Here is a 144179-nt window from a genome sequence, read left to right as displayed (position 1 = left end):
CTGAAAGCCCCCAGGCAACAGGCATGTAACCTGCTGTCATGGTAGACAGCGGCAGAAGCCGATGTGTCAGGACCAGGAAAGTTCAGGCAATGAATCCCATATCGATATCGGTGGAGAGGTGTTCACCGACCCTGGCTCAGACACGGCTTGATGGGCTTCCCTTCATTAATGTTCTAATTAACTGCTAATGCTGCTTACGCCTGGCCGTTGCCGTGTGCACTGTTAGAGGAGGCTACATGATTTAGCCATTACAGTTTTTTGCAACTGCTTTCACACAAAATCTTTTCATGTCACACGATTTTTGAAACCTCTCACTCAAAGTGCAAAACTACACACCAAATATCCAAAACCATAAGCTATTTCTCAGCGTTTGACTCAGTTGTCAATTGCATAAAACACTTTTTTCAAAACAATACACACAATTCTCTACCTAAAACACAAAAATCGAACAGGAAGTGACTTGCTTTCCTTTTCCAAACACAACCAATCAAAATGCTACACTTATTCAGCAGGTCACACACACACTCCTCACATGTGCAAACACTAATAGAGAGGAAGTGGAAGAAGAGGACGAGGGCAAAGAAGAGAAGGAAGGAGAGCCATCTCTGATGAGATTAGGGCAACACTTGTTGATCATATGATCAACCACGGTTTGACCATGAGAGAGGCTGGACTGAGAGTCCAGCCCAACTTGAGTCGATTTACAGTGGCGTCCATAATTCGAACCTTCAGACATGAGAACAGGTATGCAACTATCTAATGACTATTTTAGCATTACAGTAATGTAGTGTAAAATACTTATGACTCCATAGTATTGCATAAACATTTGTAACTCTAAGCCATCCATTTACTGCGCTGCATTGAATGAATGAGGTTGGTTATCATGCTGTACTACACTCTATGTGGGGACATAGAGGTTGCCTCTGTCCAAGGTTGGATACGCCAACAATACAATAAGGAATCGAGAGATAAGAGAGCATATCTTGAATAATGACACCATATTTAACAACATCAATGCTGTAAGCCTGTCGACCATACAACGCATCCTCCAACAGGACCGAGTGATGATGAAACAACTTTACAAGGTGCCATTTGAGAGAAACTCTGACAGAGTCAAGAATATGCGACATGACTTTGTAGAGGTATGTATGCAACACTACTTCCAGTACTTCAGACATACCATATTTACTCATCTGTATATCCTTTCGTCTGTTACAGAGAGTATTGGAGCTGGATGCCCATGTAATTCGCCATGAATTTATTTATGTGGATGTGGTTGGCTTCAACCTCACCAAAACTAGGCGCCGCGGAAGAAATGTAATAGGACAGAGGGCAATTACCAATGTCCCTGGACAGCGTGGGGGTAATATAACTGTGTGCTGCCATCACTCAAAACGGGGTCCTCCATCACAATGCCACACTGGGTCCGTACAACACCGGCCATATGCTCACTTTTCTGGATGCAATTTACACAATGCTTGTCCCTGATCCAGATCAGGAGCCTGATAGATTTGTGGTTTTATGGGACAATGTTAGTTTTCACCGGGCTGTTCTGGTCCAAAACTGGTTTGCCACCCATCCATAATTTGTAGTTTTGTACCTACCCCCATATTCACCTTTTCAAAATCCCATAAAGGAATTGTTCTCAGCCTGGCGCTGGAAAGTGTATGATCACCAACCCTATGCCCGCATGCCGCTTCTCCAGGCAATGGAGGACGCATGTGGGGACATAGAGGTTGCCTCTGTCCAAGGTTGGATACGCCATGCTAGGAGATACTTCCCTCGATGTTTGGCAAGAGAAAACGTGATGTGATGTGGACGAAGTATTGTGGCCAGACCCAGGCCGGAGAAGAGAAGCGGCCCTACCAATTCCTGGACTGCCCCCCCGGGACCCCACACACACAAACTGTGTTCTTTACTGTATTCTAAAGAATATAATTTTGGTTTACATATGTTTATGGTTTTGTTGTATGCTACTGTATGTTTGGCCTAATAAATATTTTCTGTTTCTACATTGCATTGGTGTTTACAGTGTACTTGTTACCCCTCTCAGCAGATTACTTTCACTGTAGAACATTGTATTGAAATGTAGATATAAGCCTATGAAAGACCAAAGAGCTTTAGATTTAGAACAACAGTGTTTACATGGTATATCCAAAAATGTACTATTATGAAAGCAGTGTTTGCCATTTGATGCAAATGCTTCATTCTGACATGTGTTTATGGCATTTTGAATGCAGTGTTACATTTTGAAGGAGATGTGAGGCATTTTGCATTTTGTGTGTGCAGTTTTGGGAATTGTGTGTAGAGTTTTGAAAACGTGTGAAAGCAGTTGGAAAAAACTGTAAACTGACACACAGAGAGCAAAACCTCAAGTCTCCAAAAGTCTAAACACATTTTCTGCTTTACACACATTTTGCAATTCAAAATGGCACTTTTTAAACGCACTGCACACGGTTCTCTGCATAAGACACAACAATCTGACATAAAGTCACATGTTTGCCATTTCAAAACACTGCCATTCAAAATGACACTACATTTTGAATGGCCACCTGTGCCACCTGGCCAAACACTTCAATGGTTAATTGTTACCACTTCAATCAGGAAGTTTCTCCTGTTCCCAAGTTTTGTTTTCTAGTCTTCCTGGTTTTGACCATTCTGCCAGTCCTGACCCTGAGCCCGCCTGCCGTTCTGTCCCTGATTGACTCTGCCTTGGATTAAGAACCTCTGCCTGCCCCTTTGTTATAATAATCTGCCTCCTGTGTCTGCAAGCCTTAACATAGAACGCAGGTATTATATTACAGTTTTTTCCAACTGTAATATAATACCTGCGTTCTATGTTATGGCTTGTTTTCTATCAGACTCAAAAGAATACATCACCTGTACCATCAAACCCCCTAAAACATCAAGTCTCTAACACTTTACTTCAACCTTGCAGGCATAGATGGCGTAGCAGTCGGACGTGTGTTTTGTCTTGTCCCGTCCTGTCTGGTGTAAATATAGTTTTCCTCGGTTTTTTTCTGTATATATTTCGTACATATTTTAATCTCACTTTCCAACTACAGGCTGAATATACTCTCCTGCAACCCGCATCACCCAATGTGGTACGGATCTGCTTTTTCTATACTTTAGAACCGGAACCCCCATCAGAAGCTAGCCAGCTAACTAGCTACTAGCTAGTACTCAGTTAGCCACTGCTAGCGGTCTTCAAAGTTAACTAGGACACCAGCGCGACATCAACCCAGAGCATATCAGACTGCTTTTTCTCTACCACATCTCCGGATTCCTACCGCAAGCTCTGAACCTTTACACCGGATCATCGCAACTAGCTAGCTGCAATCCGAGTGGCTACTCCTGGCTAACGTCTCTGTCCCAAAGCAAGCACCAGTTAGCCTTGAGCTAGCCTCGAGCTAAGCCCATCTCCCGACTAGCCGAAGAGGTCCAACAGCAAATTGTTGGGCTACAATACCTCTTTTGCCAATTGGCCTGGACCCTTTACTGCCGACACGGAGCCCCGCCGATCCATCATGACTGGTCCGCCGACATAATCGTCCGAGGTGGTTTCAACAGGCTTTTCAGTTGCGACATCGCCAAAGATCCATCTGCTGGCCAAGGCCCGCGAGCTTTCTGAATCGCTGTGTCTCCAGCTCACCTAGCGTACTAGAGCACCTGTAGCATACTCCTGGGCTACAATTACCCGGGCCCACGACCGGTCTGTCGATGTCACCGCATGAAGAGGAATAAACAGACTCACCCCATCGCGACGTCCCCCAAAGGTTAACTCTCTAGCCCTCGCTATCTCCCTGCTTGATAATTCGGCCTGCTAACGGCACAACAAACAGGAGGTAAAATGGCGTTGACTAGGCAACTGGGCCGACAGATAAAACAAACAAGCAGAATGGAGTACCGTGATTAATGGACAGTCCAGCGTGGGTCAGCTATGTAGCCAAGAGATCAGTGTCCAGGGGGCAGCGGTGGATGGGCAGGGAAGCTGGACTGGCGAGTGTTATCCAGGTTTAAAAAAAACTAACAATGACTAAATAGCTTGTAGCTAGTTAGCTGGTTAGCGTCTGGAGGTTCTTGAGTGTGTCATAAAAAATTTAATAAAAATTAAAAGTAATAGCGATTCCGTATCACATTGGGTGAGGCAGGTTTCCGGAAGGTATAAACAAATTAAAAATCAAAAAGAGATAGAAAGTAAATGGGTCTAGAGAGTGTTTGGGACGCGGTGATTCAGACGGTTAGCAGGCCTGTGCTAACAAGCTAACAGTTCGTAGGCCCGGGCTAGACAAGGTAGCAGTTAGCGGACCGGAGCTAGACAAGCTAGCCGTTAGCAGGCCGAATTATCAAGCAGGGAGATAGCGAGGGCTAGAGAGTTAACCTTTGGGGGACGTCGCGATGGGGTGAGTCTGTTTATTCCTCTTCATGCGGTGACATCGACAGACCGGTCGTGGGCCCGGGTAATTGTAGCCCAGGAGTATGCTACAGGTGCTCTAGTACGCTAGGTGAGCTGGAGACACAGCGATTCAGAAAGCTTGCGGGCCTTGGCCAGCAGATGGATCTTTGGCGATGTCGCAACTGAAAAGCCTGTTGAAACCACCTCGGACGATTATGTCGGCGGACCAGTCGTGATGGATCGGCGGGGCTCCGTGTCGGCAGTAAAGGGTCCAGGCCAATTGGCAAAAGAGGTATTGTAGCCCAACAATTTGCTGTTGGACCTCTTCGGCTAGTCGGGAGATGGGCTTAGCTCGAGGCTAGCTCAAGGCTAACTGGTGCTTGCTTTGGGACAGAGACGTTAGCCAGGAGTAGCCACTCGGATTGCAGCTAGCTAGTTGCGATGATCCGGTGTAAAGGTTCAGAGCTTGCGGTAGGAATCCGGAGATGTGGTAGAGAAAAAGCAGTCTGATATGCTCTGGGTTGATGTCGCTGGTGTCCTAGTTAACTTTGAAGACCGCTAGCAGTGGCTAACTGAGTACTAGCTAGTAGCTAGTTAGCTGGCTAGCTTCTGATGGGGGTTCCGGTTCTAAAGTATAGAAAAAGCAGATCCGTACCACATTGGGTGATGCGGGTTGCAGGAGAGTATATTCAGCCTGTAGTTGGAAAGTGAGATTAAAATATGTACGAAATATATACAGAAAAAAAACGAGGAAAACTATATTTACACCAGACAGGACGGGACAAGACAAAACACACGTCCGACTGCTACGCCATCTATGCCTGCAAGGTTGAAGTAAAGTGTTAGAGACTTGATGTTTTAGGGGGTTTGATGGTACAGGTGATGTATTCTTTTGAGTCTGATAGAAAACAAGCCATAACATAGAACGCAGGTATTATATTACAGTTGGAAAAAACTGTAATATAATACCTGCGTTCTATGTTATGGCTTGCAGACACAGGAGGCAGATTATTATTAACAAAGGGGCAGGCAGAGGTTCTTAATCCAAGGCAGAGTCAATCAGGGACAGAACGGCAGGCGGGCTCAGGGTCAGGACTGGCAGAAAGGTCAAAACCAGGAAGACTAGAAAACAAAACTTGGGAACAGGAGAAACTTCCTGATTGAAGTGGTAACAATTAACCATTGAAGTGTTTGGCCAGGTGGCACAGGTGGCCATTCAAAATGTAGTGTCATTTTGAATGGCAGTGTTTTGAAATGGCAAACATGTGACTTTATGTCAGATTGTTGTGTCTTATGCAGAGAACCGTGTGCAGTGCATTTAAAAAGTGCCATTTTGAATTGCAAAATGTGTGTAAAGCAGAAAATGTGTTTAGACTTTTGGAGACTTGAGGTTTTGCTCTCTGTGTGTCAGTTTACAGTTTTTTCCAACTGCTTTCACACGTTTTCAAAACTCTACACACAATTCCCAAAACTGCACACACAAAATGCAAAATGCCTCACATCTCCTTCAAAATGTAACACTGCATTCAAAATGCCATAAACACATGTCAGAATGAAGCATTTGCATCAAATGGCAAACACTGCTTTCATAATAGTACATTTTGGATATACCATGTAAACACTGTTGTTCTAAATCTAAAGCTCTTTGGTCTTTCATAGGCTTATATCTACATTTCAATACAATGTTCTACAGTGAAAGTAATCTGCTGAGAGGGGTAACAAGTACACTGTAAACACCAATGCAATGTAGAAACAGAAAATATTTATTAGGCCAAACATACAGTAGCATACAACAAAACCATAAACATATGTAAACCAAAATTATATTCTTTAGAATACAGTAAAGAACACAGTTTGTGTGTGTGGGGTCCCGGGGGGGCAGTCCAGGAATTGGTAGGGCCGCTTCTCTTCTCCGGCCTGGGTCTGGCCACAATACTTCGTCCACATCACATCACGTTTTCTCTTGCCAAACATCGAGGGAAGTATCTCCTAGCATGGCGTATCCAACCTTGGACAGAGGCAACCTCTATGTCCCCACATGCGTCCTCCATTGCCTGGAGAAGCGGCATGCGGGCATAGGGTTGGTGATCATACACTTTCCAGCGCCAGGCTGAGAACAATTCCTTTATGGGATTTTGAAAAGGTGAATATGGGGGTAGGTACAAAACTACAAATTGTGGATGGGTGGCAAACCAGTTTTGGACCAGAACAGCCCGGTGAAAACTAACATTGTCCCATAAAACCACAAATCTATCAGGCTCCTGATCTGGATCAGGGACAAGCATTGTGTAAATTGCATCCAGAAAAGTGAGCATATGGCCGGTGTTGTACGGACCCAGTGTGGCATTGTGATGGAGGACCCCGTTTTGAGTGATGGCAGCACACAGTTATATTACCCCCACGCTGTCCAGGGACATTGGTAATTGCCCTCTGTCCTATTACATTTCTTCCGCGGCGCCTAGTTTTGGTGAGGTTGAAGCCAACCACATCCACATAAATAAATTCATGGCGAATTACATGGGCATCCAGCTCCAATACTCTCTGTAACAGACGAAAGGATATACAGATGAGTAAATATGGTATGTCTGAAGTACTGGAAGTAGTGTTGCATACATACCTCTACAAAGTCATGTCGCATATTCTTGACTCTGTCAGAGTTTCTCTCAAATGGCACCTTGTAAAGTTGTTTCATCATCACTCGGTCCTGTTGGAGGATGCGTTGTATGGTCGACAGGCTTACAGCATTGATGTTGTTAAATATGGTGTCATTATTCAAGATATGCTCTCTTATCTCTCGATTCCTTATTGTATTGTTGGCGTATCCAACCTTGGACAGAGGCAACCTCTATGTCCCCACATAGACCATATTTATAATTGCAGTCTCTTGTACATCTGTAAACAAGCGTCCTTGTCCTCCATGATGCCTTTCCACTCTGTACAGAATTCAAACACAGTATGTGTTCAGCAACAATGTACACAAAAATGTAGTACAGCATGATAACCAACCTCATTCATTCAATGCAGCGCAGTAAATGGATGGCTTAGAGTTACAAATGTTTATGCAATACTATGGAGTCATAAGTATTTTACACTACATTACTGTAATGCTAAAATAGTCATTAGATAGTTGCATACCTGTTCTCATGTCTGAAGGTTCGAATTATGGACGCCACTGTAAATCGACTCAAGTTGGGCTGGACTCTCAGTCCAGCCTCTCTCATGGTCAAACTGTGGTTGATCATATGATCAACAAGTGTTGCCCTAATCTCATCAGAGATGGCTCTCCTTCCTTCTCTTCTTTGCCCTCGTCCTCTTCTTCCACTTCCTCTCTATTAGTGTTTGCACATGTGAGGAGTGTGTGTGTGACCTGCTGAATAAGTGTAGCATTTTGATTGGTTGTGTTTGGAAAAGGAAAGCAAGTCACTTCCTGTTCAATTTTTGTGTTTTAGGTAGATAATTGTGTGTAGTGTTTTGAAAAAAGTGTTTTATGCAATTGACAACTGAGTCAAACGCTGAGAAATAGCTTATGGTTTTGGATATTTGGTGTGTAGTTTTGCACTTTGAGTGAGAGGTTTCAAAAATCGTGTGACATGAAAAGATTTTGTGTGTAAGCAGTTGGAAAAAACTGTAATATATTCTGCGTTATGTATTGCTGTGTAAAAAAGGCACCTAAGGGTATAGCTATCCTACGTATGTGTCTCATATTGTTTGGGCAATTAAAGTTGATGTATTTTCCCGACTATATTGTTCAGTTTATATCCCCTTTATCCCAATTGAAACATACATACTAAGTACAAAGAGGCTCATTTCGAAACTAAAAGGAGACACTATAGTATCTCACATGAACACAGAGTTGAAACTGGGGCCAGTTCAGTAGGATGTAACGTTACACAACGTTCAGATAGAAATGTCTGGGGTAAAACAGCTCTATTTATTCTTTTTGCAACTTTCAGAACGTTTCACATTTGTATCCTTTTCTTCTTTTTTTTCACCTTTATTTAACCAGGTAGGCAATTTGAGAACAAGTTCTCATTTACAATTGCGACCTGGCCAAGATAAAGCAAAGCTGTTCGACACATACAACGACACAGAGTTACACATGGAATAAAACAAACATACAGTCAATAATACGGTAGAAAAATAAGTCTATATACGATGTGAGCAAGTAGAGATAGAAATAATCGGGTGCAAAGGAGCAAAATAAAAACATAAATAAATACAGTAGGGAAAGAGGTAGTTGTTTGGGAAAAATTATAGATGGGCTATGTACAGGTGCAGTAATCTGTGATCATTACGAACACACCTCAGAACTCTCCCATTCAAACGGAACTACAGTATCAGACTAATTTGTGTTCCATGTAGTGACACCTACTGGATATAAAACATATGTGTTCCTTTTCTTGCCTGGTGGGTTGATCATTTTTCAGATAATGCGACCTATAAAATGACCTTCTCAAAGGTTAAATATTCACCGAGAGTCAAGGGAGAGTGGATCGGGCATGTTTTAGACTTTCATAAGAGGGGACGTATGTGTTTTTGTACTACGGCTGCACAAGGGGAAAAAAAGAAAGATTTACGAGGAGGAATTGCATTAGAATGAAGGTGAGATGCACTCAATGGCTATGCTAATGCAGTCTCCACACAGCAGCACGTACTCCTCATTTTATAACCTCACTATGAATCTTCTTTCATAATGGAAGGTGTCGTCTAACATTCAAAATATCCATTCCCCATCATTCTTAGAGACAGTAAGTCTTGTCTGTGCCTGTGTGTGCGTGCATATATGTTTTATTGTAACATACACCAGATAGGGGCAGTAAAATGTGTTGTTTTAGTAGTACAGCAATCTTGGAACAAATTAGAGTTAAGTAGGGCACATCGGCAGATTTTTTCACCTTCACAGCTTGGGTATTCGAACCAATGTCCTTTTGGTTACTGGCCCAATGCTCTAACCTCTAGGATACGTGTGTGTGTGTATGTGTGTGTGTGTGTGTGTGTCAAATCAAATCAAATTTATTTATATAGCCCTTCGTACATCAGCTGATATCTCAAAGTGCTGTACAGAAACCCAGCCTAAAACCCCAAACAGCAAACAATGCAGGTGTAAAAGCACAGTGGCTAGGAAAAACTCCCTAGAAAGGCCAAAACCTAGGAAGAAACCTAGAGAGGAACCAGGCTATGTGTGGTGGCCAGTCCTCTTCTGGCTGTGCCGGGTAGAGATTATAACAGAACATGACCAAGATGTTCAAATGTTCATAAATGACCAGCATGGTCGAATAATAATAAGGCAGAACAGTTGAAACTGGAGCAGCAGCACAGTCAGGTGGACTGGGGACAGCAAGGAGTCATCATGTCAGGTAGTCCTGGGGCACGGTCCTAGGGCTCAGGTCCTCCGAGAGAGAGAAAGAAAGAGAGAATTAGAGAGAGCATATGTGGGGTGGCCAGTCCTCTTCTGGCTGTGCCGGGTGGAGATTATAACAGAATGTGGCCAAGATGTTCAAATGTTCATAAATGACCAGCATGGTTGAATAACCATGTGTGTGTGTGTGTGTGTGTGTGTGTGTGTGTGTGTACAGTATGTGTGTTTGTTTGTGTTTGTGTGTGTGTGTGTGTACAGTAAGTGTGTTTGGTTGTGTGTGTGTGTGTGTCTGTTTGTTTGTGTGTGTGTGTGTGTATGTGTGTGTTTAGTCTTGAGGAAAGAGTCTTCATTTCTTCCACATTTGATGGGACAGCTTCATCATCCTTGTGAGGCGCTATAAAGATAATCTGTATATACAACAAAGGCTTAGCCACCCCCCTCCTCACCATCATACCCAAAATACACTTTTAATATAACGGGGCCTGAAACTCATATGTGAGAGTGTTTATTTGACCCTGCCTGCCTTGTGAAATAATGGCTTCCCCAGCTCTCCTTGTCCTCCTCCTAATCTTGTTCAATTGGTAGGACATACTTTCTGCTCGACTGCCTGATTGATTGAATATTTAATACTGGGGAGGGTTAAGGAATCGAGAGCCGCTTTGCGTCCTCCAGGCACCTTTTTTAGTAGGCCTATGAAATGGAGAAGAGGAATTAAAAATAGACAATGCCCTATTCAATCAATCGGCAGAGTTGGGCTTCAGGGAAAAAGTTAATGAGATATCTTTTCATGTGCTGCAGGGGAGCATTTGTTTGTGCTTGGCACAATGGAGTTATGCTTTCTACAAAACAATGTTTACCACTAGAAATATAGAACAACCCTCCCTCATATCACCAGGTAAATATTATTGTTGACTTAATCCGGCTTTTTATTGAATAGGGTCTCTCGTATCCTAGCAGGCATAATTATATTACTTTCCAACCCATAGTTTTGCTCATACAGTATATCAGTTCCAACATGACTTTATCATGCTCTATCATCTGAGACACCTCGGGTTGGTTGTGTGCCAGTGAAATCGCATACAGACGCACTGACAAACACGTGAACATATTGCTATCATCTCCTCCATATTATTGTCAGGATCAGATAGTCCCTAAAAAATGATCTGCCGCCCTAGTCTCCATATGTCCTTATATGAGCCTATAAATAAACGGTTGGTCCATATGGATTTACATGTGTTTACACCACAGGGGTTGATGCTGATATTGTCTTCCTTCCTTTCTCCTTCCCGAGGTATCAGAGGTTGCCGGTAAAACCCAGAATGCCAGTGCATCACAGTAGGCTCTTAGATGGGCTGCACCCGCTAACCCCTATGTTCCCAGAATTGTTACATAACCGCAATATTGCGTAACATGTTTAAGATGTATGCTAGGATGTAAGCAATTGAATGTGGTCTGCTTACTGGCTCTATAAATACAATGTTAGCCAAGCAGGGTCTGCCTTTTGCGACATCACGATGCTGGAGAAAACAGTGGTTGGCTTTTTCTGAGGCGTTATAGCGTGTGTTGGTCCAGCTAGAGGTATATTTTCAAGGAGCTGGCTCCTACTGAAGGACATGGTGTGACTTGACTGCAAGACATTGAATAAGAGTGCGTTATTCAATAGGGACTTCTAGCACTGACGATGGGCATATTTGACAGTTTATTCTTACCATTTCACTACATTCATTTGACATAGAGCACGTTCTCACATTAAAATATGTGCGGACTGTTTTGACACAAGTCACTAGGGTTCAGTTAGGATGCCAAGAAGCGAAGATAATTTTTGTGAAGTATTTTGTTGCCCAGAATATAACATTGAAGTCGGAAGTTAACATACACCTTAGCCGAATACATTTAAAATCAGTTGTTCACAATTCCTGACATTTAATCCTAGTTAAATTCCCTGTTTTAGGTGAGTTAGGATCACCACTTTATTTTAAGAAGTGAAATGTCAGAATAATAGTAGAGATAATAATTTATTTAAGCTTGTATTGCTTTCATCATAATCCCAGTGAATCAGAAATGTACATACACTCAATTAGTATTTGGTAGTATTGCCTTTAAATGGTTTAACTTGGGTGGTCAAACATTTCGGGTAGCCTTCCACAAGCTTTCCACAATAAGTTGGTTTCATTTTGGCCCACTCCTCCTGACAGAGCTGGTGTAACTGAGTCAGGTTTGTAAGTTTGCTCGCACACACTTTTTCAGTTCTGCCCAAATATTTTCTATAGGATAGAAATCTATAAATGTATAAACATCTATAAATGTTTGACCCAAGATTAACAATTTAAAGGCAATGCTACCAAATACTAATTGAGTGTATGTAAACTTCTGACCCACTGGGAATGTGATGAAAGAAATAAAAGCTGAAAGAAATAATTCTCTCTATTATTATTCTGACATTTCACATTCTTAAAATAAAGTGGTGATCCTAACTGACCTAAGGATTAAATGTCAGGAATTGTGAAAAAATGAGTATAAATGTATTTGGCTAAGGTGTATGTAAACTTCTGACTTCAACTGGATGTAAAACTTCAACTGTAAATATATTCCTATATTACTAGATTTCTTGCCAGGTCCATATACATATATACACTACTCTTCAAAAGTTTGGGGTCATTTAGAAATGAAAAAATACATGAAATGAGTTGCAAAATTAATAGAAAATATAGTCAAGATGTCGACAAGGTTATAAATAATGATTTTTAATTGAAATAATAAATCTGACCTTCAAACTTTACTTTCGTTAAAGAATCCTCCATTTGGCATTCTACTTGCCAATTTGATGAGGTAATCTGAAGAGATTTCACCCCATGCTTCCTGAAGCACCTCCCACAAGTCGGATTGGTTTGATGGGCACTTCTTATGTACCATACGGTCAAGCTGCTCCCACAACAGCTCAATAGGGTTGAGATCTGGTGACTGTGCCTGCCACTCCCTTATAGACAAAATACCAGCTGACTGCTTCAACCCTAAATAGTTCTTGCATAGTTTGGAGCTGTGCTTTGGGTCATTGTTCAGTTGTAGGAGGAAATTGGCTCCAATTAAGCGCCGTCCACAGGCTATGGCATGGCATTGCAAAATGGAGTGATGGCATTCCTTCTTCAAGATCCCTTTTACCCTGTACACATCTCCCACTATACCATCACCAAAGCACCCCCAGACCATCACATTGCCTCCACCAGGCTTGACAGATGGCGTCAAGCACTCCTTCAGCATCTTTTCATTTTTTTTCATTTTTCATTTTTCATTTTCTTTTTATTGGCCAGTCTGAGATATGGCTTTCTATTTGCAAATCTGCCTAGAAGGACAGCATCCCGGAGTCGCCTCTTCTATGTTGATGTAGAGACTGGTGTTTTGCGGGTACTATTTAATGAAGCTACCAGTTGAGGACTTGTGAGGTGTCTGTTTCTCACTCTAATGTACTTGTCCCACCCACTTCTCTTTCTATTCTGGTTAGAGCCAGTTTGCGCTGTTCTGCATGGAATAGCCTTCATTTCCCAGAACAAGAATAGACTGACAAGTCTCAGAAGAAAGTTTTTTGTTTCTGGCCAATTTGAGCCTGTAATCGAACCCACAAATGCTGATGCTCCAGACACTCAATTAGTCTAAAGGAGGCAAGTTATATTGCTTATTTAATCTGCACAATAGTTTTCAGCTGTGGTAACATAATTGCAAAATGGTTTTCTAATGATCAATTAGCCTTTTAAAATGATAAACTTGGATTAGCTAACACAAGGTGCCATTGGAACACAGGAGTGATGGTTGCTGATAATGAGTCTCTGTACACCTATGTAGATATTCCATAAATAATCAGCCGTTTCCGGCTACAATAGTCATTTACAACATGTTTACATACACCTTAGCCAAATGCATTTAAACTCAGTTTTCCACAATTCCTGACATTTAATCCTAGTAAAAATTCCCTGTCTTAGGTCAGTTAGGATCACCACTTTATTTTAAGAATGTGAAATGTCAGAATAATAGTAGGAAGAATGATTTATTTCAGCCTTTATTTCTTTCATGACATTCCCAGTGGGTCAGAAGTTTACATACACTCAATTAGTATTTGGTAGCATTGCCTTTAAGTTGTTGAATTTGGGGCAAACTTTTCGGGGAGCCTTCCACAAGCTTCCCACAGTAAGTTGGGTGAATTTTGGCCCATTCCTCCTGACAGAGTTGGTGTAACTGAGTCAGGTTTGTAGGCCTTCTTGCTCGCACACGCTTTTTCAGTTCTGCCCACATATTTTCTATAGGATTGAGGTCAGGGCTTTGTGATTGCCACTCCAGTACCTTGACTTTGTTGTCCTTCAGCCATTTTGCCACAACTTGGGAAGTCTGCTTGGGGTCATTATCCATTTGGAAGACCCATTTGCGGCCAATGTCTTGGAATATTGCTTCAATATATCCACATAATTCTCCTTCCTCATGATGCCATTTATTTTGTGAAGTGCACCAGTCCCTCCTGCAGCAAAGCACCCCCACAACATGATGCTGCCACCCCCGTGCTTCATGGTTGTGATTTGTGTTCTTCTGATTGCAAGCCTCCCCCTTTTTCCTCCAAACATAACGATAGTCATTATGACCAAACAGTTCTATTTTTGTTTCATCAGACCAGAGGACATGTCTACAAAAAGTATGTATCTTTGTCTCCATGTACAGTTGCATACCGTGATCTGGCTTTTTTATGCGGTTTTGGAGCAGTGGCTTCTTCCTTGCTGAGTGGCCTTTCAGGTTATGTCGATAAAGGACACGTTTTGCTGTGGATATAAATACTTTTGTACCTGTTTCCTCCAGCATCTTCACAAGGTCCTTTGCTGTTGTTCTGGGATTGATTTGCACTTTTCGCACAAAAGTACATTAATCTCTAGGAGACAGAACGTGTCTCCTTCCTGAGTGGCATGACGGCTGCGTGGTCCCATGGTGTTTATACTTGCATACTATTGTTTGTTCAGGTGAACATGGTACCTTCAGGAGTTTTGAAATTGCTCCCAAGTATGAACCAGACTTGTGGAGGTCTACAATTATTTTTCCAGAGGTCTTGGCTGATTTCTTTTGATTTTCCCATGATGTCAAGCAAAGAGGCACTGAGTTTGAAGGTAGGCCTTGAAATACATCCACAGGTATACCTCCAACTGACTCAAATGATGTTAATTAGTCTATCAGAAGCTTCTAAAGCCATGACATCATTTTCTGGAATTTTCCAAGCTGCTAAAAGGCACAGTCAATTTAGTGTATTCTGACCCACTGGAATTGTGATATAGTGAATTATAAGTGAAATCATCTGTCTGTAAACTATTGTTGGAAAAATGACTCGTGTCATGCACAAAGTAGATGTCCTAACCAACTTGACAAAACTGTAGATTGATAACAAGGCATTTGTGGAGTGGTTGAAAAATGAGTTTTAATGACTCCAACCTGTGTATGTAAACTTCCGACTTCAATTGTTTTTATATATATAGACAATATATAAATATAGGAAATGTAATATAAATATATATACATATAAATACATACGGTATATGTATATTTATATATATTAAAAAAGCAAATTGTCACGTTCTTTCAAAATCGAACCCAGAAGCAGACCAGGACAAGGAGAGTAGGAAGAAGGTGAGTATTTATTTACAAGTGAATGTGAATGGGTAGATATATCCAAGTGGCGTAGCGGGCAGCGGTGGTGAGTTGATGGGAGTAGGCGGGAATGGGGTAAATGATCCGGGTGAGTAACTGAAGACAGAACAAACGGAGGTAAGTTTAAGGCAAGCAATACGTAAAAAACAACAAAACAAATTCTATCCAACTTGAGGCTGATACTATGGCACAACATACTGTTCATGGCTAACGATCCGGGAGGGAATGGATGTCAGGTCAGAGCTTTTGAAGGGGAGAGGTGATGATCAGGACAGGTGTACTGATGGGATACAGGTGCGGGTGAACATCGATCTCCCAACAAGCTAATTCGCCCGGCAACCAGACAGGGTGCGTTCCAGGACACCGGAAACACACTCCAGGACAGAAACACAGGCAAACACAGACTCAGGAAGCGGGATTCGTGACACAAATAAAGAACCGTCACTTTTTCAGGACCCTGTCTTTCAAAAATAATTCGTTGAAATCCAAATAACAGATCTTCATTGTAAAGGGTTTAAACCCTGTTCCCCATACTTGTTCAATGAACCATAAACAATTAATGAACATGCACCTGTGGAATGGTCGTTAAGACACGAACAGCTTACGAACGGTAGGCAATTAAGGTCACAGGTATGAAAACGCCTAAGACAGCGCTACAGGGAGACAGGACAGACAGCTGATTGTCCTTGCAGTGGCAGACCACGTATAACAACACTTGCACAGGATCGGTACATCCGAATATCACACATGCGGGACAGGTACAGGATGGCAACAACAACTGCCCGATACACCAGGAATGCACAATCCCTCCATCAGTGTTCAGACTGTCCGCAACAGGCTGAGAGAGGCTGGACTGAGGGCTTGTAGGCCTGTTATAAGGCAGATGCTCACCAGACATCACCTTCAACAACGTCGCCTAGGGGCACAAACCCACCCTCGCTGGACCAGACAGGACTGGCAAAAAGTGCTCTTCACTGAGGAGTGATGGTTTTGTCTCACCAAGGGGGATGGTCAGATTCACGTTTGTCGTTGAAGGAATGAGCTTTACACCGAGGCCTGTACTCTGGAGCGGGATCGATTTGGAGGTGGAGGATTCGTCATGGTCTGGGGCGATGTGTCACAGCATCATCAGACTGAGCTTGTTGTCTTTGCAGGCAATCTCAATGCTGTGCGTTACAGGGAGGACATCCTCCTCCCTCATGTGGTACCCTTCCTGAAGGCTCATCCTGACATGACCCTCCATCATGACAATTCCTCCAGCCACACTGCCTGTTCTGTGTGTGATTTCCTGCAAGACGGGAATGTCAGTGTTCTGCAAGGGCCAGCGAAGAGCCCGGATCTCAATCCCATTGAGCACGTCTGGGACCTGTTGGATCGGCGGGTGAGAGCTAGGGCCATTCCCCCCAGAAATGTCCGGGAACTTGCAGGTGCCTTGGTGGAAGAGTGGGGTAACATCTCACAGCAAGAACTGGCAAATGTGGTGCAATCCATGAGGAGTAGATGTACTACATTACTTAATGCAGCTGGTGGCCACTGTTACTTTTGATTTTGACCACCCCTTTGTTCAGGGACACATTATTCCATTTCTGTTAGTCACATGTCTGGAACTTGTTCAGTTTATGTCTCAGTTGTTGAATCTTGTTATGTTCACACAAATATTGTACACATGTTAAGTTTGCTGAAAATAAACGCAGTTGACAGTGAGAGGATGTTTCTTTTTTTGCTCATTTTATATATATATGGACAAAGCATTAGGAACACCTGCTCTAGCCATGGGCCAGCATCCCTGTGGAGCTCTTTCGACACCTTGTAGAGTCCGTGCCTCGGAAAATGGAGAATGTTCTGAGGGCAAACTCAATATTCCGAATGTGTTCCTAACGTTTGATATACTTAGTTTTTATCCATTCCTCAAGAGACACGCTTGATTAAATACAAGGTAAATACTGGCTACAATAACATAAATTGAAATGACATCTTACTCATTTCTTTTTCTGTTTCCTCTATTAGCCATAACGATTCCTAACAGGTTCTTGACAGGTTTATAAAGACACAAATAAGAACTGTCCATTCATCCATGAAACTAGCTGGGGCCCCTCTGCTCCAACCTTTTACAAAGTGCTTCCTACTCCCTCAATACACTTGCCTTTCAGATTACAACTTGAATAAAGGCATTAAGACATCAAGTAAACAAGTATTTGTGTGCGCATGTGTGTGTGTGTGTGTGTGTGCAGTGCACTTCATTAAGGGACAGTCCTCCCTCTGAGCAGATAAGGGTTTCAGGGGATCTCTTATCTTCCCATAGAGAGATAGCAGCACTCCACTGAAACAAGGAGTCTACATGATAGCATTTCAGACATGTAATGGAAGGGGGAAAAACTCCTTCAATATAGATATTGAAGTGGCACTAAGGATCAGATAACTCATTTATGTTCATATCATGCTGGTTACATTTGTGACAAAAAAACAAACTATTCCAACAGGGAAATATGAAATATCAGTACATATCATTCTCCCAGCTTCTAGTAAGCCGTCAAGTAGCAATAACAGCATGCCCGTCACAGATCAGTCACAGTCAATCATGGCCACATTGTAATTATGCTTTTGAAATGTCAACCATTTTAATCGCTGTCCCCATTCGCTCAAAAATAACAATCAAGTTTATGGGGGAGATATCCATTTCTCCTCCTCCCTTAGATGATAGGCCTAGAACAGCCCCCTAGGGAAATCTCCCATAATTCCCTTGAACCAAGGAGGAATCTACTGGCTATGTAGTTTTTCCTGCAAACCGCATCTATTGCGACTACATAATGACTAGGGCAGTAGGGCTTGGCCTCTGTGTGTGTTCTCCTTCGCCTTGCTTTTACACATGAAGGATCACACAGTAGCTATAAGTCCTCAAACAGAGAAACAGAAACTGGCTCTATGAAGAATAGGGAGTGATGCTCTGTTGCTCCTGGCTATTTCTAAGCTGCCAGACACGTGCACTAATGTGCTAGCCGGGAGAACATACAGAGTTCTGTTTTTCTTATTTAACTTGGCAAGTCAGTTAAGAACAAATTCTTATTCACAACGAAGGCCTACACCGGTCAAACCCGGACGACACTGGGCTAATTGTGCGCCGCCCTATGGGACTCCCAATCACGGCCGGTTGTCATACAACCTGGATTCAAACCAGGGTATCTGTAGTGACACCTCTAGCACTGAGATGCAGTGTCTTAGACCGCTGCGCCACTCGGGAGCCTTGTGGAGCTATTGGATATGACCTGGCTACTCCGGTGTGACGTCACCGATGGCCACGTGATGAAAAAAATCATGAAAAAGGATTCCCGGCCCCGAGTTTCTCGGAACAAAAATCTAGTACGTCGAATAGCTCTGTAACCTCCCAAACATGCAACCATGATCATAAATCCCATATAAATATATACTATAGACCTACATGACATTCATTCTAATATATTGGTTTAGAAAACAACAATACACTGGCATACTGTAATGAACTATACTCTTCATTATTATTATTATCCTCTTTTCAGTTTGCTGCAGCTAGCGACTGGAATGAGCTGCAACAAACTCTCAAACTGGACAGTTTTATCTCAATCTCTTCCTTCAAAGACTCAATCAATGTAACGGTATTCCTGTGGTGAAGTAGAGGCGGACCAAAACGCAGCGTGGTTATATTGATTCATGTTTAATAAAAAAAAGATAAACACGAACACTACAAAACAATAAACGTGGAAAACCAAAAACAGCCCTATCTGGTGCAAAACACAGAGACAGGAACAATCACCCACAAACACACAGTGAAACCCAGGCTACTTAAGTCTGATTTTCAATCAGAGACAACTAATGACACCTGCCTCTTATTGAGAAGCATACTAGGCCGAAACATAGAAATACCCAAAACCTAGAAAAACAAACATAGACTGCCCACCCAACTCACACCCTGACCATACTAAATAAATACAAAACAAAGGAAATAAAGGTCAGAACGTGACAATCAAACACTCTTACTAAACAGTTGTTGTTGCATTGCATGATTCATTGTTGTCTCTACCTTTTTTCCCTTTGTGCTGTTGTCTATGCCAATAATATTTGTACCGTGTTTTGTGTTGCTACCATGTTGTGCTGCTGCCATGTTGTGTTGCTACCATGTTGTTGTCATGTTGTGTTGCTACCATGCTGTGTTGTCATGTGTTGCTGCCTTGCTATGCTGTTGTCTTAGGTCTCTCTTTATGTAGTGTCGTGTTGGCTCTCTTGTTATGATGTGTGTTTTGTCCTATATTTTTATTTTGTCCTTTTACCATTTTGGTAAGCTGTCATTGTAAATAAGAAATTGTTCTTTAACTGACTTGCCTAGTTAAATAAAGGTTAAATCAATTTTAAAAAGTATAAATTATTCATGGGTGGTGGGGGGTTCTCAGAATATGACTGGCATCCTACAACTGTGGAATATATTGGATGGATGTGTATATTTAATCTTGAATAACTTTTTGAACATTTCCAGAATAAGGTCTCGGACCTGTACTAGAAAGATACACGGGGAAGGTGTCATGGTGGAGGGTTGAGGTGGGTGTGTGGGGGGTAACATTAACATCCTCCACTTTCACTTCCACGCACCCAGGCAAGCTTACCATGCAAACGGGAGAACGCCCACCACCATGGTGAGAGACACTTCCTGCTAACATGTCACGGTAACGTGTCATGCGCACCACCATGGTGAGAGACACTTCCTGCTAACATGTCACGGTAACGTGTCACACGCACCACCATGGTGAGAGACACTTCCTGCTAACATGTCACGGTAACGTGTCATACGCACCACCATGGTGAGAGACACTTCCTGCTAACATGTCAACATGTCACCATGGTGAGAGACACGCTAACATGTCACGGTAACGTCACACGCACCACCATGGTGAGAGACACTTCCTGCTAACATGTCACACGTGTCACCATGGTGAGAGACACTTCCTGCTAACATGTCACGGTAACGTGTCACACGCACCACCATGGTGAGAGACACTTCCTGCTAACATGTCACGGTAACGTGTCATACGCACCACCATGGTGAGAGACACTTCCTGCTACATGTCATAACGTTTCATACGCACCACCATGGTGAGAGACACTTCCTGCTAACATGTCACGGTAACGTGTCACACGCACCACCATGGTGAGACACTTCCTGCTAACATGTCACGGTAACGTGTCATACGCACCACCATGGTGAGAGACACTTCCTGCTAACATGTCACGGTAACGTGTCACACGCACCACCACCATGCTAACGTGTCATACGCACCACCATGGTGAGACACTTCCTGCTAACATGTCACGGTAACGTGTCATACGCACCACCATGGTGAGAGACACTTCCTGCTAACATGTCACGGTAACGTGTCACACGCACCACCATGGTGAGAGACACTTCCTGCTAACATGTCACGGTAACGTGTCACACGCACCACCATGGTGAGAGACACTTCCTGCTAACATGTCACGGTAACGTGTCACACGCACCACCATGGTGAGAGACACTTCCTGCTAACATGTCACGGTAACGTGTCACACGCACCACCATGGTGAGAGACACTTCCTGCTAACATGTCACGGTAACGTGTCATACGCACCACCATGGTGAGAGACACTTCCTGCTAACATGTCACGGTAACGTGTCATACGCACCACCATGGTGAGAGACACTTCCTGCTAACATGTCACGGTAACGTGTCATACGCACCACCATGGTGAGAGACACTTCCTGCTAACATGTCACGGTAACGTGTCACACGCACCACCAGCCTCACAGATCATTGCACCTGTACATAGCCCATCTGTAAATAGCCCATCCAACTACCTTATCCCCATACTGTTATTTCTTTTGCTCCTTTGCTCCGCAGTATCTCTACTTGCACATTCATCTTTTGCACATCTATCACTCCAGTGTTTAATTGCTGTGTTTGTGTTTGTCACGAGTCCGACCGAGGGTGGCTCCCCTTCCCGTTCGGGTGGCGCTCGGCGGTCGTTGTCGCCGGCCTATTAGCTGCCACTGATTTTCTTTCCTCCCCCTCCTAGTATGTTTATTGTTAGCACCTGTTAGGTAGTAATTAGTTGGGCTTTATTAGACAGCCGGCCCGCCTGTTTCTTTAATTAATGATTCATTATTGTAACCTTCGTGTATGTAGTAGACGAACGTGTTTGTTCCTGGTCGTGTATTCTGCTGTACTGTTTTCCTCTCCTGTGTTTGTTCCTGGTCGTGTATTCTGCTGTACTGTTTTCCTCACCTGTGTTTGTTCTGGTCGTGTATTTCTGCTGTACTGTTTTCCTCCCCTGTGTTTGTTCCTGGTCGTGTATTCTGCTGTACTGTTTTCATCCCCTGTGTTTACTGTTTTCTGCTGTACTGTTTTCCCCTGTGTTTGTTCCTGGTCGTGTATTCTGCTGTACTGTTTTCCTCCCTGTGTTTGTTCCTGTGTTTGTTCCTGTTTGTTCCTGGTCGTGTATTTCTGCTGTTTACTGTTTTCCTCCCCTGTGTTTGTTCCTGGTCGTGTATTTCTGCTGTACTGTTTTCCTCCCCTGTGTTTGTTCCTGGTCGTTCCTGGTGTATTTCTGTTTTCCTCCCTGTTTTCCTCCCCTGTGTTTGTTCCTGGTCGTGTATTTCTGCTGTACTGTTTTCATCCCCTGTGTTTATTCCTGGTCGTGTATTCTGCTGTACTGTTTTCGTCCCCTGTGTTTGTTCCTGGTCGTGTATTCTGCTGTACTGTTTTCCTCCCCTGTGTTTGTTCCTGGTCGTGTATTCTGCTGTACTGTTTTCCTCCCCTGTGTTTGTTCCTGGTCGTGTATTCTGCTGTACTGTTTTCCTCCCCTGTGTTTGTTCCTGGTCGTGTATTTCTGCTGTACTGTTTTCCTCCCCTGTGTTTGTTCCTGGTCGTGTATTTCTGCTGTACTGTTTTCCTCCCCTGTGTTTGTTCCTGGTCGTGTATTTCTGCTGTACTGTTTTCGTCCCCTGTGTTTATTCCTGGTCGTGTATTCTGCTGTACTGTTTTCGTCCCCTGTGTTTGTTCCTGGTCGTGTATTCTGCTGTACTGTTTTCCTCCCCTGTGTTTGTTCCTGGTCGTGTATTCTGCTGTACTGTTTTCCTCCCCTGTGTTTGTTCCTGGTCGTGTATTTCTGCTGTACTGTTTTCCTCCCCTGTGTTTGTTTCTGGTCGTGTATTCTGCTGTACTGTTTTCCTCCCCTGTGTTTGTTCCTGGTCGTGTATTTCTGCTGTACTGTTTTCCTCCCCCGTGTTTGGGGCATTTGTTTTGGAGCACCCAGTGTTTTGTGAGTGCATTAAATAGCACAGTAGTGAACTCTTGGTTTCCTGCGTCTGACTCCACACCCACGACACCCGGAGCGTTACAGAATCCCGTACCACAAAAATGGACCCTCTCCCATCGATGGAGGAACGGGTTCTCCACCATACCACCGCCCTCCATCGGATCGGATCGGCTATGGATCACATGATGGAGAGAATGGACCGATGGAAGAGGAGTGGTCTCCTCTCTCCACCTTCGGCACCCCCGGCTCCGGACTCCCCATCTCCCGACTCCAGCACTCTCCGTCTGATGCTCCCGAGGGCTTATGATGGAGCGGCTGCGGGGTACCAGGGGTTTTTACTCCAATTGGAGCTATACCTGGCCACCATCAGACCTACTCCCTCGGGAGCGGAGAGGGTGAGTGTCCTCATCTCCTGCCTCACGGGTCGTGCTCTGGAGTGGGCGAACGCAGTCTGGAATGGCCCAGACTCAGCGAAAGAGCACTACCCAGAGTTTTCCCGCCGCTTCCGTGCTGTGTTTGATCACCCTCCAGAGGGCCGAGCGGCGGGAGAACGACTATTTCATCTCAGACAGGAGAAGACGAGCGCCCAGGATTATGCGCTGGAGTTCCGGACCTTGGCAGCAGGATCTGGGTGGAACGACAGGGCCCTTATCGACCACTACAGGTGTAGTCTCCGGGAGGTCGTCCGCAGGGAGCTAGCATGTCGGGACACCGCTCTTTCCCTGGATGGGCTAATCGAGATGTCCATCCTATTGGACAATCTACTGGCTGCCCGCGGGCGTTCAGAGAGGGTCCTGTGTGTTCCACCACCAAGCCCCTCCGCTCCCATTCCGATGGAGTTGGGAGGGGCCGTGCCGAGGGGTACCGGACGAGGAGGCCCCCCCTGCACCAGCATAGTATAGTAGTGAACTCTCTGTTTCCTGCGTCTGACTCCACACCCACGACACCCGGAGCGTTACAGTGTTGTTGTATGTGTCGAACTGCTTTGCTTTATCTTGGCCAGGTCGCAGTTGTAAATGAGAACTTGTTCTCAACTGGCGTACCTGATTAAATAAAGGTGAAATAAAAAAATGTAAATGATGAGAGACACTTCCTGCTAACATGTTATGGTGTCACCACACTCTTCCCTTCCGACCCACCCTCTCATCCCTCTATGTTCCTACCAATTTATAACAACACTTCATGTGGTAACGAACATGGGTGCCAAAACCATGGTTGTATTCATTAGAGAATGCAGCAGACAAGTTTTTAAAACATTTAAAAAGGTTTTGTAAAGGAAAGTAAAATCCAGGTAGTCCATTTGTGTTTCAGTGCTTTTTCGTCCCATTTGGTGCCAAATGAATAGCCCCCAGATGTGCTGCTGGGGCCCAATGACAGGGACATGGAGAATGTGTACAGTACAGTGTGCACTGAGTGCAGAGGCAAGAGGAGGAGGCACAGACAGATCTATATTGTTAACAGCTCAGCTCAGCACATGCTGTATGTAAGGTCTGAGGGTCAAGTACACATTCCCTGCAGTCACATTCCTGTCCAGCGCATGATTGAAAATTCATTATTTATCAAGCCTTGAAGGGGAAAGGAAAACTTGTCAGTGCATACAAGGTTTGCTGATGCAAAAACCTAAATGGCGAGAATGTACAGACAGGTATATCGGGGCTGTTTCATAAGCATGGAGGAGCTCCTAATAGGGTTGCCCACCTCCCACTGTTCACATGCCATAGAAACATCTCTCTCTCTCTTTCTCCTCCCCTCTTCCTCCTCCCCCCTTCTTCTCTCTATTTTACTCTCTCTCTTTCTCCTTCCCTCTTCCTTTCTCTCTCTTTTACCTCCAATGTACTGTACGTTCAATCTCAAAGCAACCCCTATCCCTTAGCCCCCTAGCCACTATTCCCCCTACCCCTACCTCCTACCCCATATCCCCTACCCTCTAGCCCCTATCCCCTATCCCCTAGCCCCTAGCCCCTATGCACTTGTGGAGATCTGGGAGGAATGGATAGCTATACACTATATTGTAATATTCTTCCCCCATGCCCTCTAATATTTTGGATTTATTTTACCTGTAATTACAGAGGTGAGTCAATTAATAACAAATTCTTATTCACAATGAGGGCCTGGCCAGTGACGACTGGGAAGTGTGGTGCAATAAATTAAATAACAAATAATCATTGAAATCACAGGACAAGATAGACATGACAACCCAGAAGGACAGGGCCTGATGACAAACACAAATTCAATACAGAACAGTCAGAGCACAAGAACAGACATTGCAACACAGCGGAACACACATGGCAACGACACAATATTTTGTAAATAGTCAGCATGAATACTAGACAGTCAGCAATATATTTGATAGAATATCAGGTACAGTATCTATAAGAAATATTTTAATAAGGGGAGTTTTTACCATATTGCTTACAGATATTTAATTTAACCTTTATTTAACTTGGCAAGCCAGTTAAGAACAAATTCTTATTTACAATGGTGGCCTACCCCGGACGACACTGGGCCAATTATGCATGGCCCTATGGGACTACCAATCATGGCTGGTTGTGAAACAGCCTGGAATCAAACCAGGGTCTGTAGTGATGCCTCTAGCACTAGAGATGCAGTGCTTTAGACCGCTGTGCCACTCTGGAGCCCTGGCTTATGAAACCCTGTCAGATCTGATTCTACAAAGGGGGGTAGGAGCATTGTGATTGGTCAGTAGAGTGAGTCTCTAAGTGGGTTTTGTTCTATATGGTCCTTAGATCTCTTTATAGATACAATGGTGTCTACTGGCTATGAATGGTGCCCATTCAGTCAAATATAGATTGACTTACACCAGGTAGCCCTCAGGGACCGCTTTACTTTGTGGCAAGTGTGTGATGGAAACCCTATCACAGATTAATAGTGATGGCACGTAATGAAGTGCAATAACTTGGCGTTTCATGCCCCGGCGCGCCCGCATCCCGAGAGTCATCGACACCACACCGTTGACTCATAAAAAGAAGGACCTACGGTGAAACTGAGAGATGCGGGGCTTAGTAGTGAGGAAGATTTACATTCACAGCAATCGTCAGCGTGTTGGAGAACCGGCGGCCAACCCTACATGTTAAGGGCTCGTTATATGACGGGGGTGTCATGCCTGTACAGTACACATCAGCCAGGTGACTGGGCTGTGCGACGTGAGTCACAGACATGCTCTGTTAATGGGTGCGAATGATGAGGAATGAGCAGCGGCTTCACTGAGCCCGGGTCATCACTCATGGAGATGTCATTTGTCATTATGGTGGATGTCTGTCCCCACACATGAGAAGATCCCATAACATAATCTGATAGCACATAGTAGAAGCACATGTCTACTGGTCCATGACTCCACATCAGATAAAGCTCTCATGAGAGATGAGCAGGGGCTTGGGCAGGAGGCTGGTGAGGGGAGAACTGCTCATTATAATGGAAGCCACGTGTCTAATGTATTTAATGCTATTCCAACTATTCCGCTCCAGCCGTTACCATGAGCCCGTCCTCCCCAGTTGAGGTCCCACCAACCTCCTGTGGTGTCCACCATTGCAATGATCTACTCTGGGATTTGTCCACACATACGGTACTTTCACAATATCACTCTGTCTTTTTATGAGTTGGCTTCAAATGATTGTTAATAAAGATGATTTAGGTCTACGAGACAGAAGATGATATCACTGCTCTTAACCTGATGGTAAAATATGATGATTTAGGTCTACGAGACAGAAGATGATATCACTGCTCTTAACCTGATGGTAAAATATGATGATTTAGGTCTACAAGACAGAAGATGATATCACTGCTCTTAACCTGATGGTAAAATATGATGATTTAGGTCTACGAGACAGAAGATGATATCACTGCTCTTAACCTGATGGTAAAATATGATGATTTAGGTCTACGAGACAGAAGATGATATCACTGCTCTTAACCTGATGGTAAAATATGATGATTTAGGTCTACGAGACAGAAGATGATATCACTGCTCTTAACCTGATGGTAAAATATGATGATTTAGGTCTACGAGACAGAAGATGATATCACTGCTCTTAACCTGATGGTAAAATATGATGATTTAGGTCTACGAGACAGAAGATGATATCACTGCTCTTAACCTGATGGTAAAATATGATGATTTATACACTTCAATTAGATAGGAATTCAAACAGAACATATTTAATAATTCCACCAAAAAATATGTGATTAGTGTTTCTTGTGTTATTTCTATCTTACGAGAAAACACATTTGTCAGAGTGTCTTTCTCTTACCTAACCAATAAGGATTGCAGCACACAACAAATGTTCATGTGACTTCCTATGACTGGTTCTTTATATGCCATCAACAATGTGTGTATGACAATTGTCTCAGTATTCACTTCGCATTCCAAAATAACAAATGATGAGGGATTGTGAACAACCATTGTGAATCGGCTGAATGCACCATTAATCCCAACCCCTTTTGAAAGGTAAAAGAAAGGCAGCTGAAGGGTTAGTATGCTATAAACACAAGACAAGACATGAATAAAGAGTCATATTAGAAAAAGAGATAACAAAACAAAATTAGCCTGCGTATACTGCAGCTATCACGTCACATAAAAGAGTTGGGCAGTGTTCAGTAGGGAGAAAACATTTGGAAATGCCCTCCCCTTATACCTAAACATGTCCAATTAAAACACATCTTTTCCTTTTACGTTGCAAAACATTTTGACTTTGACATGCCGTAGTGAACATTGCTCTGTCTGGGTGTGTTGTTGGAACTTCCCTCCTCCAATCCTGGCCAGTCTGACAGTCCTTCTGTCCTCCGTCATTTACAACCTTTTAAATGGCTCCTGTGGCCATGCCTCTTAATGAGCTCCTTCAAACGAACCGTTACAAACGCAGCACACTTAAAGATCACCCATTCAGAATCACATGCTAATAACATCTCATGCTAATTGCATCTCTGGGTCATGGCTAGTTGTTTAGCCATGATCCTGAAGCTGCGATACAGTGGATTGGCCTGCCTGTTCTGATCCTGCCTATAATATTTAGCTATTGAGGTGAAGAGTTTTCAAAGACACACGTCTTGTTGACCTATGTAATTAAATTGGAATGTTAAATATACGTCGTAGCAAGCATGGTACCTTGTATGGGCGATTTGGTTCAGTAGTTTGAGTGCACCGCAACTTCAGTACACACTAACACAATGTAAACACAATATGAAGACAACAGGTACCGTTTAGACATCTTAGTGAAGGAAGTCCTTTAATGCCACAATACACATTTTTGTGCTCGCAGATTCTGGAACACCTCATGTCATGACAATGGACAACAGCACAAACTTAATTGCCCCTCAATTCAAACCTTTCCATGAACTGTGTGCAAATCTTGTCCTCACCTCACAGTAATGGACACATAACTCAGAGAGGAAATTACGCCAACAACAAATGATAACAGAATTATGCGACGTCTTAGAACAGTGACCGTAGCCACGCTGTCCACATCGTCCTAGCATGATTTACTCCTCCAGGTGCTCCCGTTCGCTGCTGGAAACGACACTGTTAAATATGGCTTGACATTGCAGGAGATAATATTAGACTGTAGTCTACACTGAGAGTACAAAATATTAGGAACACCTGCTCTTTCCATGACATAGACTGACCAGGTGAATCCAGGTGAAAGCTATGATCCCTTATTGACATCAAAACTCCACTTCAATCGGTGTAGATGAAGGGGAGGAGACAGGTTAAAGAAGGATTTTTAAGACTTGAGAAAATTGAGACGGACTGTGTATGTGTGCCGTTCAGAGAGTGAATGGGCAAGACAAAATAATGAAGTTCCTTCGAACAGGTGATGGTAGTAGGTGCCAGGCACACTGGTTTGACTCAAGAACTGCAACTCTGCTTGGTTTTTCACGCTCAACAGTTTCCCGGGTGTGTCAAGAATGGTCCACCCCCGAAAGGACATCCAGCCAACTTGACACAACTGTGGGAAGCACTGGAGTCAACATGGGCAAACATCCCTGTGGAACGCTTTCGACCCATTTGTAGAATCCATGCCCCGACCAATTGAGGCTCTTCTGATCGGGCAAAAGGGGGTGCAACACAATATTAGGAAGATGATCTTAATGTTTTGGGGGATGATAAGCATATGTCGATTCAGTACAACCAGCAACAGATACCTAGGAGTCAGCCTCAAGACTGCTGCTCGATGGGGTGGAGGGGATTTTTCTCTCTCCGTTTTTTTCTACCGATATCATACAGTATAACCCAAGAATCAATTTCCTAGCTGTTTGTTAGCCGCATAAAAGTTCAATGCCGCACACTTCGAGCACAAATGGAGCGGAGGAGAGAGAAGGGAGAAAAAGACAGAAAAGTCTTGCAACATTTTAATGTTGGCCTTCATTCTTCAGAGTGGCAGAAGAGACAATGTCACTCTGGTGCCTTTTTGAGTCTCTCTCTCTCTCTCTCTCTCTCTCTCTCTCTCTCTCTCTCTCTCTCTCTCTCTCTCTCTCTCTCTCTCTCTCTCCTCTCTCTCTCCTCTCTCTCTCTCTCTCTCTCTCTCTCTCTCTCTCTCTCTCCCACTCTCTCTCTCTCTCCCCACTCTCTCTCTCTCTCTCTCTCTCTCTCTCTCTCTCCTCTCTCTCTCTCTCTCCCCACTCTCTCTCTCTCTCTCTCTCTCTCTCTCTCTCTCTCTCTCTCTCTCTCTCTCTCTCTCTCTCTCTCCCACTCTCTCTCTCTCTCTCTCTCTCTCTCTCTCTCTCTCTCTCTCTCTCTCCCTCCCTCTCCCCCTCTACACAGATTAAATTAATTTGTATCTAAAGCATCTAATGATTACAAGCGTTCAATAAAGCTATGCGCTTCATCCAGATATATCGACGACCAGAATGTGGAGATGAGCTGGCCTCAGAGATGAATCGTTCTTAGACGGAAAAGACCTCCGATTGATTAACTTATCCCAAATTGCCTAGCTTCTTATCTTTCATTTCATCAAAGTGTTGATTTCTCCATGTTTTATTTTAGCCCCCAAGCACTCCAGTAGCAATCACAGTGATTGTGTTGTCCATTTATTACACTGTATTTTTCTCCGGGGCTAGGTCCCTGGAGAGTACGATAAAATTCTCTGAGTGTGGGATAGCAGGTAAAAGGCTATTTGCTCTCCAGGTTTTACACCCTTGATAGAATGTCTCGGTTCCTCCGACGTCATACATCTTCAGACTTCTCACAATCATCAGATTGACCAAAACAAATGGAAAGAAAAGCAAAATGTGCTTAGCTTTCATAAATCCCACTCACTCCTTGGCTAGTTTAGGAAAGGCCATCATAAATCTCACCCACTCCTCGGCTAGTTTAGGAAAGGTCATCATAAATCCCACCCACTCCTCGGCTAGGTTAGGAAAGGCCATCATTAATCCCACCCATCATCATAAATCTCCTCGGCTAGGTTAGGTTAGGAAAGGTCATCATTAATCCCACCCACTCCTCTGCTAGGTTAGGAAAGGTCATCATTAATCCCACCCACTCCTTGGCTAGGTTAGGAAAGGTCATCATTAATCCCACCCACTCCTTGGCTAGGTTAGGAAAGGTCATCATTAATCCCACCCACTCCTCGGCTAGGTTAGGAAAGGCCATCATTAATCCCACCCACTCCTTGGCAGGTTGCCATCATTAATACTCCTTGGCCAGGTTAGGAAAGGTCTTCATTAATCCCACCCACTCCTCGGCTAGGTTAGGAAAGGCCATCATTAATCCCACCCACTCCTTGGCCAGGTTAGGAAAGGCCATCATTAATCCCACCCACTCCTCGGCTAGGTTAGGAAAGGTCATCATTAATCCCACCCACTCCTTGGCTAGGTTAGGAAAGGCCATCATTAATCCCACCCACTCCTCGGCTAGGTTAGGAAAGGTCATCATTCATCCTATCCACTCCTCGGCTAGGTTAGGAAAGGTCATCATTAATCCCACCCACTCCTTGGCTAGGTTAGGAAAGGCCATCATTAATCCCACCCACTCCTTGGCTAGGTTAGGAAAGGACATCATTCATCCTATCCACTCCTCGGCTAGTTTAGGAAACGTCATCATAAATCCCACTCACTCCTCGGCTAGGTTAGGAAAGGCCATCATTAATCCCACCCACTCCTTGGCTAGGTTAGGAAAGGCCATCATTAATCCCACCCACTCCTCGGCTAGGTTAGGAAAGGTCATCATTAATCCCACCCACTCCTTGGCTAGGTTAGGAAAGGCCATCATTAATCCCACCCACTCCTCGGCTAGGTTAGGAAAGGTCATCATTCATCCTTCCACTCGGCTAGGTTAGGAAAGGCCATCATTAATCCCACCCACTCCTTGGCAGGTTAGGAAAGGCCATAATTAATCCCACCCACTCCTCGGCTAGGTTAGGAAAGGTCATCATTAATCCCACCCACTCCTTGGCTAGGTTAGGAAAGGCCATCATTAATCCCACCCACTCCTCGGCTAGGTTAGGAAAGGTCATCATTAATCCCACCCCTCGGCTAGGTTAGGAAAGGTCATCATTAATCCCACCCACTCCTCGGCTAGGTTAGGAAAGGCCATCATTAATCCCATCCACTCCTCGGCTAGGTTAGGTTAGGAAAGGTCATCATAATCCCAATCCCTAGGTTAGGAAACATTAATCCCACCTCCTCCTTGGCTAGGTTAGGAAAGGTCTTCATTAATCCCACCCACTCCTCGGCTAGGTTAGGAAATCATTCATCCTATCCACTCCTCGGCTAGGTTAGGAAAGGTCATCATTAATCCCACCCACTCCTTGGCTAGGTTAGGAAAGGTCATCATTAATCCCACCCACTCCTTGGCTAGGTTAGAAAGGACATCATTCATCCTATCCAAGTTTAGGAAACGTCATCATAAATCCCACTCACTCCTCGGCTAGGTTAGGAAAGGCCATCATTAATCCCACCCACTTGGCAGGTTAGGAAAGGCCATCATTAATCCCACCCACTCCTCGGCTAGGTTAGGAAAGGTCATCATTAATCCCACCCACTCCTTGGCTAGGTTAGGAAAGGCCATCATTAATCCCACCCACTCCTCGGCTAGGTTAGGAAAGGTCATCATTCATCCTATCCATCGGCTAGGTTAGGAAAGGTCATCATTAATCCCACCCACTCCTTAGCTAGGTTAGGAAAGGCCATCATTAATTCCACCCACTCCTTGGCTAGGTTAGGAAAGTTCATCATTCATCCTATCCATCTAGTTTAGGAAAGGTCATCATAAATCCCACTCACTCCTCGGCTAGGTTAGGAAAGGTCATCATTAATCCCACCCACTCCTCGGCTAGGTTAGGAAAGATCATCATTAATCGCACCCACTCCTTGGCTAGGTTAGGAAAGGTCATCATTCATCCTATCCAAGGTTAGGAAAGGCCATCATTAATCCCACCCACTCCTTGGCTAGGTTAGGAAAGGCCATCATTAATCCCACCCACTCCTCGGCTAGGTTAGGAAAGGTCATCATTAATCCCACCCACTCCTTGGCTAGGTTAGGAAAGGCCATCATTAATCCCATTCGGCTAGGTTAGGAAAGGTCATCATTAATCCCACCCACTCCTCGGCTAGGTTAGGAAAGGTCATCATTAATCCCACCCAAGGTTAGGAAAGGCCATCATTAATCCCATCCACTCCTCGGCTAGGTTAGGTTAGGAAAGGTCATCATTAATCCCACCCACTCCTCGGCTAGGTTAGGAAAGGTCATCATTAATCCCACCCACTCCTTGGCTAGGTTAGGAAAGGTCTTCATTAATCCCACCCACTCCTCGGCTAGGTTAGGAAAGGTCATCATTCATCCTATCCACTCCTCGGCTAGGTTAGGAAAGGTCATCATTAATCCCACCCACTCCTTGGCTAGGTTAGGAAAGGTCATCATTAATCCCACCCACTCCTTGGCTAGGTTAGGAAAGGACATCATTCATCCTATCATTCGGCTAGTTTAGGAAACGTCATCATAAATCCCACTCACTCCTCGGCTAGGTTAGGAAAGGCCATCATTAATCCCACCCACTCCTTGGCTAGGTTAGGAAAGGCCATCATTAATCCCACTCACTCCTCGGCTAGGTTAGGAAAGGTCATCATTAATCCCACCCACTCCTTGGCTAGGTTAGGAAAGGCCATCATTAATCCCACCCACTCCTTGGCTAGGTTAGGAAAGGACATCATTCATCCTATCCACTCCTCGGCTAGTTTAGGAAACGTCACTCCTCGGCTAGGTTAGGAAAGGCCATCATTAATCCCACCCACTCCTTTAGGGAAAGGCCATCATTAATCCCACCCACTCCTCGGCTAGGTTAGGAAAGGTCATCATTAATCCCACCCACTCCTTGGCTAGGTTAGGAAAGGCCATCATTAATCCCACCCACTCCTCGGCTAGGTTAGGAAAGGTCATCATTCATCCTATCCACTCCTCGGCTAGGTTAGGAAAGGTCATCATTAATCCCACCCACTCCTTGGCTAGGTTAGGAAAGGCCATCATTAATTCCACCCACTCCTTGGCTAGGTTAGGAAAGTTCATCATTCATCCTAGGTTTAGGAAAGGTCATCATAAATCCCACTCACTCCTCGGCTAGGTTAGGAAAGGTCATCAAAAATCCCACCCACCCACTCCTCGGCTAGGTTAGGAAAGATCATCATTAATCGCACCCACTCCTTGGCTAGGTTAGGAAAGGTCATCATTCATCCTATCCACTCCTCGGCTAGGTTAGGAAAGGCCATCATTAATCCCACCCACTCCTTGGCTAGGTTAGGAAAGGCCATAATTAATCCCACCCACTCCTCGGCTATGTTAGGAAAGGTCATCATTAATCCCACCCACTCCTTGGCTAGGTTAGGAAAGGCCATCATTAATCCCACCCACTCCTCGGCTAGGTTAGGAAAGGTCATCATTAATCCCACCCACTCCTCGGCTAGGTTAGGAAAGGTCATCATTAATCCCACCCACTCCTCGGCTAGGTTAGGAAAGGCCATCATTAATCCCATCCACTCCTCGGCTAGGTTAGGTTAGGAAAGGTCATCATTAATCCCACCCACTCCTCGGCTAGGTTAGGAAAGGTCATCATTAATCCCACCCACTCCTTGGCTAGGTTAGGAAAGGTCTTCATTAATCCCACCCACTCCTCGGCTAGGTTAGGAAAGGTCATCATTCATCCTATCCACTCCTCGGCTAGGTTAGGAAAGGTCATCATTAATCCCACCCACTCCTTGGCTAGGTTAGGAAAGGTCATCATTAATCCCACCCACTCCTTGGCTAGGTTAGGAAAGGACATCATTCATCCTATCCACTCCTCGGCTAGTTTAGGAAACGTCATCATAAATCCCACTCACTCCTCGGCTAGGTTAGGAAAGGCCATCATTAATCCCACTCACTCCTCGGCTAGGTTAGGAAAGGTCATCATTAATCCCACCCACTCCTTGGCTAGGTTAGGAAAGGCCATCATTAATCCCACCCACTCCTTGGCTAGGTTAGGAAAGGCCATCATTAATCCCACTCCTTGGCTAGGTTAGGAAAGGTCATCATTCATCCTATCCACTCCTCGGCTAGTTTAGGAAAGGTCATCATAAATCCCACCCACTCCTCGGCTAGGTTAGGAAAGGTCATCAAAAATCCCACCCACTCCTCGGCTAGGTTAGGAAAGATCATCATTAATCGCACCCACTCCTTGGCTAGGTTAGGAAAGGTCATCATTCATCCTATCCACTCCTCGGCTAGGTTAGGAAAGGTCATCATAAATCCCACTCACTCCTCGGCTAGGTTAGGAAAGGTCATCATAAATCCCACTCACTCCTCGGCTAGGTTAGGAAAGGTCATCATAAATCCCACTCACTCCTCGGCTAGTTTAGGAAAGGTCATCATTAATCCTATCCACTCCTCGGCTAGGTTAGGAAAGGTCATCATTAATCCTATCCACTCCTCGGCTAGTTTAGGAAAGGTCATCATAAATCCCACTCACTCCTCGGCTAGTTTAGGAAAGGCCATCATAAATCCTATCCACTCCTCGGCTAGGTTAGGAAAGGTCATCATAAATCCCACTCACTCCTTGGCTAGTTTAGGAAAGGCCATCATAAATCCTATCCACTCCTCGGCTAGTTTAGGAAAGTAATGTTCTGTTCTTCTGGAAGGATCGTCCATGTCTCATGAAGTGGAATCCAATACATACACCATTGTTTACCTGGCGTTCGGGAACAATTCATGAAGGCCAACGTTAAAACGTGCCGTGGCACGTATCGCTAGACCTGAGCCAACAACGCATCACTCGACCTTCACTCAACCTACTTGTATTTGTTTATGGGTGTCACTGCTGTAGGTTTATGTGGGAAGCGTAGACATATTAAATGACCCAATGTCACAGGATCAGAAATAATGCCACTATCCTAGCCCGTTTAGCAATTTCAACTGATTTGTCAGAGGTAAAAAGGGCACCAGTGTTAGCAGCCCCGATAAAACAGATTAATCTGGATGGTTTTGTGAGGCAGAAACACTGATATGAATGGCACTCTGTCTTCCTCTGTGGCTTACACTCAGTCTTACCTCACCATCCTACTGTCAGTCATATTTCACCTCCCCCTTCACAGGTTCTCTGAAGAATGAAAACATAAATTCATTGTAATCAATTCATATGTACGAAACAGCAACTTATCAAATAACCATATCTCTGATATATCACTCACCTGATCACCGACAACAATGAGACAGCCTATAGGGATGAGGTCAGAGACCTGGCAGTGTGGTGCCAGGAAAACCTCTCTCTCAATGTGAGCAAGACAAAGGAGCTGATCGTGGACTACAGGAAAAGGCGGGCTGAAAAGGCCCCCATTAACATTGACGGTGCTGTGGTGGAGCGAGTTTCAAGTTCATTGGTGTCCACATCACCAAAAAACTATTAAGGTCCAAACATACCAAGAAAGTCGTGAAGAGAGCACAACAACACCTTTTCCCACAGGAGATTTGGCATGGGACCCTAGATCCTCTAAACGTTCTACAGCCACACCATCGAGAGCATCCTGAGCGGTCGCATCACCGCCTGGTATGCAAACTGCTCGACATCTGACTGTAAGGCCCTACAGAGGGTTGCGGCGTATGGCCAAGTACATCACTGGGGCCAAGCGTCCTGCCATCCAGGACCTATATACAAGCACCAAGCCTAGGACCAAAAGGCTCCTTGACAGCTTCTACCCGAAGCCATAAGACTGCTGAACAATCAATCAAATGGCCACCCGGACTATTTACATTGACACCCCCCACTTGTTTTTTCACTGCTGCTACACACGGTCTATTATCTATGCATAGTCACTTTACCCCTACCTACATGTACAAATTACCTTGACAAACATGTACCCCCGCACATTGACTTGGTATCGGTTCCCCCCTGTTTATAGCATCGATATTGTTCTGTTATTGTGTTACTTTTTAATTATTTTCTACTTTAGTTTATTTAGTAACTATTTTCTGAACTCTTTCTTGAACTGCATTGTGGGTTAAGTGTTTGTTAGTAAGCATTTCACGGTAAGGTCGGCATACCTGTTATATTCGGCGCATGTGACAAATAAAATGTGATTTGATTTGATATACACTATATATACAGCAGTATGTGGACAGCTCTTCAAATGAGAGGATTCAGCTATTTCAGCCGCATCACGGTTGCTGAAAAGTGTATAAAATCGAGTACACAGTTTGGGGAAGGCCTTTTCCTGTTTCAGCATGACAATTCCCCCGCGCACAAAGCAAGGTCCAAACAGAAAATGTTTGTTGAGATTTCTGTGGAAGAACTTGACTGGCCTGAACGGAGCCCTGACCTCAACCCCACCCAACCTCTTTGAGATGAATTGGAACGCTGACTGCGAGCCAGGCCTAATCGCCCAACCTCACTAATGCTTTTGTGGCTAAATGGAAGAAAGTTCTCGCAGCAACGTTCCAACCTCTAGTGGAAAGCCTTCCCAGAAGAGTGGAGGCTGTTACAGCAGCAAAGTGGGGACCAACTCCATATTAATGCCCATGATTTTGGAATAAGATGTTCGACGAGAAGGTGTCCACATACTTTTGGTCATGTTGTTTATGAAGTGGGTAAAACAGCATGTAAACATTATTGAAGTGTTCAATGACAAAGGAACATAGGGCAGCAGTCTCTAAGGTGCAGGGTTGAGTACCCGGTGGTGGCCGGCAAGTAACAGTGACTAAAGTTCAGGGCAGGGTAATTGGTGGAGACCGGCTAGTGGTGACTGTTTAACAGCCTGATGGCCTGGAGATAGAAGCTGTTTTTCAGTCTCTCTGTCCCAGTCTGTGCCACCAGTAAGTACACATAGTAGTATAAATCCCCTCGCACAGTCCCCACAGCCGGACAACCTTCTCATGGAAGGAAATGCGGTAGGAATGCTCAACCGGTGTCGCTCAATCAGCCGAGAGAAACTTTCAACCGGTTCTCCCCCATTAAGCAGCGAGTCGGAGTCAGAGGCCGAGCCTTCTCTGGTCTCTACTCCTCCCGTTACGGGGTCTGAGACACCGAAGCCTCCCACCATTAGCTCTGACAAATTGAAAACTCTAGTCATTGGTGACTCCATTACCCGCAGTATTAGACTTAAAACAAATCATCCAGCGATCATACACTGTTTACCAGGGGGCAGGGCTACCGACGTTAAGGCTAATCTGAAGATGGTGCTGGCTAAAGATAAAACTGGCAAGTGTAGAGAGTATAGGGATATTGTTATCTACGTCGGCACCAACGATGTTAGGATGAAACAGTCAGAGGTCACCAAGCGCAACATAGCTTCAGCATGTAAATCAGCTAGAAAGATGTGTCGGCTTCGAGTAATTATCTCTGGCCCCCTCCCAGTTAGGGGGAGTGATGAGCTCTACAGCAGTCTCACAACTCAATGACTGGTTGAAAACTGTTTTCTGCCTCTCCCAAAATATATAATTTGTAGATAATTTGCCCTCTTCCTGGGACTCAGTGTGACGGACTCCATCCTAGCTGGAGGGGTGCTCTCATCTTATCTACGAACATAGACAGGGCTCTAACTCCCCTAGCTCCACAATGAGATAGCAGGCCAGGCAGCAGGCTGTTAGCACAGTCAGTGTAGTCAGCTCAGCTATCCAAATTGAGAACTAAACATGATGGTGTTTGCCTTAGCAATGGAATAAAGACCTCCTCCATTCCTGCCATTATTGAAAGAGATTGTGATACCTCATATCTCAAAATAGGGCTACTTAATGTTAGATCCATCACTTCCAAGGCAGTTATAGTCAATTAACTAATCACTGATCATAATCTTGATGTGATTGGCCTGACTGAAACATGGTTTAAGCCTGATCAATGTACTGTGTTAAATGAGGCCTCCTGGTTACACTAGTGACCATATCCTCCAAGCATCTCGCAAAGGTGGAGGTGTTGCTAACATTAATGATAGCACATTTAAATTTAAATTTCGTCTTTTGAGCTGCGAGTCATGAAATCTATGCAGCCTACTCAATCACTTTTTATAGCTACTGTTTACAGCCCCCCTGGGCCATATACAGCGTTCCTAACTGAGTTCCCTGAATTCCTATCTGACTTTGTAGTCATGGCCATCATCGACTCACTGGGTTTAGTCCAGCATGTCCCCGGACCTACTCACTGTCACAGTCATACTCTGGACCTAGTTTTGTCCCGTGGATTAACTGTTGTGGATCTTAATGTTTTTCCTCATAATCCTGGACTATTGGACCACCACTTTATTACGTTTGCAATCGCAACAAAAAATCTGCTCAGACCCCAACCAAGGATCATCAAAAGTCATGCTATAAATTCTCAGGCAACCCAAAGATTCCTAGATACCGTTCCAGACTCCCTCTGCCTACCCAAGGAAGTCAGAGTACAAAAATCAGTTAACCACCTCATTGAGAAACTCAATTTTAGCTTGCGTAATACCTAGATGCAGTCGCACCCCTAAAAACTAAAAACATTTGTCATACAAAAACTAGCTCCCTGGTATAGAATAGAAATGGCGCTCCACCAAACTGGAAGTCTTCCGACTAGCTTGGAAAGACAGTACCGTGCAGTATCGAAGAGCCTTCACTGCTGCTCCACCAAACTGGAAGTCTTCCGACTAGCTTGGAAAGACTGTACCGTGCAGTATCGAAGAGCCTTCACTGCTGCTCCACCAAACTGGAAGTCTTCTGACTAGCTTGGAAAGACAGTACCGTGCAGTATCGAAGAGCCCTCACTGCTGCTCGATCATCCTATTTTTCCAACTTAATTGAGGGAAATAAGAACAATACAAAATGTATTTTTGATACTGCCACAAAGCTAACTAAAAAGCAGCATTCCTCAAAAGAGGATGGCTTTCACTTCAGCAGTGATAAATTCATAAACTTCTTTGAGGAAAAGATCATGACCATTAGAAAGCAAATTAAGGACTCCTCTTTAAATCTGCATATTCCTCCAAAGCTCAGTTGTCCTGAGTCTGCACAACTCAGCCAGGACCTAGGATCAAGGGAGACACTCAAGTTATTTAGTACTGTATCTCTTGACACATTGATGAACATAATCATGGCATCTAAACCAAGCTGCATACTGGACCCTATTCCAACTAAACTGCTGAAAAAGCTGCTTCCTGTGCTTGGCCCTCCTATGTTGAACATAATAAACGGCTCTCTATCCACCGGATGTGTACCAAACTCACTAAATGTGGCAGTAATAAAGCCTCTCTTGAAAAAGCCAAACCTTGACCAAGAAAATATAAAAATATACAGAATCTCCGATTCCTCTCAATTTTTTGGAAAAAGCTGTTGTGAAGCAACTTGCTGCCTTCCTGAAGACAAAAACACAACGCTTCAGTCTGGTTATAGACCCCATCATAGCACTGAGACTGCACTTGTGAAGGTGGTAAATTACCATTTAATGGCATCAGACCAAGGCTCTGCATTTGTCCTCATGCTCTGAGACCTTAGTGCTGCTTTTGATACCATCAATCACCACATTCTTTTGGAGAGATTGGAAACCCAAATTGGTCTACACGACAAGTTCTGGCCTGGTTTAGCGCTTATCTGTTGGAAAGATATCAGTTTGTCTCTGTGGATGGTTTGTCCTCTGATAAATCAACTGTAAATTTCAGTGTTCTTCAAGACTCCATTTTAGGACCACTATTGTTTTCACTATATATTTTACCTCTTGGTGATGTCATTTGGAAACATAATGTTAACTTTCACTGCTATGCTGATGACACACAGCTGTACATTTCAATGAAACATGGTGAAGCCCCAAAATTGCCATCCCTGGAAGCCTGTGTTTCAGACATAAGGAAGTGGATGGTGACAAATGTTCTACCTTTATACTCGGACAAAACAGAGATGCTTGTTCTAGGTCCCAAGAAACAACGAGATCTTCTGTTGAATCTGACATTTCATCTTGATGGCTGTACAGTCGTCTCAAATAAAACTGTGAAGGACCTCGGCGTTACTCTGGACCCTGATGTCTCTTTTGATGAACATACCAAGACTGTTTCGAGGACAGCTTTTTTCCGTCTACGTAACGTTGCAAAAATCAGAAACGTTCTGTCACAGGTTAGACTAGCGCAATGCTCTACTTTCCGGCTCTACTTTCCGGCTACCAGGTCTAAATAAACTTCAGGTAGCGCTAGAGTCCCTAGAATTTCTAAGCAAACAGCTGGAGACAGGGCTTTCTCTTATAGAGCTCCAGAGACGGAGACTCGGTCTCAATCTTTGAGTCTCTATTGAAGACTCATCTCTTCAGTAGGTCCTATGATTGAGTGTAGTCTGGCCCAGGAGTGTGAAGGTGAACGGAAAGGCACTAGAGCAACGAACCGCCCTTGCTGTCTCTGCCTGGCCGGTTCCCCTCTCTCCACTGGGATTCTCTGCCTCTAACCCTATTACATGGGCTGAATCACTGGCTTACTGGTGCTCTTCCATGCCATTCCTAGGAGGGGTGCGTCACTTGAGTGGGTTGAGTCACTGGCATGATCTTCCTGTCCAGGTTGCCCCCCTTTGGGTGGTGCCGTATCGGAGATCTTTGTGGGTATTACTCGGCCTTGTCTCAGGATGGTAAGTTGGTGGTTGAAGATATCCCTCTAGTGGGATGGAGGCTGAGCTTTGGAAAAGTGGGTGGGGTTATATCCTGCCTGTTTGGCCCTATAGGGCCACAGTGTCTCCCGACACCTCCTATCTCAGCCTCCAGTATTTATGCTGCAGTAGTTTATGTGTCGGGGAGCTAGGGTCAGTCTGTTATATCTGGAGTATTTCTCCTGTCTTAACCGGTGTCCTGTGTGAATTTAAGTATGCTCTCTCTAATTCTCTCTTTCTCTCTTTCTTTCCTTCTTTCTTTCTCTGACCTGTTCACCGGACGTGCTCCCTGTCCCAGACCTGCTGTTTTCAACTCTCTAGAGACAGCTTGAGCGGTAGAGATGCTATGAAAAGCCAACTGACATTTACTCCTGAGGTGCTGACCTGTTGCGCCCTCGATAACCACTATGATTATTATTATTTGACCCTGCTGGTCATTTATGAACATTTGAACATCTTGGCCATGTTCTGTTAATACTCCACCCGGCACAGCCAGAAGAGGACTGGCCACCCCTCATCACCTGGTTTCTCTCTAGGTTTCTTCCTAGGTTCTGGCCTAGGGAGTTTTTCCTAGCCACCGTGCTTCTACACCTGCATTGCTTGCTGTTTGTGGTTTTAGGCTGGGTTTATGTACACCACTTTGTGCCATCAGCTGATGTTAGAAGGGCTTTATAAATACATTTGATTGATTGATGCACCTCTGCTGAGTGAACAAGCCGTGGCTCAGGTGGCAGATGGTCTGGATGATCTTCTTGGCCTTCCTGTGACACCCGGTGCTGTTTGATATCCTGGGGGCTGGGCAGCGTACCCCCCGGTGATGCGTTGGGTTGACCGCACCGCCCTCTGGAGAGCCCTGCGGTTGCGGGTGCTGCAATTGCCGTATCAGGCGTTGATACAGCTCTACAGGATGCTCTCAATTGGGCAGCTGTAGAAGTTCATGAGGTTCTTAGGAGCCAAGACAAATTTCTTCTGCCTCCTGAGTTTGAAGAGGCGCTGCCTCTTCCATGACATGATGGATGGTTGTCCACTGGACTGGATCATAACATTGGCCTTTACTACCACGCTACCCCGCCAGAAAGAAGGAAGGAACCACTCCCCCCCTCTTATTACACACCAGTGCCACATTGAAAGTCACTGAGCTCTTCAGTTAGGCAATTCTACTGCCAACATTTGTGTATGGAGATTTTATGGTTGTATGCTGGATTTTATAAACCTGTCAGCAAAGGGTGTGGCTGAAATAGCTGAATCCACTAAATTTGGAGAGGTGTCCACATCATTTTTTTATATACTGTATCATAGTCAAGGCTCGTCCTAAATAACTACTGCTGTACACACCTGATTTTTGCTCTGACATGCACTATCAGCTGTGGGACCTTATATAGACAGGTGTTTGCTTTTCCAATCAATGTTCAATCAATTTACTTTATCACAGGTGGACTCCAATCAAGTTGTAGGTACATCTCAAGGATGATCAATGGAAACAGGATGCATCTGAGCTCAATTTTGAGTCTCATAGCAAAGGGTCTGAATACTTATGTAAATAAGGTATTTCTGTTTTTTGTTTTCACTTTGTCATCATGGAGTATTATGTGCTGATTGATGAGGAAACATTTTTATTTCATCAATTTTAGCATATGGCTGTAACGTTAAAAAAAATGTGGGGTCTGAATACCTTCCGAATACACTGTTATGCAAATGCTCAAAATCATCCACAATCATCTTCTCCTCGTGAAACATACATCAGATTCCCTCCAGATTTTGTATTTGGAATCATGATGGCACATAAAGATAGTTTCTACATGATAGAGTACTTACTTTGTTATCAATCTGGTCTTGTGTCCTTTCTGTCATCCTGTTCATTGCTGCTCGCTGCTATACATTTTCATTCATCCTTTACCTGCCTCCACAGTAGTACATGACCACATGTGCTTTGGTCTTGGTCTCAGTTCATGTGAATTCAAATAGCAGAGAAACTTGTCATGTCTGTAAATTATTATGGACCATTTCGAATTCTGTTTACATCCTGTCCATGAGAGAGTTTAGTCGTATAGTGATTAGATATTGCTTTCAAAAGCGCCGAACACTGACCCTGCTAATTAGCAGAATCTTTGTCATTGCTAGTGTCACACTCTTACTAACTAGGCCCTATAATGCCAGTGACCACACAGTGTTTCTCGTATCTTGTGACATACCACTGTTACATCCAAGATGTCACTACCTAAAAGATGTCGTTGGCTGATGAACTGAATCTGGTATAGGTCAAAAAAGAGTATATAAAATAAAATATGTTGTCATCGCCTTTTTGTCATCTATCTGATGGTAAATCAAACTTCTCTCAGTTCCAACCAGCACTCAAATTGTCAAATGAGGACGGCATCGTTCCCAAAGATTTATATGTTTGTCTGAGTAAGCACGATGTTGCGTCGTAATTGTGTTATAAGCACTGTGCACTAGCATCTCTGAAAGCCCTTGGCACGAGCATGAATTAAACAGCATGCATTATTTATCTATCTGCCCCGAAGAAGGCAAATGCAAATTCACAGACTTCAGACTTCAGATGGCATTTTATAGCATTATCTGGGTATTAACACGTTGAGAAGAGAGGAGCACACGGGTCGGCCGAGATGAATTGTTATTCCGGCGTCTTGGGTGTGTGATCCACACACACACACACGCTCTCTGTCTCTCACAGACACACACACTCTGTCCAGTCCCCTCCAGTGGCACTTACAGGCCCTACATTATTTAACAGGTATTCCTGCACTCAGGTCTTTTTTTCTAAGCCTGCTGGCAGATATCTAAAACAGTGAATGCTATGTTCGAGGTTTTATCCTATGCACCCGTTTGAGGCCCATGTTCTTTTTATTGTACCGTTCGTATTGTATTTTAGATCAGGGATGGGTATCAGCTATGTTTTTTTAAAAGGTAGTAAATTAGGTTGAGTGAACTGTTTTGCTGCCAGACAAGACTCCGCTGATAGCCAGGTGTAGCAGTGGTAAGGGTTCACTCCATGGTGCTGGAAAGAAAGCTCTGTTGTTGGGACAACTTTATGTAGGCCCTAACAGTTTGTGGGCACTGTTTGTCACCGTTACAGTGCAATTAATGTATTGTTTAGTGTTGTGTTGTGGCATGTATCTAAAAACTTTTTTTTTTTTTGCCCCACCAAGATTTACATGCTAAAATCACTACTGACTATCAGTGAATTAAACTGATAGTACTGTTGCTCATTCCGTTCTAGGCGTCACTGAACTGGATCATTACCACCAACCCCGGACTGTCTTGTCTCATTACGCACGCCAGGTTCCAATTCCCCCTGATTACTATGTGTATATATGTGCCTTCTGTTCCTCATTGTCCTTGTTGATTATTGTTCCATGTCCATTGGTCTTGTGAGTTTCTGTGCTCTGTGGTATCGACATTAGTGCTATGTTTGCTGTACATTGTATTACAGTTTACATACTGTGTTAGTGTACACTTGTCATTACGGATCTCTTCCCGTGTATTGTTTACTGGTCTCGTCCGTGTGTGTAATATATATACACCTAGAGATATATATATATATATATACTGTTCAAAGGTTTGGGGTCACTTGGACATTTCCTTGTTTTTGAAAGAAAAGCTCATTTTTTTGCAAATTAAAATAACATCAAATTGATCAGAAATACAGTGTAGACATTGTTAACATTGTAAATGACTATTGTAGCTGGAAACGGCAGATTTTTGATGGAATATCTACATAGGGGCACAGAGGCCCATTATCAGCGGCCATCACTCCTGTGTTCCAATGGCATGTTGTGTTAGCTAATCCACGTTTATCATTTTAAAATGTTAATTGATCATTAGAAAACCATTTTGCAAGTATTAGCACTGCTGAAAACTGTTGTGCTGATTGAAGAAGCAATAAAACGGGTCTTCTTTAGACTAGTTGAGTATCTGGAGCATCAGCATTTGTGGGATGAATTACAAGCTCAAATTGGCCAGAAACAAATAACTTTCTTCTGAAACTTGTCAGTCTATTCTTGTTCTGAGAAATGAAGGCTATTCCATGTGAGAAATTCCCAAGAAACTGAAGATCTCGTTCAACGCTGTGTAGTACTCCCTACTCCCACATTTAGTGCCTAGCATTCTAGATGTGCTACTGGTGGATGTTTTGTTATTGAACTTGGTGACGTGGAAACCCCACACCCTTGAGCCTGCTACTATATATATATATATATATATCTATATATACACTGCTCAAAAAAATAAAGGGAACACTTAAACAACACAATGTAACTCCAAGTCAATCACACTTCTGTGAAATCAAACTGTCCACTTAGGAAGCAACACTGATTGACAATAAATTTCACATGCTGTTGTGCAAATGAAATAGACAACAGGTGGACATTATAGGCAATTAGCAAGACACCCCTAATAAAGGAGTGGTTCTGCAGGTGGTGACCACAGAGCACTTCTGTAACGGTTTTCTAATGGTGAAGGAGAGTCGGACCAAAATGCAGCGTGTATATTACGATCCATGTTTTAATAAACAAACGTAACACGAATCTAAATACAATTACTACAAAAAACGTAATGAAAACCGAAACAGCCTATACTGGTGTAACCTAACCTAGACAGGAACAAGGACATCAAGACACTAAGGACAATCACCCACAATACAACCAAAGAATATGGCTGCCTAAATATGGTTCCCAATCAGAGACAACGATAAACACCTGCCTCTGATTGAGAACCACTTCAGACAGCCATAGACTTTCCTAGAACACCCCACTAAGCTACAATCCCACTAACCTACACACCAAAACCCCCAGACAAAACACACCACAATACAAAAAACTCCATGCCAGACCCTGGCCTGACCCAATACATGAAGAAAAACACAAAATACTTAGACCAGGGCGTGACAACTTCTCAGTTCCTATGCTGATGTTTTGGTCACTTTTGAATGCTGGCGGTGCTTTCACTCTAGTGGTAGCATGAGACGGAGTCTACAACCCACACAAGTGCCTCAGGCAGTGCAGCTCATCCAGAATGGCACATCAATGCGAGCTGTGGCAAGAAGGTTTGCTGTGTCTGTCAGCGTAGTGTCCAGAGCATGGAGGCGCTACCAGGAGACAGGCCAATACATCAGGAGACGTGGAGGAGGCCGTAGGAGGGCAACAACCCAGCAGCAGGACTGCTACCTCCGCCTTTGTGCAAGGAGGAGCACTGCCAGAGTCCTGCAAAATTACCTCCAGCAGGCCACAAATGTGCATGTGTCTGCTCAAACGGTTAGAAACAGACTCCATGAGGGTGGTATGAGGGCCCGACGTCCACAGGTGGGGGTTGTGCTTACAGCCCAACACCGTGCAGGACGTTTGGCATTTGACAGAGAACACCAAGATTGGCAAATTCGCCACTGGCGCTCTGTGCTCTTCATAGATGAAAACAGGTTCACACTGAGCACATGTGACAGACGTGACAGAGTCTGGAGACGCCGTGGAGAAAGTTCTGCTGCCTGCAACATCCTCCAGCGTGACCGGTTTGGCGGTGGGTCAGTCATGGTGTGGGGTGGCATTTCTTTGGGGGGCCGCACAGCCCTCCATGTGCTCGCCAGAGGTAGCCTGACTGCCATTAGGTACCGAGGTGAGATCCTCAGACCCCTTGTGAGACCATATGCTGGTGTGGTTGGCCCTGGGTTCCTCCTAATGCAAGACAATGCTAGACCTCATGTGGCTGGAGTGTGTCAGCAGTTCCTGCAAGAGGAAGGCATTGATGCTATGGACTGGCCCGCCCGTTCCCCAGACCTGAATCCAATTGAGCACATCTGGGACATCATGTCTCGCTCCATCCACCAACGCCACGTTGCACCACAGACTGTCCAGGAGTTGGTGGATGCTTTAGTCCAGGTCTGGGAGGAGATTCCTCAGGAGACCATCCGCCACCTCATCAGGAGCATGCCCAGGCGTTGTAGGGAGATCATACAGGCACGTGGAGGCCACACACACGACTGAGCCTCATTTTGACTTATTTTAAGGACATTACATCAAAGTTGGATCAGCCTGTAGTGTGGTTTTCCAATTTAATTTTGAGTGTGACTCCAAATCCAGACCTCCATGGGTTGATAAATTTGATTTCCATTGATCATTTTTGTGTGATTTTGTTGTCAGCACATTCAACCATGTAAAGAAAAAAAGTATTTAATTAGAATATTTCATTTATTCAGATCTAGGATGTGTTATTTTAGTGTTCCATTTTTTTTTGAGCAGTGTATATATATATATAATGTGTGTGTTTGTTTTGTGCTTCGTCCCCATCATGTTCATGATGTACGCTTTTTGGGTATTGAAATATAACCCCCTATGTCGTATTCCTGCGCCTGTCGCCAATCACTATACAACGTGATACAATGGGCGGATCTCAAAAATCTAAACTACTAAATGTATTTTTTTCCCATGCCTTCTACTACATAAATCTGAAAAAAGTGAAAGTTTTTGAAACAGGCCTGCCAGACTATGTTCAGATGAGGAAGAGGTTACGAGAGGAAGCCACTACTATTGTTTGCCCCACCAAGATTTAAAATCGCCACCGTACCTTTGGTTTTTTGTATATTTAGATAACGGATGGGCAACTGGCGACCCACTTTTGAAGGCCCTCAGTTCCAGTGAAAAAATAAAAAAAATGTTTGAACTTAAGTGGGGTCTCAACTTACTGTTGCGAGTTGGAATAGTACAATAAACAAAGGTCCAATTTCAACATTTGGTTGTGAAACAGCAGCTTTTCTCTTATGTCAATCACTGATAGTCAATTACCCCATGTAAGCAAAACATTTTTGGATTGCTAAACTAATTCAGTGGCAAGCTATCTAAACTTGTTATCATGGTCAAATTTCCATCCGGTGGGCCCCCCCATTGATTTTGTTTGTCAGTCTCACTCAGATATCCTATTAAAAACGGCAACATTTCTCTCCGCCCCATGGCAAAATGAGTAGAATTGCAGCAAACTTGCTTTAAAACTGCACTATTTTCTCTCCACAGTCAAGGGGGACCACTAAAAGATTTTGCTAGCAATGGGGGGGGGGGAGATTTTAACCCACACCGGCGGTTTGATTTAACTGCTAGGCTAGACCACCCGAGCCACAAGATCCACTTTGATGCTAACAGACACTAATGGCAGCATAGACATCACCATGGATGTAGTTCAACTCCTCCACTGATGGCTCTGTAGAAATGGTCTCTTAAAGGAAAGTTAGATTTGCATGTAAATGACACTCATCTTAATCTGTCAACCCATATCCAGGAACGAGCATTCAAAGAAACATAGGTTGCACAATGCTTGGTATCACCTTGCAACAACTCTTTCATTGAGACTTTGAAGCACAGTGGTCATGAGATAGGCATGAGGCTAGTGAGTTAACCTACACTTCAGAGAGCACGATAGTGGAGGCAGTTGAGTGGTGATGCTTTCTCACTAGTAGTTGTATGGGTCTTGTAAAGGGCAGCGGAGTGGTCTGGTTCACAATCATTGGAAAGTGCTCCATTAGAGTCCAGTTAGGATACATTTGTGTTATGTAACATAACTACCTTGTTGAAGAGCCTAATGCCATGTGAACTTCAGCCTGAACACACTTCGTTACCACGGTTACAATGTCATGTTAGCATAAATCAGGCTAATAGAAATGGGAAATGATTCAATAGTCATAAGAAAATATACAGCGTGTTCATTTTTAATTGACCTAAAAGTGTGCTTGTTTGAATTCCTGACATGTTCTGTTTCTGTCACGACTTCCGCCGAAGTTGGCTCCCCTGCCTGTTCGGGCGGAGCTCGACGGTCGTCGTCACCGTCCTACTAGCCGCCAGACCGGTTTGGTGATCGACTAGGAATGCCTTGGAAATTGCGGTTGGTGACCACCGCTTTACACTGTCAAATCAAATTTTATTTCTCACATACACATGGATAGCAGATGTTAATGTGAGTGTAGCGAAATGCTTGTGCTTCTAGTGCAGTAATAACCAACAGGTAATCTAACCTAACAATTCCAAAACTATGACCTTATACACACAAGTGTAAAGGGATAAAGAATATGTACATAAAGATATATATATATTTTTTACTAGGCAAGTCAGTTAAGAACAAATTCTTATTTTCAATGACGGCCCAGGAACAGTGGGTTAACTGCCTGTTCAGGGGCAGAACGACAGATTTGTACCTTGTCAGCTCGGGGATTTGAACTTGCAACCTTTACGGTTACTAGTCCAACTCTCTAACCACTAGGCTACCCTGCCGCCCCATATGAATGAGTGATGGTACAGAACGGCATAGGCAAGATGCAGTAGACGGTATCGAGTACAGTATATACATATGAGATGAGTAATATAGGGTATGTAAACATTATATTAAGTGGCATTCTTTGAAAATGGCTAGTGATACATTTTTTACATCAATTTCCATTATTAAAGTGGTTGCAGTTGAGTCAGTATGTTGGCAGCAGCCACTAAATGTTAGTGGTGGCTGTTTAACAGTCAGATGGCCTTAAGATAGAAGCTGTTTTTCAGTCTCTCGGTCCCTGCTTTAATGCAACTGTACTGACCTCGCCTTCTGGACGATAGCGGTGTGAACAGGCAGTGGCTCGGGTGGTTGTTGTCCTTGATGATCTGTATGGCCTTCCTGTGACATCGGGTGGTGTAGTTGTCCTGGAGGGCAGGTAGTTTGCCCCCGGTGATGCGTTGTGCAGACCTCACTACCCTCTGGAGAGCCTTACGGTTGTGGGCGGAGCAGTTGCTGTACCAGGATGCTCTTGATTGTGCATCTGTAAACGTTTGTGAGGGCTTTTGGTGACAAGCCAAATTTCTTCAGTCTCCTGAGGAGACTGCTGCTGCGCCTTCTTCACAACGCTGTCTGTGTGGGTGGACCAATTCAGTTTGTCTGTGATGTGTACGCCGAGGAACTTAAAACACACTCCGAGGACCCTCACCTCCTCCCTGTAGGCCGGCTCGTCGTTGTTGGTAATCAAGCCTACGACTGTAGTGTCGTCCGCAAACTTGATGATTGAGTTGGAGGCGTGCATGGCCACGCAGTCATGGGTGAACAGGGAGTACAGGAGAGGGCTCAGAACGCACCCTTGTGGGGCCCCAGTTTTGAGGATCAGCGGGGTGGAGATGTTGTTACCTACCCTCACCACCTGGGGGCGGCCTGTCAGGAAGTCCAGTACCCAGTTGCACAGGGCGGGGTCGAGACCCAGGGTCTCAAGCTTGATGATGAGTTTGGAGGGTACTATGGTGGTAAATGCTGAGCTGTAGTAGATGAACAGCATTCTCACATAGGTATTCCTCTTGTACTTTACTTGTTTTGTCACAAACTGAAATTAGACTATTAGAACTATAGCAACCAAGAAATGGTTGATTGAGTGAGTTCTGTATATTGCACCTTTAAGGTTGACTGTCTTAGGCAGGATGAAAAGGACTACATCGACAATGATCCCTTGCTAGTTACGGCTACTTTCACCATGATCCTTAGCAATTTTTTTGGGAGCCATTCAGAAATATGACTGGCTACAAATTCAAATAATTCCGGCTTCATGCATCATCCGGAGTTTTCCATAGGATTACAGTATGTGGATGATAGCTATCACTATCTACTGGGTTTGAAATGCTCCTGTAATCTCTCTCTCTCCATTTCTCATCTCTTCCTGGTTAAGCACTAATTGTGCATGCGTGAGCGTGTCTCTCTCTGTCACATACACACACACACACACACACGCACTTGCGCGCCCCTCCCCGGTACAGTGTGAAAAATGCAGGCTCTCCCATTCTGATCACTGTCACAATCTCTCTCCCAAATCGAGAGGCTTTTTTATTGGCCTGTGAGTTAAATATCAGAGCCACCTATTAGTCAGCCAATAACCCTCTCACCTGAACATGGTCTCATCTGCAGTGCTGTGACCACACAAGCCCTCCATCAGCAGGTTAGGTTGAGATGGGAGAGGACATGATAAGATAAATGCTTTGTCTAGGTTTCCATATACAAGTGATATGTTCTTGGTGACACAGGCACACGACACAAAAACATGCTTGCAAATGTAGCTTATCTGTATGGTTCTCGCTGTAGTGGCATGATCCGTTGACTTTAAGGTGCTGATGTAAGGTTGCCCCCCCTCACACACACACACACACGACACAAACATACTTCCATTCATCTCTATTTTGCTCTCCTCTTTACACACACACACACACACACACACACACACACACACACACACACACACACACACACACACTCCAGGTATCCAGGTCTGGCTGGCCGTGTGTCCAAAGATGGCTGAATAGGCCAATCCGTGACCTGCAGATCTTGTCTCAGTGGGGGCAGGGATGGTTCATTCTGTGGCCTGGGCTTGTGTTTGCTGGTACCCATTCCTGTCCTTTTCAGGTGTTATTTTCCAGGTGTGTTCTTTTCCCGGTGTGTTCTTTTCCCTGTGTTTTCTTTTCATTTACATTTTACATTTAAGTCATTTAGCAGACGCTCTTATCCAGAGCGACTTACAAATTGGTGCTTTCACCTTAAGACATCCAGTGGAACAGCCACTTTACAATAGTGCATCTAGGTCTTTTAAGGGGGGGGGAGGGGGGTGAGAAGGATTACTTTATCCTATCCTAGGTATTCCCTGTGTTTTCTTTTCCAGGCGTGTTCTTTTCTTCCCGGCGTGTTCTTTTCCCGGCGTGTTCTTTTCCTGGCGTGTTCTTTTCTTCCCGGCTTGTTCTTTTCCCAGCGTGTTCTTTTCTTCCCGGCGTGTTCTTTTCCCGGCGTGTTCTTTTCTTCCCGGCGTGTTCTTTTCTTCCCGGCGTGTTCTTTTCTTCCCGGCTTGTTCTTTTCTTCCCGGCGTGTTCTTTTTCCCGGCGTGTTCTTTTCTTCCCGGCGTGTTCTTTTCTTCCCGGCGTGTTCTTTTCTTCCCCGCGTGTTCTTTTCTTCCCGGCGTGTTCTTTTCTTCCCGGCGTGTTCTTTTCTTCCCGGCGTGTTCTTTTCCCGGCGTGTTCTTTTCCCGGTGTGTTCTTTTCTTTCCGGCGTGTTCTTTTCTTCCCCGCGTGTTCTTTTCTTCCCCGCGTGTTCTTTTCTTCCCCGCGTGTTCTTTTCTTCCCGGCGTGTTCTTTTCTTTCCCGGCGTGTTCTTTTCTTCCCGGCGTGTTCTTTTCTTCCCGGCGTGTTCTTTTCCCGGCGTGTTCTTTTCCCGGTGTGTTCTTTTCTTTCCGGCGTGTTCTTTTCTTCCCCGCGTGTTCTTTTCTTCCCGGCGTGTTCTTTTCTTCCCCGCGTGTTCTTTTCTTCCTGTTCTTTTCTTCCCCGCGTGTTCTTTTCTTCCCCGCGTGTTCTTTTTTTCCCGGTGTGTTCTTTTCTTTCCGGCGTGTTCTTTTCCCGGCTAGTAGTTATCTTCTTTCGGCCTGGAAGAGTTGAGAGTTCCATTAGTGATTTAGTCTGTGAAGGATTTCCCAGTGGATCTTATGGCAATACTTAAAGGGTGATTTGATGTTGTCACGCAGACGCGCACATACACACATGCACACACACATGCACGCAGGCACACACACACCACAGATCAACCAACCTACAGTCAACCCCAACCTCCATAGCTTCACATGCACACAAAGGACTGGAGGTCTAGCCTAGCCTAGCTTCAAACCAAGGCACTTTGTCTCAGTAAATTGCCCGCACCGGAGTATAGGTCAAGACTGAAGGGAGCATGTAGAGAGAGATGGATCTTTCCACTCCAGCAAGTATCTGGGCCACAGAAGGCAGGCATAGGCATAGATCATACTGGCGTTTCATTGACTCACATTTTCTCTTGAAAAACACTCCCCAAGCACATCATATGATCGTAATGCTATAACAGCAAACGGCATGCAGCATATATACTGTAACAGGAATGATGGTGAGAAAGGGACAAATGTGTGAGAGCCTGAGGATAATATTGTCTATGAGCAACTGAATATTGCTAGCAGCCACAGATATCAGATTATATCTAGGTTTGCAAAACTACAGGGACCACAGAATAGGGTGTGTATTGTATAGTAGATGTTAATATGGGCGTGGGGGGGGGCGTCATTAGGAATAAGGAATCATGTGGGATCCTCAGGGGCTTATACCATATTTTCCATTGTGGTGACCTATGCCCTTTTATTAAAAACATTCAGAATTATAGCATGTAAACAAGATAAAAGGCTGCTTACAATGAGATGTCTTGAGCAAGGCACTTAACCCACATTTTCTCCAGGGGCGCTGTACTACTATGGCTGACCCTGTAAAATAACACATTTTCTCCAGGGGCGCTGTACTACTATGGCTGACCCTGTAAAATAACACATTTTCTCCAGGGGCGCTGTACTACTATGGCTGACCCTGTAAAATAACACATTTTCTCCAGGGGCGCTGTACTACTATGGCTGACCCTGTAAAATAACACATTTTCTCCAGGGGCGCTGTACTACTATGGCTGACCCTGTAAAATAACACATTTTCTCCAGGGGCGCTGTACTACTATGGCTGACCCTGTAAAATAACACATTTTCTCCAGGGGCGCTGTACTACTATGGCTGACCCTGTAAAATAACACATTTTCTCCAGGGGCGCTGTACTACTATGGCTGACCCTGTAAAATAACACATTTTCTCCAGGGCGCTGTACTACTATGGCTGACCCTGTAAAATAACACATTTTCTCCAGGGGCGCTGTACTACTATGGCTGACCCTGTAAAATAACACATTTTCTCCAGGGCGCTGTACTACTATGGCTGACCCTGTAAAATAACACATTTTCTCCAGGGGCGCTGTACTACTATGGCTGACCCTGTAAAATAACACATTTTCTCCAGGGGCGCTGTACTACTATGGCTGACCCTGTAAAATAACACGTTTCACTGCAGTTATCTGGTGTATGTGACCATAAAACATATTTATTTTTTGCTTGTGGCAGACTGAGGTTACCTGAGGTTTACTTTTACCTTTTTTCTTCAATTTTAGTCATTTAGCAGACGCTCTTATCCAGAGCGATTTCCAGTAGTGAGCGCAGACATTTTCATGTTGGTACCCCTGTGGGAATCGAACACTGAACCCTGGCGTTGCAAGCTCCATGATCAATACAACATATATATTTTTTACATTTTTACACGATTAGGGCCTGATAGTTAGTTTACATTGAAGGAGGCCAGCCGTGGCTAGTTGAGTGGCTGTATGTTCCCTCGTTGAATGCTTTGCCTTATTTAAGCATCTGACAGCATGACAATACAATGTGTGGTGTCAGCAGCTCAGATGACAGTGATTTATACTTAGCGCCAAACTGCCAGAATCACAGCCGTGATGACATGGAAATTCATTGAAATCAAATTGACACTTTAATTGATCTCCAAATGAATCATTCAGGAATGCAAAGGCATGCATTTTTTAAGGGGTGTAGTCTATTGACACATGATGATGTGACTTATGTAATTCTATTTCGGTAAAAAAAAAGTTTCTTTGTAGTCTTAAACAGATCTACTTTGAAACAGAAGTATACACCTCACACATAGTTATGGGCTTAAAAAAAAGAAGACAGCTGTACCATGTCAGATTTAGAGTTGACATGTACTTTGAGTTTACATCCCAATATTACACTTTATATACATCACAGATGACTGAAATATAACAAAACCGTTTGACATAGAAACACCGGATTTTCTGTGTAAAAATAATAATGTTCATTAATGATGCAATAATGAAAAATATGAATAACATTCCACCCATGAGGCCACTGGGTCATTTGACTGCAGGAAAGGGCAACATTGGTTCTATACGGCAGGCTACTGGTTGTTCCCATATAACCTGTCAGTAAATCCCCTTTCCATCTGAAAGGGGTCTCTAGGATACATCCATTATAAGAGAGTACATGTCGTCCTCTAATGTTCGATCCATAAAAATGTCTTTCAGCTATGACAACCTTGTATGACAGTCGTCGGTACAAGTACAACACATGGAAATCAGGGTCCCTGAACCCATCTAGAGGTTCAAATGTTAAGCACTTTGAAACACTCAATCTTTATTAGCAACCCAATGAACCCACAGTGCTACAGTACAATTTATGTACGTTGGGTGAGGGGAAAGAAGGCCAAAACCACTCCCCCCACACACACACACACACACACACACACACACGCACACACACACACGCACCTTAGAGTTCATCTTCCATTCACGCTGGCATCTCATTAGTCAATTTCACCCCAACATTAATTAAGGAGATACTTCAATTAAACAAACCCTGTTGCAGCACCAAGCATCATGCTCTGTGAGCCCGATTACATCATACTAATTAGTCGCTCCTCAACTCATTTGCTCCCTTGAAACCCCCTAGGACACATACATTCATTGCAGGTAATTAATTGACGACATGGGCTATTTTGTTCATTTATTTATGACATTTCCATTCCAGAGAACAGAGTGTGTGTTCATCTGACATGATTATTTTGGCAACGGTGGGTTGTCCCTTGATGATATGGGGAATATGGTTGTTGTTGCTGCGAAGCATCCGTTGCTTATATTCGTTACCCAGTACTTACCACTCCGCCATGTTGAAATATGTCCATTTGTTAAGCAACATGGGTGCAATTTGAAGAGATTTCATGACATTTAGACCCAATGTAGGGAAATAAAATATATTTGAAGGAGCTTAACAGAACATTATTTTTTCGAACTTCTGAGGAGTCTTGAAAGTACTCAGGTAGTTCTCAGACTTGACAAATCAACTGCACAACTGTTGTGTACCAATAAATTAACGGGGGTAGTTTGTGAGTCAACTGAATCTGTATTGATCTACCATATCTGCTGGACATGGCTGATATGAAAGCATATTGCTGCTCAGCATTTCTAAACCATTCAAATGTAGCAATGTTTTCACATGGTGTATTCACACAGCATCCTTTCCACTGCAAAGGTCAATGCAACATCTTGATTAGATAAGTATTCAACCTCCTGAGTCAATACATGTTAGAATCACCTTTGGCAGCAATTACATCTGTGAATCTTTCAGGGTAAGTCTTTAAGAGTGTTACACACCTGGATTGTACAACACTTGTCCATTATTCTTTTCAAAATTCTTCAAGCTCTGTCATGTGGTTTGTTGATCATAGCTAGACAGCCATTTTCAAGTCTTGCCATAGATTTTCAAGAAGATTTAAGTTAAAACTATATCTAGGCCACTCCGGAACATTCAATGTTGTCTTGGTAAGAAACTGCAGTGCAGATTTGGCCTTGTGTCTGTTGGATTTGTCATTTATGTTAGTATTGTGGAGTAACTACAATGTTGTTGATCCATCCTCGGTGAAAGAAATCGACCCGGCTCTACATATTTGACTGATTTGTGACCGACTGACACCGTGCAGGTTAGAGGGGAATGAAGCAGCCCAAGAGTTAACACATACAGGAACTTTATTCACACACACTGAGGAAGATGCACATGGGTAGTGGTTATGTAGAAGGAAATTAATATACTGTACATACGATATGACAACGGCGCCGACAGAGGGCTGCCTCACTTCTAGTCCTTTAGGAACATTTTCAGTATTTGTTTTTTAAATTAATTATTTCTTACATTGTTAACCCAGAGCATCACAAGTGTTATTACATACAGCTGGGGAGAACTATTGGATATCAAAGCGACATCAACTTACCAGCACCACGACCAGGAATACGACTTTCCCAGATCCTTTGTCCAAACCACCCAGGTTATCTGAACTGATTCCAGAGTCTGACACAAAACAACGTCGCCGCAGAGGAAGTAGATGTTGGGACCCCACAAGGGTGCGTGCTCAGCCCCCTCCTGTAGTCCCTGTTCACCCATGACAGTGGCCATGCACGCCTCCAACTCAATCATCAAGTTTGCAGATGACACAACAGTAGTAGGCTTGATGAGCAACAATGACAAGACAGCCTAAAGGGAGGAGGTGAGGGCACTCGGAGTGTGGTGTCAGATCCTATCCACATCGACGGGACAGCAGTGGAGAAGGTGGAAAGTTTTAAGTTCCTCGGCATACACATCACGGTCCACCCACACAGATAGTGTGGTGAAGAAGGCGCAACAGTGCCTCTTCAACCTCGGGAGGCTGAAGAAATTTGGCTTGTCACCTAAAACCCTCACAACCTTTTATAGATGCACAATTGAGAGCATCCTGTCAGGCTGCATCACGGCCGAGTATGGCAACTGCACTGCCCATAACCGCAGGGCTTTCCAGAGGGTGGTGTGGTCTGCACAACGCATCACCGGGGGCAAACTACCTGCCCTCCAGGACACCTACAGCACCCGATGTCACGGGAAGGCCAAAAAGATAATCAAGGACAATAACCACCCGAGCCACTGCCTGTTCACCCTGTTACCATACAGAAGGCGAGGTCAGTACAGGTACATCAAAGCTGGGACCGAGAGACTGAAATTGCTTCCATCTCAAGGCCATCAGACTGTTAAACAGCCATCACTAACACAGTTGCCTACATACAGACTTGAAATCATTGGTCAATTTAATAAATGGATCACTGGTCACTTTAACAATGCCACTTTAATAATGTTTACATATATTGCATTACTCATCTCATTTATATACTGTATTTTATACCATCTATTGCATCTTGCCTATGCTGCTTGGTCATTGCTCATCCATATATTTATATGTATATATTCTTATTCCATTCCTTTACTTAGATTTGTGTTTATTCGGTAGTTGTTTTGGAATTGTTAGATTTCTTTTCAGATATTGCTGAACTGTCAGAACTAGAAGCACAGGCAGTTTGCTACACTTGCATTAACATCTGCTAAACATGTGTATGTGACCAATAAACATTGATTTAACAAGAGCAGTACTAACAGTAACAAAGGTCTGTATAAATGGCATATAATCCCTGAAAATGTTTACAGGTTAAAGGCTAGGGGCAGCATACATAATGCATCAACAACAACTAACTATTAAGAACAATATATACATGCCATACAACTCACTTTGGGCACGCACACCCTCCCACAAGTCCAGAGATACAGTACGAATGAGTCCAGTTGTTGATGGCCAGAGACAGAGATGTTGATCTCTGCCACTGCGTGAGGGAGACTGACAGTATTGTGGAGACAGAGATGTTGATCTCTGCAACTGCTTGAGGGAGACTGACAGTATTGTGGAGACAGAGATGTTGATCTCTGCAACTGCTTGAGGGAGACTGACAGTATTGTGGAGACAGAGATGTTGTCTCTGCAACTGCTTGAGGGAGACTGACAGTATTGTGGAGACAGAGATGTTGTCTCTGCAACTGCTTGAGGGAGACTGACAGTATTGTGGAGACAGAGATGTTGTCTCTGTAACTGCTTGAGGGAGACTGACAGTACTGTGTGATACATATAGTCAAGAAGATGGGCAGATGTCCGGCCTCCTAGTAACATCCCTAGCAACCTATCAGGGCACATGTCACACAGGTCAGGGAGAGTTTGAGATGCAGGTTTATGGTGTACCCCCTATACTCTAAGGATCCGGTCGTGGGGGATGGGGAGTGGAGTGTGCAGTTTAGGATTGTGAGGTGCTGATAACAGTCAGGGAATTCATAACACTCAGTTATCTCCTATCACAGCCATTAAACTCTGTAACTGTTTAAAATCACCATTGGCCTCATGGTGAAATCCTGAGCAGTTTCCTTCCTCTCTGGCAACTGAGTTAGGAAGGACACCTGTATCTTTGTAGTGACTGGGTGTATTAATACACCATCCAAAGTGTAATTAATAACTTCACTATGTCTCCTTTTTTTTAACGATCTACCAATAGGTGCCTGTCTTTGCGAACCATTGGAAAACCTCCCTGGTCTTTGTGGTTGAATCTGTGCTTGAAATTGACTGGAGTAGTCATTTAAAAACCATGTTAAGCACTGTTATTGCACACATGCTACTCCTGAACTTATTTAGGCCATAACAAAAGGTTCAATACTTAGACTCAAGACATTTTGTCTTTTCATTTTTAATTCACTTTTAAAAATGTCTAAACATAAATCCACTTTGACATTATGTTTTTTTTTGGTAGATCAGTGACTCAAATTCTAATTTTAAATTCAGGCTGTAACACAACAAAATGTGGAAAAATTAAAGGGGTCTGAATACATCCTGAAGGTACTGTATCATATGTCCCCCAAAATATCTACTTCTACCACACAGTGACATAATTTCCTGTTTATCATGTCTAAGGTAGCTAGCTGGATGTCCTGGCATTTAAACCACATGTGTATGAGTGTGAACTGCTTATGTCAAACATAATCATTAATTTACTCGTGATGATTTAAGGGAATTTCAAAGTTAGCCCAGTGTCTGCTGCTATGTTTGCTTGGTGGTTCACCAATGACTTGAGATGTCTGGAATCTGGAATGTGCCTGCCTGGTGAAGAAGATGATTTATCTTTGAACTGAAATGCACACATGCTGTGTAGTAAAACCATAAGAGTTTATGAGGTTCAGATGCCTGCATTCATGAATATGGTCTTCTGGCCTTGAAGAAGAGCATGAAACAGAATACCAGAGTATGTTCTAACACTCTTCAAGTTCTCCAGTGTTTTCTCTGTAGTTAGCAATTTCTTAGCATCTGAGGGGGAAAAAAAGGCATAGGTATTTGGAAATTACGATTCTTACTCAGAAATATTGACCACTGATCCTGACATCATCAGTATCATCTTCATTTCATAATGATAGGGGTCATGGTTGTAGAAAGTGATGTTTACTATATTGTACTGTGTTGCATTTCACTGTACAGTGTCTTGCGAAAGTGTTCACCCCCCTTGGCATTTTTCCTATTTTGTTGCCTTACAACCTGGAATTAAAATCTTTTTTGGGGGGTTTGTATAATTTGATTTAAACAACGTGCCCACCACTTTGAAGATGAAAAATAATGTTTCTTGTGAAACAAACAACATGTAATTTAAATAGATTTTTATTTGGATTTCATGTAATGACATACACAAAAGAGTCCACATTTGTGAAGTGAAATCTAAAAAATAACTTGCTTCTCAAAAATTGAAAATGGTGCATCCATATGTATTTACCCCCTTTGCTATGAAGCCCCTAAACAAGATCTGGTGCAACTAATTAATTCAGAAGTCACATAATTAGTTAAATAAAGTCACATCATCTCAGTATATATACACCTGTTCTGAAAGGCCCCAGAGTCTGCAACACCACTAAGCAAGGGGCACCACCAAGCAAGCTGCACCATGAAGACCAAGGAGCGCTCCAAACAGGTCAGGGACAAAGTTGTGGAGAAGTACAGATCAGGGTTGGGTTATAAAAAATATCAGAAACTTTGAACATCCCACGGAGCACCATTAAATACATTATTACATTTTTTTAAGAATATATGGCACCACAACAAACCTGCCAAGAGAGGGCCGCCCACCAAAACTCAAAGACCAGGCAAAGAGAGCATTAATCAGAGAGGCAACAAAGAGACCAAAGATAAACCTGAAGGAGATGCAAAGCTCCACAGCGGAGATTGGAGTATCTGTCAATAGGACCACTTTAAGCCATACACTCCACAGAGCTGGGCTTTACGGAAGAGTGGCCAGAAAAAAAGCCATTGCTTAAAGAAAAAAACAAGCAAACACATTTGGTGTTCACCAAAAGGCATTTGGGAGACTCCCCAAGACTCCCCAATTGAGCTTTTTGTCCATCAAGGAAAACGTTATGTCTGGTGCAAACCCAACCCCATCCCCACAGAGAAGCATGGTCGTGGCAACATCATGCTGTGGGGATGTTTTCATCGGCAGGGACTGGGAAACTGGTCAGAAATGAAGGAATGATGGATGGGAATAAATACAGGGAAATTCTTGAGGGAAACCTGTTTCAGTCTTCCAAAGATTTGAGACTGGGATGGTGTTTCACTTTCCAGCAGGACAATGATCCTAAGCATACTGCTAAAGCAACACTCGAGTGGTTTAAGGGGAAACATTTAATGGTCTTGGAATGGCCTAGTCAAAGCCCAGACCTCAATCCAATTGAGAATCTGTGGTAAGACTTAAAGATTGCTGTACACCAGCGGAACCCATCCAATTTGAAGGAGCTGGAGCAGTTTTGCCTTGAGAATGGGAAAAAATCCCAGTGGCTAGATGTGCCAAGCTTGGAAACATACTCCAAGAGACTTGCAGCTGTAATTGCTGCAAAAGGTGGCTCTACAAAGGGTGAATAGTGATGCACGGGCGGGTGAATAGCTTTGCACGCTCAAGTTTTTGTTGTGTCTGTTTTCTTGTTTGTTACACAAGAAAAAATATTTTGCATCTTCAAAGTGGTAGGCATGTTGTTTAAATCAAATGATACAACCCGCAAATATTTACATTCCAGGTTGTAAGGCAACAAAATAGAAAAAATTCCAAGGGGGGTGAATACTTTCGCCAGCCACTGTATACTAATGGACCTATATGACCTATTTGGCCATAGCAACCCTCAAAATACATGCCTAGACTGAAATGTTTCTTTGGGTGTCTGCTGTCCTGAATTCTTTCAATATTTGGAGACTTGATTATCATCTCAAACAGGCTCTGTTGGAATCCAACTTGACATCTTCATTCTGACAAAATAAGATGTTACCTCTCTGTTCGACAGGCATATGTGAGCATCCCCATGTGACTTTCACACAAACACTACCAGGACAGGAAACAGAAAGTAATACAAGTGGCGTTGCTCATTAATAAATAAAATAAGTCACTCAGAGACACATTCACAAAAGATTGTACAAACGCAGTGGGGCTCCGTTTATCTCTCTACACCAAGCTACAAACAACGTCTCATGATATTCCTCGATCTGGAAATGATTTCCCCGGTGTGATGTCATGATTTGCTACATTGTTGCTCATCATCATGTAAAGGCCGGGGCTTCTCACGGATACTGTAACTACACACACCACCATTAAGATAAAACTCAAATCACGAGTTTCCCTCACCCTTTGTGGCCAAATGATAGCTAGAACCCTTGGTGTCAATTTGGGCACAAGTACAGTGTACATTTTAGCACAAACTTAGTGTGAGGCTTTCTTAAAATGTACACCGTACACCTGTCACAACCCATTGTCTCAGCATCAGAATTCCTCTAGCCTGCGATGAGGGAGCAGGTTTCCTGTCGCCTTCTATGTATGATGAAATCACACCCCTCATCTGCTTTAGCAATTCTTCTGTTTGACCTCACACCTTAGGTCCTGAAAGTATCTGACCACAGGCTCTTCTAAGGCTCTCCAAGGCTAAGACCTAGCCAGAAGACAAAGTCTGTTCCAGCCCAAACACGTGTTTTACACCCGTTCCAGAGTTCAGGGCCAGTGTGGAACCATGACACAAACTGACTGTGGCAGCCCTGTCTCCTGCTATGTCCACAGAGCAAATGACACAGGTGCAGATGATGCAGAAAGACCTCATCTTACCTTCCCTGAAAAACTATTGGCTAACCACTCACATTGTGTCTGCAATTATTCCAGGACTTTTTATTTCTTTCCTCTGGCATTATTTTGATTTTAAATAGTTGTTATTTAGCAGACACTCTTATCCAGAGCAACTTACAGTTAGTGGTACTAAGCTGACATGTAGAATTGTTTCAAGATCATCATACTATTAATCATTTAGCTATTTGATTTGGTATTACATTTTTTGTATTTCTTTCTTATTATTTAATAAAATATTGAATTTGGTCTTTACTACTATAGCCCATAGAGACACATTGAATAACACATTCAGAAATGTCTACAAAAAAAAGTACATGTTTTATAATTAGGAATAAGGTTTTGAAATGTCTGTCCTATGTCTGTATTTTTGTATTTTTGGACACATACTTAATCCTTATTTTTGTTGGCACAAAACTACCTTCATACTTCTATTCGTTTGTATGGGTTACCTTCAGACTAATCCCAGAACGGAGAACACCATTGTGTTTGTGAGTGTCTCCCCTTTCCATGTCGTATTAGTTTGTAGCTCAAATGGTTCTGACGTTACAGATGGATGTTGCCAGGTCGTGACCCTGGCAGATACATTAATGATGAATTACCTTTCAAAAATCAAGGTGTATTACAATGTCAAATCAAGAAATTGGAATCTCAGGCAAGGCATAGGTTTATGTCCTTCAACATCAGCGTTACTGACTTCAGACGAGTCCCGTGACACTTGTGGGGGTCGTAGAGTAAAACACTATCGTGTTCATGAGTCTCCCCTTTCTATAAAGTGGTCATAAAGGGTTGTAAGCCAAACCGTTCAATTAAAAAAGTGTTGTTTAAGGAGAAATCCCCCCCATGAGGTCAGCTCCTCTAAAGGTTGGTCTAAAAGGGGACGTTGTCACATGTTGACGGTATAACTATACATGTGCCAAAAAGAAAGCGAAAAAAGAACCTTTCGCTTCAGCATCCTATGCCTGCCATCTAGAAGTATGTTTGGCATGGGATGATGATGGTAACCACTTCCGTTTGGTGAATAATGAACATGACCCTGGAGATCATTTAAGCACACAGATGTTGGTTGGACTGGAGGAGAATAATGAACAATTGATTGGAAGTGGCAGTAGTAGGGCCTCTCTCTCTGTGTGTGTGTGTGTGTGTGTGTGTGTGTGTGTGTGTGTGTGTGTGTGTGTGTGTGTGTGTGTGTGTGTGTGTGTGTGTGTGTGTGTGTGTGTGTGTGTGTGTGTGTGTGTGGAAACACCGCTAGGAATGCTGGGTATTAATAGACCAGTAGAACACAGTAACAGTCAGAACATCAGCAGAGGAGAAACAGATACAAATATCACCTTCACCAATATGATTCACAACAGTAATGGAACGGGTTGCCATGAAAAATACAATTGATTTTATTGTTTAAGGTAATTCGAGGGCATCAGCACAGTAGATTACTGAAGGCTCATGATACTGTTAATAATGTAGCTTAATCAGAATTCCCATAAGACAATTCCCTTACGGCACGATTATATTATACTTGATTTGATCCTCTAGATGCCCATTGAAATGAGCATGACAACATAGATTGGTCGATGCATAAACAATAAGAGAAACACTCATTCTTCTGCTCATTGTTAGTCTACTTTCATCGAAGAATATCAGTTAAATTAGAAGAAAATTAGGTATTCTCAGTCTAATCACTACAAGTCATCAAAACTAAACAAATTGAAGAGGGTTGTGTCACTGGCAGATAAATTTATGATGAATTACCTTTAAAAAAAATCAAGGTGTATTACAAAGTCAAATCAAGATTGGAATCTCAGGCGAAAGTCCTTCATGTCTGCTCATCAGAGCCTGTAGAAATGTGCTGATTGAGATAATTGCCAGTGTTCAGTAACAGCTTTGATTCATGGAGTACTCCGTCCTCCAGCTCAGCGTCACGCCTCAACAAGGGAGAGAACAGCTGAAACAAAAGGACGAAGAAATCCCTATGAGAACATAAAATAATCTGCTATACAAACAACAACAAAACATTCTGGAACCAAACAAATCCCTGAGCAGCTTCTACCCTCAAGACATGAGACTACTAAACAAGACTACTTAATAGCTAATGAAATGGCTAACCACTGCTGCTACTGTCTATTATATATCCTGTTGCCCAGTCACTTTAACCCTACCTACAGTGCCATCAGAAAGAATTCATACCTCTTGACTTATTTCACATTTTGTTGTGTTACAACCTGAATTCAAAATGGATTAAATATTTTTTTTCCCCCTCAATCATCTACACACAATACCCCATAATGAAAGTGAAAACATATTTTTTTCTCAATTTAAATGCTACAGATGTTTTCGTGAGAAGACTGATTTTCGGGATGTCTTACGGTCTGACAAACAGCTGTAGCTCGCTCTTTCCACCGCAGATGCGGAAGCCCAACATAGGCGAATGTGGTGGATTATCTCCAGTTTAAACTGACGGATTTGGATGGGAATGTTTTTATTATGTTACTTAGATTGACGGGTGTGTCAATAGACTCGTAAGGATTCATGTGACAGATGGAGAAGGATTGTAGACAAAATGGCTGCATGCATTATTATCCATCAGATTATTCCTTGGCTTCAATACCTCTTTTGCCAATTGGCCTGGACCTTGTGCTGCCAACACGGAGCCCCACCGATCCATCACGATTGTGGTTTCAACATGCTCTCCCGTTGTGACGTCCCCCTGAGGCCCATCGGCTAGCCTGCTGTCTGAATCGCTGTGCCTCCAGCTCGCCTAGCTACTCACTGGACCCTATGATCACTCAGCTGCACATGCATCTCCCTAATGTCAATATGCCTTGTCTATTGCTGTTTTGGATAGACATTTTTGTCTTATATCACCGTAGAGCCTCCAGCCCTGCTCAATATGCTTTAGCTAGCTCTTACGTTCCACCCCCACACATGTGGTGACCGCACCTGGCTTAAATAGTGCCTCTAGAGACAAAACCTCTCTCATCGTCACTCAATGCCTAGGCTTACCTCCACTCTACTCACATCCTAGCATACCCTTGTCTGTACCTTATGTCTCTATTCTTCCGCACACAGAAACCTGCTCCCTTTAATCTCTGTTCCGAACGCGCTAGATTACCATTTCTTATAGCCTTTGGCTATACTCTTATCCTACCCCTCCTCTGTTCCTCTGGTGATGTAGAGCTTAACCCAGTCCCCGCAGCCCCCAGCATTACTCCCATTCCCCAGGCGCTCTCATTTGTTGACTTCTGTAACCGTAAAAGCATTGGTTTCATGCATGTTAACATTAGAAGCCTCCTCTCTAAAAAAAATGTATTCACTGCTTTAGCACACTTCGCCAACCCGGATGGCATAGCCGTGTCTGAGTCCTGGCTTAGGAAGGCAACCAAAAATCCTGAAATTTCCATCCCTAACTATAACATTTTCCAACAAGATAGAACTGCCAAAGAGGGCAGAGTTGCAATCTATGCTTAGATAGCCTACAAAGTTCTGTCATACTATCCAGGTCTGTGCCCAAACAATTCAAGCTTCTACTTTTAAAAATCCACCTTTCCAGAAACAAGCCTCTCACCATTGCTGCTTGTAAAAGACCCCCCTCAGCCCCCAGTTGTGCCCTGGACACCATACTGTATGTGAATTGATCACCTCCCATCTATCTTCAGAGTTCGTACTGTTAGGTGACCTAAACTGGGACATGCTTAACACCCCGGCCATCCTACAATCTAAGCTAGATGCCCTCAATCTCACACAGATTATCAAGGAAACAACCAGGTACAACCCTAAATCCGTAATCATGGGCACCCTCTTAGATTTCATCTTGACCAACTTGTCCTCTAAATACACCTCTGCTGTCTTCAACCAGGATCTCAGCAATCACTGCCTCATTGCCTGCGTGCCTAATAGGTCCGCGGTCCAACAACCATCCCTCATCACTGCCAAACGTTCCCTAAAACACTTCAGAGAGCAGGCCTTTCTAATCGACCTGGCCCTGGTATCCTGGAAGCATATTGACCTCATCCCGTCAGTAGAGGATGCCTGGTTGCTCTTCAAAAGTGCTTTCCTCTCCATCTTAAATAAGAATGACCCATTCAAAAAATGTAGAACTAAGAACAGATATAGCCCTTGGTTCACCCCAGACTTGACTTCCCTTGCCCAGCACAAAAACATCCTGTGGCGTTCTGCAATAGTCCCCGCGATATGCAACTTGTCAGGGAAGTCAGGAACCAATACACTCAGTCAGTTAAGAAAGCTTAGGCTAGCTTTTTAAACAGAAATGTGCATCCTGTAGCACTAATTCCAAAAAGTTTTGGGACACTGCAAAGTCCATGGAGAATAAGAACACCTCCTCCCAGCTGCCCACTGCACTAAGGATAGGAAACACTGTCACCACCGATAAATCTACGACAATAGATCATTTCAATAAGCATTTTTCCACAACTAGCCATGCCTTCCACCTGGCTACCCCTACCCCGGCCAACATCTCAGCACCCCTGCAGCAACAACCCCCCCCCCGCCCCCGACCAAAACTGTTGCAACCCCTATTACTTGCCTGTTCAACCTCTTTCGTATCATCTGAGATCCACAAAGATTGGAAAGCTGCCGCGGTCATCCCCCTCTTCAAAGTGGGTGACACTCTAGATCCAAACTGTTACAGACTTATATCCATCCTGCCCTGCCTTTCTAAAATCTTCAAAAGCCAAGTTAATTAACAGATCACCAGCCATTTCGAATCCCACTGTCCCTTCTCCACTATGCCATCTGGTTTCAGAGCTGGTCATGGGTGCACCTCAGCCACGTTCAAGGTCCTAAACAATATCATAACCGCCATCAATCAAAGACAGTACCGTGCAGCCATCTTCATCGACCTGGCCAAGGCTTTCAACTCTGTCAATCACTGTATTCTTCTCGGCAGACTCAATAGCCTTTGCTTCTCAAATGACTGCCTCGCCTGGTTCACCAACTACTTCTCTGATAGAGTTCAGTGTGTCAAATCGGAGGGCCTGTTGTCCGGACCTCTGGCAGTCTCTATGGGTGTGCCACAAGGTTCAATTCTCGGGCCGACTCTTTTCTCTGTATATATCAATGATGTCGCTCTTGCTGCTGGTAATTCTCTGATGCACCTCCACGCAGACGACACCATTCTGTATACATCTGGACCTTCTTTGGACACTGTGCTAACAAACCTCCAAACGAGCATCAACGCCATACAAAACTCCTTCCGTGGCCTCCAACTGCTTTTAAATACTAGTAATTCTAAGTGCATGCTCGCCAACCGATTGCTGACCGCACCCTCCCGCCCGACTAGCATCACTACTCTGGACGGTTCTGACTTAGAATATGTGGACAATCTGGTTAGATACCTAGATGTCTGGTTAGACTGTAAACTCTCATTCCAGACTAACATTAAGCATCTCCAATCCAAAATTAAATCTAGAATCGGCTTCCTATTTCATAACAAAGCCTCCTTCACTCATGCCACCAAACATACCCTTGTAAAACTGGCTATCCTACAAATCCTTGACTTCGGCTATGTAATTTACATAATCGCCCCCAACACTCTACTCAGCAAACTGGATGTAGTCTATCACAGAGCCATCCGTTTTGTCACCAAAGTCCCATATACTACCCACCACTGCGACCTGTATGCTCTCGTTGGCTGGCCCTCACTACATATCCGTCACCAAACCCACTGGCTCCAGGTCATCTATAAGTCTTTGTTAGGTAAAGCCCCACATTATCTCAGCTCACTGGTCACCATAGCAACACCCACCCATAGCAAGCGCTCCAGCAGGTGTATTGCACTGGTCATCCCCAAAGCCAACACTTCCTTTGGCCGCCTTTCCTTCCAGTTCTCTGCTGCAAATGACTGGAACAAATTGCAAAAATCTCTGAAGCTGGAGTCTTATATCTCCTTCTCTAACTTTAAGCATCAGCTGTCAGAGCAGCACATCGATCACTGTACCTGTACACAGCCAATCTGTAAATAGCACACCGACTACCTCATCCCCATATTATTTCTTGCTCTTTTGCACCCCAGTATCTCTACTTGCACATCATCATCTGCACATCTATCACTCCAGTATTAATGCTATTTTTTTTTTGCCTCTATGGCCTGTTTATTGCCTACCTCCCTACATTTGCACACACTGTACATAGATTTGTCTATTTTTCTTTTATTTTGTGTTATTGACTGAATGCGTAACTCTGTTTTTTTTTCTTTGTCGCACTGCTTTCTTTATCTTGGCCAGGTTGCAGTTGTAAACGAGAACATGTTCTCAACTGGCCTTAAATAAGGTGGGGAAAAATGATTGAACAGGCAGTGGACTTTGCACTTTTGTTTCAGTTTTAAATCATCAGCAACAATACAGCTTGCTGTTAGCCATAATGGTTAACCAGTCTATTTTAGTATTTTGACTAAAGCCTTATGTGACGTTGATATTGGATTCACAAACATTTTACTCACCTATACCCAGCGGTGGCCGCTGATTGCCTGAATTGTCAACAAAACAGCATGAAAAAATATGAAACATTTTTTTCGAACTACCTGTAGAGTCTTTGAGAAGATATGTAAAGCGATCTGTACACTTGAACCACGGCATAAATACACCTATTTGACTTTTGCATGTCAAAAACGTAATGACCACTGCTGCACATGCTGACACTGTTTTGAACAGATTATATTATAATGGGGATAGCTAGCTAACATAATGTCACAAAGCATTATCTAACTGGGGATAGCTAGCTAACATAATGTCACAAAGCATTCTATACAGTGGGGATAGCTAGCTAACATAATGTCACAAAGCATTATATACCTGGGGATAGCTAGCTAACATAATGTCACAAAGCATTCTATACAGTGGGGATAGCTAGCTAACATAATGTCACAAAGCATTATCTAACTGGGGATAGCTAGCTAACATAATGTCACAAAGCATTATATACAGTGGGGATAGCTAGCTAACATAATGTCACAAAGCATTATATACCTGGGGATAGCTAGCTAACATAATGTCACAAAGCATTCTATACAGTGGGGATAGCTAGCTAACATAATGTCACAAAGCATTATATACCTGGGGAGAGTTAGCTATCATAATGTCACAAAGCATTATATACCTGGGGATAGCTAGCTAACATAATGTCACAAAGCATTATCTAACTGGGGATAGCTAGCTAACATAATGTCACAAAGCATTATATACCTGGGGAGAGCTAGCTAACATAATGTCACAAAGCATTATATACCTGGGGAGAGCTAGCTAGCATAATGTCACAAAGCATTATCTAACTGGGGATAGCTAGCTAACATAATGTCACAAAGCATTATATACCTGGGGATAGCTAGCCAACATAATGTCACAAAGCATTATATACCTGGGGAGAGCTAGCTAACATAATGTCACAAAGCATTATCTAACTGGGGATAGCCACTTTTCTTCATTCTGAAATAGTAAAATCAAATCAAACTTTATTTGTCACATGCGCTGAATAAAACAGGTTAGACCTTACAGTGAAATGTTTACTTACAATCCCTTTAACCTACAGTGGAGTTCAAGAAAGAGTTAAGAAAAATATTTACCAAATAAACTAAAGAAAAAAATATTTAAAGTAACAATAAAATAACAATAATATTAGTCAGAGATATTAGTCAGATATTAGTTTAGAAAGACTTGAAATTGGCCTGGGAGCTAACAAGCTACCAGCTTCTTTTCAAAGGTAGTTAGCTACTGGTTAATTTGAACAAAAAAAACTATTTCTCAATGTTTCTGCAGCTGGCTAATTCTTTTGATTATGCTTTGTGATACACCCGGTTTTGTGCTGTTTTAGTCCACACAATATATCGCCCTGGTACCTGTGAAAGAATATCATGCTATTGTTTGAGGAGAGTGCACTATTATGAACTTGAAATATTAATAAACCAATTAGGCACATTTGGGCAGTTTTCTTGTTACTTACAACCTCATGCTAATCACATTAGCCTACATTAGCTCAACCATCCCGTGGACTGGACACCGATCCCGAAGTTGAGAAATTGCATCAACAAAATAATATATTATGTAATTCATGGATTATGTTTTAAATGCTCTTAAAGGTGCGGTAAATGTGTACATGTTCATGTTTAGTTCAACACAAGCTATTCAGTTACTTACTACTCTGCACTTCAGTGACTGCCATCTCCGCCTCCGTGGGCGCATAGGTTAAGCAAACATTGCTTTGATTGTTTAGCCAGCTATTTGCTATGAGAGGGAACTACCCCAATGAAATTGCAGGATTTTATAGTATAAATTAAAACACAAAGTATGGACCATCATGGGGCGTTCAAATGTGCATATGTTTAGTCAGAACCTCTGGGTCTGCTCTAGTCTCATCCTCCCAAAGACTCTCTCACACCAGACGGCTTACTTCCTCAAATGAGACTACATCTGCTCTATCAGGTACACATGGAATTAAAGCAAAAAGCTCATTGTAATTAACTTGTAAATAAATAATTATAACAATCATGGGAGCCTGGGACCTGATAAACCGGATCCACCTAATGTTGTTTATAAGGTTTTACTTTATTTCACTGTAATAGCCACTGTAAATTGAACAGTGCAGTTAGATTAACAGGAATTTAAGCTTTCTGTCCATTTCCTGAGAACGTTTTTTTGTTACTTTCAACCTCATGCTAGTCACATTAGCCTACATTAGCTCAACCATTCCGTGGGTGGGACACCGATCCTGTAGAGGCAATGAACAGCTAAACGCAGTAAAGGGAATCGCTGGATACCATTGAGATTGTCTCCTTGAATTGTATGTAGCTAATGTTTTTTTCATTTAAGACTGACTCCCTGTTAGCTTCATATTCCAGGAGTCAAAAGAAGGAAATAGTGAGGAGAACACAGTGTTGCCTGAATTTAAATCCTTTTGAACTTCAGATGCACCAGAGTAACAGCAATGTGTGAAAAAGCTCCATCTCATGATCAGCTTGTGAGTACTGTGTGGTTTTTCATCTGACAGTTGAAACTGCCTTGTTGAATATGGATTCTGGACACAGAGTGGCTCTGATGAGAATATCTGTGCTGCAGTTCATTTATGCTTTACGACTGGTGGCCATCTTCCAAGAGCAGTCATTTTTGCTTTAGCTTTATTCCCTAAAACTGACTTTAGTCAGAGCTTTGCCTCTCCAATAGCCTATAAACAGGTCTTCAAAACGCCATTAGAGCTCATAAAATAAAATAAAAACACATTGCCTTGCGTCTCACGGGCTACTGCTACGAGTGGGTGCTGCTATGGTGACCAGTGAGCTGAGAGAGACTTGTAGATAACCTGTAGCCAGTGGGTTTGGCGACGAGCATGAAGCGAGGGCCAGCCAACGAGAGCATACAGGTCGCAATGGTGGGTAGTGTATGGGGCTTTGGTGACAAAACGGATGGCACTGTGATAGACTGCATCCAGTTTGTTGAGTAGAGTGTTGGAGGCTATTTTATAGATGACATCACCGAAGTCGAGGATCGGCAGGATGGTCAGTTTTACGAAGGTATGTTTGGCAGCATGAGAGAAGGATGCTTTGTTGCGATATAGGAAGCCGATTCTAGATTTAATTTTGGATTGGAGATGCTTAATGTGAGTCTGGAAGGGGAGTTTACAGTCTAACCAGACACCCAGGTATTTGTAGTTGCCCACGTATTTTAAGTCAGAGCCGTCCAGAGTAGTGATGGTGGACGGGTGAGCAGGTGCGGGCAGCGATCGATTGAAAAGCATGCATTCAGTTTGACTTGCGTTGAAGAGCAGTTGGAGGCCACGGAAGGAGAGTTGTATGGCATTAAAGCTCGTCTGGAGGTTAGTTAACACAGTGTCCAAGGAGGGGCCAGAAGTATACAGAATGGTGTCGTCTGCGTAGAGGTGGATCAGAGAATCACCAGCAGCAAGAGCAACATCATTGATGTATACAGAAAAGAGAGTCGGCCCAAGAATTGAACCCTGTGGCACACCCATAGAGACTGTCATAGGTCCAGACAACAGGCCCTCCGATTTGACACACTGAACTCTATCAGAGAAGTAGTTGGTAAACCAGGCGAGGCAATCATTTGAGAATCCAAGGCTGTCGAGTCTGCCAATAAGAATGTTGTGATTGACAGAGTCGAATGCCTTGGCCAGGTCGATGAATACGGCTGCACAGTAATGTCTCTTATCGATGGCGGTTATGATGTCGTTTAGAACCTTGAGCGTGGCTGAGGTGCACCCATGACCAGCTCTGAAACCAGATTGCATAGCGGAGAAGGTATGGTGGGATTCGAAATGGTCAGTAATCTGTTTGTTAACTTGGCTTTCGAAGACCTTAGAAAGACAGGGTAGGATAAATATAGGTCTGTAGCAGTTTGGGTCTAGAGTGTCACCCCCTTTAAAGAGGGGGATGACCGCGGCAGCTTTCCAATCTTTGGGAATCTCAGACGATACGAAAGAGAGGTTGAACAGGCTAGTAATAGGGGTTGCAACAATTTCGGCAGATAATTTTAGAAAGAGAGGGTCCAGATTGTCTAGCCCAGCTGATTTGTAGGGGTCCAGATTTTGCAGCTCTTTCAGAACATTGGCTATCTGGATTTGGGTAAAGGAGAAATGGTGGGGGCTTTGGCGGGTTGCTGTGGAGGGTGCCAGGCAGTTTATCGGGGTAGGTATGTGGAAAGCATGGCCAGCCGTAGAGAAATGCTTATTGAAATTCTCAATTATAGTGGATTTATCGGTGGTGACAATGTCTCCTAGCCTCAGAGCAGTGGGCAGCTGGGAGGAGGTGCTCTTATTCTCCATGGACTTTACAGTGTCCCAGAACTTTTTTGAGTTAGTACTACAGAATGCAAATTTCTGTTTGAAAAGGCTTGCCTTAACTTTTCTAACTGCCTGTGTATATTTGTTCCTAACTTCCCTGAAAAGTTGCATATCACGGGGGCTATTCGATGCTAATGCAGAACGCCACAGGATGTTTTTGTGCAGGTCAAGGGCAGATAGGTCTGGCCTGAACCAAGGACTATATCTATTCCTAGTTCTACATTTTTTGAGAGGGGCATGCTTATTTAAGATGGTGAGGAAGGCACTTTTAAAGAATAGCTAGGCATCATCTACTGACGGGATGAGGTCAATGTCATTCCAAGATACCCCGGCCAGGTCGATTAGAAAGGCCTGCTCGCAGAAGTGTTTCAGTGAGAGTTTGACAGTGATGAGGGGTTGTCGTTTGGTCGCAGACCCATTACGGATGCAAGCAATGAGGCAGTGATCGCTGAGATCTTGATTGAAAACAGCAGAGGTGTATTTGGAGGGCAAATTATTTAGGATGACATCTATGAGGTTGCCCGTGTTTACTGATTTGGGGTTGAACCTGGTCAGTTCATTGATAATTTGTGTTAGATTGAGGGCATGAAGCTTAGTTTGTAGGATGGCCGGGGTGTTAAGCATGTCCCAGTTTTGGTCACCTAGTAGCACGAGCTCAGAAGATAGATGGGGGGCAATCAGTTCACATATAGTATCGAGGGCACAGCTGGGGGCATTTCCTGGAGGAAGACGACTATCAACCTATAGTCCTAGTGGAGGAAGACGACTATCAACCTATAGGCCTACTGGAGGAAGACGACTATCAACCTATAGGCCTAGTGGAGGAAGATGACTATCAACCCAATGGTCTGACTGGAGGAAGATGACTATAAACCCAATGGTCCTACTGGACGAAGATGACTATCAACCTATAGGCCTACTGGAGGAAGATGACTATCAACCCAATGGTCCTACTGGAGGAAGATGACTATCAACCCAATGGTCCTACTGGAGGAAGATGACTATCAACCCAATGGTCCTACTGGAGGAAGATGACTATCAACCCAATGGTCCTACTGGAGGAAGATGACTATCAACCCAATGGTCCTACTGGAGGAAGATGACTATCAACCCAATGGTCCTACTGGAGGAAGATGACTATCAACCTATAGGCCTACTGGAGGAAGATGACTATCAACCTATAGGCCTACTGGAGGAAGACGACTATCAACCTATAGGCCTACTGGAGGAAGACGACTATCAACCTATAGGCCTAGTGGAGGAAGATGACTATCAACCCAATGGTCTGACTGGAGGAAGATGACTATAAACCCAATGGTCCTACTGGACGAAGATGACTATCAACCTATAGGCCTACTGGAGGAAGATGACTATCAACCCAATGGTCCTATTGGAGGAAGATGACTATCAACCCAATGGTCCTACTGGAGGAAGATGACTATCAACCTATAGGCCTACTGGAGGAAGATGACTATCAACCCAATGGTCCTACTGGAGGAAGATGACTATCAACCCAATGGTCCTACTGGAGGAAGATGACTATCAACCAATAGGCCTACTGGAAAAAGATGACTATCAACCTATAGGCCTACTGGAGGAAGAGGACTATCAACCTATAGGTCCTACTGGAGGAAGATGACTATCAACCCAATGGTCCTACTGGAGGAAGATGACTATCAACCTATAGGCCTACTGGAGGAAGATGACTATCAACCTATAGGCCTACTGGAGGAAGACGACTATGAACCTATAGGCCTACTGGAGGAAGACGACTATCAACCTATAGGCCTAGTGGAGGAAGATGACTATCAACCCAATGGTCTGACTGGAGGAAGATGACTATAAACCCAATGGTCCTACTGGACGAAGATGACTATCAACCTATAGGCCTACTGGAGGAAGATGACTATCAACCCAATGGTCCTACTGGAGGAAGATGACTATCAACCCAATGGTCCTACTGGAGGAAGATGACTATCAACCCAATGGTCCTACCGGAGGAAGATGACTATCAACCTATAGGCCTACTGGAGGAAGATGACTATCAACCTATAGGCCTACTGGAGGAAGACGACTATCAACCTATAGGCCTACTGGAGGAAGACGACTATCAACCTATAGGCCTAGTGGAGGAAGATGACTATCAACCCAATGGTCTGACTGGAGGAAGATGACTATAAACCCAATGGTCCTACTGGACGAAGATGACTATCAACCTATAGGCCTACTGGAGGAAGATGACTATCAACCCAATGGTCCTACTGGAGGAAGATGACTATCAACCCAATGGTCCTACTGGAGGAAGATGACTATCAACCCAATGGTCCTACTGGAGGAAGATGACTATCAACCAATAGGCCTACTGGAAAAAGATGACTATCAACCTATAGGCCTACTGGAGGAAGACGACTATCAACCTATAGGTCCTACTGGAGGAAGATGACTATCAACCCAATGGTCCTACTGGAGGAAGATGACTATCAACCTATAGGCCTACTGGAGGAAGATGACTATCAACCTATAGGCCTACTGGAGGAAGACGACTATCAACCTATAGGCCTACTGGAGGAAGACGACTATCAACCTATAGGCCTACTGGAGGAAGATGACTATCAACCCAATGGTCCTACTGGAGGAAGATGACTATCAACCCAATGGTCCTACTGGAGGAAGATGACTATCAACCCAATGGTCCTACTGGAGGAAGATGACTATCAACCTATAGGCCTACTGGAGGAAGATGACTATCAACCCAATGGTCCTACTGGAGGAAGATGACTATCAACCCAATGGTCCTACTGGAGGAAGATGACTATCAACCAATAGGCCTACTGGAGGAAGATGACCAACTACCAACAGGACTACTGGAGGAAGATGACTAACTACCCACAGGCCTACTGGAGGAAGATGACTAACTACCCACTGGCCTAGTGAAGGAAGATTACTAACTACCCACAGGCCTACTGGAGGAAGATGACCAACTACCCACAGGCCTACTGGAGGAAGATGACTAACTACCCACAGGCCTACTGGAGGAAGATGACTATCTACACACAGGCCTAGTGGAGGAAGACGATTAACTACCCACAGGCCTACTGGAGGAAGATGACTAACTACCCACAGGCCTACTGGAGGAAGATGACTAACTACCCACAGGCCTACTGGAGGAAGATGACTAACTACCCACAGGCCTACTGGAGGAAGATGACCAACTACCCACAGGCCTACTGGAGGAAGACGATTAACTACCCACAGGCCTACTGGAGGAAGATGACTATCTACCCACAGGCCTACTGGAGGAAGATGACTATCTACCCACAGGCCTAGTGGAGGAAGACGACTATCTACCCACAGGCCTACTGGAGGAAGACGATTAACTACCCACAAGCCTAGTGGAGGAAGACGACTATCTACCCACAGGCCTAGTGGAGGAAGACGATTAACTACCCACAGGCCTACTGGAGGAAGATGACTAACTACCCACAGGCCTACTGGAGGAAGATGACTATCTACACACAGGCCTAGTGGAGGAAGACGATTAACTACCCACAGGCCTACTGGACGAAGATGACTAACTACCCACAGGCCTACTGGAGGAAGATGACTAACTACCCACAGGCCTACTGGAGGAAGATGACTAACTACCCACAGGCCTACTGGAGGAAGATGACCAACTACCCACAGGCCTACTGGAGGAAGACGATTACCTACCCACAGGCCTAGTGGAGGAAGACGACTATCTACCCACAGGTCTACTGGAGGAAGATGACTAACTACCCACAGGCCTACTGGAGGAAGATGACTAACTACCCACAGGCCTAGTGGAGGAAGACGATTAACTACCCACATGCCTACTGGAGGAAGATGACTAACTACCCACAGGCCTACTGGAGGAAGATGACTAACTACCCACAGGCCTGCTGGAGGAAGACGATTAACTACCCACATGCCTACTGGAGGAAGATGACTAACTACCCACAGGCCTACTGGAGGAAGACGACTATCTACCCACAGGCCTACTGGAGGAAGACGATTAACTACCCACAAGCCTAGTGGAGGAAGACGACTATCTACCCACAGGCCTAGTGGAGGAAGACGATTAACTACCCACAGGCCTACTGGAGGAAGATGACTAACTACCCACAGGCCTACTGGAGGAAGATGACTATCTACACACAGGCCTAGTGGAGGAAGACGATTAACTACCCACAGGCCTACTGGACGAAGATGACTAACTACCCACAGGCCTACTGGAGGAAGATGACTAACTACCCACAGGCCTACTGGAGGAAGATGACTAACTACCCACAGGCCTACTGGAGGAAGATGACCAACTACCCACAGGCCTACTGGAGGAAGACGATTAACTACCCACAGGCCTAGTGGAGGAAGACGACTATCTACCCACAGGTCTACTGGAGGAAGATGACTAACTACCCACAGGCCTACTGGAGGAAGATGACTAACTACCCACAGGCCTAGTGGAGGAAGACGATTAACTACCCACATGCCTACTGGAGGAAGATGACTAACTACCCACAGGCCTACTGGAGGAAGATGACTAACTACCCACAGGCCTGCTGGAGGAAGATGACTAACTACCCACAGGCCTACTGAAAGCATAACTACCAGGCGAAAACAAGCCAGGATGTTGTCAGCAATGGTGTGCAGACAACTTGTAATACAGTTACATCAGTGCCTGCACACACACACATACAGAGAATAAATTGTTTAAAAAAGAAAGGTTAACATTTCAACAAATAATGAAATATGCCTTTACCACTGCACCTGGAAGCCATTCTCATCATGGCTTTGACAACAGAACACAACAAGTTCTGAAGTAAAAATGGAACTTGAGTAGACTACAATGGCTCAATTAAACAAGAGCATTTTCAGATTATACTAAATTCATCCCCAAACGCTTCACTGAACAATTCTGGTTGAGTTCCCACATTTTCTACATGTTTTTCCTCTTCGGTTGTTGCATTGTAACTAATTAAGTTTATTTGAGTCATACTATTGCAACTCCGTTTTGGAGGAGATGTATTTTCTTACTATAACTGATGGCATTTAGTAATGAGAGAAATATTTCAATGCCTTACAAAAACCAATGAAATAATAAAGCAATAAAGCTAGTCAAACAGTCCTGAAAGCACATGCGCCTTTGTGTCAACATTGCATTTATCATGCAGACACCACACACGTTCCTCTGCCCAGGCCTTGCTGACGCATGCCAGATCTCTACAATGCCTGGATAGGTACGTTAAGTATCAGATAACCACATCATATGCCATAGCAATCTGTCAGTCGATGACTCAGTTGATGACGAGGCACAAACTATTGGTTGATGCATGTGATGTCTGAGCAGGGGAATGCGAACTTGGTTTTGTCCAGGCATGACAATTCGCTTGAGGAGAATCTCATTTTCCCAGCTGCTGGTCTATCAGCTTATATCCTCATCTGAACCATATCCTGTCAGATGACATTAGTCAAAGGACTCCATTTTGTTTCCGAATGTGCGACATTTGTGGTCTGATGTGCCATGAGCTAATGGTTTCATGGGCATATTAACCTTTGCAATTTTTTTTTTTCATAGGCGGATTCATTCACAGCGAGAGCTCCATTTGATTCCTCCTGTCCTTAGATGAGCTCCATTTGATTCCTCCTGTCCCTAGATGAGCTCCATTTGATTCCTCCTGTCCCTAGATGAGCTCCATTTGATTCCTCCTGTCCTTAGATGAGCTCCATTTGATTCCTCCTGTCCTTAGATGAGCTCCATTTAATTCCTCCTGTCCTTAGATGAGCTCCATTTGATTCCTCCTGTCCTTAGAGGAGCTCCATTTGATTCCTCCTGTCCTTAGAGGAGCTCTATTTGATTCCTCCTGTCCTTAGATGAGCCCAATTTGATTCCTACTGTCCTTAGATGAGCTCCATTTGATTCCGCCTGTCCTTAGAGGAACTCTATTTGATTCCTCCTGTCCTTAGATGAGCTTCATTTGATTCCTCCTGTCCTTAGAGGAGCTCTATTTGATTCCTCCTGTCCTTAGATGAGCCCAATTTGATTTCTACTGTCCTTAGATGAGCTCCATTTGATTCCTCCTGTCCTTAGATGAGCTTCATTTGATTCCTCCTGTCCTTAGAGGAGCTCTATTTGATTCCTCCTGTCCTTAGATGAGCCCAATTTGATTCCTCCTGTCCTTAGAGGAGCTCTATTTGATTCCTCCTGTCCTTAGATGAGCCCAATTTGATTCCTCCTGTCCTTAGAGGAGCTCTATTTGATTCCTCCTGTCCTTAGATGAGCCCAATTTGATTCCTCCTGTCCTTAGATGAGCTCCATTTGATTCCTCCTGTCCTTAGATGAGCTCCATTTGATTCCTCCCTCTTGGACCACAGCTATTTCCTTCAATGTAATCTTTTTTGTTGTTGCTTCAGCCTCTCTCATTATCGTTCGACACACTATTCCAAATACACTGCACTCCGACAGTAGTGACAGGTCCATCAAATGGTCACAAATGCTTTCTGACCTTTGGAAAGGTTATGCAAACAACAATGTCATAGTAGATTTTGGTGTGTGTCTCACTTAGGGTCTGCCCTTTGAGAAGCATCTTATCTGGAGGTGTCTCTCTCTCAGGTCACACTGTGGATAGGCTTTCTCACAACACGTTCACTCTGACAACCTAACACTGAAGTGCATGCACACACACACACACACACACACACAACCGCCAACAAATATGATTTTTATTTTTAAAGCTACAGAAAAACAGTGTCTCCCACAGTGCATCTCACTGCCTAAATGTGTTTTATCCAGGAGTGCTGTGGAAGGAGGGATTTTACACAATGCTTTCCCATCTTTGATCAGGTGCATCATTGTTCCTGTGGCTCAGAGCTGCTGTGTGTAAATGTGTTACAGGAATTAGTGTCAGGAAAAAAAACTTCCCTGTAGAAAAGCAAAGCCTATATTTGATCCTGTGATGCACAACGGCAAGCCAAAATAACAGCAAGCAATCTTTGTTACTTTGCCTGAAAGCTTCAGTGTATTATTGTATCTGCTGTGTGCGGTGATACAGTATTTACATTGCCTTGGCTTGTTAGTAAGTCGAAGGTGATGATTTTGGGACAGAAAAGGCGCATGCATATCAGTGAATGACAAGACAGTAAATCAAGAACCAGATCTTGACAAATCTCATATCTTAATCATCAGTTAGAGGTGGAGAAGTTATCTGAGCTGAGAGTCAAGAGATTGTTGGGTTCAGGGGATTGTGTGACATCTCAATTGCTACCTTCAGGTTGGGTATAACCTGGACAAATGCAGGAGACACTCTCACACAGCCCTAACTGCCTAACAGACTTACCAGAATACTACCGAACCTCCTCAGGCCTCTCAGCACATTAAGAGGGATGACAATAAAATGCCATAATTGCACATAAAACATTTTGATGGGAACATTGGTTAGTAGACGCTTTATGAAGATGGTGACATTTTCTCAAGTGTTGATAGCAGGACACACATTCAGAATTGTGATCGCAGTGCCATGATCTTAACATGATCTTAACATATATCAATCAATGATCATTACTTCAGCTGAATGACTGATATTCTAACAATTTGATCCAACATAAAGTGTCATTTCAGTCCCCTCTCAGTTCACTTTTTGATAGTTTAAAAAGAAAAGAGCCATGGATATAAATAGTTTATCGAACTGGGTTTCATATTTACCAAATTTTTATTTGTATATATTATGGATCCCCATTCGCCAAGGCAGAAGCTACTCTTCCTGAGATCTGGCAAAATTAAGGCAGTTATACCATTTTTAAAACATTACATTTACATTACATTTACATTTAAGTCATTTAGCAGACGCTCTTATCCAGAGCGACTTACAAATTGGTGCATTCACCTTATGACCTCCAGTGGAACAGTAGTGCATCTAAATCTTTTCAGGGGGAGGGGGGGTGAGAGGGATTACTTTATCCTATCCTAGGTATTCCTTAAAGAGGTGGGGTTTCAGGTGTCTCCGGAAGGTGGTGATTGACTCCGCTGTCCTGGCGTCGTGAGGGAGTTTGTTCCACCATTGGGGGCCAGAGCAGCGAACAGTTTTGACTGGGCTGAGCGGGAACTGTACTTCCTCAGTGGTAGGGAGGCGAGCAGGCCAGAGGTGGATGAACGCAGTGCCCCTGTTTGGGTGTAGGGCCTGATCAGAGCCTGGAGGTACTGAGGTGCCGTTCCCCTCACAGCTCCGTAGGCAAGCACCATGGTCTTGTAGCGGATGCGAGCTTCAACTGGAAGCCAGTGGAGGGAGCGGAGGAGCGGGGTGACGTGAGAGAACTTGGGAAGGTTGAACACCAGACGGGCTGCGGCATTCTGGATGAGTTGTAGGGGTTTAATGGCACAGGCAGGGAGCCCAGCCAACAGCGAGTTGCAGTAATCCAGACGGGAGATGACAAGTGCCTGGATTAGGACCTGCGCCGCTTCCTGTGTGAGGCAGGGTCGTACTCTGCGGATGTTGTAGAGCATGAACCTACAGGAACGGGCCACCGCCTTGATGTTAGTTGAGAACGACAGGGTGTTGTCCAGGATCACGCCAAGGTTCTTAGCGCTCTGGGAGGAGGACACAATGGAGTTGTCAACCGTGATGGCGAGATCATGGAACGGGCAGTCCTTCCCCGAGAGGAAGAGCAGCTCCGTCTTGCCGAGGTTCAGCTTGAGGTGGTGATCCGTCATCCACACGGATATGTCTGCCAGACATGCAGAGATGCGATTCGCCACCTGGTCATCAGAAGGGGGAAAGGAGAAGATTAATTGTGTGTCGGCTGCATAGCAATGATTACAACACATTCATAACAGATTTCACAACACACTAAGTACGTGTCCTCAGGCCCCTACTCCACTACCACATGTCTACGACACAAAATCCTAGTGCGTATGTTATCATGTGTGTGTATGCATGTGTTTGTGCCTATGTTTGTGTTGCTTCACAGTCCTTGCTGTTCCATAAGGTGTATTTTTTATCTGTTTTTAAAATCTGATTCTACTGCTTACATCAGTTACCTTATGTGGAATAGAGTTTCATGTAGTACTGTGTGCCTCCCATAGTCTGTTCTGGACTTGGGGACTGTAAAGAGTCCTCTGGTGGCATGTCTTGTGGGGTATGTATGGGTGTCTGAGCTGTGTGCTAGTCATTTAAACAGACAGCTCGGCAAGTAGTGATGAAGTCAATCTCTCCTCCACTTTGAGCCAGGAGAGATTGTCATGCATATTATTAATGTTTTCTCTCTGTGTACATCCACGGGACCAGCCGTCCTGCCCTGTTCTGAGCCAATTCCAATTGTCTTAAGTCCCTCTTTGTGGCACCTGACCACACGCTGTTAAGATGGCAGAGCAGTGCTTTGTTTTGGACAGACTTTCCTCCATCTTAGCTACTGTTGTATCAATATGTTTTGACCATGACAGTTTACAATCCAGGGTTACTCCAAGCAGTTCAGTCACTTCAACTTGCTCAATTTCCAGATAATTTATTACAAGATTTAATTGAGGTTTATGGTTTTGTGAACGATTTATCCCGAATACAATGCTTTTAGTATTTAAAATAGAGTACCATTCAAAAGTTTGGACACACCTACTCATTCAAGGGTTTTTCTTTATTTTTACTATTTTCTACATTGTAGAATAATAGTGAAGACATCAAAACTATGAAATTCCACATATGGAATCACTTAGTAACCATAAGTGTTAAACAAATCAAAATATATTTTATATTTTAGGTTCTTCAAAGTAGCTACCCTTTGCCTTGATGACAGCTTTGCACACTCGTGGCATTCTGTCAACCAGCTTCATGAGGTAGTCAACTGGAATGCATTTCAATTAACTGGTGTGCCTTGTTATAAGTTCATTTGTGGAAAGTATTTCCTTATTAATGTGTTTGAGCCAATCAGTTGTGTTGTGACAAGGCAGGGGTGGTATACAGAAGATAACCCTATTTGGTAAAAGTCTGCCCATATTATGGAAAGAACAACTTAAAAAAGCAGTCCATCATTACTTTAAGACATGAAGGTCAGTCAATCCAGATGTCAATAACTTTGAAAGTTTCCTCAAGTCCTCTTCTGGCTGTGCCGGGTGGAGATTATAACAGTACATGGCCAATATGTTCAAACTTTCATAGATGACCAGCAGGCTCAAATAATAACAATCCCAATAGTTGTAGAGGGTGTAACAGGTCAGCACCTCAGGAGTAAATGTCAGTTGGCTTTTCATAGCCAAGCATTTAGAGTTAGAGACAGATAGAGAGAGAGAATCAAAAACAGCAGGTCCGGGACAAGGTAGCACACGGTGAACAGGTCAGGGTTCCATAGCCGCAGGAAGAACAGCTGAAACTGGAGTAGTTACCCAGGATAATTCCTGATTCCACCTGGTTTATTTTGGATAGGCTTCCATTAAAGAAACCCTCTGTGTCCTGTTAGACATGTAACTCTTTATCCACAATATATCAGGGGGTGTAAAGCCATAACACATACGTTTTTCCAGCAGCAGACTATGATCGATAATGTCAAAAGCCGCACTGAAGTCTAACACAACAGCCCCCACAATCTTTTTATCATTAATTTCTCTCTCCTATGGGTAGTTTCTCTCTTGTGTAAGTGTTGTGCTTGTTGAATGTCCTTCCCTAAAAGTGTGCTGAAAATGTAATTGAAGGTGCTCCAAAGCTTTTTTACTATCATTCTTTGTTTCATTTCATAGTATAGTTTCTTCTTCTTTTTATTCAGTTTAGTTACATGATTTCTCAGTTTGCGGTATGTTTGCCAATCAGTTGTGCAGCCAGACTTATTTGCTATTCATTTTGCCTCATCCCTCTCAACCATACAATTTTTAAATTCCTCATCAATCAACAGGGATTTAACAGTTTGTACAGTCATTTTCTTAATGGGTGCATACTTATTAGTAGCTGGAATAAGCCATTTCTGTTTGCTCTTCATTAAGAACAAATAAGAATTTGTTCTTAACTGACTTGCCCAGTTAAATAAAGGTAAAATTAAAATGTTTAAAAACGCACCACGGACCAACAAATATTCTTTACATCAACAACATAGGAATCACTACAAAACGTATTGTATGACCACTTATATACTATATTAGGCCCAGCCATTGGAACTTTGCTTTTCCTAGAGATGGCTGCTATATTGTGATCACTGCATCCGATGGATCTGGATACTGCTTTCAAGCACATTTCTGCAGCATTAGTAAAGATGTGATCAGTACATGTTGATGATTTCATTCCTATGCTGTTTGTAACTACCCTGGTAGGTTGACTGATTACCAGTGCCTGCAAACTGGTTCAGGTTAAGGTTTGAAGATTTTTATTGAGTGGGCAGCTTGATAAACGCTAGTCAATATTTAAATCACCCAGAAAAAATACCTCTCTGTTGATATCACATATATTATCACACACGTTATCCAGATATTGAGTGTTAGCACTTGGTGGTCTATAACAGCTTCCCACAAGAATGGCCTTTAGGTGAGGCAGATTAACCTGTAGTCATATTACTTCAACAGTATTTAACATGAGATCCTCGCTAATCTTTACAGAAATGTGGTTCTGAATATAAACAGCAACACCTCCACCACTGGCATTTCTGTATTTTTTGTAAATGTTATGACCTTGTATTGCTATTCTTTATCAAAGGTACTGTCTAATATAGTTTGAGATAGTCCGAATATGAATATCATCCGTTACTAGCAAGTTATCAATTTCATGAACCTTGTTTCTATCTTAACGTGGGCTATTTTAACACTTTTCTGGGATGTGTGCTTCTTTTCATTGCTTTACTGGGAAGCTTAGCAGAAGTAGATACTATCATGTTATATATGTTAGTGCAGGGAGCTGCACACAGTGGACTTCCTACTAGGACACACTGCCTCAGTGCTAACAGCATTAATCTGGTTCATAGGCACATGATTACTACATACAATAGCTGTAGGATCCTCAGGGCATTTAAAGGGACATATATTTGGTTACTTACATTGTGTCTACCAATGCCCCTGGTATAATGTACATTTGCTAAAGCATTATGATGACTCAACGACACAATGGTAGGGAATAACTGAGCTGGGTTGGGTCATTGATAAGTCATTGTCTCAACGCAGCCTTATAATGCTGTGAAAGGATCCTGGAACCCAAATTATTTGGGTGGATCCCATCCTCCTTATAAAACATTTTTCCCCCAGAATGTATCGAAATTGTCAACAAAAGTTGAGTGGCAATAACCACGTAGCCAGTTGTGAAGAGAAAGAATCCTGCAAAAGCCACTATTCAGAGAAGGCACAGGGTCAGATATGATGGGTATTTTATTAATGTCTAGCAGAGAGTCACTCAGCTCTTTTGAAATCCAGTTTCAACTGTTCAGAGCTGCCCTTCATAATGTCATTAAAACCCACATGGACTACGATAGAATCAATGTCCATGTCCTGGCGTAGTACATTTGGGAGAAGCTTAGTAATGTCATTTACTCAAGCAGCCGGTTGGGACATTGTTTTTGCAGCCAGGAACAGTCACATTTCTTACCATGGAGCTTCCCAAAATGACGGCTGGTGAGAAGGACGAGGAAATCCGCCCACTCCCACGCTTCACAGGATGGTGCCTCCAACAGATGGAGAAGCCCCGCTTGATCCAGAGCAGGGACGGAAGGTTTCCGACGTCGACGTCGAAATTGCAGGGGGGAAGTAGTCACAGCGGCCGCAGACACAAGTACCCCCAGCGATGAAGGTGTAGCAAGATCAGGCAGCGAAACTATTCCTTTTTTGTATCTGCTCCGGGCCTCTCGACTTTGACTTCCACGGCTCGTGACATGAGACCATTGTTTAGACCATGGCTATTGCTGTACTCCTTCGACTCCGCTATCAGATGGTGGAGTAGAGGAAGGAGATGGATCCCCTGGCGAATGAACTCCGGGCAACACCGGCCAGTCGGATAACGACAAACGACAAGATGGCGATGCATCCAACATGCGAACGCCGTCCAGCCACTGGCGTAGAAAAGGTCAACATTCCACTCTGTTTTCCCAAGTTTCTTTCATGGGCTGGCGACCTACGTGATGAAGGAAGTCACCTCAAACATATAATCCTTGTCAAGCAAACAATTTCCACATTGGAACTCTGAGTGGTCCAGTTTTTCCCAAAACAAAAGTGTAGTAGATACATCTCCTACAGGGCTGGAACGTTAATTTATTTCTCTAGACAAAAAGGGCTCCGTTGGAAAACTCATCTGAGACTAACTTTGATAGCTTGATGGCTAACGTTAGCAGTTTTGCTAGGTTAGCGCCTCTTTCATGCAGACTTTAACCTGTCAGTTAAGCGAGATTCCGGGACAAGAAATAGAGGTCCTAGCTGTTAAAAGTGAACCGCGTCGCAGAACCCATGTAAAAAAAAGTTTTTTTTTAACCTTTATTTAACTAGGCAAGTCAGTTAAGAACAAATTCTTATTTTCAATGACAGCCTAGGAACAGTGAGTTAACTGCCTGTTCAGGGGCAAAACAACAGATTTGTACCTTGTCAGGTCAGGGGTTTGAACTTGCAACCTTCCGGTTACTAGTCCAATGCTCTAACCACTAGGCTACCCTACCGCCTCATTTCCCAATATTTAGCCTAATCAGCACCTTACACTCAAAAGAGTTCCATTTCATTTCATTCATCTGAATCCAAGATGGCGTAGCAGTCGGACGTCTTGTCGTGTCGTGTCGTGTCCCTTGTATATATCGTTTTTTTACATATTTTTCTTCGCATATCTTTTAAAACATTTTGCTAAACCTCAACTTCGAAATAGTCTCCTGCAACCCGCCTCACCCAATGTAGCGCGGATCTGCTTTTTTTTTCTAAAGTACTTATATTTACTTCGGATCCGGAACCCCTCAACTGAAGCTAGCCAGCTAACTACCTACAAACCATTGCTAGCGGTCAGCAGCTAACTGGTCATCAGCTAACCTTTAGCTCGGAAAGCTCTCGCCAGTTCGAACAACGCGACTCTAACCAGAGCATAACGGACCTATTATTTTTTATTTTTTTATCCCCGGATTCCCACCGCAAACGGAACATTTTCAGCTGGATCTTCACAACTAGCTAACCGCAACCCCGGATGATTACTCCTGGCTAGCGTTTCCATCCACTTAGCTTGAAGCTAGCCCAGCCAGAGCTCCTGTGCTACCACCGAAGCATACTCCTGGGCTACAATATCCGGACCCACGACCGGTCTATCGATGTCACCGCATAAAGAGGCATAAACAGACTCACCCCATCGTGACGTCCCCCAAAGACTAACTTTCTAGCCCTTGCTATCTGATTGCTTGCTAATTCGGCCTGCTAACCGCTAGCTTGTTTAGCCCCGGTCCGCTAACTGCTACCTTGCTCAGCCCCGGCCTACTAACTGTTAGCTTGTTAGCACAGGCCTGCTAACTGTCTGAATCGCCGCGTCCCCAGCCAGCCCAACCACTCACTGGACCCATATTTACTTTCAATCTCTTTTCGATTTTTAATTCGATTATACCTTCCGGTAACCTGCCTCACCCAATGTGATACGGAATCGCTATTATTTTTAATAAGACGACTATCTACCCACAGGCCTACTGGAGGAAGACGATTAACTACCCACAAGCCTAGTGGAGGAAGACGACTATCTACTGTAGAAAAGCAAAGCCTATATTTGATCCTGTGATGCACAACGGCAAGCCAAAATAACAGCAAGCAATCTTTGTTACTTTGCCTGAAAGCTTCAGTGTATTATTGTATCTGCTGTGTGCGGTGATACAGTATTTACATTGCCTTGGCTTGTTAGTAAGTCGAAGGTGATGATTTTGGGACAGAAAAGGCGCATGCATATCAGTGAATGACAAGACAGTAAATCAAGAACCAGATCTTGACAAATCTCATATCTTAATCATCAGTTAGAGGTGGAGAAGTTATCTGAGCTGAGAGTCAAGAGATTGTTGGGTTCAGGGGATTGTGTGACATCTCAATTGCTACCTTCAGGTTGGGTATAACCTGGACAAATGCAGGGAGACACTCTCACACAGCCCTAACTGCCTAACAGACTTACCAGAATACTACCGAACCCTCCTCAGGCCTCTCAGCACATTAAGAGGGATGACAATAAAATGCCATAATTGCACATAAAACATTTTGATGGGAACATTGGTTAGTAGACGCTTTATGAAGATGGTGACATTTTCTCAAGTGTTGATAGCAGGACACACATTCAGAATTGTGATCGCAGTGCCATGATCTTAACATGATCTTAACATATATCAATCAATGATCATTACTTCAGCTGAATGACTGATATTCTAACAATTTGATCCAACATAAAGTGTCATTTCAGTCCCCTCTCAGTTCACTTTTTGATAGTTTAAAAAGAAAAGAGCCATGGATATAAATAGTTTATCGAACTGGGTTTCATATTTACCAAATTTTTATTTGTATATATTATGGATCCCCATTCGCCAAGGCAGAAGCTACTCTTCCTGAGATCTGGCAAAATTAAGGCAGTTATACCATTTTTAAAACATTACATTTACATTACATTTACATTTAAGTCATTTAGCAGACGCTCTTATCCAGAGCGACTTACAAATTGGTGCATTCACCTTATGACCTCCAGTGGAACAGTAGTGCATCTAAATCTTTTCAGGGGGGGGGGTGAGAGGGATTACTTTATCCTATCCTAGGTATTCCTTAAAGAGGTGGGGTTTCAGGTGTCTCCGGAAGGTGGTGATTGACTCCGCTGTCCTGGCGTCGTGAGGGAGTTTGTTCCACCATTGGGGGGCCAGAGCAGCGAACAGTTTTGACTGGGCTGAGCGGGAACTGTACTTCCTCAGTGGTAGGGAGGCGAGCAGGCCAGAGGTGGATGAACGCAGTGCCCCTGTTTGGGTGTAGGGCCTGATCAGAGCCTGGAGGTACTGAGGTGCCGTTCCCCTCACAGCTCCGTAGGCAAGCACCATGGTCTTGTAGCGGATGCGAGCTTCAACTGGAAGCCAGTGGAGGGAGCGGAGGAGCGGGTGACGTGAGAGAACTTGGGAAGGTTGAACACCAGACGGGCTGCGGCATTCTGGATGAGTTGTAGGGGTTTAATGGCACAGGCAGGGAGCCCAGCCAACAGCGAGTTGCAGTAATCCAGACGGGAGATGACAAGTGCCTGGATTAGGACCTGCGCCGCTTCCTGTGTGAGGCAGGGTCGTACTCTGCGGATGTTGTAGAGCATGAACCTACAGGAACGGGCCACCGCCTTGATGTTAGTTGAGAACGACAGGGTGTTGTCCAGGATCACGCCAAGGTTCTTAGCGCTCTGGGAGGAGGACACAATGGAGTTGTCAACCGTGATGGCGAGATCATGGAACGGGCAGTCCTTCCCCGAGAGGAAGAGCAGCTCCGTCTTGCCGAGGTTCAGCTTGAGGTGGTGATCCGTCATCCACACGGATATGTCTGCCAGACATGCAGAGATGCGATTCGCCACCTGGTCATCAGAAGGGGGAAAGGAGAAGATTAATTGTGTGTCGGCTGCATAGCAATGATTACAACACATTCATAACAGATTTCACAACACACTAAGTACGTGTCCTCAGGCCCCTACTCCACTACCACATGTCTACGACACAAAATCCTAGTGCGTATGTTATCATGTGTGTGTATGCATGTGTTTGTGCCTATGTTTGTGTTGCTTCACAGTCCTTGCTGTTCCATAAGGTGTATTTTTTATCTGTTTTTAAAATCTGATTCTACTGCTTACATCAGTTACCTTATGTGGAATAGAGTTTCATGTAGTACTGTGTGCCTCCCATAGTCTGTTCTGGACTTGGGGACTGTAAAGAGTCCTCTGGTGGCATGTCTTGTGGGGTATGTATGGGTGTCTGAGCTGTGTGCTAGTCATTTAAACAGACAGCTCGGCAAGTAGTGATGAAGTCAATCTCTCCTCCACTTTGAGCCAGGAGAGATTGTCATGCATATTATTAATGTTTTCTCTCTGTGTACATCCACGGGACCAGCCGTCCTGCCCTGTTCTGAGCCAATTCCAATTGTCTTAAGTCCCTCTTTGTGGCACCTGACCACACGCTGTTAAGATGGCAGAGCAGTGCTTTGTTTTGGACAGACTTTCCTCCATCTTAGCTACTGTTGTATCAATATGTTTTGACCATGACAGTTTACAATCCAGGGTTACTCCAAGCAGTTCAGTCACTTCAACTTGCTCAATTTCCAGATAATTTATTACAAGATTTAATTGAGGTTTATGGTTTTGTGAACGATTTATCCCGAATACAATGCTTTTAGTATTTAAAATAGAGTACCATTCAAAAGTTTGGACACACCTACTCATTCAAGGGTTTTTCTTTATTTTTACTATTTTCTACATTGTAGAATAATAGTGAAGACATCAAAACTATGAAATTCCACATATTATGGAATCACTTAGTAACCATAAGTGTTAAACAAATCAAAATATATTTTATATTTTAGGTTCTTCAAAGTAGCTACCCTTTGCCTTGATGACAGCTTTGCACACTCGTGGCATTCTGTCAACCAGCTTCATGAGGTAGTCAACTGGAATGCATTTCAATTAACTGGTGTGCCTTGTTATAAGTTCATTTGTGGAAAGTATTTCCTTATTAATGTGTTTGAGCCAATCAGTTGTGTTGTGACAAGGCAGGGGTGGTATACAGAAGATAACCCTATTTGGTAAAAGTCTGCCCATATTATGGAAAGAACAACTTAAAAAAGCAGTCCATCATTACTTTAAGACATGAAGGTCAGTCAATCCAGATGTCAATAACTTTGAAAGTTTCCTCAAGTCCTCTTCTGGCTGTGCCGGGTGGAGATTATAACAGTACATGGCCAATATGTTCAAACTTTCATAGATGACCAGCAGGCTCAAATAATAACAATCCCAATAGTTGTAGAGGGTGTAACAGGTCAGCACCTCAGGAGTAAATGTCAGTTGGCTTTTCATAGCCAAGCATTTAGAGTTAGAGACAGATAGAGAGAGAGAATCAAAAACAGCAGGTCCGGGACAAGGTAGCACACGGTGAACAGGTCAGGGTTCCATAGCCGCAGGAAGAACAGCTGAAACTGGAGTAGTTACCCAGGATAATTCCTGATTCCACCTGGTTTATTTTGGATAGGCTTCCATTAAAGAAACCCTCTGTGTCCTGTTAGACATGTAACTCTTTATCCACAATATATCAGGGGGTGTAAAGCCATAACACATACGTTTTTCCAGCAGCAGACTATGATCGATAATGTCAAAAGCCGCACTGAAGTCTAACACAACAGCCCCCACAATCTTTTTATCATTAATTTCTCTCTCCTATGGGTAGTTTCTCTCTTGTGTAAGTGTTGTGCTTGTTGAATGTCCTTCCCTAAAAGTGTGCTGAAAATGTAATTGAAGGTGCTCCAAAGCTTTTTTACTATCATTCTTTGTTTCATTTCATAGTATAGTTTCTTCTTCTTTTTATTCAGTTTAGTTACATGATTTCTCAGTTTGCGGTATGTTTGCCAATCAGTTGTGCAGCCAGACTTATTTGCTATTCATTTTGCCTCATCCCTCTCAACCATACAATTTTTAAATTCCTCATCAATCAACAGGGATTTAACAGTTTGTACAGTCATTTTCTTAATGGGTGCATACTTATTAGTAGCTGGAATAAGCCATTTCTGTTTGCTCTTCATTAAGAACAAATAAGAATTTGTTCTTAACTGACTTGCCCAGTTAAATAAAGGTAAAATTAAAATGTTTAAAAACGCACCACGGACCAACAAATATTCTTTACATCAACAACATAGGAATCACTACAAAACGTATTGTATGACCACTTATATACTATATTAGGCCCAGCCATTGGAACTTTGCTTTTCCTAGAGATGGCTGCTATATTGTGATCACTGCATCCGATGGATCTGGATACTGCTTTCAAGCACATTTCTGCAGCATTAGTAAAGATGTGATCAGTACATGTTGATGATTTCATTCCTATGCTGTTTGTAACTACCCTGGTAGGTTGACTGATTACCAGTGCCTGCAAACTGGTTCAGGTTAAGGTTTGAAGATTTTTATTGAGTGGGCAGCTTGATAAACGCTAGTCAATATTTAAATCACCCAGAAAAAATACCTCTCTGTTGATATCACATATATTATCACACACGTTATCCAGATATTGAGTGTTAGCACTTGGTGGTCTATAACAGCTTCCCACAAGAATGGCCTTTAGGTGAGGCAGATTAACCTGTAGTCATATTACTTCAACAGTATTTAACATGAGATCCTCGCTAATCTTTACAGAAATGTGGTTCTGAATATAAACAGCAACACCTCCACCACTGGCATTTCTGTATTTTTTGTAAATGTTATGACCTTGTATTGCTATTCTTTATCAAAGGTACTGTCTAATATAGTTTGAGATAGTCCGAATATGAATATCATCCGTTACTAGCAAGTTATCAATTTCATGAACCTTGTTTCTATCTTAACGTGGGCTATTTTAACACTTTTCTGGGATGTGTGCTTCTTTTCATTGCTTTACTGGGAAGCTTAGCAGAAGTAGATACTATCATGTTATATATGTTAGTGCAGGGGGAGCTGCACACAGTGGACTTCCTACTAGGACACACTGCCTCAGTGCTAACAGCATTAATCTGGTTCATAGGCACATGATTACTACATACAATAGCTGTAGGATCCTCAGGGCATTTAAAGGGACATATATTTGGTTACTTACATTGTGTCTACCAATGCCCCTGGTATAATGTACATTTGCTAAAGCATTATGATGACTCAACGACACAATGGTAGGGAATAACTGAGCTGGGTTGGGTCATTGATAAGTCATTGTCTCAACGCAGCCTTATAATGCTGTGAAAGGATCCTGGAACCCAAATTATTTGGGTGGATCCCATCCTCCTTATAAAACATTTTTTCCCCCAGAATGTATCGAAATTGTCAACAAAAGTTGAGTGGCAATAACCACGTAGCCAGTTGTGAAGAGAAAGAATCCTGCAAAAGCCACTATTCAGAGAAGGCACAGGGTCAGATATGATGGGTATTTTATTAATGTCTAGCAGAGAGTCACTCAGCTCTTTTGAAATCCAGTTTCAACTGTTCAGAGCTGCCCTTCATAATGTCATTAAAACCCACATGGACTACGATAGAATCAATGTCCATGTCCTGGCGTAGTACATTTGGGAGAAGCTTAGTAATGTCATTTACTCAAGCAGCCGGTTGGGACATTGTTTTTGCAGCCAGGAACAGTCACATTTCTTACCATGGAGCTTCCCAAAATGACGGCTGGTGAGAAGGACGAGGAAATCCGCCCACTCCCACGCTTCACAGGATGGTGCCTCCAACAGATGGAGAAGCCCCGCTTGATCCAGAGCAGGGACGGAAGGTTTCCGACGTCGACGTCGAAATTGCAGGGGAAGTAGTCACAGCGGCCGCAGACACAAGTACCCCCAGCGATGAAGGTGTAGCAAGATCAGGCAGCGAAACTATTCCTTTTTTGTATCTGCTCCGGGCCTCTCGACTTTGACTTCCACGGCTCGTGACATGAGACCATTGTTTAGACCATGGCTATTGCTGTACTCCTTCGACTCCGCTATCAGATGGTGGAGTAGAGGAAGGAGATGGATCCCCTGGCGAATGAACTCCGGGCAACACCGGCCAGTCGGATAACGACAAACGACAAGATGGCGATGCATCCAACATGCGAACGCCGTCCAGCCACTGGCGTAGAAAAGGTCAACATTCCACTCTGTTTTCCCAAGTTTCTTTCATGGGCTGGCGACCTACGTGATGAAGGAAGTCACCTCAAACATATAATCCTTGTCAAGCAAACAATTTCCACATTGGAACTCTGAGTGGTCCAGTTTTTCCCAAAACAAAAGTGTAGTAGATACATCTCCTACAGGGCTGGAACGTTAATTTATTTCTCTAGACAAAAGGGCTCCGTTGGAAAACTCATCTGAGACTAACTTTGATAGCTTGATGGCTAACGTTAGCAGTTTTGCTAGGTTAGCGCCTCTTTCATGCAGACTTTAACCTGTCAGTTAAGCGAGATTCCGGGACAAGAAATAGAGGTCCTAGCTGTTAAAAGTGAACCGCGTCGCAGAACCCATGTAAAAAAAAGTTTTTTTTTAACCTTTATTTAACTAGGCAAGTCAGTTAAGAACAAATTCTTATTTTCAATGACAGCCTAGGAACAGTGAGTTAACTGCCTGTTCAGGGGCAAAACAACAGATTTGTACCTTGTCAGGTCAGGGGTTTGAACTTGCAACCTTCCGGTTACTAGTCCAATGCTCTAACCACTAGGCTACCCTACTGCCTCATTTCCCAATATTTAGCCTAATCAGCACCTTACACTCAAAAGAGTTCCATTTCATTTCATTCATCTGAATCCAAGATGGCGTAGCAGTCGGACGTCTTGTCGTGTCGTGTCGTGTCCCTTGTATATATCGTTTTTTTACATATTTTTCTTCGCATATCTTTTAAAACATTTTGCTAAACCTCAACTTCGAAATAGTCTCCTGCAACCCGCCTCACCCAATGTAGCGCGGATCTGCTTTTTTTTTCTAAAGTACTTATATTTACTTCGGATCCGGAACCCCTCAACTGAAGCTAGCCAGCTAACTACCTACAAACCATTGCTAGCGGTCAGCAGCTAACTGGTCATCAGCTAACCTTTAGCTCGGAAAGCTCTCGCCAGTTCGAACAACGCGACTCTAACCAGAGCATAACGGACCTATTATTTTTTATTTTTTTATCCCCGGATTCCCACCGCAAACGGAACATTTTCAGCTGGATCTTCACAACTAGCTAACCGCAACCCCGGATGATTACTCCTGGCTAGCGTTTCCATCCACTTAGCTTGAAGCTAGCCCAGCCAGAGCTCCTGTGCTACCACCGAAGCATACTCCTGGGCTACAATATCCGGACCCACGACCGGTCTATCGATGTCACCGCATAAAGAGGCATAAACAGACTCACCCCATCGTGACGTCCCCCAAAGACTAACTTTCTAGCCCTTGCTATCTGATTGCTTGCTAATTCGGCCTGCTAACCGCTAGCTTGTTTAGCCCCGGTCCGCTAACTGCTACCTTGCTCAGCCCCGGCCTACTAACTGTTAGCTTGTTAGCACAGGCCTGCTAACTGTCTGAATCGCCGCGTCCCCAGCCAGCCCAACCACTCACTGGACCCATATTTACTTTCAATCTCTTTTCGATTTTTAATTCGATTATACCTTCCGGTAACCTGCCTCACCCAATGTGATACGGAATCGCTATTATTTTTAATTTTTAGAACACATTCAAGAACCTCCAGAAGCTAACCAGCTAACTAGCTACAAGTTATTTAGTCATTGTTAGCCACTGCTAGCGGCTTTACCTTCTGCACAGCCAGCCAGTTTTTTTTACCTGGATAATACTCGCCAGTCCCATCCACCGCTGCCCCCTGGACACTGATCACTTGGCTACATAGCTGATGCATGCTGGACTGTCCATTAATCACGGTACTCCATTCTGCTTGTTTATGTTTTATCTGTCGGCCCCAGCCGCACTCAGGCTCTGTGTGTAGTTAATCCGACCCTCCCTGCCTAGTCACCGCCATTTTACCTGCTGTTGTTGTGCTAGCTGATTAGCTGTTGTTGTCTCACCTACTGTTTAGCTAGCTCTCCCAATTCAACACCTGCGATTACTGTATGCCTCGCTGTATGTCTCTCTCAAATGTCAATATGCCTTGTATACTGTTGTTCAGGTTAGTTATCATTGTTTTAGTTTACAATGGAGCCCCTAGTTCCACTCTACATACCCCTGATACCTCCTTTGTCCTACCTCCCACACATGCGGTGACCTCACCCATTACAACCAGCATGTCCAGAGATACAATCTCTCTCATCATCACCCAGTGCCTGGGCTTACCTCCGCTGTACCTGCACCCCACCATACCCCTGTCTGTGCATTATGCCCTGAATATATTCTACCATGCCCAGAAATCTGCTCCTTTTACTCTCTGTCCCCAACGCTCTAGGCGACCAGTTTTGATAGCCTTTAGCCGCACCCTCACACTACTCCTCCTCTGTTCCGCGGGTGATGTGGAGGTAAACCCAGGCCCTGCATGTCCCCAGGCACCCTCATTTGTTGACTTCTGTGATCGAAAAAGCCTTGGTTTCATGCATGTCAACATCAGAAGCCTCCTCCCTAAGTTTGTTTTACTCACTGCTTTAGTACACTCTGCTAACCCTGATGTCCTTGCCGTGTCTGAATCCTGGCTCAGGAAGGCCACCAAAAATTCTGAGATTTCCATACCCAACTATAACATTTTCCGTCAAGATAGAACCGCCAAAGGGGGAGGAGTTGCAGTCTACTGCAGAGATAGCCTGCAAAGTAATGTCATACTTTCCAGGTCCATAGCCAAACAGTTCGAACTACTAATTTAAAAAATTACTCTCTCCAGAAATAAGTCTCTCACTGTTGCCGCCTGCTACCGACCCCCCTCAGCTCCCAGCTGTGCCCTGGACACCATTTGTGAATTGATCGCCCCCCATCTAGCTTCAGAGTTTGTTCTGTTAGGTGACCTAAACTGGGATATGCTTAACACCCCAGCAGTCATACAATCTAAGCTAGATGCCCTCAATCTCACACAAATCATCAAGGAACCCACCAGGTACAACCCTAAATCTGTAAACAAGGGCACCCTCATAGATGTCATCCTGACCAACTGGCCCTCCAAATACACCTCCGCTGTCTTCAACCAGGATCTCAGCGATCACTGCCTCATTGCCTGTATCCGCTACGGAGCCGCAGTCAAACGACCACCCCTCATCACTGTCAAACGCTCCCTAAAACACTGTGAGCAGGCCTTTCTAATCGACCTGGCCCGGGTATCCTGGAAGGACATTGACCTCATCCCGTCAGTTGAGGATGCCTGGTCATTCTTTAAAAGTAACTTCCTCACCATTTTAGATAAGCATGCTCCGTTCAAAAAATGCAGAACTAAGAACAGATATAGCCCTTGGTTCACTCCAGACCTGACTGCCCTCGACCAGCACAAAAACATCCTGTGGCGGACTGCAATAGCATCTAATAGTCCCCGCGATATGCAACTGTTCAGGGAAGTCAGGAACCAATACACGCAGTCAGTCAGGAAAGCTAAGGTCAGCTTCTTCAGGCAGAAGTTTGCATCCTGTAGCTCCAACTCCAAAAAGTTCTGGGACACTGTGAAGTCCATGGAGAACAAGAGCACCTCCTCCTAGCTGCCCACTGCACTGAGGCTAGGTAACACGGTCACCACCGATAAACCCATGATTATCGAAAACTTCAACAAGCATTTCTCAACGGCTGGCCATGCCTTCCGCCTGGCTACTCCAACCTCGGCCAACAGCTCCGCCCCCCCGCAGCTACTCGCCCAAGCCTCTCCAGGTTCTCCTTTACCCAAATCCAGATAGCAGATGTTCTGAAAGAGCTGCAAAACCTGGACCCATACAAATCAGCTGGGCTTGACAATCTGGACCCTCTATTTCTGAAACTGCCGCCATTGTCGCAACCCCTATTACCAGCCTGTTCAACCTCTCTTTCATATCGTCTGAGATCCCCAAGGATTGGAAAGCTGCCGCAGTCATCCCCCTCTTCAAAGGGGGAGACACCCTGGACCCAAACTGTTACAGACCTATATCCATCCTGCCCTGCCTATCTAAGGTCTTCGAAAGCCAAGTCAACAAACAGGTCACTGACCATCTCGAATCCCACCGTACCTTCTCCGCTGTGCAATCTGGTTTCCGAGCCGGTCACGGGTGCACCTCAGCCACGCTCAAGGTACTAAACGATATCATAACCGCCATCGATAAAAGACAGTACTGTGCAGCCGTCTTCATCGACCTTGCCAAAGCTTTCGACTCTGTCGATCACCATATTCTTATCGGCAGACTCAGTAGCCTCGGTTTTTCGGATGACTGACTTGCCTGGTTCACCAATCACTTTGCAGACAGAGTTCAGTGTGTCAAATCGGAGGGCATGCTGTCCGGTCCTCTGGCAGTCTCTATGGGAGTGCCACAGGGTTCAATTCTCGGGCCGACTCTTTTCTCTGTATATATCAATGATGTTGCTCTTGCTGCGGGCGATTCCCTGATCCACCTCTACGCAGACGACACCATTCTATATACTTCCGGCCCGTCCTTGGACACTGTGCTATCTAACCTCCAAACTAGCTTCAATGCCATACAACACTCCTTCCGTGGCCTCCAAACGCTAGTAAAACCAAATGCATGCTTTTCAACCGTTCGCTGCCTGCACCCGCACGCCTGACCAGCATCACCACCCTGGATGGTTCCGACCTTGAATATGTGGACATCTATAAGTACCTAGGTGTCTGGCTAGACTGTAAACTCTCCTTCCAGACTCATATCAAACATCTCCAATCGAAAATCAAATCAAGAGTCGGCTTTCTATTCCGCAACAAAGCCTCCTTCACTCACGCCGCCAAACTTACCCTAGTAAAACTGACTATCCTCGACTTCGGCGATGTCATCTACAAAATTGCTTCCAACACTCTACTCAGCAAACTGGATGCAGTTTATCACAGTGCCATCCGTTTTGTCACTAAAGCACCTTATCCCACCCACCACTGCGATGTGTATGCTCTAGTCGGCTGGCCCTCGCTACATATTCGTCGGCTGGCCCTCGCTACATATTCGTCGCCAGACCCACTGGCTCCAGGTCATCTACAAGTCCATGCTAGGTAAAGCTCCGCCTTATCTCAGTTCACTGGTCACGATGGCAACACCCACCCATAACACGCGCTCCAGCAAGTGTATCTCACTGATCATCCCTAAAGCCAACACCCCATTTGACCGCCTTTCGTTCCAGTTCTCTGCTGCCTGTGACTGGAACGAATTGCAAAAATCGCTGAAGTTGGAGACTTTTATCTCCCTCACCAACTTCAAACATCTGCTATCTGAGCAGCTAACCGATCGCTGCCGCTGTACATAGTATATTGGTAAATAGCCCACCCATTTTTACCTACCTCATCCCCATACTGTTTTTATTTATTTTATTTTCTGCTCTTTTGCACACCAATATCTCTACCTGTACATGACCATCTGATCATTTATCACTCCAGTGTTAATCTGCAAAATTGTAATTATTCGCCTACCTCCTCATGCCTTTTGCACACAATGTATATAGACTCTCCTTTTTTCTACTGTATTATTGACTTGTTAATTGTTTACTCCATGTGTAACTCTGTGTTGTCTGTTCACACTGCTATGCTTTATCTTGGCCAGGCCGCAGTTACAAATGAGAACTTGTTCTCAACTATCCTACCTGGTTAAATAAAGGTGAAATAAAATAAAAAATAAAATAAAAAATGGACTCCTTTAGAACACATGTTTTTTTTCTTAAAAAATACATAAATGTAAATGTAAAAATACATAATAGCATATCAATGTAATTTCCACATCTTAGTGATGAGGTTCCATGAAGTAGGAATTCTCTCAGGTAAGCAGACATTTTCTTTAAGTGAAATCTGAAAGCATTCAACTGACAGCTATACTCACTGTGTGGGAGTTGTGAATTTAAACCAGTAAAAGACAGACAGTAAGAAGACCATTTTCTGTTTTGATGTAGTACTCTGTTGTTTAGAAGATGTATTTGAGCAATGGTATGTGATGTGTGCCCTACATGAATTATTCATTTTGTAAACAGAAAACACATGAATTCTTTCTTTTGTGGATGATCGTAGGCCCACAAACCACTAGCCAGGTTGTACCTCCAAGAATTAAGAAGAAATCTCCCCACCTGTCACCCCCCTCGTTACATTCACTCCCATGAGGTCAGCTCCTCTAAAGGTTGATCTAAAAGGGGACATTGTCACATGTTGACGGTGTAACAATACACGTGCCAAGAAGAAAGCGACAAAAGAACCTTTTCGCTTCATCATCTAGAAGTATGTTTGGCATGGGATGATGATGGTAACCATTCCTGTTTGGTGCCTAATGAACACGACCCTGGAGATCATTTAAGCACACAGACGATGGTTGGACTGGAGGAGAATAATGAACAATTGATTGGGAGTGGCAGTAGTAGTAGGGTGTGTGTGTGTGTGTGTGTGTGTGTGTGTGTGTGTGTGTGTGTGTGTGTGTGTGTGTGTGTGTGTGTGTGTGTGTGTGTGTGTGTGTGTGTGTGTGTGTGTGTGTGTGTGTGGCATTTCTATACTCAGCTTCCCTTCTTGGGACTAATCTTAGTTTCAAGTTCTCACTAAAAAAAATAGCTAAATAGTAGCATGTCTCAAAAGTGAGTGGTAAGATTAAAGTAGGTGACAGAGGGAAATGCCTGGGATAGCATATCGTCTGCCTTTTTGGTGCCTTTTGTTTATTATATTGTGATTGTCTTGTATAAATATATTAGGGATTGATTATATATTCAGGGTATGTGAGACAAGGAAGATGTATCTGTCCATAGTTGTTTATTAGGAAAGGAAATTGTATTAATTATCGGATGTTGTGAAACAAACAATTGTCTGTCATTGTCTGTTGTCATTACAATCGCCGCCTAACCTTGTTGTACTCCCCCTTTCCCTCTTCAAAAGGACCACAATGGAAATAAGCTGTTAAACTTTATTGTGTTATCCTTGATGATTTTCTTAAATTGTATGTGGAGGCGTCATCAGCTGGAGTGCCCTCATGTATGTATTTTGCAAATTGTCAAATAAATTCAATCAAGGCGCCCGCATGGTTTCCATCCGAAACAGTTTGCAACAGTTTGTGCAGATATTATGACAACATTTGAAGACGTTTTTGTTCTTTTTGGTCTTGGGCAATATTTTTTCGCTAGGCAAGCCAAAGTTCGGGAGTCTCAGTATACGCCCCTTTTGTAGGTCATTAGTCAGGGATTCTTTAATGACGTGTTTATTGTCATTCAATGATAGCTGACTCATTTCCATACACAAAAACATGTAAATTTAGAAACACTGCACCAAACATAAAATTGCACGACTAAGATCTCCTGGGCAAAAACAACAACAAGAATGACAGATTTCTTGAGTTATCTTAGATTAATTCTGAAGCTTTTGAGAAGTGTATATTGGCTAAGACGTCTCAAGGACAAACAGTGCTATTGTCACTTTTTCTCATTTTTCAAGCGAAGGTCTTTTAAGGGAGTATGCGAGAACACTAATTCGGTGCCAATTGAACCAAAGCATGTGGTAGAGTGTGTGTCTGTGTGTGTGTGTGTGTGTGTGTGCATGCGTGCATGTGGAGGAAACATGTGAAACACAGCTAGGAATGCTGGGTATTAATAGACCAGTAGAACACAGCCCCAGTCAGAACATCAGCAGAGGAGAAACAGATACAAATATCTCATAAAAAAAACTGTCTCGGTCACCTTCACCAATATGATTCACAACAGTAATGGAACGGCTTGCCATGAAAAATACAATTTATTTTATTGTTTGAAGTAATTCGAGGGCATCAGCACAGTAGATTACTGAAGGCTCATAATAATGTTAATACTGTAGCTTTATTAGAACCATACTATTCAGTTCATTTCTGTGTGGGAAGACCATTCCCTTATGGCACGATTCTATTATACTTGATTTGACTATATACAGTGCATTTGGAAAGTATTCAGACCCCTTCCCTTATTCCACATTTGATCGTTGCAGCTTAATTCTAAAATGGATTCAAAAAATAATAATCCTCATCAAATCTACACACAATACCCCATAATGGCAAAGCGAAAACAGGTTTTAGACATTTCTGCAAATTTATAAAAAATAAAAAAAGAGAAATACCTTATCTACATAAGTATTCACACCCTTTGCTATGACACTTGAAATTGAGCTCAGGTGTATCCTGTTTCCATTGATCATCCTTGAGATGGTTCTACAATTTGTGACTCACAACCTGGATTCGATCTCATGTAGCAAAATTGGAAATTGTGTTTTTTACAGTGGATAAAAGTAGAGACTCAGAGTTACAATATGGTATATCATACACTGGATTTTTGAGGAACAATGGGAAGGTAATTTTGTTTTGAAAGTTGATAAACTTGTAAACTAATTTTTGCAAAAATGGCCTATTCAATGTTTTGGTATTTAGTGAAGAGCTCTTCTTTGTCTACACCCATTCAGCATCGTTCACACCCTCTTAAGCTTTAGCCCCACCCAACTAGTTTGGCTCTCGGAGCGTTCAGAGCGCACACTTGACGCTCTGGCCGATGATTTGTTTACCTCTGGATAACATGAAAACAGCCTAACCAGCTCTGCTGGCAACAATTTCATTACGCTTTTTTGCCGACGTTTACTGACACCGGCCATATTCAACAGGTGTTGTACACATTAGCTTAAGACATGTAGCTAGCTAGCTAGGTAAACAATGAACCTAGATAGGTAAACAATGTGTAAGATCACAACACGTAACGTTAGCTAACAAGCCGGCCAGCTAACATTAGCTATTTAAACAGCAATGAATATAGTGCCAAATCATGTAATTTACCACCCTGCATGAATCTTCTGGGAGCTAACCAGCCAGGTTCAATGTTAGCTAGCTAACATTAGGCTCTAATGAACAAATCAAACGGCTCTGGGATACGAATTATAACGTCAATCATGTAACATTAGCTGGAAGCCAGCCAGCTAATGTTAGCTAGCTAGCTAACTGTACACTTTAGCTTGAAATGAACAGTTTCTGTCAAAATTAGAAACGTGTAATATCTGAAAATGTAGCTAGCTAGACTATCTTACCCGTAAACATAATCATGCATGATGGACACATCTCCCTGTCACAGATGCCGTGCCACGGTTGCCCTTCGTTTGAAGATGTAATCCGGAGATATGTGTTTTCTCTATCTCTGTAGCTATCATACTCTAATTCCGCTGATTTCAAAACTCGATCCACCAGAAAGTGGAGGGCAACACTTATGCAGCTCCACTACACAATACATTTTAAAAAAAGCTGAGTTCAACAGGATTACCAATGCAGACTGACCAGCTCAAATAGACAGAAGCCTTTTATATGGCAGACCAATCTGAACTCCTCCCTCGGCATGTCCAGCCCACTCATTATCTCTGCCAATCATCTCTGCCAATCATGGCTCGTGGGAAGGTTACCTCTTTTTCTGTGGCTTAATCAATTGTATTTGTATTTAAAGATGGCATACAAGTTTGTTATTAAGGCAAATTAAAGTTCACATGTTCCAGAAGGCGTTACTGCAAAAAATTTAATTTAAAAAACAAAAACAAAAAAATGTCCAAATGGCTCTCCTGTGAAGTTGTGACTTGCAACATACGCCTAGTTTCCTGAAAGGGGTCACATTTGATTGGAGCACACCTGTGGTAAATTCAAAGATTGGACAGGATTTGGAAAGGCACACACCTGTCTATATGAGGTACCACAGCGCTCTGAGACAGGATTGTGTTGAGGCAGGGTACCAAAAAAGGGTTCCAAAACATTTCTGCAGCATTGAAGGTCCCCAAGAACACAGTGGGCTCAATCATTCCTAATTGGAAGAAGTTTGGAACCACTGAAACTCTTCCTAGAGCTGGCCGCCCAGCAAAACTGAGCAATCGGGTGAGATTATCTGGTCTGATGAAAACAACGACCCTAAGCACACAGTCAAAACAACGCAGGAGTGACAATGCAGGAGTGGCTGCGGGACAAGTCTCTGAATGTCCTTTGGTGTTCCAGCCAGAGCCCGGACTTGAACGCAATCAAACATCTCTGGAGAGACCTGAAAATAGCTGTCCAGTGACACTCTCCATCCAAACTGATGGAGGATCTGCAGAGAAGAATGGGAGAAACTCCCCAAATACAGGTGTGACAAGCTTTTAGCGTCACACCCAAGAAGAATCAAGGCTGTAGTCACTGCCAACGGTGCTTCAACAAAGTACTGAGTAAAGGGTCTGAATACTTATAGAAATGTGATATTTCAGTTGTTTATTTGTTTTATAAATTTGCAAAAAATTCTAGAAACCTGTTTTTGCTTTGTCATTATGTGGTATTGCATTCTTTCCAAATGCACTGTAGATGCCCAGTGAAATACGCATAGATTGGTCACTGCATAAACAATTACAGAAACACTCATTCTTCTGCTTATTGTTAGTCTACTTTCATCGAAGAATGTCGAAGAATGTCAATAAAAGGTAGAAGAAAATTCACTACAAGTCATCAAAACTGAATAAATTGAAGAGGGTTGTGTCACTGGCAGATACATTCATGATGAATTACCTTTAAAAAAAATCAAGGTGTATTACAAAGTCAAATCAAGATTGGAATCTCAGGCAAGGCGCAAGTCCTTCATGTCTGCTCATCAGAGCCTGTAGAAATGTGCTGATTGAGATAATTGCCAGTGTTCAGTAACAGCTTTGATTCCTGGAGTACTCCGTCCTCCAGCTCAGCGTCACGCCTCAACAAGGGAGAGAACAGCTGAAACAAAAGGACGAAGAAATCCCTGTGAGAACATAAAATAATCTGCTATACAAACAACAACAAAACATTCTGGAACCAACAAGACCCTGAGCAGCTTCTACCCTTATGAGACTGCAAAACAATACTGTATAGGGACAAAGTGGGGTCGCAATTCAACAGCTCAGACATGGGACGTATGTGGCAGGGTCTACCGGCAATTACGGACAACAAAAAGAAAACCAGCCATGTCATGGACACCGACGTCTTGCTTCCAGACAAACTAAAGACCTTTGCCCGCTTTGAGGATAATACAGTGCCACCGATGAGGCCCGCTATCAAGGACTGTGGGCCCCCCCTCTCCTTCTCCGTGGCCGACGTGAGTAAGACACCTATCCCAGGCTGCTGTCCACACATGTTTCAAGATGGCCACTATTGATCCTGTACCCAAGAATGTGAAGATAACTGAACTAAATGACTATCGCCCCGTTGCACTCACTTCTGTCATTTTGAAGTGCTTTAAGAGAATAGTCAAGGATCAAATCAACTCCACCTGACCTGCCACCCTAGACCCACTTCAGTGTGCATACCACCTCAACAGGTCCACAGACGATGCAATCGCCATCACACTGCACACTGCCCTATCATATCTGGACGAGAGGAATACCTATGAACGCTGTTCATTGACTACAGCTCAGCATTCAACACCATCATACCCTCCAAACTCATCATTAAGCTCGAGGCCTTGGGTCTCGAACCCATCCTGTGAAAATGGGTCCTGGACTTTCTGACGGGCCGCCCCCAGGTGGTGAAGGTAGGAAACAACATCTCCACTTCGCTGATCCTCAACACTGGGGCCCCACAAGGGTGCGTGCTCAGCCCCATCCTGTACTCCTTGTTCACACATGACTGCGTGGCCATGCACGCCTCCAACTCAATCATCAAGTTTGCAGACAACACAACAGTAGTGGGCTTGATTACCAACGACAACGAGACAGCCTACAAGGAGGATATGAGGGCACTCGGAGTGTGGTGTCAGGAAAACAACCTCTCACTCAATGTCAACAAAACAAAGGAGATGATCGTGTACTTCAGGAAACAGCAGAGGGAGCACCCCCCATCCACATTGATGGGACAGCAGTGGAGAAGGTGGAAAGTTTTAAGTTCCTCGAAGTACACATCACGGACAAACTGAAATGGTCCACCAATACAGACAGTGTGGTGAAGAAGGCGCAACAGTGCCTCTTCAACCTCAGGAGGCTGAAGAAATTTGGCTTGTCACCTAATATCCTCACAAACTTTTACAGATGCACAATTGAGAGCATCCTGTAGAGCTGTATCACCACCTGGTATGGCAACTGCACTGCCCTCAACAGCAAGGCTCTCCAGAGTGACACCTACAGCACCCGATATCACAAGAAGGCCAAAAAGATCATCAAGGACAACAACCACCCGAGCCACTGCCTGTTCACCCCACTATCATCCAGAAGGCGAGGTTATTACAGGTGTATCAAAGCTGGGACAGAGAGACTGAAAGACAGTTTCTATCTCAAGGCCATCAGACTGTTAAACAGCCATCACTAACACAGAGAGGCTGCTGCCTACATACAGACTTGAAATCATTGGCCACTTTAATAAATGGATCACTAGTCACTTTAATAAATGGATCACTAGTCACTTTAATAAATGGATCACTAGTCACTTTAATAAATGGATCACTAGTCACTTTAATAAATGGATCACTAGTCACTTTAATAAATGGATCACTAGTCACTTTAATAAATGGATCACTAGTCACTTTAATAAATGGATCACTAGTCACTTTAATAAATGGATCACTAGTCACTTTAATAAATGGATCACTAGTCACTTAACAAAATGCCACTTTAATAATGTTTACATGTCTTACATTACTCATCTCATATGTATATACTGTATTTTATACCATCTATTGCATCTTGCCTATACCGCACGGCCATCGCTCATCCATATATTTATATGTACATATTCTTATTCCATCCCTTGACATTTGTGTTTATTAGGTAGTTGTTGTGAAATTGTTAGATTACTTTTTATCTATCCTATTGCCCAGTCACTTTAACCCTACCTACAGTGCCTTCAGAAAGTATTCATACCTCTTGACTTATTCCACACTTTGCATTACAGCCTTACAGAATTCAAAATTGAATAAATAGATTTATTTTCTCCCCCGTCTATGCACAATAACCCATAATGACAAAGTAAAAACATGTTTTTAGAAATGTTTTGCAATTTAAAAAAAATGAAATACAGAAATATCAAATTTACATAAGTATTCACACCCCTGAGTCAATACTTTGTAGAAGCACCTTTGGTGGCGATAACAGCTTTGAGTTGTGTTGGGTATGACCGTAACAGCTTTGAGTTGTCTTGGGTATGACCGTATCAGCTTTGAGTTGTCTTGGGTGTGACCGTATCAGCTTTGAGTTGTGTTGGGTATGACCGTATCAGTTTTGAGTTGTATTGGGTATGACCGTATCAGTTTTGAGTTGTCTTGGATATGACCGTATCAGCTTTGAGTTGTGTTGGGTATAACCGTATCAGTTTTGAGTTGTCTTGGGTATGCCCGTATCAGCTTTGAGTTGTCTTGAATATGACCGTATCAGCTTTGAGTTGTCTTGGATATGACCGTATCAGCTTTGAGTTGTCTTGGATATGACCGTATCAGCTTTGAGTTGTCTTGGGTATGACCGTATCAGTTTTGAGTTGTCTTGGGTATGACTGTATCAGCTTTGAGTTGTCTTGGGTATGTCTGTATCAGCTTTGAGTTGTATTGGGTATAACTGTATCAGCTTTGAGTTGTCTTGGGTATGTCTGTATCAGCTTTGAGTTGTATTGGGTATAACTGTATCAGCTTTGAGTTGTCTTGGGTATGTCTGTATCAGCTTTGAGTTGTATTGGGTATAACTGTATCAGCTTTGAGTTGTATTGGGTATAACTGTATCAGCTTTGCACACTTGGATTTGTGGATTTCCTTGCGAACGTTCCTTGCAATCAAGTCTGTGCTTCTACCCCGGCACATCGACTCGATACTGGACTCCCTGTGTACACTGAGTGTACAAAACATTAAGAACACCTTCCTAATTTATGTATACACTGAGTGTACAAAACATTAAGAACACCTTCCTAATCTATGTATACACTGAGTGTACAAAACATTAAGAACACCTTCCTAATCTATGTATACACTGAGTGTACAAAACATTAAGAACACCTTCCTAATCTATGTATACACTGAGTGTACAAAACATTGCCCCCCCTCCTCCTCAGAACAGCCTTAATTCGTTGGTGCACCGAAAGCGTTCCATAGGATGCTGGCCCATGTTGACTCCAATGCTTATCATAGTTGTGTCAAGTTGGCTGGATGTCCGTTGGATGGTGGACCATTCTTGATACACACAGGAAACAGTTGAGTGTGAAAAAACCCAGCAGCGTTGCAGTTGTTGACACAAATCGGCGCGCCTGGCACCTACTTCCATGCCCCTTTCAAAGGTACTTAAATATTTTGTCTTGCCCATTCACCCTCTGAATAGCACACACATAATCCATGTCTCTATTGTCTCAAGGCTTTAAAATCTTTCTTTAACCTGTCTCCTCCCCTTCATCTACACTGATTGAAGTGGATTTAACAAGTGACATCAATAAGGGATCATAGCTTTCACCTGGATTCACCTGGTCAGTCTATGTCATGGAAAGAGAAGGTGCTCTTGATGTTTTCTACACTCAGTGTAAAGCCATGTTATTTTTACTCCTTATTGTTAATCGCTGTGTATTTATTCCTCGTGTCACTATTTAAAAAAATAAATGTATCTTTAAATCTGCATGGTTGAAAAAGGACCCATAAGTAAGCATTTCAGTCGTATGGTCAGGTGCCACAAAAAGGGACTTGGGAGAATTACAAATGGCCCAGCATGGCTGGCCCTTAAATGTACATTAATACTATGCATGTCACTCTCTCATGGCTCAAAGTAGAGGAGAGATCTCTTCACAATCCCCAAGTCAAGATCAGACTATGGGAGGCGCACAGATCTATATAGATCCATGACTACATGGAACTCTATTACAAATAAGGCAACTGATGCAAGCAGTAAAATCAGATTAAAAAAACAGATACAAATACACCTTATGTAACAGTGGGGACTGTGAAGAGACACAAACACAGTTACAAACACACATAACATACACACTACACACACGTACAAACACACATAACATACACACTATACACACACGTACAACTGGATAGGGTTGCAGTTGAGGGGTGGCCTGAGGGTACACTTAATGGATTGTGAAATATGTTGTCAAATGGATTTTAATGTTTTGTTGCTGGACCCCAGGAAGAGTAGCTGCTGCCTTGGCAGGAACTAATGGGGATCCTTAATAAACCCCAGGAAGAGTAGCTGCTGCCTTGGCAGGAACTAACGGGGATCCTTAATAAACCCCAGGAAGAGTAGCTGCTGCCTTGGCAAGAACTAACGGGGATCCTTAATAAACCCCAGGAAGAGTAGCTGCTGCCTTGACAGGAACTAACGGGGATCCTTAATAAACCCCAGGAAGAGTAGCTGCTGTCTTGACAGGAACTAACGGGGATCCTTAATAAACCCCAGGAAGAGTAGCTGCTGCCTTGACAGGAACTAACGGGGATCCTTAATAAACCCCAGGAAGAGTAGCTGCTGCCTTGGCAGGAACTAACGGGGATCCTTAATAAACGCCAGGAAGAGTAGCTGCTGCCTTGGCAGGAACTAACGGGGATAATTAATAAACCCCAGGAAGAGTAGCTGCTGCCTTGACAGGAACTAACGGGGATCCTTAATAAACCCCAGGAAGAGTCGTTGCTGCCCTGGCAGGAACTAACGGGGATCCTTAATAAACCCCAGGAAGAGTAGCTGCTGCCTTGGCAGGAACTAACGGGGATCCTTAATAAACCCCAGGAAGAGTAGCTGCTGCCTTGGCAGGAACTAACGGGGATCCTTAATAAACCCCAGGAAGAGTAGCTGCTGCCTTGGCAAGAACTAACGGGGATCCTTAATAAACCCCAGGAAGAGTAGCTGCTGCCTTGACAGGAACTAATGGGGATCCTTAATAAACCCCAGGAAGAGTAGCTGCTGTCTTGACAGGAACTAACGGGGATCCTTAATAAACCCCAGGAAGAGTAGCTGCTGCCTTGACAGGAACTAACGGGGATCCTTAATAAACCCCAGGAAGAGTAGCTGCTGCCTTGGCAGGAACTAACGGGGATCCTTAATAAACGCCAGGAAGAGTAGCTGCTGCCTTGGCAGGAACTAACGGGGATAATTAATAAACCCCAGGAAGAGTAGCTGCTGCCTTGACAGGAACTAACGGGGATCCTTAATAAACCCCAGGAAGAGTCGTTGCTGCCCTGGCAGGAACTAACGGGGATCCTTAATAAACCCCAGGAAGAGTAGCTGCTGCCTTGGCAGGAACTAACGGGGATCCTTAATAAACCCCAGGAAGAGTAGCTGCTGCCTTGACAGGAACTAACGGGGATCCTTAATAAACCCCAGGAAGAGTAGCTGCTGTCTTGACAGGAACTAACGGGGATCCTTAATAAACCCCAGGAAGAGTAGCTGCTGCCTTGACAGGAACTAACGGGGATCCTTAATAAACCCCAGGAAGAGTAGCTGCTGCCTTGGCAGGAACTAACGGGGATCCTTAATAAACGCCAGGAAGAGTAGCTGCTGCCTTGGCAGGAACTAACGGGATAATTAATAAACCCCAGGAAGAGTAGCTGCTGCCTTGACAGGAACTAACGGGGATCCTTAATAAACCCCAGGAAGAGTCGTTGCTGCCCTGGCAGGAACTAACGGGGATCCTTAATAAACCCCAGGAAGAGTAGCTGCTGCCTTGGCAGGAACTAACGGGATCCTTAATAAACCCCAGGAAGAGTAGCTGCTGCCTTGGCAGGAACTAACGGGATCCTTAATAAACCCCAGGAAGAGTAGCTGCTGCCTTGGCAAGAACTAACGGGGATCCTTAATAAACCCCAGGAAGAGTAGCTGCTGCCTTGACAGGAACTAACGGGGATCCTTAATAAACCCCAGGAAATAGCTGCTGTCTTGACAGGAACTAACGGGGATCCTTAATAAACCCCAGGAAGAGTAGCTGCTGCCTTGACAGGAACTAACGGGATCCTTAATAAACCCCAGGAAGAGTAGCTGCTGCCTTGGCAGGAACTAACGGGGATCCTTAATAAACGCCAGGAAGAGTAGCTGCTGCCTTGGCAGGAACTAACGGGATAATTAATAAACCCCAGGAAGAGTAGCTGCTGCCTTGACAGGAACTAACGGGGATCCTTAATAAACCCCAGGAAGAGTCGTTGCTGCCCTGGCAGGAACTAACGGGATCCTTAATAAACCCCAGGAAGAGTAGCTGCTGCCTTGCTAACGGGATCTTAATAAACCCCAGGAAGAGTAGCTGCTGCCTTGGCAGGAACTAACGGGATCCTTAATAAACCCCAGGAAGAGTAGCTGCTGCCTTGGCAAGAACTAACGGGATCCTTAATAAACCCCAGGAAGAGTAGCTGCTGCCTTGGCAGGAACTAACGGGGATCCTTAATAAACCCCAGGAAGAGTAGCTGCTGCCTTGGCAGGAACTAACGGGATCCTTAATAAACCCCAGGAAGAGTAGCTGCTGCCTTGGCAGGAACTAACGGGGATCCTTAATAAACCCCAGGAAGAGTAGCTGCTGCCTTGACAGGAACTAACGGGGATCCTTAATAAACCCCAGGAAGAGTAGCTGCTGTCTTGACAGGAACTAACGGGATCCTTAATAAACCCCAGGAAGAGTAGCTGCTGCCTTGACAGGAACTAACGGGGATCCTTAATAAACCCCAGGAAGAGTAGCTGCTGCCTTGGCAGGAACTAACGAGGATCCTTAATAAACGCCAGGAAGAGTAGCTGCTGCCTTGGCAGGAACTAACGGGGATAATTAATAAACCCCAGGAAGAGTAGCTGCTGCCTTGACAGGAACTAACGGGGATCCTTAATAAACCCCAGGAAGAGTCGTTGCTGCCCTGGCAGGAACTAACGGGGATCCTTAATAAACCCCAGGAAGAGTAGCTGCTGCCTTGGCAGGAACTAACGGGGATCCTTAATAAACCCCAGGAAGAGTAGCTGCTGCCTTGGCAGGAACTAACGGGGATCCTTAATAAACCCCAGGAAGAGTAGCTGCTGCCGTGGCAGGAACTAACGGGGATCCTTAATAAACCCCAGGAAGAGTCGTTGCTGCCTTGGCAGCAGCTAATGTGGATCCATAATAAATACACATACAGTTACACATTTCACTGTTGTCTATACCTGTTGTTGACGAAGCATGTGACAAATAAAATTTGATTTGATTTGAGGAAAGAACAAGAACCAATAGAAGAATATTAGATCACCGCTATGCGGTAATGTGATCAGGAAATGATGCTGAATAACTCCTCTACAGATACCTTTTTGTACTATTGTTCTGAACCCAACCTGAACCACCCTGTACTGTGCTGACTCCGGTATTTCTTGTTCACATTGTTCTTTCCTTTATGTTATAAGTGTACATGTTGTAATGTATAACCAGCCAGCCCAGTACAGGTCAGCTCGGCACAGAAGTATGAAAATAGTTTTGAGGTCTGAAAAGTAGACCAAATAAAAGCGGTGGTTCGCCAACCCAGCGGCCAGACAATGGGGCTTTTTTTTTTACCACCCTTGGTGGATGGACACGCATGGGAGAGTGGTTAAGAGCAGAGCAGCTGACGGGTGGGACAGAAGCCATGATGTCTGGCTGTCTCCCGAATAAACCCAGATGTCTGGCTGTCCTCCCCAGTAAACCCTGATGTCTGGCTGTCCCCCCAATAAACCATGATGTCTGGCAGTCTCCCAAATAAACCCAGATGTCTTGCTGTCCCCCAATAAACCCTGATGTCTGGCTGTCCCCCCAATAAACCCAGATGTCTTGCTGTCCCCCATAAAACCCTGATGTCTGTCCCCCCAGTAAACCCTGAATGTCTGGGTGACCCCCCCAATAAACCTAGATGTCTTGCTGTCCCCCCAGTAAACCCTGATGTCTGTCCCCCAGTAAACCCTGAATGTCTGGGTGACCCCCAATAAACCTAGATGTCTTGCTGTCCCCGCAGTAAACCCTGATGTCTGTCCCCCAGTAAACCCTGATGTTTGGCTGTCCCCCATGATGTCTGTCCCCCAATAAGCCATGATGTCTGTCCCCCAATAAGCCATGATGTCTGGCTGTCTCCCGAATAAACCCAGATGTCTGGCTGTCCTCCCCAGTAAACCCTGATGTCTGGCTGTCCCCCCAATAAGCCATGATGTCTGTCCCCCCAATAAGCCATGATGTCTGTCCCCCAATAAGCCATGATGTCTGTCCCCCCAATAAGCCATGATGTCTGTCCCCCAATAAGCCATGATGTCTGTCCCCCAATCAGCCATGATGGCTGTCCCCCAATAAGCCATGATGCCTGTCCCCCCAATAAGCCATGATGTCTGTCCCCCCAATAAGCCATGATGTATGTCCCCCAATAAGCCATGATGTCTGTCCCCCAGTAAACCCTGATGTTTGGCTGTCCCCCAATAAGCCATGATGTCTGGCTGTCTCCGAATAAACCCAGATGTCTGGCTGTCCTCCCCAGTAAACCCTGATGTCTGGCTGTCCCCCCAATAAACCATGATGTCTGGCTGTCCCCCAATAAACCCTGATGTCTGGCTGTCCCCCAATAAACCCAGATGTCTTGCTGTCCCCATAAAACCCTGATGTCTGTCCCCCAGTAAACCCTGAATATCTGGGTGACCCCCAGTAAACCTAGATGTCTTGCTGTCCCCCAGTAAACCCTGATGTCTGTCCCCCAGTAAACCCTGATGTTTGGCTGTCCCCCAATAAGCCATGATGTCTGTCCCCCAATAAGCCATGATGTCTGTCCCCTCAATAAACCCAGATGTCTGGCTGTCCCCCCAATTAACCCTGATGTCTGGCTTTCCCCCAATTAACCCTGATGTCTGGCTGTCCCCCAATAAACCCTGATGTCTTGCTGTCCCCCCAAATAACCTTGATGTCTGGCTGTCCCCCATATTAACCCTGATGTCTGGCTATCCCCCCAGTACACCCTGATGTCTGGCAGGGTTTACTGGGGGGACAGACAGATATCAGGGTTTACTCGGGGGACAGCCAGATATCAGCCTTCTAGAGAGTCGTCAATTTTATTAATTCAGAACTTGGGCTGTTGCTGTTAGCGTATTACCGCCGGTGGTCATGAGTCATGAAGGCAGACAATATAAGCATATAATTTGTGAATGATATATTATCACTTGTGAATGATGCCCAGCGTAAGGCAAGAAACAATGTCTTTCTTTGACCCCTTTCTCATCATATTCACACACCTAATGTAGTCTAGCCCATAGGCCTATATGTTTTGAAGGTTTGTATCACTTAAGTGGTCAAATAACTTCTTAAAATTAAACACATCAATCCGATTTACAAGGGTTGTAGACCCTGACTGGCATATATAAGCAGCGTGTGAGTTTCAAGTTTGGGGAATATAATTTTCCCCATAAAAATGCAACTTTATAATAAAAGCATTACATGCATTATTGCTTTTGTGGTCACTTTTGATAATGGTGTTTTCCTGCTAATGGAACATTCATGCTTATAACCTACTGCTGTGTGCTCATTGCTGTGCTTATAATGTGAAGAAAAAGCCTAAAAGTTAATCATATTTTAAGCTAAAAGCTCTGATCTGTTGCGTCAGCCTCATTGCATTAAAAGTTGTTTTTTTATGTTAGTGGTTCTATTAATTTGGGATCTATCATATCCCACAACTGTCCCAGACTATGTTTGGAATATTTATTTCTAGCACAGAATAGGTCAACTTTTGTACTATGGGGGATAGTAGATCGACATAGGCTAGTGCTTTTGCAGTTCGTTAGGCTTACTCATCTTGGTGGCTGACAAAAAAGTAAATGTGGACTGTTATTCCAATATCTTCAATATGCGCCTCCGAATTGTATAAGGAGTTGTGCATTTGCGTCCCCAACGTGTCTGTCGTCACTTTTAGCCTTTGAGAAAGACCCGATGCCGTGATGGAGAGCCATGTGAGTAGGAGGTGCTTCAGAGCAAGCAGCACTCGGGGAGAAGGGAGCAACGGTCACTAGCCGCAAAAGGCATGGATTTTTTAGGGTGCATTATGGCCACACAAAGGGGATGCCGCCGGGAGGCATTATCAAGTGCTTCTCAAATTGTGAATGAGAGACTGATGAAGTGTATAAAGCCTGCACAAAAAAACAAAGCAGAGCTCATATCTTTCAAGCACTTTCAAATCATCATTAGAGTCTCATCATGCAGCCTTACCGTGTATTACAAATCAAAACATATAGCCCAATGTTTGTAGATGTCACGCCCTGGCCATAGAGAGGCTTTTTATTTTCTATTTTGGTTAGGCCAGTGTCATGACGTTGGCCTGGGGGGAGGTTTATGACAGTCATAAATACCTCTTCCCCCCTTTTTCCTCTCTCTACCCTACTGAGGTTACATTTGCAAAACCCTTGGTTAACATAGAGATTCTGGGAACGTCAGAATGTGGGGGGAAATGAACTATATTCTGGTAATCTGAACAATTGAACATATGCGGTGGTACTTAATGAATATGATGTCAGTTCGGTTGTCATCTGAGACATTCTCATCAATGATAAGATGACAAACTCTACAGTGGAAAGTCTACACATCAGAGTTATCGGATTCACATGGAATTGTTGTTCAATTTAAATGTTTGAATATGAAATTATTTGTGATGTGATGAAATGTGATTTTAGCTTCTAAAATGTGAGATGTGGGTTTTCATAAGATAGGGCTGCTCACTCAGTGGCCCGCCCACGTGAAGAGACAGAGGTTGTAAACCATGAAACACACCCCTTTTCTCCCTTCCTATATAAAGCCTTGACGACAACATAACTTCCTGTTCCGATGATGTGAGGACGACGGTCCTATGTCAGAACGGTTCAGATAATAACTACCGAACGAAGCCAACATCAGCGTGAGCTTTGGTTGCGCATGGTATGAACTTTGAACTCTTATTCACTACACAAGTGATACCTCCTAGCCGTTGAGTTAGCAACAGCTGCTGTAAACGAGGGTTAGGAAGGAACAGACAGAGTATCCCGTCTATCACACAATGACGTTACTACAACTTATCCAATTGACCACCAGAGACATTCTTCAAAGGACAGAGGACTCGGTTTGGCAACACGGTCCACCAACCTACTGAAGCGCAGCTCAGAGTAAATATTTATTGCATTTTCCTTTTCCAAATGGGCGGTAATTTAGAATGCATAAGATACTGTATTTACGATAGCACAGCTTCTCCCTGTGTCTCTCAGTCTTCCTGCTCTTTCACACAAACCCAGCCCTTTTCCTTTGTGTAACAAGCTGCCATATCTGTTCCGCCCGCAAGGGACGTTTTCCTTTAAGACATCATTTGTAATCAAGTTATGATTAATTGTGTGTACAGTGGGGCAAAAAAGTATTTAGTCAGCCACCAATTGTGCAAGTTCTCCCACTTAAAAAGATGAGAGAGGCCTGTAATTTTCATCATAGGTACACTTCAACTATGACAGACAAAATGAGAAAAAAAATCCAGAAAAACACATTGTAGGATTTTTAATGAATTTATTTGCAAATTATGGTGGAAAATAAGTATTTGGTCACCTACAAACAAGCAATATTTCTGGCTCTCACAGACTGAAGTAAGATGGCGATTGATATTGACTGCTATTGATGTAAAATATTACTAGGTCTTTAAGAGTTTATTCAGAAGATAACAGCTCTATAAATATTATTTCGTGGTGCCCGACTCTCTAGTTAATTACATTTATATGATTAGCTCAATCAGGTGAAATTATTTTATAGAATAGCATGTCATATCACTTAATCCGGCATAGCCAAAGACACGACACCAAGGTGTGACTAGGGTTGGCATTCTAGCTTCTTTATTTCTGTGTTTTGGCCAGGTATGGTTCTCAATCAGGGACAGCTGTCTATCGTTGTCTCTGATTGGGAATCATACTTAGGCAGCCTTTTTTCCTTTGTGTATTTGTGGGTAGTTGTCTTTGTAAGTGGCCTGTACGGCCCTAGTAAGCTTCACGTTCGTTTTTGTTGTTTCTTGTTTTGTTGGCGACATTTATAATAAAGGGAAATGTATGCTTACCACGCTGCACCTTGGTCCGGTCATTTTCAAGACAGCGATCGCGACAGAACTACCCACCACCAAAGGACCAAGCAGCGTGGCCAGGAGGAGCAGGGATTCTGGGCCCGGGAGAAGAGGGAGTGGAGGACCTCATGGACATGGGAGGAGGTTATGGCAGGGGACAAGACCCTGCCATGGAAACAGGCGGAAACAGCAAGGGAGGAACGGCGGCGATACCAGGAGTCATGGCAACGAGGCAAGCACGAGGCAGCTCCCCCCCAAAATTTTTGGGGGGGACATGGGGAGTGTGGCAGAGTCAGGGTTCAGACCTGAGACAACTTCTCGTGCTTACCGTAGGGAGCGTGGTACTGGTCAGACACTGTGTTATGCGGTGGAGCCTCCAGAGATGATGCATGGCCCGAAGCCTCCAGTGATGATCCATGGCCCGAAGCCTCCAGTGATGATCCATGGCACGAAGCCTCCAGTGATGATCCATGGCACGAAGCCTCCAGAGATGATCCATGGCACGAAGCCTCCAGTGATGATCCATGGCACGAAGCCTCCAGTGATGATCCATGGCACGAAGCCTCCAGTGATGATCCATGGCCCGGAGCCTGCAGTGAGGATCCATGGCACGAAGCCTCCAGCATTGATCCGCGGTCCGGAGCCTCCGGACTGCCTCCAACGACGGTCTCCCGTCCGGAGCCTCCAGCGAGGGTCCCCAGTCCGAAGCCTCCAGCGACGGTCTCCAGTCCGGAGCCTCCAGCGAGGGTCCCCAGTCTGGGGCTTGCAGCGAGGGTCCCCAGTCCGGAGCCTGCAGCGAGGGTCCCCAGTCCGGGGCTTGCAAATTAAATTAGACATGCAAATGAAGAGGGGAGGGGGACTTAATTGGAGTAAATCTAGGCCTGGTCTTTTCCAAAGGTCAAGGGGGGTGACAGTCCATCACTCTGCACCAAAATACCTTATTACCAACAACAGAAAAAGGAAGAGTGCATACAAATAAAACATATATCATATCTCGCATAAGTGTCATCTAGAACCTAAAAGGGCTGCCCACTTAGGAGAACCTTTTGAAGAACCCTTTTTGGTTCCAGGTAGAACCCTTTTGGTTTCAGTTCGAACCCTTTTGAGTTCTATTTAGAAACGTATACACGGAGTGTTCTACACGGAACCCAAAATGGTTCTACCTGGAACCAAAAAGAGTTATCCTATGGTGACCGCCGAATAACCTTTTTTGGAACCATTTTAGTGCAGGTTTTCAATTGGTTGGAGACACAATATATAAACAGCATGGATGGAGGACCAAATAATCAGCTTAGAAAAAGAAAAAAATCTGATGCAAGTTTCTCCACACTTCCTTCAGGATGAATCTAATCCTCTTGCTATTTACCCGAGTCTCCGTCTATAAAGAGAAGGCACTGCGGGAGGGTACATTTTGGGAAAAGAAGGTGGGGTGAAGGAGTTATTTCCCTCTGCCCTTTCCCTAAGAAAATTGCTTTCTGCCCCCTTGACACGGTCGATTCATTTTGCGCTCTGGCAGTGGCAGCCTATCCCTGGGGGGCGTGCTAAGAGAACTCTTCTGTATGCTACATGCCAACAGCACACTCAATTTGGAAAGTGTGATAGACATTTAGTGTAACTGGTGTGTGTGTGTCCAGGAAAGAACTATATGTCTGTATGCAGCCATCTTCTATCATAAATACAAACAAATCAAGTGTGTGTGTGTGTGTGTGTGTGTGTGTGTGTGTGTGTGTGTGTGTGTGTGTGTGTGTGTGTGTGTGTGTGTGTGTGTGTGTGTGTGTGTGTGTACAGTAAACACCAATTAAATAATCCTCTGAATGGTGTGGGGCCTCTAGTCCCTGCTGATCTCTATAAAGGGAGATAAAGACCCAGCGTTTCCACAGCAACAACAGCCCGGTGCCCCAGAGGACGGTGGGTAGTGTGGTACACGAACACTCCTCTCCCTTTGGCCGCGTAGTCCATTTCTTTGGGCCACATCAATCAGGTCTCAGACAGTAATCTCCCAGAGGCCTATGCACATCCATGATTTCTCATGTGCATTTTAAAAAAGGACCAACGGTAATTGTGCTAATTATTAGGGATATCACACACTGATTGATGCTCTCAATGAACTGTGAAGGCTCATTTATTTCAAAAGCTGTATTAGCTATATATCTGTTAGCCTACAAATCCCAGAACTGACATTGTACAACATCAAAATGCCAGTATTTAACGTTACCAACTTTACCACGCTGCACTATTCTTCCAAGTTATTTTTATCGTTTATCAAAACTGGCCAAGGTGCTCTATATACTGAGTGTATAAAACATTAAGAACACCTTCCTAATATTTAGTGGCTGAATGTCCTTTGGGTGGTGGACCATTCTTGATACACACGGGAAACTGTTGTGTGAAAAACCCAGCAGTGTTGCAGTTCTTGACACTCAAACCGGTGAGCCTGGCACCTACTATCATACCCCGTTCAAAGGCACTTAAATATTTTGTCTTGCCCATTTACCCTCTGAATGGCACACATACACAATCCATGTGTCAATTGTCTCAAGGTTTAAAAATCCTTCTTTAACCTGTCTCCTCCCCTTCATCTACACTGATTGAAGTTTAACATGTGACATCAATAAGGGATCATAGCGTTCACCTGGATTTGTCACACCCTGATCTGTTTCACCTGTCTTGTGAATGTCTCCAACCCCCACCAGGTGTCTCCCATCACCTTGTGTAATTATATCTGCGTTTTCTCTTTGTCTGTTGCCAGTTCGTCTTGTCCCGTAAAGTTCTACCAGCATCTTTCTGTGTTTCCTATGTGCTAGTTGTTGCTTTTTCCTAGTCTTCCCAGTTCTGACCTTTCTGCCTGTCCAGTCCTGATCCTGCCTGCCATCGTGTACCTAACTGACTCTGATTTGAATTAGGACTCTTTGCATGCCTTAACCTACCGATTGCCTGCCCCTTGTACTAGAATAAACTCTGAGACTCGTACTATCTGCCTCCTGTCTCTGCATCTGGGTCTTCGCCTGAGCCGTGATAGGATTCACCTGGTCAGTCTATGTCATGGAACGAGGTGTTCCCAGTGGAGGGAGGATGTTTGATGGGTTTGCATAAAAGTGTAATGAACAGTAATCCGGCATGATTGATTCCTACCTGCTCTTAAATAGGTGGCAGCCGACGCCCTGACAGCTAAACATATTTCTTCCCAATAGGGGTTTACACTTGATCTGCAATGACTTCCCACTGGGGACTGGCGAGTATAGAGATGAGCATGTATACTATTACACACACACATCACACACTGTGCTTGTTGGTCCCTCACACCACATTCAATATGGTGCTAGAAGCTATAACAAAATGCACACTGCAGAGAAGCAGCGCCTGACTTAATGTAATGGATTACATTGAGAAAGTAACCTACCCAACTCTGACTTAATGCCAGGGTTGGGGGGTAATGGATTACATTGAGAAACCGACTGAGACAGCATAACTGTAACACTCAATAGGGAGCAGGCTATAGTTGTGTGAAAGTGACTGAAAGTTAAATATATCTCCTGCCAACACAAAGAGAATATTCTGTCCATAAAGTGCATGATGTACTCCCCATACAGTAAATGACGTTCCCTGGTTCCGCTGTAAGCCTTCTTTGAAAAGAGAACAGTACAGGCCCATAAACATGTGTATGTGACCAATAACATCTGATAAACATGTGTATGTGACCAATAACATCTGATAAACATGTGTATGTGACCAATACAATTCTACAGACTGAGGAAATGAGAGAGACTACAACAAAACAACTATGTCTACAATGTAACAACTCTGTCATTACATTTTAAAGCATTCGTTTTCTATCGTAAAAAATACAAACAATACGTGTGTTTGTGTGAGTGCGTGTGTGTGTGCGTGGCATGGAGTGGCAGGGTAGCCTAGTGGTTAGAGCGTTGGACTAGTAACCGAAAGGTTGCAAGTTCAAATCCCTGAGCTGACAAGGTACAAGTCTGTCGTTCTACTCCTGAACAGGCAGTTAACCCACTGTTCCTAGGCCGTCATTGAAAATAAGAATTTGTTCTTAACTGACTTGCCTAGTTAAATAAAGGTTAAAAAAATAAATGAAAAAAAGACCTATTGAGGAACAGAAAGGAGAAACATGTATATTAAGGTCAGATAGATTACTGTGTATATAGGGACATAAAAGATGTGGCGACAACATACTTTGTTCTGATTGGTGGCCAATCAAATGGAAAATGAACACACATATTTTACATTGGAGTCTTATAAGGAAGAACATTGTCATTCCCAGGGTGTGAAATGAGTCCCACTCTGTGTTCTGCCAAACAGTATAATAATCCAGGGCCTTATTTCATTTGAATTCATAGCGCCGCAGGAGGAAACTCTGTTCCATGTGGAACATCAGGCATGTAGTAAGCAGTGCAATTTCTCATTGTTATTTATCAACAATACTGAATTATGTACACCATGAGAAGAGACCGCAAAATGTAGATATGCATTTGGCGTATGATATAAATGCTTTATTAAAAAACATTTGTATCTCATATTTCATGTGGTATTGTCAGTTTCTAATGACAGAAAGGCAAACGTTTGATATTAACTTTGATAATATTTCCCCATTACAAAAAATTACCTCTAAAAGACTTCAAAATCAGTAGAAATCACTGTCTGCTCCCCAAATCACTGTCTGCTCCCCAAATCACTGTCTGCTCCCCAAATCACTGTCTGCTCCCCAAATCACTGTCTGCTCCCCAAATCACTGTCTGCTCCCCAAATCACTGTCTGCTCCCCAAATCACTGTCTGCTCCCCAAATCGCTGTCTGCTCCCATACACAAAAATGACATAAAAACAGGACTGATATCTATCTAATATGGGTTTATGTTGTTTTTCCTGCCTTTGCCATTAGAATGACAAGCATCTCTTTGACTGGGTGATGAGAGATATTCGACATGTCAAACCTAACAGAGATATTTGACATGTCAAAGATAAAAGATATTCGACATGTCAAACCTTTCTCCCGGGACCCCAAATCATATCAGTCGCCATGGTAATGAGACGTTGTTGGGCAGGTAATGTCTGATCTTAGGAAAGAGATCGACACTAAGCTTCTTCCTCCCAGAATCCGTTCATAATAAGATGTGATGTTTCTGTCAAACTCCAAATTAAGAGACAGTAAGTGGCCAACTTTGTGAGCGTATCTCTCGTCTAGGCAGCCTACATAGACGACCTTCAGGGAAGAGAAAGGGGCGGAAAGAGGAGGAAAGACGCAATGGATTGAGGCAATAAAGAAAAAAGCAACAACAAACATGATTATGATGTTTGCCATTGAGCTGTCGCGGGCCTAGCTCATGCATATTTATCAAGGTTCAAGTTTAAGTCCACATTTGGAACCGCTTCCCCTCACCACTTGTTTCATTGTTGACACAATAGAACTGTCAATCTGTTGACGTGCTCAGAAGGACACAGCTGCTAGGAGAGTTGTTTTTATGGCAAAATATATTTGAAGAACCGCCAAAAAGTCAAGACCGCAAAAAAATGTATCTGAGAAGGAGCGTGACTGACACCAACTTCTTGTGTGTCTGAGAATGTCCAAATATGGACACCATACTTACAACTACAACCATGACTGTTCATAAACTAGAGAAAAATGGGTGCTGACAGATAGGACAGCCGTGCTTTGAGCTCCTAAGCAACTTTGCAGTATTTCTTTTTTTTTTACAAGCATTTTGCTACACCCGCAATAACATCTGCTAACCCTGTGTATGTGACCAATAACATCTGATAAACATGTGTATGTGACCAATAACATCTGATAAACATGTGTATGTGACCAATAACATCTGATAAACATGTGTATGTGACCAATAACATCTGATAAACATGTGTATGTGACCAATAACATCTGATAAACATGTGTATGTGACCAATAACATCTGATAAACATGTGTATGTGACCAATAACATCTGATAAACATGTGTATGTGACCAATAACATCTGATAAACATGTGTATGTGACCAATAACATCTGATAAACATGTGTATGTGACCAATAACATCTGATAAACATGTGTATGTGACCAATAACATCTGATAAACATGTGTATGTGACCAATAACATCTGATAAACATGTGTATGTGACCAATAACATCTGATAAACATGTGTATGTGACCAATAACATCTGATAAACATGTGTATGTGACCAATACAATTTTATTTGATGCCCCTTCATAACACCTTCTTAAATTCTGGACTGAGGAGTACAAAACCAGTACATTTCACAACATTGTGACAACTGTCAAGCTCCCATTATCCTCTTGTAATCTCCAAGAATGTTCATTAACCTGACCTTAATATGGACACCATACAGACGACCACAACCATGACTTCTTAATAAACCCTTCTTAATTAACTTCTGTCTCTTCGTAACCCCTTAACTTCTGCCCCTTCGTAACATCTTAACTTCTGTCTCTTCGTAACCTCTTCACTTCTGTCTCTTCGTAACCCCTTAACTTCTGTCTCTTCGTAACCCCTTAACTTCTGTCTCTTCGTAACCCCTTAACTTCTGTCTCTTCGTAACCCCTTAACTTCTGTCTCTTCGTAACCCCTTAACTTCTGTCTCTTCGTAACCCCTTAACTTCTGTCTCTTCGTAACCTCTTCACCCCTTAACTTCTGTCTCTTCGTAACCCCTTAACTTCTGTCTCTTCGTAACCCCTTCGTAACCCCTTCTGTCTCTTCGTAACCCCTTAACTTCTGTCTCTTCGTAAACCCCTTAACTTCTGTCTCTTCGTAACCCCTTAACTTCTGTCTCTTCGTAACCTCTTCACTTCTGTCTCTTCGTAACCCCTTAACTTCTGTCTCTTCGTAACCCCTTAACTTCTGTCTCTTCGTAACCTCTTAACTTCTGTCTCTTCGTAACCCCTTAACGTCTGTCTCTTCATAACCCCTTAACTTCTGTCTCTTCGTAACCCCTTCGTAACTTCTGGACTGAGGAGTACAAAACCAGTTAATTTCACACCATTGTGTCAAAGACTCCTGGATCCTCCTCGTCAGCTCAGATGATGTTCGTTAACTAGACCCATAGGGCATGTGCCACATCCCTTATCCCATACTTAAGCCTTTAGAGAGGCTAAAAGACCACAACTTAATTGGAGAGTGTGCCTGCTGCTTCCACGTCAGAGGAACTTTTCCCCTCGGCACACTGTGCTTCTGTGTAACGCTTCATGAACTGTTAACACAGATGCTCAGACACAAACACACTTTATCTATTGGAATGTGTTCTCTGTTGGGTGATGTGTGCTATATTCACGTCAGAGGAAGATCTCGTTAACCTCGGCACACTGCTGCCGTGAAGCGCTTCATGAAATGTAAACAGGTATGCGCTCACACACACACGCAACACTAACTCTTACTTCATCTACAGTGTGTGCACGTGTTCTCTCTAGGGTTTTGTTGCCATGCATAGGATGTGTTCACACGTCATTCAAACCTGATCAGCTCCATGTGAATCGTGAGCTGCTCTCACAATGTAAAGGCAGAAGGATTTGTGAGAAAATGTTCCTCTTAAAGAAATGATGGTGTTGCTAAGAGCATTCGCATGGGAGGAGAAAAAACACACCACTGGGTGAGTGATGGGCATTCCTACAAAAGGGAGATCAACCTATTTAGCTCAGTTAGGAACATCGCTCGAGCCCCCATTTCCACATAAAATAATATCTGCAGCCTGGCAAAGGCCGTTCACAACTATGCCAAATCCCCGTCCACCAATTACCTCGCCCTGTTTTATCAAAGATGCCGCTTGATCATTCCATCGTTGCCAGCCGCATTGAAAGAGGTCAACATAATCTCTTAGAAATGGCCACAATGGCCGCCGCGACCCTATGATATCACTTTGATTTCACACAGTTCCTTATTGGCTGATTTGTGCTAAATAACAGGTATTTTAATTAGACCAGAGCCTTGTCCTCCTCCAGTCATATCCTCCTGTAAGTCTCACTTTCACACACACACACACACACACACACACACACACACACACACACACACACACACACACACACACACACACACACACACACACACACACACACACACACACACACACACACACACACACACACACACACACTAAGTCTCTGCCTCCATTTAGCTAGCAAACCATTGTCTGTCCCAGCATGACCCCCATGTACTCCTAATGCCAGTCAGTGGGGTTGGTATGTAATTTACTTTTACAGTCTCTTCACCAAAAGGGGGATGAAGCATTTAATGAAGAAGCAGTGACTCATTAAAAGTCACTCAATCCCCCACGTTCCCCCGGTGAAGCCGCCACTGTTAAACAGTGGTGCTCGGTGGCTTTTGGGGCAGGCCAGGGAGTGGCGAAGACACTGATTTCATTTCTCAGGTTTTTAGGACACAGTGATTTTATTGATCACGTCGTTGAGTCACTGTGATTTCATTGGTCACATTGTTAAGCACTTTGCCAATCCTGTTGGTGCTACTTAACAGTAATGTTCAGGTGACACATTGCAGCCGACCTGTCTGGCCTGAGCCAGCAGCGAAACATTAAAACCATTCAGAAAGATCAACGTAATGGTCTATGGAAATATAGACCTGGAACCATTGAGACACAGACAGCTAGTTCCTTAGCATATGCATAGATAATTCCCATGCCTTACCTTAAAATAGTATATGATCCATATATGATATTAACATGGAAAACATATTAAAATGACAAAGTAATACTGCATGAGGCCCTTATTTAGACACAGATTCACAATATAAATAAATGATAATCAACACCAAGATGCAGTTTTTTGAGATGCGTGGGTTTACTCATAACCCGCAATCTCTGCAGTTATATCCAATTGACAGGCAGGTTTTGGGTCATTTATTATTATTATTTATTTTTACCTTTATTTAACTAGGCAAGTCAGTTAAGAACACATTATTATTTCCAATGACAGCCTAGGAACAGTGGGTTAAGGGGCAGAACGACAGATTTTGTACCTTGTCAGCTCAGGGATTTGAACTTGCAACCTTTTGGTTACTAGTCCAATGCTCTAACCACTAGGCTACCCTGCCACCCATTCAATATTGTGTGGATGAAGGGCGGGTGTATCATTCTTGTGCAATTTCTGCATCTATTCTTGTGCAATCTAGTTAAAAATAAAGATAAGGGAGGGCAAAGATTAAGTGAAGTAGTAAAAGAGAATGATAGCAGTACTGGCTATGTTAGGTGTGATGATTGTGAGGAGCTATAGAAATTCAACAGTCACAAGATGGGGACTTCAAATAGGCCTATGACACATCAAGGGGACTGTAGCCTACTGTTCAGATGGGTTAAATGGAAACTGAAATCTGGACACTGACTGAGGGTCTGTAACATCTATAGCTTTAATATAAACTCCTGTAGAATGAAGCATTTATTGAAGTAAAATGACACACCAAATGTAGGCAAAAAAATAATAATCTTGAGAGAACGTGAATTGCTCAGTTAGATAACATCTGCAGAGGTGCTATCTTTATCAGCATCATAAAAGCTGATACTATTTGAACCACATAAAATAGGCTATGGATCCAAGCAGAACTGAAATCTTATCAGGAACATGTTGGGTTGTTTCCACAGCTTTCAATTTCCTTACAACCGGTCAAACTGGTGTCATTTGGACATTTTGCACAGAATATGTATCTATTTTTTTATTTCATTTTATCCCCGGTCCCTAAACATCTTTTCTCCGCGAAGGAAGCAGAGATGACAGAGAAAACTTGACCAGTTTCAACTAGATTTAAGCGTGCTTTCTATCGATTCATGACATTATTCTGCTTGAGCAAGGGTTAACTGTATTTAGTTTATTAGGGCAACATATAATGACAGAAGAGAAGCTGCATGCATCTAATTATAGACAACTTGACTAACAAAATGTTAGAAGAAAGAAGAAACCAATCTAAATCAGGCAAAAAAAGATCCTGCACCCCCTGTCAAAAATGTTTTACAGAGTCTCTGATTGCAGCCTACAGAGCATTTTCTATACTGAACAAAAATAAACCTGACAGGTGTGGCATAACAACAACATGATTAGACAGCATGATCATTGCATAGGTGCACCTTGTGTTGGGGACAATGTAAGGTTACTCTAAAATGTGCAGTTTTGTCACACAACACAACACAACGCCACAGAAGTTTTTAGGGAGCATAGAATTGGCATGCTGACAACAGAAATGTCCACCAGAGCTGTTGCCAGAGAATTGCATGTTCATTTCTCTACCCGTAAGCCGCCTCCAACGTCATTTTAGAGAATTTGGCAATACGGCCAACCGGACTAAAAACTGCAGATCACGTGTAACTACACCAGCCCAGGACCTCCACATCCGGCTTCTTCACCTGCGGGATCTTCTGAGACCAGCCACCCGGACAGCTGATGTCTGTAATAAAGCCCTTTTGTGGGGAAAAACTAATTCTGAAAATAAAATAAAAAGATATACATTTTTTAATGTAACCTTTTTTTAATTAGGCAAGTCAGTTAATTAAGAACAAATTCTTATTTACAATGACAGCCTATGCCCTCCCAGGCCCACTCATGGCTGCATCCCTGCCCAGGCATAGTTCTGTCCTTGAAATGATCTTGTCTATTGATGTTCTGTATTATGTTTCATGTTTTGTGTTGACCCCAGGAAGAGTAGCTGCTGCTTTTGCAACAGCTAATGGCGATCCTAATAAAATACCAAATACCAAATCCATATTTTGATTAAGGCCTAATAAATATATATTTGAACTGACTGATTTCCTTATATGAACTGTAACTCAGTCAAATCTGGAAATTGTAACATGTTGAGTTTATATTTTTGTTCAGTACATATCAGTGGGTTAGGGTTAGGTGCGGACCACAGATGTTAAATTAATCACATATTGTCGGGCGGATGCAGATGGGTTATTAGCAATTGCGAGTGGGTGTGGGTGAACAAAGAGCTGACCCGCTCACCACTAGTGGTGTTGACAGGGAGAGAGAAAGAAAGAGAGAGCTGCCTGCTGAACTGTGTTGCATTACAGTACCTGCATAGCTCCAGGGGTTGGGGTCATTGCTAGCTGGGGTTCTGGGGTCACTACTTGCTGGGGTTCTGGGGTCACTGCTATCTGGGTTTCTGGGGTCACTGCTAGCTGGTGTTCTGGGGACACTGCTAGCCGGTGTTCTGGGGTCACTACTAGCTGGGGTTCTGGGGTCACTGCTAGCTGGAGTTCTGGGGTCACTGCTAGCTGGGGTTCTGGGGTCACTACTAGCTGGGGTTCTGGGGTCACTACTAGCTGGGGTTCTGGGGTCACTACTAGCTGGGGTTCTGGGGTCACTGCTAGCCGGGGTTCTGGGGTCACTACTAGCTGGGGTTCTGGGGTCACTGCTAGCCGGGGTTCTGGGGTCATTGCTAGCTGAAGTTCTGGGGTCACTGCTAGCTGGGGTTCTGGGGTCACTACTAGCTGGGGTTCTGGGGTCACTGCTAGCTGGAGTTCTGGGGTCACTGCTAGCCGGGGTTCTGGGGTCACTACTAGCTGGGGTTCTGGGGTCACTGCTAGCTGGAGTTCTGGGGTCACTGCTAGCTGGGGTTCTGGGGTCACTACTAGCAGGGATTCTGTGGCTTTCCTGTCCGCCTCAGCGAAGGACACTCCTGATTCAGCAACAAGCCCTGGCAAACAATAGGTGGATTCAGTTTACAGAAAACACAACTTACAACTTTTTTAGTTGTTAGTCAAATGGTAACGAATTGCTGAAAAGGGGGTACATCACAATACAAAATATAACTTAGGTCAAATCTAGGTGTACTCCTTACAATGGCTAACACACGTCCGTGTAGCAGATCATAATGAATGTGATTGAGAGAACCACAAACCACAAAGATTCCTTGCTTGACTACATTATTGCTGTATGCTCACACATCTTTCATAACACTATAGGCTCCCAGGGTTGTTTTCTAAGGACCAATTCATATGTATGAACGATCATTTAATGATATGGTATGTGTACACCTCCAAGAGATGAGCCTTGACATCAATCTAGCATTTTCTGTTTGGAGAGGCGATTAAATATCTCTATTTTTTAGAGATCAGAATGCATTAAAGATGAAGGGACCGAGTGTGGCTAAGGAATGTTTATGAAGTTCTTTACAAAGAATTATTAAAGACTGGGGAAAATTGTCTACTTCATCCAAGTTATGTGGTGGATATGTGGCGGATATGTGTATGTGTGTGTGTTAGTGACGAGCGGTTTGACTCATAACCCGCAGTCCATGTGGTTATATCCGCAGCGGGTAGGTTTAAGGTCATGCAATATTGTGTGGATGAAAGGCGGGTGGGTGGCGGGCGGATTGAATTAAGAGAAAACAAAACCTTCAAAACATTATTGTGCAATTGATATCTATAGGCTACATGGAGGTTTTTCTTTCATTATTTTAGGCTATTTGGCATTAGTGAGTAAACCTAAGCTTTAGAGCCTAACTATAGGCTACGTGTGCCAAATAGCCTTAACGCCAATCGCCAAAAGCTTTTGGGAATGGGCAGAAAAAGTTAGACGATCCAAGGAAGCAAAAAAATATCAATAAGAGTAAAGCTGCAAAATGGAGAGTTGAAAATAAAGAGAAGGGACAGCCAGAAATGTCATGTTTGGGAAATATTTGGTAAAAGTGGACGATAGCAGTGCCAGCTATGTGATGTGTGATTATTGTGAGGCGCTATACATTTACATTACATTTAAGTCATTTAGCAGACGCTCTTATCCAGAGCGACTTACAAATTGGTGCATTCACCTTATGACATCCAGTGGAGCAGCCACTTTACAATAGTGCATCTAAATCTTTTAAGGGGGGTGAGAAGGATTACTTTATCCTATCCTAGGTATTCCTGAAAGAGGTGGGGTTTCAGGTGTCTCCGGAAGGTGGTGATTGACTCCGCTGTCCTGGCGTCGTGAGGGAGTTTGTTCCACCATTGGGGGGCCAGAGCAGCGAACAGTTTTGACTGGGCTGCGCGGGAACTGTACTTCCTCAGTGGTAGGGAGGCGAGCAGGCCAGAGGTGGATGAACAGTGCCCTTGTTTGGTGTAGGGCCTGATCAGAGCCTGGAGGTACTGAGGTGCCGTTCCCCTCACAGCTCCGTAGGCAAGCACCATGGTCTTGTAGCGGATGCGAGCTTCAACTGGAAGCCAGTGGAGAGAGCGGAGGAGCGGGGTGACGTGAGAGAACTTGGGAAGGTTGAACACCAGACGGGCTGCGGCGTTCTGGATGAGTTGTAGGGTTTAATGGCACAGGCAGGGAGCCCAGCCAACAGCGAGTTGCAGTAATCCAGACGGGAGATGACAAGTGCCTGGATTAGGACCTGCGCTGCTTCCTGTGTGAGGCAGGGTCGTACTCTGCGGATGTTGTAGAGCATGAACCTACAAGAACGGGCCACCGCCTTGATGTTAGTTGAGAACGACAGGGTGTTGTCCAGGATCACGCCAAGGTTCTTAGCGCTCTGGGAGGAGGACACAATGGAGTTGTCAACCGTGATGGCGAGATCATGGAACGGGCAGTCCTTCCCCGGGAGGAAGAGCAGCTCCGTCTTGCCGAGGTTCAGCTTGAGGTGGTGATCCGTCATCCACACTGATATGTCTGCCAGACATGCAGAGACGCGATTCGCCACCTGGTCATCAGAAGGGGGAAAGGAGAAGATTAATTGTGTGTCGTCTGCATAGCAATGATAGGAGAGACCATGTGAGGTTATGACAGAGCCAAGTGACTTGGTGTATAGCGAGAATAGGAGAGGGCCTAGAACAGAGCCCTGGGGACGCCAGTGGTGAGAGCGCGTGGTGAGGAGACAGATTCTCGCCACGCCACCTGGTAGGAGCGACCTGTCAGGTAGGACGCAATCAAGCGTGGGCCGCGCCGGAGATGCCCAACTCGGAGAGGGTGGAGAGGAGGATCTGATGGTTCACAGTATCGAAGGCAGCCGATAGGTCTAGAAGGATGAGAGCAGAGGAGAGAGAGTTAGCTTTAGCAGTGCGGAGGGCCTCCGTGATACAGAGAAGAGCAGTCTCAGTTGAATGACTAGTCTTGAAACCTGACTGATTTGGATCAAGAAGGTCATTCTGAGAGAGATAGCGGGAGAGCTGGCCAAGGACGGCACGTTCAAGAGTTTTGGAGAGAAAAGAAAGAAGGGATACTGGTCTGTAGTTGTTGACATCGGAGGGATCGAGTGTAGGTTTTTTCAGAAGGGGTGCAACTCTCGCTCTCTTGAAGACAGAATACATATGTGACAGTCACAAGATAGGGACTTCAAATAGGCCTAGGGCACGTCAAGGGAACATTCTGAAGGGTTAAATGAAAACTGGTGGAAATGGAGGCTAAAATCTGTACACTGACTTCCCTTTTTTTGTTGAGTTATTGCATTTTATCCCCAGTCCCTCAAAGTCTTTGCTCCAGGAAAGAAGAGAGCGATGACAGAGAAAACGTTACCAATGTCAACTAGATTGAAGCATTCATTCTATTGATTTATGACCTTATTCTGGCGAGCAAGAGTGAATTTAGTCCTCTAGGGCAACATATAATGGCAGAAGAGAAGCTGCTTGACTAACAAATAGTCTCCCAAAATGTTGGAAATGATAAGCAGAAACATATCTAAATCAGACCAAAAACATACTGCACCCCCTGTCAAAAGTGATTTCTGCCGTCTCTGACAGTAGCCCACAGAGCATTTTCTATATTTCCGGGTCAGGGCCGGGTGCGGACCTCAGATTTTTGCTTTATCACATAGGCCTATAGTCGTGCGGTTGCGGATGGGTTATTAGCAATTGCCGGAGGGTGAGGGTGAACAAACAGCTGACCCACGCACCACTAGTGTGTGTGTGTGTGTGTGCCTGCGTGTGTGTAATCATATCTAAGAAAAAGGAGACTCTAGGAGGTCTAGGAGGGATATATTGCTCCCACACGTAACATAAAATGAGAATTTAATTTCAACTGTCAATGTAAAAAGAGATAGCTGTGTATAAATGGATAATACACCAAAGGGAATTGTTCTACGAAAAGGTTAGCTTGCTTCAAACACATGTACTGCAATATTGATGGCTTCTGCCCTGGAATTTCTTTGACTGTGATTAAGCTTAGTGTGTCTGAAGGACACTTAGTGTGTCTGAAGGACATGCTGTAAAGGGAAGTTGTATAGAAAGAAAGGCTTTGGGTTTGAATTGGTCACATAATGTCAGCGGTTGCTTATTTAAAAAAGAAAAGTTTAACCTTTATGTCACGGCTGGCTGAAGGACTGGATGCAGCATGGTAAGTGTACATTTTCTTTTTATTAAAAATGACGCCGACAAAACAAAGAACAAAACCAAACCGTGAAGCTTTGGACTATGTGCCCTGAACAAAGACAAAGTTAACTTCCCACAAAACAGGTGGGGGAAAAGGGTACCTAAGTATGGTTCTCAATCAGAGACAACGATAGACAGCTGCCTCTGATTAAGAACCACACCCGGCCAAACACATAGAAATAGAAAATCATAGAACATAGACTGCCCACCCAAATCACACCCTGACCAAACCAAAATAGAGACATAAAACGCTCTCTACGGTCAGGGCGTGACACTTTATTTAACTAGGCAAGTCAGTTAAGAACAAATTATTATTTACAATGACGGCCTACCCGGCCAAACTCTAACCCAGACAACGCTGGGCCAATTGTGCACCGCCCAATGGGACTCCCAATCACGGCCAATTCTGATACAGCATGGAATCGAACCAGGGTCTGTAGTGACGCCTCTAACACTGAGATGCGGTACCTTAGACCACTGTAGCTAATACATTACGGTACCACTGACCTTTTCGGCAGGAGTCGAATAGCTTGTCTCTTCAATATCCGTTGACTCCATCTGAAGGATCTTGACATTTGAGGCCAGGTTATTGGGTGCAGGGATATTGTTTTAACACATCGTGGTCCAGGCTGTGTAGAACAATGCAACAGACTACCACACAGGAGGTTGGTGGCACCTTAATTGGGGAGGACGGGCTTGTGGTAATGGCTCGAGCAGAATCGGTGGAATGGTATCAAATACATCAAACACATGATTTGATACCATTCGCTCCGTTCCATTATTATGGCTGGCGCCGTCCTCCCCTCAGCAGCCTCCACTGGACTACCACAAAGCTGTAGCTCGGCCACCTTCCACCGCAGATGTAAAGGCCGACATTGGCGAAATACAGTGGATTGAGACACAGCCTATGCAAAACTATATCTCTAGCCAAATTGACAGATTTATGTAATTATGTTACACACGGGTGCGTGACTAGACTCTTGAAGATTTTAACTGCTCAGCACTACTCACTACTCTGCTTTCCAGACTCCTTTTCTATAATCTCTTCCATCTCTTCACTGAACGTTCACATTTTCATCTCAGATCTGACAACCCAATCTCCCGATGATGCCTTACTAATGAAAGTAAAAAGATCAAACACGTAGGTCACATACAGTATGTTTGTCACACCCTGATCTGTTTCACCTGTCTTTGTTAATTGTCTCCAGCCCCCTCCAGGTGTTGCCCAGCTCCCCCAGGATCCCCTGTGTATTTACACCTGTGTTCTCTGTCTGTCTATCTGTTGCCAGTTCGTCTTGTTTGTCAAGATGACCAGCATTTTGTCCTGTCAGCTCCTGTCTTTTCCCAGCCTCTCTTTTCTCACCCTCCTGGTTTTTGACCCTTGCTTGTCCTGACCCTGAGTCTGCCTACCTGACCACTCTGCCTGACCGTGAGTCTGCCTACCTGACCACTCTGCCTGACCATGAGTCTGCCTACCTGACCACTCTACCTGACCCTGAGTCTGCCTACCTGACCACTCTGCCTGACCGTGAGTCTGCCTACCTGACCACTCTGCCTGACCCTGAGTCTGCCTACCTGACCACTCTGCCTGACCGTGAGTCTGCCTACCTGACCACTCTGCCTGACCCTGAGTCTGCCTACCTGACCACTCTGTCTGACCCTGAGTCTGCCTACCTGACCACTCTGCCTGACCCTGAGTCTGCCTACCTGACCACTCTGCCTGACCCTGAGTCTGCCTACCTGACCACTCTGCCTGACCCTGAGTCTGCTTACCTGACCACTCTGCCTGACCCTGAGTCTGCCTACCTGACTACTCTGCCTGACCCTGAGTCTGCCTACCTGACCACTCTGCCTGACCGTGAGTCTGCCTACCTGACCACTCTGCCTGACCCTGAGTCTGCCTACCTGACTACTCTGCCTGACCCTGAGTCTGCCTACCTGACCACTCTGCCTGACCGTGAGTCTGCCTACCTGACCACTCTACCTGACACTGAGTCTGCCTACCTGACCACTCTGCCTGACCCTGAGTCTGCCTACCTGACCACTCTGCCCGACCCTGAGTCTGCCTACCTTTTCCCCTATCTGGATTTCCGACCTCTGCCTGACCTTGAGCCCGCCTGCCGCCCTGTACCTTTGCCTCTGTTTGTTGCAATAAACATTGTTACTTCGACACGGTCTGCACTTGGGTCTTGATTCCTGATAATAACCTGATTCTTGATAATGTTGACGTTTGTAGTTAAGTGATGATGGGAAGTTGGATGCATTGCTTTGGTGTATTTTGTTCCTTTGTCGCTCCACAAGATTGGGGGACATTACATGCATCATACATACTATACATACAGTGCCTTCTGAAAGTATTCATGCCCCTTGACTTATTCCACATTTTGTTCTTACAGCCTGAATTTAAAATGGAAGAAATTGAGATTTTGTGTCGCAGGCCTACACATACGACACCAGGGGTGGGCATCTCCAGTCCTCCAGGGCCTGATTGGTGGCACACATTTTCTTCATCCCTAGCAAACACAGCTGATTAATCAAATTGCATTCTAAACTGAGGGCCACTTGGTCTAAGACACTGCATCTCAGTGCTAGAGGCATTACTACAGACAACCTGGTTTACTACCGGCTGTGATTGGGAGTCCCGTAGGGCGCCGCACAGTTGTCTGAGCTTGGCAAGGTGTAGGCCGTCGTTGTAAATAAGAATTTGTTCTTAACTGACTTGCCTGGTTAATTAAATAAAAAAGGTCATGATTAGGTGATTATTGGAGTCAGGTGTGTTAGCTGGGGCAAAACTGTGACACTAATCAGGCCCTTGAGGACTGGAATTGCCCACCCCTGCACTACGCCAAAGTGGAATTATGTTTTTATTATGTTTTTATTTTTACAAATAATACTGATTTCACTGAGTTCAAATGTCCCGAGCACAAGATGCACCTGTGTAATGATCATTCTGTTTAAAAAGCTTCTTGATATGTTACACCTGTCAGGTGGATAGATTATCTTGGCAAAGGAGAAATGCTCATTAACAGGGATGTAAACACATTTGTGCACAACATTTGAGAGAAATAAGCTTTTTGTGAGCATGGAACATTTCTGGGATATTTTATTTCATTTCAGTTGACACGTTGTGTTTATATTCTTGTTCAGTATGATTAAAAAATGAAAATCTGAAATGTCTTGAGTCAATAAGTATTCGACCCCTTTGTTATGTTAAGCCTAAATAAATTAATGAGTAAAAATGTGCTTAAAATCCCTACAGGATTGGTGGGTCCCCCGCAGGACGGTTGAGCTAACATAGGCTAATGTGATTAGCATGAGGTTATAAGTAACAAGAACAATTCCCAGGACATATCTGATATTGGCAGAAAGCTTGGATTCTTGTTAATCTAACTGCACTGTCCGTCCTATTTACAGTAGCTATTACAGTGAAAGAATACCATGCTATTGTTTGAGGAAAGTGCACCGTTATGAACTTGAACATGTATTAATAAACCAATTAGGCACATTTGGGAAGTCTTGATACAACAGTTTTAACATAAATGCAATGGTTCATTGGATCAGTCTTGAAACTTTACACGTATATTGCTGCCATCTAGTGGCCAAAATCTAAATTGAGCCTGGGCTGGAATAATATATCATGGCCATTCTCTTGCATTTCAAAGAGGATTGTACAAAAAGAAATACAAAAAACGCATGCTTTTTCTTTGTATTATCTTGTACCAGATCTAATGTGTTATATTATCGTTAATGTAACATTTCCACAAACGTCAAAGTGTTTCCTTTCAAATGGTATCAATAATATGAATATCCTTGCTTCAGGTCCTGAGCTACAGGCAGTTAGATTTGGTTATGTCATTTTAGGCGAAAATTGAAAAAAAGGGTCCGATCCTTAAGAGGTTTTAACAAGGCACATAATAAGTTGCATGGACAATAAAAAAAACTGTTTAACATGTGTTTTGAATAACCTCATCTCCGTACCCCAAACATACAATTATCTGTAAGGTTCCTCAGTCCACCACAAAGACCAGGGAGGTTTTCCAATGCCTCGCAAAAGAAGGGCACCTATTGGTAGATGGGTATAAAAAAAAAAACAGACATTGAATATCCCTTTGAGCATGGTGAAGTTATTTCACTTTGGATGGTGTATCAATGCACCCAGTCACTACAAAGATACAGGCATCCTTCTTATTCAGTTGGCAGAGAGGAAGGAAACCGCTCAGGGATTTCACTATGAGGCCAGTTAAAACAGTTACAGACTTCAATGGCTGTGATAGGAGAAAACTAAGGTTGGATCAACAAAATTGTAGTTACTCCACAATACTAACCTAAATGACGGAGTGAAAGAAAAGCCTTCATATAATAACAAATATTCCAAAACATGCATCCTGTTTGCAATAAGGCACTAAAGTAAAACAGCAAAAAATGTGGTAAAGAAATTAACTTTATGTCCTGAATACAAAGTGCTATGTTCGGTTCAAACACAACACATCACTGAGTACCACTCTTCATATTTTCAAACATGGTAGTGGCTACATCATGTTATGGGTATGCTTATCATCAGCAAGGACTAGGGAGTAAAAAAATGAATAAAATAAGCTGCTAAGCAAAGGATAAATCCTAGAGAAAAACGTAGTTCAGTCTGCTTTCCAACAGACACTGGGAGAAAAATTCTACTTTCAGCAGGACAATAACTTAAAACACAAGGCAATATATAAACTGGAGTTGCTTACCAAGACGACATTGAATGTTCCTGAGTGGCCCAGTTTTAAATGTTTAATTTAAAAAATGTTTAACTAGGCAAGTCAGTTAAGAACAAATTCTTATTTACAATGACGGCCAAACCCGAACAATGCTAGGCCAATTGTGCGCCGCCGTATGGGACTCCCAATCACGGCCAGATGTGATACAGCCTGGATTCAAACCAGGGTGTCTGTAGTGACGCCTCTTGCACTGAGATTCAGTGCCTTAGACCTCTGCGCCACTCAGGAGTCCCTATTTACAGTTTTGACTTAAATATTGTACAATCCAGGTGTGCAAAGCTCGTAAAGATAATTCTAACATGTATTGACTCAGGGGTGTGAATACTTATGTAAATTAGAGATTTGTGTATTTCATTTTCAATAAATGATCATACATTTATGAAAACATGTTTTCACTGTCATTATGGGTTATTGTGTATATCTATTGAATCCATTTTGAATTCAGGCTGTAACACAACAACATGTGCATTAAGTCAAGGGTTATGAATACTTTCTGAAGGCCCTGTATCATTATTCTATATCTGATAGTTTACATGATTCAACATGGCTAAGTGGCTCAATGCAAATTGGGGCGAACGCTTCGGAAAGTCAATGTTTATGTTGAGAGTCACATGATGTTTATACAAGAATTATGAAGGTCCGCAGTGCTTATTAAGTGCTAAACCCATTTCACTCATAGGCTGGTAATGAAAAATCCATGTATTGACTTAGCTGTACCTAGTGAGCCATGGCTGAGGAACTATGGCACGACATCCAACATTTGACTCAAGCCAACACACGGCATAGAACATTTCTCTTTCCCGCTTCCTGTGTGTGTGTGTGTGTGTGTGTGTGTGTGCCTGACATAGAGCTTAATTTCAACCGTCCCAAAAATGAGGAGGCATTTGGTCTCAGCAGACTTATTGAATTAAGTCAGGTTCCATCCGGGCTAAGTTTTGGAGACGTATTTATTGGTTTGTGTCTAAGAACCAGGCCATGACGAGATCTTACAATGGATGAGCCCAAAATACCCGGCCTGTCAATGACAAACAGGAACCGTCTCCCCTGTCGCCCCCAAACATGACAGAAATATTAATAATAAATGCCCAAATTACACTGGAGAAGTGCATTATCCCCCCTTGTGCTCGGCCAAACCCCTCTCCCAGATTCAGATACCCCCCCCCCCCCGCCTCTGGAATATAATAAACAATGACAAGCTATTAAGGTTGAGCACTACATGTAATGAAAATGGACTTTGTTCATCATCATATAGGAACTAGAAGAGGGGCTCCCCCCCCAGACCTTATATGGTATTGTGCAGGGCTTGGTGGATGCGAGGTTGGGCAGGAAGCGAAGACACTTCATTCTTCATTCTTTAATTAACAGTGCAAAGAGATGAGCTCTCGTCAACATCATCTCCACAGGCCTTCTTTTTATGGGCATCTTATGACAAGATCTAATGCAGTATGATTAGACTGATGGTGAAGCAAAAGGCCTGATTAATCAAACACATGCCGTACATCGCTCTGGCTTCATTATACTGTTTACAGATGCCTCTGAGCTACTCATAAGTCATATTCATTCCTCCTTCATTCATAACCTTTATATTCGTTATCGCTAATGAGGAGATTCAAGTCTTCAGTGAGGAACATTGTTTATATTTTGGTGAGCTACGCCTTTGAGCAGTGTGGTAATTGCCTTACGCTGTGGAATCGGTACATTTAAACCACACTTGGGTTCAGATGGCATTTGCTTTATTTCAATTAAACTTGCCTGGCAATATCGAACCAATGGAATCGTCCGATAAGTGCAAGTCTCGCCCATCAGACACTCTAGGCAAGGGGTTCTTAAACTTTTCCAGCCTGAGACCCAAATGAGAAATTAGTGTTTTCCAGGGGGCCACCCCCACCTCATGGCCAAAACATTTTAGTGACACCCCCCCTTTGATGGTGAAGAGAAGTACACTTCCTGCAATTATACACGTTTTGCCATTGGGCGTAAAGAAAAGCATCTGCAATAATGCACATTTTGCCATAGGGCGGAGAGAACATTTAGCAATTTTCAAACACATTTAATGTAATTCTAAACATTTTGTAATGACATATGTCATGTTAATATTATATCTGAGTGAGAATGACTAGCAAAATCAATGGAGGTCAGGGCCCCTGGGCATGTTCCCTGCGTGCCCTTTCGGTATTCGGCCATGATTACTACAAGTTTAGATAGCTGGCTAGACTAACTACCAATCAAAAACTGTTAGCTGACATGGCTAATTAAGTGACTTTCAGTGACTGACATAGTCGAAAAACTGTTGATGCACAACCAAATTTAGAAATTGGACCTTGTGTATTCTGCTATTATAACTCTCAACAGTAAGTTGTGACCTTGACTGAATTCAAGGTCACAACTTACTGTTGAGAGTTAGAATAGCAGAATGCACAAGGTCCGATTTCTAAATTTGGTTGTGCATCAACAGTTTTTCGACTATGTCAGTCACCGAAATATGTTGTTATTTTTACTCTGACATGTTGCAACCCACCATGCAACCCACTTTGTGACGCGACCCATACTTTGTGACGCGACCCATACTTTGTGACGCGACCCATACTTTGTGACGCGACCCATACTTTGAGACGTGACCCATACTTTGTGACGCGACCCATACTTTGTGACGCGACCCATACTTTGTGACGCGACCCATACTTTGTGACGTGACCCATACTTTGTGAAAAGCTGCTCTAGGCAGACTCAATCAAATGCTTAAAGTATGGGGGGGGGGGACTCATGCAATTTGAACACACCAAAGTGTGGTTGAAACATTATTAGGTATCACCTGAGAGTCTATCGACCTTCTCTCCCTCCTGGAAGGCTGGTCCTTCCATTTCACTAGATCAGGGTTTCTCAAACTCGGTCCTGGGGCCCCTCCTGGATGCACGTTTTGTTTTTGCCATAGCCCTACACAGCCAATTCAATTAACCAACTCATCATCAAGCTTTGATCATTTGAATCAGCTGTGTAGTGCTAGGGCACAAACTAAAACGTGCACCCATGGGGGGGCCCCAGGACCGAGTTTGAGAAACCCTGATCTAGTGAAATGGAAGGACCAGCCTTCCAGTTAGAAGAATAGGCTACTTTTCAACAGCAGTGCTAACAGGGAACAGTGTGTTTTTATCGACCACAGACATGGACTATTTCATAGCCTATTAGCTCTTAGGGACTAAATGTTGACATGGAGATACTGTTATCTCTATTTGTATGCATGGCTGGAAAGAAATCAGGACAAGATGAACTGTGTGGGTAGCATGCATAGTAGGCCAACTATAATGGACAGTTGAAAAGCCACAATCTCCATCTTAACCAGCTCAGCCTACCTCCAGTAGGCAAACAGCATAACACAGATACGCACACATACCCATGTATGCACACACACACACAAACATGCACACATGCACACAAACACACACACACAAACATGCACACACACAAATACATGCACACCCACACACACAAACACACACATGCACACACACTCACACAAACATGCACACACAAACACACACACACATGCGCACACGCACACACACACACACATGTACACACACACATGCACACATGCACACACACAACATGCACACACACACACGCGCGCACAAACACACACACACACACAAACATGCACACACACACACACAAACACACATGCACACGCACACACGATCACACACATGCACACACACTCACACAAACATGCACACACACACACAAACACACACACACAAACATGCACACACACACACACACACACAAACACAAACACACATGCACACGCACACACGATCACACACATGCACACACACACACACACACACAAACATGAACACACACACACACACGTGCACGCACCCACCCACACACCCACACACACAAACAGACACACACCACATCACTGAGGGTAGCATTATGCAGAATGAGTATGGGTGTATGTTGAGTGTCAGTCTCGCAGCATCAAGAACAGGCGCAGCGAAAGGGTCAAGAGTTGAGGCAATACATCAAATCAAATCAAAGTTATTTGTCACATGCGCCGAATACAACAGCTATAGACCTTACAGTGAAATGCTTACTTACAGGCTCTAACCAATAGAGCAATTTCTCAAAAAAGGCATTAGGTGAACAATAGGTAAGTAAAGAAATAAAAACAACAGTAAAAAGACAGTGAAAAATAACAGTATATGAGGCTATATACAGGCACCAGGTAGTCGGGCTGATTGAGGTAGTATGTACATGTAGATATGGTTAAAGTGACTATGCATGTATGATAAACAGAGAGTAGCAGTAGCGTAAAAGTGGGGTTGGCGGGTGATGGTTGGCTGGACACAATGCAGATAGCCCGGGTAGGCCAACGTGCGGGGGCACCGGTTAGTCAGGCTAATTGAGGTAGTATGCACATGATTGTATAGTTAAAGTGACTACGCATATATGATAAATGGAGAGTAGCAGCAGCGTAAAAGGGAGGGTTCAAAATGAAAATAGTCTGGGTAGCCATTTGATTACCTGTTCAGGAGTCTTATGGCTTGGGGGTAAAAACTGTTGAGAAACGTTTTTGTCTCGGACTTGGCACTCCGGTACCACTCGCCATGCAGTAGTAGAGAGAACAGTCTATGACTGGGGTGGCTGGGAACTTTGACCATTTTTAGAGCCTTCCTCTGACACAGCCTGTTGTTGACGTCCTGGATGGCAGGCAGCTTAGTCCCAGTGATGTACTGGGCCGTACGTACTACCCTCTGTAGTGCCTTGCGGTCAGAGGCCGAGCAGTCAGGATGCTCTCGATGTTGCAGCTGTAGAACCCTTTGAGGATCTGAGGACCCATGCCAAATCTTTTTTAGTTTCCTGAGGGGGAATAGGATTTATCGTGCCCTCTTCATGACTGTCTTGGTGTGTTTGGACCATTCTAGTTTGTTGTTGATGTGGACACCAAGGAACTTGAAGCTCTCAACCTGCTCCACTACAGCCCTGTCGACGGTGGCGTGCTCCATCCTCCTTTTCCTGTAGTCCTGTAGTCCTGTAGTCCACAATCATCACAATCATTCCATCTACATGAATGCATGTTTATTTATGAACCTTCTGAGAAAAACACACACACACATGCAAGAAAAATAGAAGGGAAAACAACTGAGAGGTTGCATTCGCGAGTTTTGACTTCCATTAAAATATGCTCAAGGTTAGGCGCATAAGCAGTGTTTATGGAAATAGGGAAAACATTGGTTTATGTTGAGGTCACAAAACAAATATGCATAATACCATTTTAATTAAAGCCTAATTTAAGAATGCTGACCTCTAAAAAGCCATTGATTCGATACCATTGATTAAATGCTAAGGCATATTAAATTCCTCTCGCTGACATTTAAACGCTGCGACCAACTGACCAAGGATTACTTAGTGTATTGACTGTCCCTTCTCTTTCCTACTACACATCCGATGATTCAGACATGGATTCAAATAGTATTTGTTGTCTTTGATTGAGCCTGCCTGGGGTGCAGATGGGCAGGGTTTGCACTTTTTGGATTCTTACACTGTCCTCAGGCAAGCTCAATCAAGCGCAGCTGTAGTATTTGAATCCACAAATACTATTTGAACCCAGGTCTGCTACTCTACATACTGTATAGTGTATGTTTGGGGTGAAGTACTCACATAAACCCTTTCATCATTATGATAATGGACGCTTTGAAAGACAATAGAAAATAAAGCAGCCATCTTTTGTTATGTTGATCAATCTTCAAGATGATAGGTGTGTATCTATGTTTTAAAATCCCCATGAACAAGACTAATCATCTGATTTTGACAAAGCATGTCCGCTACACAAACAGAATATCTATATTCAAAGAAATGTGCACATTTGTCTTAGTGTTACTGCGTACTGAATGCAAATTCTTTGATATGGCCTTGTCTAGTGTTTGAAATGCCTAAAATAATTTCCTTTACACTTGAAGCAAAGACTTATTCAGGTTATTTGATGCTGTAAAAACTCTTCTCATATAATGATAAATCACTTGATCTTTTCTGTCGACTGGTTCCATGCTGGCTTAAGCCTTTGAAGTGTCAAAGTTCAAGAGAATTCACTGATGAGAATGTTTTAATTTGTCTTAATGTAGTAGGCTTCAATATGTAAATGAGAGTGAATAATGGGACATCCTTTTAATGGCAAAAAGAGCATACATTTATCCAACATGGATGTCCTCTAAACTCTAACATCAGACGGAAAAGTTATCTGCTAAACACAAAACATGCTACTGTACCACAGAAACATGTTAGGGAGTCAATTCAACTGAATTACAGCATGAGTCACTCTGTACATGTATCAAGGGTTCCTATAGCATGGGTCTCCGGCTCTGGAGAGCTACTGGGCGTGCAGGGTTTTGTTCTAGCCGTGCAGTAACACCGCCTGAAGCCGCTATTATAGTTCAGACCAAAGACCAAGATTATTTGATGATTTAACACCGGAGCATTGGTCTGGGCAGGAACAAAAGCCTGCCCACCAAGTATTGCAGCACGCCAGGGCCAGCGCTGCTGCATAGGATTTACATCATAAGTCTTACTCACCATGACAGCCTAGCCAGGCAGAGTTAGCCACGTCAATGGTGTCACAGGAGCATTGAAGATGTCAGATAGCACCTGGGTATGGAGAAAGAGGAGGAATGGGACCGCATGTTATTGGAAATGTGTTTCTGGAAATGTTACATTGTATGAGTGAGTCACTGTCTGCAGTACTGCATTCCATGTCTAAAGATACATACAGTACCTGAACTCAATTCTATATAGTCTACACTGTATGCATTGTGTCTGTATCGACATAGGTTGCTGGTGGCTCATTTGAGATCTCTCAACATTGCAGAGAGGATAGAAGGCTTTAATTTTCAGTAGTTTCACACGAACAAGAAACTAATCAAAGGAACAAATGAACATACAGTTTATCATTTCCTGTTTGAGGCCGATCTGATTCGATCTAGACTCATTTAGAGTGTTTAACACACACGTTTTTGCAGCGCTCTAATTTCATTACCCTCGCTACTCGCTGGGAATAACCTTGGTAAGGCGTGGATAAAATAAAATATATAATTAACACAGCAAAGCAAACATCTGTAGCATCCCCCCCATAAATTGCGGGAGTGCACGCTTAAATCTAATAGGCTGGCTTTATTGACCACGGGGGGGGGCACTGAGTCTACTAAAAGGTAACACAAACAACACAGAGAAAAGATGAAGAGATAACCGATCCCTGTTCCGCAGGCTCTTGACAACGCATTCTAGTGGCTCCACTTCCAATACGGCATCATATCACTATCATGGGATCTGAGCCCACAACAGCCCAACAACAAGAAGAGAGTGAAAGGACTGGAGCCAAGGGTTTCACTTGAGGGGCTGGGTTGAGAACACCAAA

This window comes from Oncorhynchus nerka, linkage group LG22 (assembly GCF_034236695.1).
Source record: "Oncorhynchus nerka isolate Pitt River linkage group LG22, Oner_Uvic_2.0, whole genome shotgun sequence".
NCBI classification, from domain to species: Eukaryota; Metazoa; Chordata; class Actinopteri; order Salmoniformes; family Salmonidae; genus Oncorhynchus; species Oncorhynchus nerka.
Note: the sequence above shows the minus strand (reverse complement) of the source record.